Raw genomic sequence first — 138,618 nt, 5'->3', positions numbered from 1 at the left:
CCACGAGGATCAGTGAGTGACACTTTGATTAACGAGGATCAGGTTTCCATCAACCCCGACGCATCATCCTGTTTGACTATAAACAAAATGCAAAGTGATGATTAACTGGACATCCTACAAAACAAGTGAAGGGATGTATTTTAATTATATAAAAAGTTCAACCCAAATTAAGGGGGGATGCAATCCACCCCTCTCTACATCCACCACTGAATGCTTTAATGCAACATTGTATTCAATGGGTTTGCGATTGCACATAAAAATTAATGTCACCCATTACCTAGTTCAAATTGATTTTATTTCTTTTATTAAATGAAATATCTTTCGAATATTGTCGTACTCATACTATATTTATAAGGGACTCATCATTTCATTTCTTCACTATATATATTTTGAAAAAATAAAATATAGTAAAAATGGAAATGAATTCAATTTAAAAAACCCATTTTGATAAAACCTTATTCATTAGGTTAGTCCAATTTCCAAAGCTTTTTCTTCAAGTTCATTATGAAAACAAGTACAAGTTTTTCCTTTTCCTAACATGGTTTTAAGTGCTACAGACTGTACATTAATTAATATATCATGAATCATTAAGGCAAAATTTCACACCTCAAAATTCGTTAACTTTGTGCTGTAATATTTCAATTTCGCATTTGACGTGTGTTGTGAAGAAATTACATGTACTAATAGGCCTAATTTACATTTTATGATATTGTATCTACATGTAGATGTTTTTCTTTTTTAGAAAGGGGGGGGGGGGGGTTACAAATAACATTGTGCACAATAAGTTTTTTTTAGGTCACCTGAATTCATTCAGGTGACCTATTGCTATCTGTTTTTGTCCGTCGTCGTTCGTCGTGCGTTAACATTTGAACATTTTCAGCTTCTTCTCTGAAACCCCTGAACCAATTTCAACCAATTTTGGCATATAGCATCTGTGGGTGGAGGGGAACAAAAATTGTAAAATTCGTGGTCCCTGCCTCCCTGGGGCCTGAGGGGTGGGGCAAAAACCATCAAAATGAGTGTAATTTTAAAAAATCTTCTTCTTTACTCCTGGACATCAAGAGGCCAAACTGTGGGCATAATTATAATGAGCATTGAGCCCTCTACCAAAATTGTGAAATTCATGGCCCCTGGGGCAGGGGTTCTTGTGTTAGGGTGGGGCTCTATTGGTCATATAGTGAAAATGTAGAAATTCTTTGAAAATCTTCTCTGTCTCTGGGTATTAAGTAGACAAACTAATAGCATGGTAATGATGAGCAAGGATGCCTCTTTATACCCCCCGCAACAAGTTGGGGGGGGGGGGGGGGGGGGGTATACTGGAATCGGGTTGTCCGTCTGTCCGTCCGTCCGTCTTTAGATGCAATGGTTTCCGGGCTCTAAAGCATTATCCTTTCCACCTACCGTCACCATATCATATATATGGACTACCCATGGGATGAAGATGTTCCCTATCGATTTTGGGGTCCAAAGGTCAAGCACACTGGACATCGAAGTAGCAATATGGTTTCCGGGCTCTAAAGTGTTATCCTTTCCACCTACAGTCACCATATCATACATATGGACTACCCATTGGATGGAGATGTTCCCTATCGATTTTGGGGTCAAAAGGTCAAAGGTCAAGCACACTGGACATTGAAGTAGCAATATGGTTTCCGGGCTCTAAAGCGTTATCCTTTCCACCTACAGTCACCATATCAAACATATGGACTACCCATGAGATGAAGATGTTCCCTATCGATTTTGGGGTCAAAAGGTCAAAGGTCATGCGCACTGGACATTGAAGTAGCAATATGGTTTCCGGGCTCTAAAGCGTTTTCCTTTCCACCTACAGTCACCATATCATATATATGGACTACCCATGGGATGAAGATGATCCCTATCGATTTTGGGGTCAAAAGGTCAAAGGTCATGCGCATTGGACATCGAAGTAGCAATATGGTTTCCGGGCTCTAAAGCGTTATCCTTTCCACCTACAGTCACCATATCATACATATGGACTACCCATGGGATGAAGATGTTCCCTATCGATTTTGGGGTCAAAAGGTCAAAGGTCATTCGCACTGGACATCGAAGTAGCAACACTCAGAAAAGAGGTAGTTTATACCTATTACCAACACCCTTTGGGAGATTGGGGTAAGCGGGGGGTATTCTTAGTGAACATTGCTCACAGTATCTCTTGTTAAAAATTGTGAAATTCATGGCCCCTGGATCAGGGGTTCTGGTGCTAGGGTGGGGCTCTATAAGTCATATAGTGAAAATGCATTATTTCTTTGAAAATCTTCTTCTCTGTCCTTGGGTATTAAGTAGACAAACCAATAGCATGGTTATGATGAGCAAGGATGCCTCTTTCAAAATTGTGAAATTCATGGCCCCTGGGTCAGGGGTTCTGGTATTAGGGTGGGGCCCTATTGATCATATAGTGAAAATGCATTTTATTTCTTTGAAAATCTTCTCCTCTGCTGCTGGGTATTAAGTAGACAAACTAATAGTATGATAATGATGATCAAGGATGCTTCTTTCAAAACTGAAATTTATGGCCCCTGGGTCAGGGGTTCTGGTGCAAAGGCGGGGATGACCACATAGCTATTCAATGTTTCTTCCATCCAAAAGTAAAATTCTTATATTTAAACACAAACCTAATTCAAATATTGGAAGGTTGTTACATGATACTCAGGTGACCTATAAGACCCCTGGGCCTCTTGTTTTCTTTTGTCTTTTGTTGTTCTTTTTTCAAAAAGGCATTTTTCAATTAAATATATATCTAGCTAAACACATTATAATCTGAATCTGATCAATCTCATACCAGTAAATTCCATTAAAAAAATACAAACGTGAGAGTCAATCTTAATATGCTCACAATCGCTACAATAGAGTATACGGCGAGTATCTATGAAGTCTGATTTTGATTAGCCTAGATTGTGTAAAATACAAAGGTTATCTTTTGATAGAACATTTTTTCCAATATCATTCCCACTTTTCTATGGACTGGCTCGGTATATAATTTCTAACTGAGATTCCTATGAGATATTTGTCGAACATAGACTATCGGATGGTTTCGAAACGGGTGCAGGTACAAATATAAAAGATTGAATCCCTAAACTCAAGTGTATCTACGGTATTTCACCGTCACTATCAACGGTGTTGCTAAAACTGGCAATTTCTCATAGAAATTAAAACGATGATATACAGGCGTAAACAACTACAATTGTCTCAGATGACGTCATAAGAAAGGGCGATAATTCCTTCATTCGTTTCTATAAACAACGATTTTGGAATAGGTATTTTGCGCATTTACCTTGATTTAAAAAAAATAATAAACACATCAATAAACTTTTCAAAACGGGTTTTTAATGAATTATAAACTTTATTTTCAAATCTATTTTTATTACACTTGACCTTTAAAATAGATACTTACATTTCATCAAACTGGTTTTTTTTCTTTTAATTTTTTACTACCTTTTGCTTATGATTAGAAAATGTTATTGGATGTAAAACAAAGAATTGATTATGATTGACCTTATTGGGAAATGTTATATTTCAGTTGTATACAGTAGACTTGGATAATCCTGATGACTGTGCTAGAAAATTTCGCTCCAACACCCAACTTGGTTTTGTGATGTTCCTGGGAATTGTTTTAGGAACTCTTCTGAAGAAGGAGGAAGGAACTTCAAATAAGACCCTTGAAGAAAACTGATGTGTTCAGTAACTACGAATTTTATCTATACTTCCGTATCAAATTAAAGAATGACTGAAGTTTTTTTTATTACAAGCTGTTATTGCTATCTTTGATTTACATGTATATAATAACTTTATATACATGTGTACATGTATGAGCTACAATTTAACTCGCTTCATGAATTATGTTGGCATAAAGTATCACAGTTCATGCCCTCAAGGATTTTCAAAAATGAAATTTGTTTTAAAGTATATAGTTAGTTAAATACTTCATTTGTATGTTTGTGCTTGTGAACTTTGTAGATTATCATTTGTTTCCTTTGCAGTTGTCACATTATTTTGAATAGTCTGATTTATATTTCACTATCGAAAGTGCCATCTGCATAACAACTTATTATTAAAAGTATGATGAATGTTGATGGTTTTGGTTTCCTTACTAAAGATTAGTGTTATCCGTTTGAACATATGTCATTGTACACCTGTCAAGTTCTAGCAGAGGTTGTCACCTGATCATAGATTTTTAGACAGAATGACAATAAGAATGAAGAAGTCTTGAAATGAATGACAATTCAAACATTTGTGATGATGTTTAAATATAAGAGAATATGTTATAATTACAATGATTGATGGAATATTGTTTAACGTTCCTCTCGAGAATCTATCACTCATATGGAGACATCACCACTACCGGTGAAGGGCTGCAAAATTTAGGCTTATGCTCAGCGCTTATGGCTTATCGTGCCACACCTGCTGTGACACGGGACCTCGATTTTTGTGGTCTCATCCGAAGGACCACCCCATTTAGTCGCCTCTTATGTCAAGCAAGGGGTACTGAGGACCTAATTCTAACCCAGATCCCCATGGGATAATTACACGTACAATGATGAAACAAAGCCATGTATACTATACACTGCACTGCATATAAACATCAGTGTCGGGTAAACTCATGCATGGTCAGATTGTCAATTGTGTAACTGACTTATCTAGAGGTGTTGCTTGAATTTCCCCTAGGACTGGGTTTTGTCTCGTTCTAGTTGACGCTTTGATATATATATTTGTCCAATGACGCAGTATTTTTTCTTTGATATTTAGCAGCTGATCAGAAACTACTGATATTAATAGATGTACTAATGATCTGTCGAGATTCGACTCCTTCACATCAGAAAACTGCGCTGTAGATTTGTTGTTTCATTGTATTTCATTTCTCGATGACAACATTGACCTTTCAACTTTAATTAAAAACCTATTCATTACAAATATGAATATAAGAATTGCTTGTACATGTATGATGGAGAATTAAAAGAACGATGAAAGCATGGGGGTAATTTCGGCAGATATATAAATTTTCAAATATACTTTAAAATGAAAGTTTTTTGTCACAGTAGGGATTGGCTCAATAATGAAGCCTTTCTTCTACAGCCCTAAGAGCCATGCATAGTGGTTCTTCACCCGACGTCTCTACTGTAGTAGTAATAATAACTAGACACAATCTCGAGCAACGAGTAGGTCTTCTGTCCGATTTCTGATGAGAAGATCCTGACTGAGATAATTCAAGTAGTGAAGAACGACTATAAGACGGAGGACCTTGGTAATGCCTTTATTTATACAGGATAGCTCAATTAGTTCAAGAACTAGTCCACAATGTGTTCCTGAAAACATATATACAGACAACACTATTATACAGATACAATTTACATTAGTATATGGAAGTATGCTATATACATGTACATTTGCTATCTAAATGAAACTTAACACCAAAACAAATCTATAGGTTTTTACTTTCCATGGTGGAAAAAAATGCGATATAAACATTATAAAACCTGGGTATATATGTTTATTTCAAAGATATATATGTATATGAATTCGTCTGTTCTTTTAATACGCACAATAAAAAAAGTACTGAAAAGCGCTAAGCTGACTTCATGAGTTCTGTATGTAATGTTAATGAGCAGGAACAACATTAAAAAAAGGTTTATGCATTATTCTTTAGTTTCTCATAACTAAGTAGTACATTTTCTGTAAGAAAATAACAAATATGGATTGGAAGCAATGTCCTGAAACTTTTCAACACGTTGAAATATAAATTTTATATGATGTTGTTAAAAGAATGGTCACTATAATAATTCTGATCCCACACTAAACTAAAACCCTGTCCTTGGATCATGAAATTTACAATTTTGGTAAAGGATACCTGTTCTTATTAAATATCTCTAATCAGAATTTAATATCAATAGCATTACCACCGCGGCGGTGGTCCAGAGGTAAAGTGTTCGCTCTGTATGCGGGCGGTCGGGGTTCGAATCCCGGCCGCGACAGACTTAGTTCGTTAAACAGGTAGTGACAGTTCCATCACCAAACTCACGCCATCAGGTGTGAATGTCACGGGTCCTCGGAGATGGCCTTTAAAACGGATGTCCCGTGTCACAGTAGGTGTGGTGCGCTAAAGAACCCTCACTGCTCAATGGCCGTAAGCGCCGAGCATAGGCCTAAATTTGAAACCCTTCACCAGTCTTGGTGACGTCTCCATATGAATTAAAAATTATTGAGAAGAACGTTAAACAAGATACAATCAATCAATAGTATTTAAGGCTATGTTATTCAAATATTTGACAAATGAACACTTTATACCCTGTTTAGCTCCCACCCATCTTCCCAAGGCAAGGGTTTCTGATCCGCTCTGCGCCGGTCCCTAGATCATTAAATGCTCTGCATGACTATGTATCTTTTTCTCTTACAGATGTGATGTTATAGAGAAGAACATTTTTGGTAGTAAATGTGAAAACAATTGTAATGGTAGTTTTCGGTATAAAGTGTTCAATTGTTATTACGCAACTAACTTACTGTTGTGTTCCAGTTAAATAGTGTATGAAATATTTTTAGAATATAACTGAAATGAAACAAATCAATAGTTTGATACATATATGTAAGTCACTTATAATAGAAAGGAACAAACAAACTGGACAAAAAAGAAAATTTCACATAACCACATACACTAACAAATGCCACATGTCAAAACACACCAATAATGCAGGATTATGAAACGCTTTACATCCATTTCATTACCTTACCAGAAATCATTTAAATACACACATAAACATGCATCTGGATGACTTGTACTACAGAATCCAGTGCATAATTATCTGTAAATAGCAATCAAACCATGAAAGTGGAATTATTTTTTGTAATCAATAATGAAGTTATTTTCAATTCAAAATCAGGTTGGAGAGAATCTGAATCCAAATAAGTCAGATAAATACATGTATAACTGAAAACAAAATTTAGTAAGTTATTTAGAAAAGATATTCATCATACATGTGCAATATTACTTTGAAACTGAATACAGCGTCATCAACAAGAGTGGAGATAGCTCATTTTTAACATGAAAGTTAGTGCAAGAGGATATACTAATTCAAATATGATGATGAATTAGACTAACATATAAGCATTGATTTACATTTAGCAATTGTAGTGATTGTTTGTTATACGTAAATCTAAAAAAAAAAAACAACCAAAAAAACCAAGAGTTTGTACACAGGTACATTAGACGCTGTACTCCTCAACTTGTGTGTATTACACTTCTTGTGTAAAAGCTAATATTCATATAAGCTAATATTCATATTGCAAAGGAGACTCATCCGTTTGTCTGAATGAGACATACATGTAATACACATTGCTATTGTTTTAATTTTATAAAACAGTTCTTTATATGAAAATGCTAATAACCTTAGCAAAAAACCATAAGATTCGAAGCTTGTGTAGGAGTTCTAATATGAAAAAAACAACAAAAAAACGTAACAGAAGTGACTCGCAATAAATATGCAAAATTTACAACATGTAAATGTAGATAAATGAGAATCCCAAACTAGGCACTGAAAAGTTACAAAAGTAATTTTCAAACGGTTATGTTCAAACCGCTGTTAGAAATAATGAAGAGGCATTTCACCAAAAAACTAAATGCATCTATTTTATATGAAAAGATCGTTCAGCGAAAACAAAATGTGGGGACAGGGAACAACGACAGTACATCCATGCCCCTCCCCTTCATCATTTGTACGTTCGGAAATACATGTAGCATATGCATGTCATTGTCAATTGTTTGTTTAAAGTACAAAGAAATTGAAAACACGCTGTGGACAGCAAACCATTTCACATTCATGCTTGACACAATACCAATGTTTATCTAACACTTGTTCTAAACATATGTATTTCAGTATACAGCCCTCGTAAAATTCCACGCGGTGTTTTGAATACTTGAAACCGGGGTATTGTCTTCCATAATATAATATAATGTTGTACCTTTTATGTTTTCCTTGCCCCAAGACTATTATTTTTAGTCTCATTTTTGAAACTAAATCACGAAATCAAATTTGATTGTGTTGACGATGATTCTGAAGAATATCTTGGTCGTTTAGAAATAATAAAGTAAGCTTAAGTTACACCGTTGCATCCTCTAAATTTCTGCATGACCGACTTACATATATGATCGGGGAAGGTGTAAGCAGTTACGCAATATCACCCTTCTGAGACACCGATCTCTGTCCTTCGCTGTCAAAGCATAATCGTGCACAAATTCTTTCTCGTTCACAATGGACGCGGATCAGTTAATGTTTTACTGTGTTGCACAAATGTTTGCTGCGTCGGACAAAAATTTTACTGAGTCGGAACAGCAGCCAAAACACAAGTGGAAAAACCTCCTGATTCGTGTATAGCTTAATGACGTGGCTTCTAATTATAGATTGCACCATGCAAATTGATTTTCCTGGCCTCTAAGGGCCATGCGAAGGTAACAATGCAAAGGCACCCTAGCTAAAACGGTTTCATATACATATTCTTATTCAATTTTAGATTTTGAATCACTTTAATTATTACAGACGCAGATTCAAATGGGAATTTTAACTGAAGAATGACCTGCATCTGTGTCTCACTTTCCCCAAGAATGAGGACAAAAATGTCACCCTTTTTATACATATTTTATTCACTGTTCAACGAACTGTATTTCCGGGGGAAAAAATGCAACTGCAGATATGAATGTTATCCCTGTGCTTGATCGGTTGCAAAATTACGACTACTTTAAACACGACTTGACTACAGCGATGCATGAATTCGCCTATAGGTGGCGATAAACCGGAAACATGATGACGAAAGCAAAATCCAACTGGCGGCAATAAGCGCTTAAGCTACGCTTAGCGCTTAAAAAGAAGATTTTTCTACATAGGTTTTTAATATATTTCACTATACAATATTGTTTATTTGCATATTCATATACATTCCTATGATGTTCTTTGTATTAATACATACAGATTCTGTACTTTGTGTACCACTTTTATTGTGGTTTGAGCGAATGAAATGAATTGATGAATTCTCGTTATCCCAAATGGACATTATGAATCTATGAGAGGATTTGTTTGTTTCGTAACAGACGTTGTTGAAATGACATAATATTCCTTTTGAGAATCATCACTATTCGAGTCTACTGACTGATCATGAATGTCCTGATCGCTGTCTGTGCAAGCGGCCATTTTTTCGGCATCATAATCCTCCTCCTCTTTCTGAAGAGTGTGGTACACCTGGGGTGAATCTTCTAAAGTGATTTTTACTTCCTGCAATATTTCCACTCTATCATCAAAGAAATCAATTGATTCAGCTTGGTCAGTTTGAATTCTTTTGAGATGACTCAGTTGGACAGGACTCTCGTATGTTGAATAGTGTTTACTCTTAGTATCCAGAACTGTTTCTGACTTCTTGTAGCTTTCGGGATCTTTCTCAACTGTCATTACACAACTGAAAACGTCCAGATTCCTAGAATTGTCCTTATAATCCCTGTTCAAGGTGTGATAAACCTGAGCTTTCTCACCATTCACTGATTCTTTAGATCCCCTTTCCGCATTCTTTGGTGATAGTTGTGATGATATACTTCCGTTCTCATGCACACTTGAACTACTTTTTGGACTTTCACTATAACGCTGCTCGGGTTGATCGTCGGAAAATGCATTGCTGACGCTATGTACAATAGCTTTAGCTTTTGAGTGACCCTGTGGGATTAATTTGCTTTTTATATTACATTATATATATATATATATATATATATATATATATATATATATATATAGTTTGTAAATAAAGAATTCGGTATTTGATACATGTATCAAATTAAAATGTATATGTATATATGTATATATATATGCATTACACAATCAACATGCATACTGTATATTTATAATGCAAATCGATGAACATAAAATGCTAACAGTACGTATAAAAAGTAACAATAGGCTTTATCGGTCACCTGAGCACTAGTTAAATGTATCACTATTCCCAAGGGTTATGTACTCTAGAAAAACTCCATGTTCTGAATATCTAAGCTAAATTCTAAAATTCATTAATAGAATAAAACAAAATGTGTTCTTAAAATTAAAACTGCAATGCCCTCAAACGTGCACACACTGATGAATTACTTTGCATAATATTATATATATATATATATATATATATATATATATATATATATATATATATATCAACAATAAAAGATATGACTAATTCAGGCCCACCCTAGAGTCAAGACCCTGGGATTGCGAAATTCATATTTTTTCTTACATCTTTTTCTGTTTTAGATTTTATACGGTATCAGCAAACTTCAAGACGTCCTTTAAATATTTATGATAATTTTGACACCACCCTGAAACCAAATTCTTACCCCTTAGGATTTTGAAATTTTGGCAAATGATTACCTACTCCTACATGCAAATATCAATTTAGTTAGTGAATTTAGTATCAATAGCATTAAAGCAGATATCATTTATATGTTTTGCACATATACACTATATAAACAAAGTTTGGCCCCATCCTGGGGGCAGAACCTCTACCCCGGGGATCCTGAAAGTTACAATTTTGGTAGATACTTTCCTGTTTTACATCATTATGCATTTAATTTTACTTAAAGATGTGCAAATGTGGAGAAGAGTTTTCAAACTTGGTGAATTTTTGGACGTTTTTGCCCTGCCCCTAAGGCTCTAGGGGCACAGGAGTCCTGAAATTTACAATTTATGTCCCCCTTGTCCCAAAGATGCCCCATACCAAATTTGAAAAGAATTGGAATCGCAGTTATCAAGAAGTTAAAAATGTTAAATTGTTAACGAACGTCGACGGATGCAGTCACCTGAGTGACTCAGGTGACCTTAAAAAAATTAAAGCAATTTTTTCTTCAAAATACATATTTATTTCATCATCTTCTTTAGACTTATTCACTTATCATTTTGGAAAGTGATGTTAAATATTTTTGTGGAAATTGAGTTTCGAATGGAATAGAAACAGAGAATGAATAGTAACTAACCGGGATGTGGGAGATGTCGTGATATACAGGCTCTCCCTCTTTAGAGTGAATCGATGATTTCCGTTCCGTCTCAGTTAATAGGAAAACATTTTGAGTGGAAAAGGATACATCGCCCACATTTCTGGAAAATAGAAAACAATAAATACAACTTATATTTCGTTCATAATATCTAGCATCCTGAGAGAGAGAGAGAATAATTTCTCTCTCTCTCTCTCTCTCTCTCGATCGAGATCGATCGATCGAATATATGGTAGCTTCTTATAAGCATTTTGTACAAGTTTCTTTGCAGAATGTATGTATATATATATATATATATATATATATATATATATATATATATATATATTATATATATACGTACATTCTGCAAAGAAACTTGTATATATATATATATATATATATATATATATATATATATATATATACTGTGTGTGTGTTTAAAAAAGGAATACATATAAAATATATATAGCTTCCTAGCATCCTGAGAGAGAGAGAGAGAGAGAGAGAGAGAGAGAGAGAGAGTTTATTCAAAAATTATCTCCCACCATATAACCATAAAACGGGTATTTTCTGAGGTTTATTCTTTGCCGGTAGGTAATATCCACAAAAAATTACAATCGTAAAATATATATACATGTATATAGGTACATGTCTATTAGATATAATGTAACTGTAGAAATTGAAAACACAGAATATGGAAGGCGAAGTTAACGAACAGTGATCAATGTCATAACTCCTATAAGCAATACAAAATAGAGAGTTGAGCAAACACGGACCGCTGGATATACCAGAGGTGAGATCAGGTGAGTAGGATGAGTAAGCATTGCCTGTTGACCGCTCACATTCGCCGTGAGCCCTATATCTTGATCAGGTAAACGACGTTATCCGTAGTCAAAATCAGTGTGCCAAGAATTGTCTAACAATCGGCATGACACACGTCAGACAGCATTTGACCCAATGATAGGTTGTATTGGCAATCTAGATCGTTATAACGACCATAGAATTTGCGAGATACAGATTTTAGCGACTGTTGGAACCCCTGCACTATCAACTTGTTTGTCAGTAGCCTGCTTCAATTTAAAACTGACCATACGCAGAACAAGCCCTTGCGTATCGAATCAGTTGAGAGATGTAAACACCATATGCAGGTGATAAAGAAATATTGCTATAAGATATGGGAAATTGACGATGGAGAAGTTGAAATCATCCCGTTTCTCATAAAGTTGAGTTGTTAGTTTGCCGTTATTATCTACTTTCATTAAAATATATAAGTATGAAGCAGAAGTGGATGACTCTGTGGTGTCTTTTACTTCGAGTTCACTGGGATATATTGAATATGCTACCATTTACGGATCAAATAGCAAACTCTTCTAGCTGCAGAAAATATCCGTCATACAGTAATTTGTTAATAAAGTTTGTTTTTTTTTAAAATAGAATATAATACATGTATATAGTTCATTTCATGGTGTGTACATGGACGTGGAGTACTATGTAAATAACTCAGACCTGTAATTTCGTCTACATTTGTTGACAAGAAGGCATACAAAGGATGTCGATAAAATTCCAACCAGCAATCCGCCACCCGCACTTCCAATGGCGAGGAATGTACACTGTTTTTGTCTTGATGGTTCTGCGTTATTTATTCCTGATTATTAAAAATCAATATTATCAAAATCCTAACAGGCAACTTTGTATATCAGAGAGAACAACACTTGCAGCTAAATACAAATGTTCGTAAGTGTCCCCAGTGTCAGCGCCCTGTTACAAGCAGTATACACTGTGTCATCTTTGAGGAAATCCGGTACTTAGATTTAGTTTCCCATAAAGAATAACGTGTAATATTTACATTGACAGGAAAGGTCAAATTGAGAACAAAGGTATTCAGTAACTTGAGATACTGTGAGGTATTGACAAGATACAGTCAGAAAATTATCTTTATCTCCTCCGTTAATTGTATCAATAACATTTGCTAATTATAAATGTTACTAGAATAATAGAGATATGTTATTTTTCTATTACGCAATACAGTTATTTAAAGCAATGGCATGATACTTGAAATGAACTTATCAATTTCTAGGAATTCTGACAATATTGAATGCATTATGTATCTGCAAAAGAACAACAATATAACCGATTACATTAGCAATGGAATAAATTCGTCATTCTTACGATTATCAAATCATTCGAGAACGGCCAAAAACTCATATCATGGAAATGCCAGAAATCGGAGACATTGGATGTTACATATCAATCACAAAGAATAGTCTTACATTTCCTCGCCTGTGGCTTCCTGCTTTGTTGCATGCAGATCTAAGAATTTGCTGACTGGATATAATTCATTGTTTGAGTTTATTTCATAGCCATACGTTTTTATATATCTTGGGAAGTTTTATATCAAAATGATGATATTTCATTTTTAAAAATTAGAATACCATATCAAATATTTAGTGATAACGAACTGTAATCAATGTCATTACTCCTATAAGCAATACAAAATAGAGGGTTGGGCAAACACGGATCCCCTGTCGACCGGTCACATCCTCTGTGAGCCCTATATCTTGATAAGGTAAACGGAGTTATCCGTAGTTAAAATCAGTGTATCAAGAACGGTCTAACAATCGGTATGAAGCATGTCAGACAGCATTTGACACAATGATATATTGTATTGGTTAATTTACTAGCTACAGTGCCATTTTACATGTTTTGGTAAGTAGTTATATAGAAAATTGAAGTGCAATCCTATTTTCATGGCTAAGTTTCCTAGGGCAAAACTTAAAAAAAAAAAAACACCCAAGTGTTCTTTAAATTACAACATGTATCAGATGAAATTACGCTGATGTTGAATATCCATACCATTTTTTGGAATCCTTTTCTTCATTTCTTTGGTAGAGCAGTTGTCTAGTTTACATTGTTTCATGTTGCAGTGAGATGTAGGAATTTCGTAAACACCTTGTCCAATATTGCCCATCTTTGGTTTGGGAAATCCGGACACACTGATCGCTTCAGTCTCTATAAACATGAAAGGTTCATCATTTTCAAGAAGGTTTTTGATTTTAAAGGAGGAGTTCTACACCAGAGAGAGATAGATAAAAAGTCGAGGATATGTACAACAATATTTTGAAATTGAAAACTTTCAAATTTCCTTTACTAGTATTTTGTTAAAAATGCAGTTTTATCAGAAAGTATCATTTAAAAATTCGAATTCGAACCCGTGATTTACAGTTCAGCAGTTTTTGCGCTAACCTACTAAGCTACTCAGCTATGCAATGATATTTGAAATGAATAGACAAATATTGTTGCTGTTTATATTTTTATCCATGATGATGTATAGTACCTCCTTAAAGAAAACATTTAGAACAAAGTATTATCTGTTTATGAAGTTGTTTTAAAAGCTCACCATTTATTTTCTTCTTATTGGTACTTGGGCAGTTGACAGGAAAACAATCTGGAATTATGAATGACCACTGACGTAAAATCCTTTCAGTATTTTTTTTTTTTTTTGCTATCGTAATGTCTTCTTCACTTCAGCAATGCGTATTTCTGCAGTTATCAGTTTAATCAATCAATGCAAAAGAATTAAAATCTTACCTTGAAAAAAAATTGATTTTGGTTGTTTACAGAAATGCTGTATTATTGCAATGGTTTCTGTGCACTGTGTTGTATCGATAGACATCGTCATCCTTATTCTACACAATGGCCGCTGGTGGGACTCCTCAACAATATACTTTTTGACATCTTCTAATTGCATATCGTAATATTTGCATGAAGACTTTATCACGTTTAGAAATATACCTGTATATAAGCATATTGAAATGCATATCAATGCAATGCTATGTTTTTGTTCCTGTTGTTGTCATGCAATAAATTCTCAGGAATAGGTATCTTCAGTATTAGATGCTATACCTGTATACATAGTGTTTACTCTGTTGTCGCTGATTTCAAAACAAGTATCCTCTAACTTCATGGGACTATTGGTATCGGTGTGAATAAACGAGAAACAACTGAAATATTGCAGTTCTGTTGCTATTATGTGTACATTACAAAGCAGATGTATGAAACAATGTTCTTTAAAACAAAAAGGAATATGCTATTATGAGATATCTATACATTAGAGGAGTTAAATTTTTTGAATGTATGAAATTTATATGATTATGATTTGTTAAGGTATTCAAACAGCATACAGCAAATTTTCATTCAGTGTCTTTGATATAGTACGTACCTTACATTCTTCTGTGTTTGAGCAGGAAGCGCCAGACAAACAATGAAGACGATCAGTAACAATACACCTGTTGAATTAGTTAGCAATGTGATGACAGTTTACACTTCTGTTAGATTAGATAGAAAGGTGCTGTAATGTGTTTTAGAATATGCTAACTGATCAACTATGTGCAAGGCCTTGCTAGGAAAATTAACATTTATCATATAAAGAACATCCATGGTGCTATCCCATGTTCATTTGATGAAAACAGTGTTGATTTATCAACCCTTTTAGAAATATATTAGTGACAAATAACGGTATTGCTTTTTATATTTTTCAATTTACCAGGTGAATATGTTACATATATTGCTTGTATATATGACACGCGTTCAAATGAAACAAGAGTTATGCGTAATGATGTGAATATCTATACTTACGGTACACAAACGAGGTCTTCTCCATCGATAGCATTGATAAAAATAGATTATTAATGCGAAACATTCAATGGTTTATCACCCGAGTGGTAGATGAAAATGATGTCAATATTTTTAAATACTGGCAAACATAGTTCATTGAAGTGGCTTTTATTTCATGGCGTATTTGAATTTCCTGGTAATGAATTTCGTCATACTAACTGCAACCTGACATTTGTAATGGAGGATACTTTCTTTGTTTAGGGTGGTTCCCTGTATTTGTGAGAAAAAAAACCCGCATTTCTAGGTAGTAAAGTTATTTTCCAAAAACGCCGTGTATTGAATTGATACCAGTATTCTAATGTTATTATAGCTATTAGCTATACATAGTTTTCACTTCCAAAATCGTAAACATAGTGATTAAACGTTCGTTTTGGATATCCTCGAATAAATGAGAATTAATATACTACGACTATCGCAGCTTCAATCCCTTAAACGATTATTAGTTGCCAAAATTACTTTATGCAAAAAAAGCACTACCTTACAATTTAAGAAAATGATCAAAGAATATGTATACTAAATCTATGCTTTGTAAATGGTATGCTGATTTTTCACTGGTTGGGTTGTAATGAATTTTAGTAGACCATTATATGCAATATGATTGATTGATTGTATATTATTTAACGTCCCACTCGAGAATTTTTTCAATCATATGGAAAAGTCACCATTGCAGGTGAAGGGCTGCAAAATTTAGGCCTATGCTCAACGCTTATGGCCTTTGAGCATGGAGGGATCTTTATCGTGCCACACCTGCAGTGACACGGGGCCTCGGTTTTTGCGTTCTCATCCGAAGGACCGCCCCATTTAGTCGCCTCTTACGACAAGCAAGGTGTGCTGAGGACCTATTCTAACCCGGATCCCCACGGGATATATGCAATGTGCATTGTACACACACACACACACACACACACACACACATATATATATATATATATATATATACATATATATATATATATATATATATATATATATATATATTGTGCGTGCGTGCGTGCGTGTGTGCGTGTAATGAGAGTTCAAATGACATCGCTAGTTCTCCTAGTAAATATGTAAATATATTCGATGGAAGTTCAGAATGCTGAATCTTGAGAAATTATTTGCGACTCAACATCAGGTATTACATGTGTATACCAACAAACACTACAAAAAAACTGTACCGATTGGTTCTCCTATACATTGAGTATCAGTTCCCCTCAACTTCGTGGGAAAGAAAGTAGCGTTGTCAATATACTTCCTATTGTATATACGCGTTAATAGCATAATAAGTATCAAAGAATTCAATTTATTTGTTTTGGTCTGAAGAGTTACAGGAAATATACATACTTTGGTGCAGAGAGAACCACATTTTATGTCTACCGATATTTAATTGAGATTTAATAATTAAAACCGTGGAACACATATTCTGTTTCTAAATTTTAAAAAAATGAAATCATCAAAGAAGAAAAATAGAACATTTTCATTGCCATTCATCCTGCGCTAATACGATTTCGTGAAAAGAGTACACCGGACATTATTCAATAATGAACACGAAGGCATGGTTTGTGTTTTCAGAAATATAATTTTCACTTGGTATGTACAACAGAATTTCTATCCTTCGTAATCATATAATGATATCCTGGTTACAAATGATGCATGATGAAAGATAAAGATAACGAACAGTGATCAATCTCATAACTCCTATAAGCAATACAAAATAAAGAGTTGGGCATAGTCTGGATATACCAGAGGTGGGATCGGGTGCCTAAGGAGTAAGCATCCCCTGACTCTGGAAGTAATATACTAAGAGTGACGTAAATTCAAAAGGTAATATGCATTGTTTTACTTGCGGAATTCATGATGGCCAAATGAACTCAGTTTAGAGTATTAATATATGATGGTTTGTCAGAAATAAACTTTGTGTCAAGTATGACCTTCGAGTGCCTATCCATTACTGAGTAGCATTTAGGCCAGTGATCATGGACCCCTGTCCTAAAGGTAGTGACATCTTGAGGCTGAAGTTCAGAAGTCAGAATTTTAAAGACTAAGTCAATATTAAAGCTTCGGTACGAAGCAAATGTGGAAGACTCAGTGATGTCTTTTATTTCGAGTTCACTGGGATATATCGAATATACAGTATAGTAGTATCAATATATCCCAGTGAAATTGAAATAAAAGGTATAACAGTCTCCCACATCTGCGTCATAATTTGACTCCACTTTTTTGGCATGCTGTGTTTGGCTGTAATAGCTCTAAAACTTCATTGTTATTTTGGATTTCAAACATTTCGGTTGTCAATTGTTTTCTCAGGGTGACAATTTTTAATGTTACCCTTAGTACATGCAACATTTATGCATTATCACGTGTTTATGTTTCTCAACTTATTCGATATGCGAAAGCATGTTCTGCATGAAAGGCGAAGATAACGAACAGTGCATATAATCAATTTCTAAATCAAGACGGGCTACTAACAAATTAATTGATGTTACAAGAGTTTTAAAAGGCTCTCTTAACGTAAGTATTTCACAAACTTTATGCTCGTTAAAATGATCTGATTTACAAATACAGCATGTCATGTGGTCGAATGTGGTCTGACGTGTTTCATAATTGTAAGGCCGTTTTTATATACTGGTTGTTACTACGAATTACTCTGTTTACTTGGAGATATAAAACTCACGGCGGGTATTACCGGTCATCGGGGATGTTTACTCCTCCTAGGTACCTGATTCTACCTTCAGTCCGTCCACGGATCCGTGTTTGTCCTACTCATGATTTTCAAAGAAGATGAGTAAACTTGGCGAACAATAAGCCTATTCATGATTGGGCAGCGGTCACGAATCGGGGGTTTAAAATCCGCATTGATGGTATACGTAGTTATAACAGATACAGTACCGTATTAATACGCTGTCCAAAATATTTAGAATTCAAAACAAATATATAGGTCATACTTCAAAGAATATTTAATTAAAATCATCATCAGAATTTGTTCCACGGGCAGCATCATGGATATTAGACATTAAGCGGATTTTAACACACACATAATTACACTGATGGCTGGAGTACATGTACCTACTTAAGGTACCAAAATGACACTGCATATGCTCGCAAAATCCAACAGTACGTACTCCGCATTTCCATTGACATACAAGTATTAACTGTTGTGAATGAGAAACCTCACGTTTTGTGGTGTAAATGAAATGTGGAATAGCGTTTTCTGTAAAGTGCAGTATTAATCCTTTGATTTGGATTAAGTTTTTTCCCAACAAATGTTTTTGAACAGCATTTACAACCTACTGGTACCAATTCATCGAATATAATGAAGGCATCAGTTCTCGCCTCTTTTTGGTACAACTCTGAGGCCGGTTATACAGTTACAGAACGCACCTTTGTTGTTAGATGTCCAGGTAAACACAAATGGGACAGAAACAGACACTTGATTTGCTTTTGTTTTTCTACTGAACTGTAGTTCACTGTGCCTTTTAGACAGTCTGCACTGGTTGCATATTTGGCTTTTGTCATAATCTATTCAAGTGACTTCTTAAGCATTGCTGAAATTGTTCTCTTTAACTTCCCCATAAGTTGTCGTTTACATAAACAACATCCATACTTCAAAGGAGGCCCCATACTTGTTTACATTTATTCACTAGCTGCATGTTCAAATCAATTACTTGTGATCGTCTTTAAGACTGCATGCTATGAGTAAAACTTAGCATATAATGCCAGAGACAAATAATTATTAGTACATGTTTCACACCTCGACCAAAAGATCTTTGTTTGTACCAAATAACTTGGTTTATGTTCTAATTCGTTCCACTCAAACGAACATAAATTATTTACAATATAACAACACACATGTTAAGAGAAAGAAGCGCTTATATGCTTGCATTTATTAAACGTACAAATATATTACAGTTTTCATTTCAACTTCATCTGTAATAATCAAAAAAATACATATAAGTAAAAACACATGATACTTTCATACTTAAAACAATATCGTAAGTTTGTGCAAACTGTGAGTGGGAGGGGGTGTAAATGCGGCAAAGAAAAGCATTCGAATGAAGAAGATCGTGCTTTGCTTGAATACCTGTTTTACAGGTTGAATGATAAAATTAGTAATTAATGGTAGTGACTTTAATTTAAGTCATAACATAGAACACGTGTTCTAGAACATATGATAAATTAATATACCCCAAGTCCAAGCTTCATGGTTGGGTAGCCGTGCCTTTGTTGTTCTAATTATTAAACCAATAATTATCAATGATTAGTAACAATCAAGGAAGGGCGTCACGCTTTCTGTATACGGTGTGTCAGTTACCAGACTTAGTATGGAGCATTGAATATCATAACAAAAACACAAAAATGTGGGTGGCTTGGGCAACCAAGAAAACAGACATGCTCTATTTAAGATATACTCCCTTTGTCTCTCTCTCTCTCTCTCTCTCTCTCTCTCTCTCTCTCTCTCTCTCTCTCTGAGGTATCTGTTATGCTCCATCACTAACACTTCCTGATTCCTGAAAATAGTATAGGATGGGTACTCACCATCTTGTGTTCGGGCTTTGGTCACATAGCAATGCATCCAGCAATCTATCATTTGAAACAACTTTAAAATACACAGGGACAGTTTTATATCACTCTATCAGCATATCTGATCCGTTTTTGTTGGTCACCCAAATAGTCCGTTTTCAAGATGTTTGTCAGAACTGATATCTAGGAAACGCATGGAAGTATTTTCTATCATTTCTGAAAATGTCCAAAACAATAGTTTTAGTAATTTCGTAACTTAAATCCATTTGAAAAGACATGGCAGACACTCTTGAAACATGGATGAAGATGTATTGATATACGAAAAACCTAATAATACTTGAAAACTACTCACTGTGCACCCTCACCTGGCTGTTGAATACAGGTAAACTCCCCTTCAGGGCATACATGATCAAACCCAGTCACTACAAATTACACCAATCAAGATAAATGCTGATAATCTTGATAAAGGATAAAAATATGGAAGGGTTATAATAAATCAAATAGAGACCACAAAAAGTTTTAATTTCTCGTGTGAAACATGTACTAAATGTGTTGTTAAACTTTTCTCTCGCCGCTCAATTTGGTTCCTCATTTCGCTCGGCACCAAATCTCTTGGTACCCGAGGAAAGTGTACAAACATATACTGGGAAGTCTAATAATTCATACGAAAAAAATAGGTAGGAAAAATTGGTATTCGAACCACAGATATGCAATCTGGGCCTGTCAAAAACTTCAGTGAGACTTCCACTGTACCACCTCGGTTATCCATCCCATGAAGAATTTCCGAATTTCAAGCTTTCTAAAGTCACCCATCGTGGACATAGAAATTTTCTTGATGATGCGACAAACGTTATACACAAGAGGTAATTTTTTCATAGAGTGAGTCAAGTCTCCATACTTTTACTTACAGAGCATTTTACACCTGAACATGTACTAACCTATTTCACTCAGTTCACAATGGAGACTGGACTCACTCGATAGGAAAATCTGCTTGGAAAAGTCAAATTTACTGTTATTTTGTGCGTTTTTCGCGTATACGTAATTTTCAATAGGATTTCTCAATGTTCTTTTGAAATGGGCACACCGAAAAAGCGTTTTTGGAAACTATGGATTGATTGTTTTAACTAGAATGCACATTATTCTTTTTCTGGAGAGTTTCAATTTTAACTTTGATATGTGTCCTTCTGTGGGTTTTCGGTTCGACAAAGTCACCCATCTTCAAATTTGCATGAAACCATAAGGAAACTAAAAACAGTGAATTCTTTTCTCAAACAATGTAACTAATGGATTTGTACCTATAAATGCACTTCCTCAACCAAAAATGAAGAAACAAAAGAAAAACATCACGATCAAAAATAAATTTATGCATGCGAACTTACACTTCTGTTCATCCACAGCAAATACAGTGTGCGTGTGCTCCGTACTCTTCTTTTATAAAAAAAAAAAAAAAATATGTTGACACAATAACCACACGTGTCGGAGGAGACGACAGAGAGTCGTAGTACAAGTTTAGCTGCCGCAGTTGTGGACTTTGATTTTCGAGCTGGGTTCGGTAAATTAGATTGTAAAATTTTGCGTATGAGCGAACGGATATTACGGTCTGTGTAAGCCTCTTTTTTTTAATCACAAAGCGACGCTTAAGATATTCTGGTAAAAACAACCACACTGATTTGCTAGTTGAAAAAGTAATCGAATCTACTTGCAAGATAACTTCAGGTATCTTAGCATGCGTTTTCATTTAAAAACAGATAAAGTGTTCAGAGCATCTTTCCTTCGGGATATCAATATTCTAGAATATTCTCATGCTTAATAGAATTATTACTTGCTGGATATTATTCACTATTTGAGTTTATTTCATAGCCATACGTTTTATATATGCTGGGAAGTTTTATATCAAAATGATATTTCATTTTTAAAAATTAGAATACCATATCATATATTTTATGATAATGAACTGTAATCAATGTCATAACTCCTATAAGCAATACAAAATAGAGAGTTGGGCAAACACGGAACCCTGGATATACCAGAGGTGGGATCAGGTACCTAAGAGGAGTAAGCATCCCCTGTCGACCGGTCATATCCGCTTTGAGCCTCCTATCTTGATAAGGTAAACGGAGTTATCCGTAGTTAAAATCAGTGTGTCAAAAACGGTCTAACAATCGGTATGAAGCATTTGACACAATGATAGGTTGTATTGGTTAATTTACTAGCTACAATGCCATTTCATATGTTTGGTAAGTAGTTATATAGAAAATTGAAGTGCAATCCTATTTGCATGGCCAAGTTTCCTAGAGCAAAACTTAAAACACACTCAAGTGTTCTTTAAATTACAACATGTATTTCCGACCTTTACAGACCACTTCAGAGAAATGTACGCTGATGTCAAATAGTCATACCATTTTTCGTATTCCTTTTCTTCATTTCTTCGGTAGAGCAGTTGTCTAGTTTACATTGTTTCATGTTGCAGTGAGATGTAGGAATTTCGTAAACACCTTGTCCAATATTGCCCATCTTTGGTTTGGGAAATCCGGACATACTGATCGCTTCAGTCTCTATAAACATGAACGATTCATCGTTTTCAAGAAGGTTTTTGATTTTAAAGGAGGAATTCTACACCAGAAAGATATGAATGAAAAGACGACGATATGTGCAACAATATTTTGATATTGAAAACTTTCAAATTTCCTTTACTTTATTAAAAAATGCAGTTTTATCAGAAAATAACATTAAAAACCCCGCTGAATTCAAACCCATGATTTACAGTTCAGCAGTTGTCGCACTAACCTACTAAGCTACTCAGCTATGCAATGATATTTGAAATGAATATACAAATATTGCTGCTGTTTATATTTTTATTCATGGCGATGTATAGTACCTCCTTAAAGAAAACATTTACAACAAAGTATTATCTGTTTATGAAGTTGTTTTAAAAGCTCACCATTTATTTTCTTCTTATTGGTACTTGGGCAGTTGACAGGAAAACAATCTGAAATTATGAATGACCACTGACGTAAAATCCTTTCAGTATTTTTTTTTTTTTTTGCTATCGTAATGTCTTCTTCACTTCAGCAATGCGTATTTCTGCAGTTATCAGTTTAATCAATCAATGCAAAAGAATTAAAATCTTACCTTGAAAAAAAATTGATTTTGGTTGTTTACAGAAATGCTGTATTATTGCAATGGTTTTTGTGCACTGTGTTGTATCGATAGACATCGTCATCCTTATTCTACACAATGGCCGCTGGTGGGACTCCTCAACAATATACTTTTTGACATCTTCTAATTGCATATCGTAATATTTGCATGAAGACTTTATCACGTCTAGAAATATACCTGTATATAAGCATATTGAAATGCATATCAATGCAATGCTATGTTTTTGTTCCTGTTGTTGTCATGCAATAAATTCTCAGGAATAGGTATCTTCAGTATTAGATGCTATACCTGTATACATAGTGTTTACTCTGTTGTCGCTGATTTCAAAACAAGTATCCTCTAACGTCATGGGACTATTGGTATCGGTGTGAATAAACGAGAAACAACTGTAACATAAGGATATTTTATCTTTTTTATAAAACCTAAAATGATAATGTTACTGAAAATACATAATTTGATGATAGAAGTTTTGTATGAGGTATTAGATTAAGAATGTACCTCACATTCTTCTGCGTGTGAACATGACGCGGTAGACAAAAAATGAAGGCGATCAACAACACTGCACCTGTTGATTAATACAGCAATGTCATGATAATTGGCATTTTGTCACTTTTTAAAAAAAAATCACCATGAATAAGTTGCAATTAGAAATGGGGCTTGAATTGTTTATATAGGCAAATGCGTGCAATTTTAAGGTGACTACAAGGACATCAGGCGAATGAGAATTTCTTGTCAAAATCAAATGTATATTTCTACGTTTCATACAGTTACCTTTCCATGTTTAAAAATATCACTTGAGTTGGAAACATTTATTCAGATCACATCACTTTAGGGATACCTATCAAATACTAGTATTAAGGTAACTCCATACTCGCAGTTTTATCTGATACAAGTTTGAAAAATGTATTTATTTCCATTCATTAGAGTTAAAACTAACAAGTAATCAAATAAAATACATATGTCATCACACTTTTTAAGATACGAGACGTACATAAACAGAATCATATATCACCGTCAGAAAATTGCAATTTTCCTTAAACAGTGTTATCAAAATTTCATACAAACTGGTTATGACGATATAGTAGCATTCATAACAATTTCATGAAACTGTATCTTCACAAAAATATATAAAATGTCTGTAAAAATAAAGGAAATCTATCGCATAATAGACTTGATAAATAAATCAATAGAAACAGAGTTATTGACCTTGGATTCAATAATTTAAAACGTATCATTGATTATTCATTTATAACTAAGACTTTTAAAATAATTTATTTTTAACAAGATTTTTTACAATAACTATCGGAAAAGACTCCAACAAAATTTATGTTCCTATCACGCATAAATGTAAATAAATCATTGATTTTGCAAAATCTGATGACATCACAGGAGGGTGGAATTACTTTAAAGCCAGTCAAGAATAAAGTACTCAGAGTAATGTGTGGGGATATGTGTATACCAATACTTACATGTACAACACACGGAAGGTAAGTCACCCATGGTGACTCTTTATATGCTTTTCTTCTTTGTGGGAAAAGTCAACAGTTTATCCTTCGAGATTCAGTATAATGGACATTCTGGGGGAAAACTTCCTGGTGGTAAAATATATAATTTTGCTCTTCGTTTTTTATGCAATAATAATTCATTTTATACATTGCGTGTCCTTTATTTCCGAATTTTCATGTCATCGGAAAGAGACAGTTAATTGTTTTTCGATGAAATAGCAAATTGTACTATTATCAACATCAGTTCTATCAGTTAAAATATCTTTCTTTGAAATAATTCAACGACTGTTTTAATACATTGGATGTTTACTTTAATTATTCAATCAGTAGTATTCAGATAGCCAACTGTGCATGTTTAACACGTAATAAAACAAAATTTTACAAAAATTATTTTTAAAACATCAAACAATGATATCTCCGAAATTTCTGATTAGCTGCCCTCAGAATTCAAAATAAACGGAATTTCAACATAAGCATCTGCTTTTTGAATTTTGATAAAATTAAAATGGCATACATCAGAGCCTTAAACAAAATCACAACCGCATTATGAAATGAATAAATTGATTTGTATAATCTTTCGCGCTCAATATCAGAAATAGCATCTGCCAATATAAACATCAAAAGAAATTCTGTCCTACTGAGACTTCATAAGAATCCTGTCTGTTTGTTTTATCAGATCATCATCAGATATGTCGCTATAGATATCCAACTGTAAGTCAATATTCTGGGTTTCCACCTTTCTACTTCCAAGTGCTAAATATCATTCATTATACTATCAGTGTCTTACTCTGTACGTTGGACTCCTCTAAATTTGCCGTGGATTATATATATCTTCGTCTGCCAAGGACTGAGATGATGTATGCAATTGCTTCACAAACTCACTAGTCAATGAAAGAAGGGAGTGTTCGATTGGACTTTTGTATAATGGCACTGTTGGATTGATTGGGATGGATGTTATTGCGTTTCCACACTGTTCAATACATTAATAGTTCAGTGCATCTTTGAGGTGCAATGTTTTTTTGTTTTTTGTTGGGTTTTTTTGTTGGTTTTTTTTTTACATCAGATAATTAACTTAATGGTGTTGAATAGAAAACATTCCCTTGTTGGATCATTAAATTATCGTCGCTGTTACGGTAATGCGCCCCATTCATAGGTCTTTACCTATAGCTTGCGGAGTCTTTATGTGAGTGAAAAAAATTGAAATTGACGTAAAACAATCAAATGTATTGTAAATGAAACACTTATATCTACAAAACATCAAAACACAGGCTGTGAAGAGATGTAGACAATATGATACAAATAAAACGTAAAATTCTCTGAATCTGACTTCATACTAGCGAAACAATGTAGTCTTGTTTAAAAGTCTCATTTGTTGATTTAACTGACGTGTCCATAAAAAGATTAATGGATGTATCATGAAGACATGCAGCAAATTGAAATCTTTCGTTCCGTAATAATGGGAAGTAAATCGTACATGACTGTTAAAAAGCAGTGGCTCTAGCATATAGAAATAATTTAGCGAACAAAGTAACTGGTATTTTGAACAAAATAAGTTAATATCGTGATAAGGAAGCTTGTGTTATGTGGTACCGGTCTATAGATGTTATGGATTAAATGACTGTGGGTAGTAATATGTCAGAATGTGTAACGGAACTTAACAAATCTGCATTTTGGGAATGGATTGGCCACTTCAGTTTTCATTGTTAAACACCAATAAGCTTCGACATTAGATTAATCATTTTCCATCGACAATAAATAAGCACTTTCCTTCCTGTTCGTGACGAAGATAACATCTAACTGTGAATTTTAGCTATCAGAATCAACCGCTGTATAACACTTTTTTGAACGTTAAAGGGTTTCACTGGAAATGGATGTTTGTTTTCGAAAGCAAAATTCTTATAACAAATGTTCTATTCCCACTTCCTAAAACACCAGTGTCAGAAAGGGAAGTATATACCAAAAGTAAAATGTCTTGATGTATTCCACGTCAACAAATACAATATTGCTCAGAAAACGAACTACGTGTATAGATATAAGATATATTGACCTTTTGATACTAGATACCACAACTAGTACAGCATTAATACTTAAAGCGCATAAAGATATCCCCATGGACCTTTTTCATAATGTTGATCAAAATTTCAAAATGTGTCCGATAAGCTGATGTAATTTGACCAGTGCAGTTTACGTAATCCGCGAAGCGGATTATAAGAAGAGTAAACTGCACCAAGTTACATAATATCGTATAACATAATTCGAGATCTTCATCATTCCTTATAATATACTGTATAAATACAAAATTACACTGAACAAGTCTTCATTTTTTCAAAAAAGTAATTTTACCGTGAACAAGAGGCCCAGGGGCCTTATAGGTCACCTGAGTATCATGTAACAACCTTCCAATGTTTGAATTAGGTTTGTGTTTAAATATAAGAATTTTACTTTTGGATGGAAGAAACATTGAATAGCTATGTGGTCAGCCCCGCCTTTGCACCAGAACCCCTGACCCAGGGGCCATAAATTTCAGTTTTGAAAGAAGCATCCTTGATCATCATTATTATACTATTAGTTTGTCTACTTAATACCCAGCAGCAGAGGAGAAGATTTTCAAAGAAATAAAATGCATTTTCACTATATGATCAATAGGGCTCCACCCTAATACCAGAACCCCTGACCCAGGGGCCATGAATTTCACAATTTTGAAAGAGGCATCCTTGCTCATCATAACCAAGTTATTGGTTTGTCTACTTAATACCCAAGGACAGAGAAGAAGATTTTCAAAGAAATAATGCATTTTCACTATATGACTTATAGAGCCCCACCCTAGCACCAGAACCCCTGATCCAGGGGCCATGAATTTCACAATTTTTAACAAGAGGTACTGTGAGCAATGCTCACTAAGAATACCTCCCGCTTACCCCAATCTCCCAAAGGGTGTTGGTAATAGGTATAAACTATCTCTTTTCTGAGTGTTGGTACTTCGATGTCCAGTGCGCATGACCTTTGACCTTTTGACCCCAAAATCGATAGGGAACATCTTCACCCCGTGGGTAGTTCATATGTATGTTATAGTGACTGTAGGTGGAAAGGATAACGCTTTAGAGCCCGGAAACCATATTGCTACTTCAATGTCCAGTGCGCTTGACCTTTGACCTTTTGACCCCAAAATCGATAGGGAACATCTTCATCCCATGGGTAGTCCATATGTTTGATATGGTGACTGTAGGTGGAAAGGATAACGCTTTAGAGCCCGGAAACCATATTGCTACTTCAATGTCCAGTGCGCTTGACCTTTGACCTTTTGACCCCAAAATCGATAGGGAACATCTTCATCCCATGGGTAGTCCATATGTTTGATATGGTGACTGTAGGTGGAAAGAATAACGCTTTAGAGCCCGGAAACCATATTGCTACTTCAATGTCCAGTGCGCTTGACCTTTGACCTTTTGACCCCAAAATCGATAGGGAACATCTTCATCCCATGGGTAGTCCATATATATGATATGGTGACGGTAGGTGGAAAGGATAATGCTTTAGAGCCCGGAAACCATTGCGTCTACAGACGGACAGACGGACAACCCGATTCCAGTATACCCCCCCCCCCCCCCACACACACACACAACTTGTTGCGGGGGGTATAAAGAGGCATCCTTGCTCATCATTACCATGCTATTAGTTTGTCTACTTAATACCCAGAGACAGAGAAGAAGATTTTCAAAGAATTTCTACATTTTCACTATATGACCAATAGAGCCCCACCCTAACACAAGAACCCCTGCCCCAGGGGCCATGAATTTCACAATATTGGCAGAGGGCTCAACGCTCCTTATAATTATGCCCACAGTTTGGCTTCTTGATGTCCAGGAGTAAAGAAGAAGATTTTTTTAAAATTACACTCATTTTGATGGTTTTTGCCCCACACCTCACGCCCCAGGGGGGCAGGGACCACGATTTTCACAATTTTTGTTCCCCTCCACCCACAGATGCTATATGCCAAAATTGGTTGAAATTGGTTCAGGGGTTTCAGAGAAGAAGCTGAAAATGTTCAAATGTTAACGCACGACGCACGACGACGGACAAAAACAGATAGCAATAGGTCACCTGAATAATTCAGGTGACCTAAAAATATAAATCACTTGCACTACCCAAAGATTTACTTAACAACAGATGACAAAGCGTCGAGCGAGAAAACCGCTATCTTGGCTCTTCGTATAGCTTGGGTATGTATACCTTTAAAGCAATACAACCTGTAACTGACGGTATTTTTTTCAACTACCCAGGTGTGCATCAATTAACTCCTATCGGTATAACTGATATGATCCCCAAGATCTGAAGGAAAAAAATGAGAAAAATAAACAAGGGAATACTAGATTTTGAGAGGATACCTACAATGAGCGTTTCGTATTTAAACCGCCATTGCGTTGTATACACGGAAATGAGTACGATGATTGTCGAATATAATCTGGTTGCTGAGACCGAGGTTATAATACAGAGATGGAAACTGAAGTAACTACACGTTTCTTTTGTTCGAAATACTACATCGTTTCATGAATGACAGGAAGAACTGTAAGTGTAAGAAAGTAATAATTACTCAAATGTGTCACTGAAATGAAATTTTGTTAGTGAATTTTCTATAAAATTGGCATGTTAAATTGTTTACAAATCCGACACGTACCCAGTGCCTCTCTTTCCCTTTTTTCAGAACTGGTGACCTCCAAGGTCAATGCACATCGGAAATTACGAGCAGAAATCATTGACAGGATGACAATGAATGAACATTTTCTGCTAATTTGAGGGATTTATTGCTTCAGATTCACTCTGACTCTTTTAAACTATATGCAAGGTGAAGATAACGAACAATGATCAATCTCATAACTCCTATAAGCAATACAAAATAGATAGTTGGACAAACACGGATCCCTGGACACACCAGAAGTGGGATCGGGTGCCTAGGAGAAGTACACATTCCCTGTTGACCGGTCACACCCGCCGTGAGCCCTATATCCCGATCAGGTGAACGGAGTTACCCGCAATCAAAATCAGTGTCCAAAAAACGGCTTAACAATCGGTATGGAACACGTCAGACAGTATTTGACCCAATGAAAGGTTGTATTGACGAACTAGATCGTTATAACGACCATAGAATTTGCGAAATGCTTACTTAAATCGAGACTGTTGAAACCCCTGCACCATCAACTTGTTTGTCAGTAGCTTACATCGATTTAAAAACTGACTATACGTAGAACAAGCTCTTGCATGTCGAATCAGTTGAGATATATAAATACCATATGCAGGTGATAATGGAATATTGCTACATAAATATGGGAAGTTGACGATGGAAAAGCTGAAATCATCCCGTTTGTCATACAGTTGAGTTGTCAGTTTGCCGTTAACGTCTACTTTCAATAAAATATCTCAGTATGAAGCAGAAGTAGACGACTCTGTGGTGTCCTTTATTTTGAGCTCACAGGGATATATCAAATCGACATATGCATGAAAGTTATTATTGTTAATAGACAAAACGTCATCGATATATCTAAATGTCGAATTGAAGGCCACAGCGAGAAAGTTTTTTCTTCTCACGTAGAAGCTTTTGAATAAATTCTGCTTCATATGAATATAGAAACAGGTCAACTAACAAAGGAGCAAAATTCGTGTCCATGGGAATTCCAACAGACTGTTGGAAAATCTGATCACCAAAGACCACGAAGATATTGTCATTGAGGAACTCTAGCATATTTTTTATTTCAACTTCAGAGTACTTGTCCGTGGAATCAGAATGGTGTTTAACAAAGTAAGTTTTTGAATGACTGATCACTAGATATGAATATTTCCGTTTTCTGTTTTTGTTGAAGAAGCAACTGTCTATGATGTCCAAAAGTCTGGTCTTTAATTTATCATGAGGAATGGTCGAGGTCATAAGTTTTAATGTTATTGATTTGGGAGAAATTCTGCGATTTCAAGTTGATTAACACCACTTCTGGCATAAGTTGTCGCACAGGAACTTTGAAGTTTCTCCTTCACAGCTGTTAATATTTTCGTGAGGAGGAAAGATAGGGGCTTGGTAGAGCACTTACTGGATCCAGCAATGTATCTTTGTAAGGGTTTTATGTAGTTTAGGAATCCAGTATATATAATCAATCACATATGTGTCAAATATTTGTACTTTTGTTTTTCAATTTATTTGCCGTCAGTTACAGCTTGTATTGCTTTAATCAAATTAGATTTGAAAATGCAAGGTAGTGTTTGCAACATATCTTGATAACTGAAGATATGTATTACTATATAGGTAGGCCTAATGTTTACTGCAGAGCGCAAGATCGACTAATGAGTCGCTCCGACAGAAAGTACCGGAAAGTTGTTTCTTATCTATAAATCTAAATCTGACATCACATAGAATACGTCATGCATCAGAAAATATTACAGTATTTGTATTTTTTCCCTTTATACGCGTATTAAATTAAATTAGAACTTACCATTGCATATGCGGCATTGTCATCTATTAAATCCGACACAGTAAAATGTAAACAATTCACAGAATGCGATCCTTATGTCAATCGATTTGGCGTGACGTCATCTGGTACATTTTGCAATACATTACGCATTATAAGCGTTCATAGGTGGATCAAGTAATCCCCAAATGAAAATATATTTCATAATCAAATGGCAGAGTTGCAAGTATTTGATATAGGCTTACCATTATTTCGAAAATGATATCGTTGTCTCAGAGTTAGTATCGAGTTTTTACCGTTAATGTTTTGTGTACTTACATGTAAAAAAAACAAAAAAACAATACGCCTTTTAAAAAAGTCAAACAAAGGTATTTTATTGTGCACGTTTGTTCCGTTGATTTTCTATTTCGTTGAGGGCCTATAACTTAACGGTGTTGCAACGTAAAATAAAAAAGTAGTGCTATTTGGATTGTCAAGGGGTCGTGTCCCTATACCAAGTTACATTTTGCACTATAAACTAATTTTTTCAGTGTACTCAGCCAATAAAATTGCGTGTTACAAGTGAAATTAACTTATAATGATTAAAATTTCACGTATCAAACTGTAATCTAACTACAAAAGGATGCAGAGAATATTATGACTTGTTCTCCAAATGAAGATTGTTAAACATAAACAAGTACTCTGAAGTTGAAATAAAAAATATGCTGGAGTTCCTCATTGACAATTTCTTCGTGGTCTTTGGTGATCAGGTCTTCCAACAGTCTTTTGGAATTCCCATGGGCACGAATTGTGCCCCTTTATTAGCTGACCTCTTTTTATATTCCTATGAAGCAGAATTTATTCAAAAAGAAAAAATCTCATGCTGTGGCCTTCAATTATCGACGACGTATTATCTATTACCAATAATAATTTTCATTGATATGTCTATTTAATATATCCCAGTGAACTGGATGTAAAAGATACCACAGAGTCGTGCACTTCTGCTTCATCCTTTGAGATATTTTATTGAAAGTAGATATGACGATAAACTAACAACTCAAATTTATGACAAACGGGATGATTTCAACTTCTCCATTGCCAAGTTCCCATATTTATGTAGCAATATTACATTATCACCTGCATATGGTGTTCATATCTATCACCTGATTCGATACGCGAGAGCTTGTTCTGCTAATGGTCAGTTTTTAAATTGAAGCGGGCTACTGACAAACAAGTAGATGATGCAGGGGTTCCAACCGTCTCGTTTAAAGTCAGCAGTTTCCAAATTCTATGGTCGTTATAACAATCTAGTTTGCCAATACAACCTATCATTGGGTCAAATGCAGTCTGACGTGTTTCATACCGATTGTTAAGCCGTTCTTGGCACACTGATTTTGACTACGGATGACTCCGTTTACCTGATCAAGATATAGGGCTCACGGCAGGTGTGACTGGTCGACAGGGAATGCTTACTCCTCCTGGCACCTGGTCCCACCACTGGTATTTCCAGGTGTCCGTGTTTGCCCAATCCTCTATTTTGTATTGCTTATAGGAGTTATGGGATTGAATACTGTTCATTATTTTCGAATTCACCTTTATCTATAAAAAATCTTTAAAACATTGTCATTCTTCTTTCGACTAAATCCCAAGTATAAGAAAATGAAACTAATGAAATTCAAAAACTTCGTAAGAATTAAAAATTAATGGACATTGTATTTTTGTATTCAATACCCATCCGGTAGTAAATGTGATTATACTTTGTCAGTTGATAATGCTGTTAACTACAGGGAAATGATAACATATACATACATATATATACACACACACACACACACACACACACACACACACACACACATATATATATATATATATATATATATATGTTTTGCTAGGCGGTGAGTGCCGTAGGTCGCTGGTTCGACCCCGAGCTGGGGTGAAAATGTTCAGTACCTAGTTTTGATTATTTAGTGCTTTATATATATTATATATATATATAATTAATTAATTGATTACCACATGTATCGTTTAGATCCTAGGGGTAAACGTAAGGTTGGGTGTTATAATTGTTTGTTTGTGCTTTATATCAAATATTCTATGCAATTGCATCAAGAGATCCACTCTCCTTATAAAAATATCTTAAACACTGAATGACACAGTTACTGTGTGAGATTGCATCAGTGTGTATAAGTAGCGCTTTAGGAGCATAACAAAACTTCCTTTCTTAGGGAAGTCGTTGTGGCCGAGTGGACTTACGCGCTGGTTTGAAAGTCTTGCTAGGCGGTGGGTGCCGTAGGTCTCTGGTTCGACCCCGGGCTAGGGTGAAAATTTTCAGTACCTAGTTGTGACTATTTCCCTTCTTCAGGACAAACGAATATATATCTATTTATCAACTTGCATTATAAGAAACGGCAACGGGGTTGTTGTTTATAATGTAAAACTTATACGGTACCAATTTTGATGCACCAGATGCGCATTTCGACAAATAATGTCTCTTCAGTAATGCTCAACCGAAATGTTTGAAATCCGAAATAACTATGAAGTTTTAGAGCTAAATATAGCCAAAAACAGCGTGCCAAAAAAAGTGGAGCCAAATTCGTCCAAGGATAAGAGCTATGCATGACGGAGATAATCCTTAATTTAGAAATGAATTTCTAAATTTTATAACGGCAATTAAGGTAGAGACCGATAGCAACCACGTGATCAGTAAAAATCGTGTATTTTCACGTGAAATTATTTTTCGGAATTCCGTACATCGCCATAGAGTAGTTGAAAAACAAAAAGGGGTTCCGAAAGTACAAGTTGTTGCTGTGACTGAATCGATGATTGCGAGGGTCGTCTCGACGAAAGATAGAGAAATTTGGCCATAGTTTAGATTAGGAATACGTTAATAATGTAATAATAGTGGACTAAATGTTTTGTTCGTGCAGAATGGCACTTTTTACCTCACGAAATTCACCACCATGCATAGCTGCGCTACGTAAACAAAGTTGTTGATGTAGCGTGATCGTGATGTCCGAGTGCTGCGAGTTTCAATACTGTTTATGTAGTCGTTGAGAGTTTAAACAAAGTTTCTTCTGAGAAGAGGTATTCGATGGATGCATTCAACGTGGACAACGAAATCATAATTTCGTTTGGTAAGTGAAAAAAATGGCAAATTGAATTTGTATTCAACCCACTTTTCCTCTGCTATTTCACAACGCGATTTTATAATAACATCTATAAACGCACAACTTGGAGCTGTTTCATTTTTTGTGCATTTATGTATTCCATATGTGCCCAAAATATAACTCCTACATGTGCATGTAATTGTAAATGGATGTCATGTATATGCCAGATTTGAAAAAAAATAGGGCTCTCACAAGTTTGAGGGGGGGGGGGGGGGAGTGTTGCACTAAAATTCTATTTGGTATAAATGATAGTACTTATAGTATCTTGAAATTTCATTGACCTAAGAGATGTTTCAAATCTGGGGTTTCATGTTTCATACAAGCATGTAGGTCTACAAAACTTTATTTAAAATATTTGTAAAATCACAAGCCTCTCTCATAGGCAAATAAATGTCTTGTATGAAAATAAGATATGTATGTCCTTCTCTTGACCCACACTCCGTAAAGGAGACAGGTCTGATAAATCTAGAGTTGACTTGTTTTGATATTATTAGAATGAACTGGCAGTTTATGAAAACATATCTGTCATCTCATATTGTAATATGATAATTATGATGTTTATTCACCTCATTAAGGACCCGGGGGTGGGAGGGTATGTACAGTTTAAATAGAAGGTAACTATAACAATATGAAATAAATAACAATCATGCAGATGTACTACTACTGCAAGAGTTCACATTGCTGCACTGCACACATTTAACATACATGTAGTGTTACATATGTAATACTGATTTCAGACAAGATTTTAAAAATTAACGTAATAAAATACATGTTATGTGTGTAATTTTCAATATATCAGCATTTTAAAGTTCACTGAACATGCATTGAGACACACAATTTTAAAATTGACATTGTCTGACACAGTATAATTAATGATTAATACTGACTGTGCAAATATCAATTATGATGATTTTTTTCTAAGCATCATCCTAAGGACCAGTGCAAGTTGAAATGGGCTTCCAGCCAACAACTTCAACAGCAATTTGCCATGAAAATCACCAAGAAAGGTACAATATTTTCTATCTTTAATAGTAAGATAGAATTTTTCATTTTAACACCAGACATTTATAAAGACAATTCTTAGTATATTAGAATAGATATTCATCTTTTTTTCAATATTTGAATATACAGAATATATTTTTTATAACAGGTACTTCATTTACATTGATGATGTCATATCCCCTGGACCCCACAACTTTACAGGTTACAGAGAAAATTCGAGAACTTCTGCAAAATGTGGGACTTGGATAGAATCAATAATGTATTTGTGAGCCCAGAGCAATGGATATATTGTGCAACATACTATTCTAAAGTGTGAATTTAATGGAAAACAAGTACATGTACTCATGTATTACATGTCTTTTTTAAGACAATAATATTGAATAAATATAGAGGAAGTGTCATTGTTGATTATTCTAAGTTTTTGATATATCAAATTCAGTAAACATTTCTAAATGAAAATAAAACACCAATTTTATAACTTTAATCAATGTGTTTGAATTTCTCATTTTCTACCCCCACCCCCCTTACACACACAGTGCATATATACTGTGAATGCAATATGCATGCATTCTAAGTTATCCAAGCGAGTTTTTGTTTCAGTGTGAGACTACAAGTAGGACTCATAAACTTATGAAGAGACATATATATTTGTGAGAGCCAGATAGCTGATATGAGCCTTGAGATCGATGGGTCGAGCCGCGGTGGTGGTCTAGAGGTTAGAGCGTTCGCCCCGCATGCGGAAGGCCAGGGTTCGAATCCCGGCCGCGACAGACCTGAGTTGTTGAAACAGGTAGTGACAGTTTCATTGCCAAACGCTCGGCATCAGGTGTGAATGTCGCTGGTCCTCGGAGATGACCGTCAAAACGGATGCCCAGTGTCACAGTAGATGTGGCACGCTAAAGAACCCTCACTGCTCAATGGCCGTAAGCACCGAGCAAAGGCCTAAATTTAAAGCCGTTCACCGGTCTTGGTAACGTCTCCATATGAGTAAAAAATTCTCGAGAGAGATGTTAAACAAGATACAATCAATCAATCCATGGGTTGATTGGGTGGAAATCTTTCCATTGATATTAAATATAAAGTTGTTAGGCCTATTTAAACATATTTGGTGCACTATGCTGTATAATCATATCAATTTCTTATAATAGGTAATCGTGTCTGGCTATTATAAAAAAAAAAAAAAAATGTATGAAAAATAACTAAGTATTAATGCAATCATTGTGAGTGCAAAAAGGTCAATTGCAAGAGCACATACATAAATGCATTGGCGGATATAAGGGGTGGGGAGGGGGCAACCGGCGCGAGCCCCCCTAAAATTTTCAAGTTTAAAATAAATCGTGGTCTCTTGTTTAGAGAATTATCTACGATAAAAGAAGCCATAATTTCCTCCACTCTCAGAGAAATAAATGTCTGACAAAATCTTTTGATTTATTGAATTACTTTTAGTGGGAGAACTGCTATTTTTTCCAAAAACCCTTAAAATTTGCGTTATTTTATTAATTTCACCTTATTAGAAATGACAAAAAATAATAAAAATGACTACATAGGAGACATATTTTAAGCCCTATAAAATCTGCAAAATCCAGGAGTTCCTGGGGAATCGCCCCCCCCCCCCCCCTTCAAGGCGGCCCCCAGACCCCTGCCTCATACAGTTGCACCCCCCCACCCCAACTTCAATTCCTGATCCGCCCCTGAAATAGCTTATAGAAACCTTATTGTCATGTTCAATTTTCAAAGAGGTAATTTGGGAATGCTTAAACATTTTAAGTTAGGAAAAGATCAGTAGTTTATCTCTGCTGGCTGAATCTTTCTTCTCAATGCGCCGAGTGCAATTCATGACGTCTATGTTCCTGCTCATTCTTTCTCCTCCATACCATGTAGTATATCAAATGGGTTGGGTTGTAATGGAGACATTTGTTTTAACAAATATAAATTGTATTTCAATTTTTTGTGGGGATTTTTATTTGGGAAAACTCTTGATATTAATCATCAAATATGATGACATATGATAAATCTATATTCTGAGTGTAAGTGCACAAAGGTCAACAACGAGAACTACAACAAAATATAAGCTAAAATTTGAAATACATACTTTCTGTATTATATTTATTGATTTAAAAAAGGTATTACAAAGAATCTTCGAATTTCAGCAAGCTGTTTTTGATGAATTGTTTACAACATCTTTTAATAACCCTTTTTCTTACGAAAATGTGTAGTTTGTAAAAAGGGGGTGGGGTTAGGAATTTTTTGCTAGTTCCATATTGAACCCCATTATGGTGTATAATTTTTTTCATATATTTTACTTACTAATAGACTGACCACTTAATGAAATAAAATAAGAAATTTGATGGGTAATATTTTTGCAGCTTAAGCAAAGGTATGACTCTGTGTGCAAATATTGTGCACTGTTTTAAGGTAATTAGCCAATGTAGCTCTGTTGAAGTAATGTTGTTGCATGTTAATAATGATTGCTGAACTTGAAATTGATGTGTAATATACAATTATGTGAAAGGTTGTTTGGAACCATATATGACAAGTTATGATCCTTTTTACAATAAAAATGTTACAGCTCTATTTGTATATTGCTCTCTACTTATTTTTCTTCACATTTTACGCTTTACAAGGACTAAGGAAGGTGTTATTAAAATCGCCATATTTCTCAAAAACAAGGTCGATTACCTACATTGATTTTTTATTATGTTTTATATCGAAGCTTCATCATAAACATATATCAAAATAACAAAAATTCAATGGTTAATTTTTTTAGCATCAACCTATCAATCTCTACCTTAAATATGCAAATCTCATACTATGCATCAAATATCCACCTTCAAAATTTTTTATTGAAGATCGATTTTGGATATCTCGAACCCCTGGATATCTGGCTTTTTCGAGGTCCCTCGGACTTCGAGATAGAGATATTTTACTGTATATATATATATATATATATATATATATATATATATAAAGCACAGAAATACCAATGAACTCTTAAATGAACATAACTGCCCTAAGTGAAGAAATAATTAATATAAAGCACAGAAAATTTCAATTTATGTGGATACCCACTTCCGCCCCTACCCGGGGTTGAACTCACGACCTGCGGAACCAAATCTCCTAGCAGCATGTAACCAGGGCGCTAGACCGCTCGACAATCTAGGCAAGTCTAAAAACTTGCTTTCGATGACGATGGAATTCTCGCCACACTGTCACACGCTACACGGTCATTGAGAATGGAAATGGGATGCAGTTATTTAACGTACATTTAAGAGGATCATACATGATACACATTGCATTCGAAATATTCTATATAAAGCACAGAAATAGCAATGAACTCTTAAATGAACATAACTGCCCTAAGTGAAAAAATAATTAATATAAAGCACAGAAAATTTCACTTTATGTTATCTCCACCTTTTCATACATAGAATGAAATGTTATTTCATCAGTGTGTTGGATATATAAAGCGAGAAATGGGATAAAATGTTTAATGCATTGTCAAAATATAAAGACATATAAAACCAATATTGTACATAAAAGATTGAGCATCAACAAAACAAAATCAAATAAAAGATAAAATGAAATACAAATTGCATTTACTTCTGTAGTAGTGTCCATGAATCCCTGTGTATCCATTTACACTACTGGATGGAAAATTTACGGACAGTGTCATTTTTTACTGATAATTGTTAATAATCACTGTTATTGTGCTGTGAATGCTGATAATTACTGATATTTTTACTGCCAAGTTTATTAATACAAGAAAATCGTGTATTGTATCACATTTGTGGTACATTTGATACATTACACAATTTTCATGAATGAATGAATTACCGTTATCTCAGACGGCATAATGAATCAGTGAGAGGATTTGTCTGTTTCGTAACATACGTTATTGAAATTGCATACTATTCCATTTGAGAAACAGTAATATTTGAATCAATTGACTGATCATGAATGTCGTGATCGCTGTCTGTGTACGTGACCATTTTCTCGGCATCACAACCCTCCTCCTCCTTCTGAAGAGTGTGGTACACCTGAAGTGGATTTTCTAAGGTGACTTTTACATCTTGCAATTTTTCCACTCTATCATCAAACAAATCAATTGATTCGGCTTTTTCATTTTGAATTCCTTTCATTTTACTCATTTGGACAGGAATTTCGTATGTTGAATAGTGTTTACAATTAGTATCCAGAACTGTTTCTGACTTCTTGTAGCTTTCAGGATATTTCGCAACTGTCGTTACACAACTGAAGACGTCCAGATTCCTAGAATTGTCCTTATAATCCCTGTTCAAGGTGTGATAAACCTGAGCTTTCTCACCATTCACTGATTCTTTAGATCCCCTTTCCGCATTCTTTGGTGATAGTTGTGATGATATACTTCCGTTCTCATGCACACTTGAACTACTTTTTGGACTTTCACTATAACGCTGCTCAAGATGATCATCAGATAATGCATTGCTGACACTGTGTACAACAGCTGTAGCTTTAGAATGACCCCGCGGGATTAATTTGCTTTTTATATTTTATATATATATATATATATATATATATATATATATATATATATATATATATATATATATATGCATTACACAAGGTAATGAACATGCATACTGTATATTTATAATGCAAATCGATGAACATAAAATGCTAACAGTACGTATAAAAAGTAACAATAGGCTTTATCGGTCACCTGAGCACTAGTTAAATGTATCACTATTCCCAAAGGTTGTGTACTCTAGAAAAACTCCATGTTCTAAATATCTAAGCTAAATTTTAAAATTCATCAATAGTATAAAACAAGATGTGTTTTTAAAACTGCAATGCCCTCAAACGAGCACACACTGATGAATTACTTTGCATAATATTATATATATATATATATATATATATATATATATATATATATATATATATATTAACAATAAAAGATATGACTAATTCGGACCCATCCTAGAGTCAAGACACTGGGATTGCGAAATTCATCATTTTTCGTACATCTTTTTCTGTTGATACGGTATCAGCAAACTTAAAGAAGTCCTTCAAATCTTTATGATAATTTTGACACCACCCTGAAACCAAATTCTTACCCCCTAGGATCATGAAATTTGAAATTTTGGCAAATGATTACTTACTCCTTCTACATGTAAATATCAATTTAGTTAGTGAATTTAGTATCAATAGCATCAAAGCAGATATCATTTATATGTTTTGCACATATACACTATATATACAAAGTTTAGCTCCATCCTGGGGGCAGAACCTCTACCCTGGAGATCCTGAAAGTTACAATTTTGGTAGAGATTTCCTGTTTTACATCATTATGCATTTAATTTTACTTAAAGATGTGCAAATGTAGAGAAGAGTTTATAAACTTGGTCAATTTTTGGACGTTTTTGCCCTGCCCCTAAGGCTCTAGGGGCGCAGGAGTCCTGAAATTTACAATTTATGTCTCCCTTGTCCAAAAGATGTCCCATACCAAATTTGAAAAGAATTGGAATTGCAGTTATCAAGGAGAAGTTAAAAATATTAAATTGTTAACGTATGACGACGGACGCAGAGTCACCTGAGTGACTCAGGTGACCTATAAAAATTAAAGCAATTTTTTCTTCAAAATACATATTTATTTCATCATCTTTTTTTGACTTATTTACTTATCATTTTGGAAAATGATGTTAAATATTTTTGTGGAAAATGAGTTTCGAATGGAATAGAATCAGAGAATGAATAGTAACTAACCGGGATGTGGGAGATGTCGTGATACACAGGCTCTCCCTCTTTAGAGTGAATCGATGATTTCCGTTTCGTCTCATTTAATAGGAGAATATTCTGAATGGAAAAGGATCCATCCCCCACATTTCTGGAAAAAAACAACAACAAATACATAAATACAACTTATATTTCGTTCATAATATCTAGCATCCTGAGAGAGAGAGAGAGAGAGAGAGAGAGAGAGAGAGAGAGAGAATAATTACTCTCTCTCTCTCTCTCTCTCTCTCTCTCTCTCTCTCTCTCTCTCTCTCTCAAGAATATATACATATACTTTTGGCAGCTTCTTTTTAACATTTTGTTTCTTTGCAGAATGTTTGTACAATACTATATACATATAGAGAGAAAATCTTATCAATAAATCCAAAATCAATCCCACAACAAATTCACACATTTTACCGTTTGTTACAACATACAACCCAAGGAACTCTAATGTTACACCTATCGTTCGGCAACTCAACTACCTACTAAAAACAGATGAAAAAATGGGGAAAATTATGAAGAAATATACTTTTATCAACAGCAAGAGACAACCGAAAAATCTTAGGAGACTGTTATGTAAATCTAATTTTCAGGAAAAGTCCAACAAACAAAAATTTCACCGTTACCAAATGTGACGATCGGCGATGCGGAACGTGCCCATACTTAAGGGAAGGAAGTTCGTTCAAATTTAACAACAAGGAATTTACGGTAAATTCAGATATGTCATGCTCCACCAAAAATTTAATTTATGTTATAACATGTGCTGGCTGTGGAAAACATTATATCGGTGAAACTGGAACTACTCTGCGAACTCGTATACGAGTTCATAAACAACACATTTCAGCACCCGAATACAGAAAAATTAAAGTTGGCGAACATATTGATGTGTGTGGCCACGGACAATTCAGTGTATTTCCGTTTTATAAACTGTATACAGAAAATACTATTTCCCGACGAGAAAAGAAAGACACTTTATTAACCGGCTCTCAATAGCTTACTGTAAAATATGTTTAATGTTATTATCTATGACGTCATAATATGCTTAACGTAAATACCTTTTTCCTTCATTCGTTTATGACGTCGTTATGTACGTGAAATGTTAAGACGCCTTTATGACGTCAGACCATTTCAAAACTATTTTAAAATGTAACGCCTGAGGATTATAAAATGAAAGCGCTTGCGTTAAATTTTTAACTTTGTGTACTGTTTATTCTATTTCTTTTAATATATATATATATATATATATATATATATATATATATATATATAAAAGCACAAAAACCCAATAACACCCTACTTTCTTAAAGTGTCGGATCTGAGAAGATACAAGGCCAGTAACGAAATTTATAAAAGCACTGAAAAGGCCATGACACTGTTGGTTAATTAAAACTCGAATTTTCGACGCAACCCGCGTCTTTATCAAGAGACATATATTACATAAACAAATAACACGCAAAAACGACAAGTATCGATAAACTACATTGGTAACAAGAGTGATACACTGTTGTACTGAGTGATAAAAATGGTATATATATATATACTGTATGCATGTTTAAAAAAAGATTAAATATAAAAAAATATCTAAAATCCTAGCATCCTGAGAGAGAGAGAGAGAGAGAGAGAGAGAGAGAGAGAGAGATTATTCAAAAATTAGCTTCCACCATATAACCATAAAACGGGTATTCCCTGGGGTTTATTTTTTGCAGGTAGGTAATATCCACAAAAAAATACAATCGTAAAATATATATACATGTATATAGGTACATGTCTATTAGATATAATGTAACTGTAGAAATTGAAAACGCAGAATATGGAAGGCGAAGTTGACGAACAGTAATCAATGTCATAACTCCTATAAGCAATACCAAATACGAACCGCTGAGTATACCAGAGCTGGGATCAGGTGAGTACGATGAGTAAGCAATACCTGTTGACCAGTGACATCCGCCGTGGGCCCTATATCTTGATCAGGTGTACTACGTTATCCGTAGTCAAACTCAGTGTGCGAAGAACGGTCTAACAATCGACATCAAACCCGTCAGACAGCATTTGACCCATTGATAGGTTGTATTGGCAAACTAGATCGTTATAACGACCATATAATTTGCGAAATACTGATTTTAGAGACTGTTGGAACCCCTGCACTATCAACGTGTTTGTCAGTAGCCTGCTTCGATTTAAAAACTGACCATACGCAGAACAAGCTCTCGCGTATCGAATCAATTCAGAGATGTAAACACCATATGCAGGTGATAAAGGAATATTGCTACATAAATATGGGAAATTGACGATGGAGAAGTTGAAATCATCCCGTTTGTCATAAAGTTGAGTTGTTAGTTTGCCGTTAATATCGACTTTCAATAAGATGTCTAAGTATGAAGCAGAAGTGGACGACTCTGTGGTGTCTTTTACTTCGAGTTCACTGGGATATATTGAATATGCTACTATTTACGGATCAAATAGAATATTCTTCTAGCTGCAGAAAATACCCGTCATACAGTAATTTGTTAATAAAGTTTTTAAAAAAAAAAAGAAGAATATAATACATGTATATAGTTCACTTCGTGGCGTGTACATGGACGTGGAGTACTATGTAAATAACTCAGACCTGTAATTTCGTCTGCATTTGTTGACAAGGAGGCATACAAAGGATGTGGATAAAATTCCAATCAACAATCCGCCACCCCCACTACCAATGACAAGGAGTGTACACTGTTTTTGTCTTGATGGTTCTGCGTTATCTATACTTGATACTACTATATAAAAGAGAATTAAAAATCAATACTATCAAAATCCTAGCAGGTAATTTTGTATATCAGAGAGAACTACACTTGTAGCTAAATACAAATGTCTCCTCAGTGTCAGCGCCCTGTTACAAGCAGTATACACTGTGTCATCTTTGAGGAAATCCGGTACTTATATTTAGTTTCCTATAAAGAATAACGTGTAATATTTACATTAACAAGAAAGGTCAAATTGAGAACAAAGGTATACAGAAATTGTCAGATATTGACAAGATACAGTCAGAAAATTATCTTTATCTCTTCCGTTAATTGTATCAATAACTTTTTGCTAATTAAAACTGTTACTAGAATAATAGAGATATGTTATTTTTCTATTACTCAATACAGTTATTTAAAGCAATGGCATGATACTTGAAATGAACTTATCAATTTCTAGGAATTCTGACAATATTGAATGCATTATGTATCTGCAAAAGAACAACAATATAACCGATTACATTAGCAATGGAATAAATTCGTCATTCTTACGATTATCAAATCATTCGAGAACGGCCAAAAACTCATATCATGGAAATGCCAGAAATCGGAGGCATTGGATGTTACATATCAATCACAAAGGATAATCTTACATTTCCTCTCCTGTGGTTTCCTGCTTTGTTGCATGCAGATCTAAGGATTTGGTGACTGGATATAATTCACTATTTAAGTTTATTTCATAGTCATACGTTTTTATATATGCTGGGAAGTTTTATATCAAAATGTTGATAGTTCATTTTTAAAATTAGAATACCATATCATATATTTAGTTATAACGACCTGTAATCAATGTCATAACTCCTATAAGCAATGCAAAATAGGGAGTTGGGCAAATACGGATCCCTGGATATACCGTAGTTAAAACCAGTGTGTCAAGAACGGTATAACAATCGGTATCAAGCAGATCAGACAGCATTTGACCCAATGATAGGTTGTATTGGTTAATTTGGTAGCTACGGTGCCAATTTACATGTTTTGGTAAGTAGCTATATAGAAAATTGAGGTTACAATCCTATTTTCATGGCTAAGTTCCCAAGAGCAAAACATATAAACCACTCAAGTGTTCTTTAAATTACACTATGCATTTCCAATCTCAGACCACTTCAGAAAAAATGTTTAAATATCCGTACCATTTTCCGGAATACTTTTCTTCATTTCTTCGGTAGAGCAGTTGTCTAGTTTACATTGCTTCATGTTGCAGTGAGATGTAGGAATTTCATAAACACCTTGTCCAATATTGCCCATCTTGGGTTTTGGAAATTCGGACATAATGATCATTTCAGTCTCTATAAACATGAAAGGTTAATAGTTTTCAAGAAGGTTTCTGATCTTTAAGTAGGAATTGTACACCTGAGAGAGATATGGTAAAAAAGTGGAGGATATTTGGAACAATATTTTGAAATTGAAAATTTTTCAAATTTCCTTTATTTAGTTACAAATGCTGTTTTATCAGAAAGCAAACTTTAAAACTTTAAAAAACGTGGAATTCGAACCCGTGATCTACAGTTCAGCAGTTGACGCGCTAACCTATTCAACTACTTAGCTATGCAATGATATTTGAAATGATTAGACAAATATTAATAATATTTATATTTTTATCTATGTTTTAAAAGGAAATCGGTCATTATGACATGTATAATACTTCCTTAAAGAAAACATTTACAACAAAGTGTTATCTATTTATGAAGTATTTTTAAGAGTTCACCATTAATTTTCTTCCTATTGGTACTTGGACAGTTGACAGGAAGGCAATCTGAAATTATAAATGACCACTGACATAAAATCATTTCAGTATTTTATTTTCGCTATTGCAATGTATCCGTTAGTTGAGCAATACGTATTTCTGCAGTTATCAATCTAATCTATCAAAACAAAAGAATAAAAGCCTTACCTTGGAAATAGATTGATTTTGGTTGTTTGCAGGAATGTTGTAACATCTCAATGGTTTCTGTGCATTGTGTTATATCGATGGACATCGTCATCGTTGTTCTACACAATGGCCGCTGGGGTTTTTCGGGGATAATATACTTTCTGATTTCCTCCAATTGCATGTTGTCATATTTGCATGAAGAATTGCTCACAAATAAGAATATACCTGTATGTATGTATATTGAAATACATATCAATGCAATGATATGCTCTTGTTCCTGTTGTTGTCATGCAATGCATTCGCAGTATTTGGTAATCTCTTCATTATAAGTATGACATACCTGCATACATAGCGTTTGTTGTGTTATTGCTGATGTCAAAACAAGTATCCTCTAACGTCATGGGACTCTTGGTATCGGTGTGAATAAACGAGAAACAACTGAAATATCGCAGTTCTATTGCTATTATGGCTATTGTGTACATTACAAAGCAAAAAACAATGTTCTTTACAAAAAAGGAATATGCTCTTGTGAGATTATTATAAATCACAAAAAATGAATTTTTTGATGTATGATTTTTATATCATTATGATTTGTTAAGGTATTCAAAAAGCATAATGCGGTGTCTTTGATATATGACGTCGTACCTTACATTCTTCTGTGTTTGAGCAGGAAGCGGCAGACAAACAATGAAGACGATCAGTAACAATACACCTGTTGAATTAGTTAGTAATTTGATGATAGTTTACACTTCTGTTAAAGATAGAAAGGTCCTGTGATGTGTTTTAGAATAAGATAACTGATCAACTATGTGCAAGGCCTTGCTAAGAAAATTGACATTTATTATATAAGGAACATTCATGGCGCTATCCCATGTTAATTTGATGAAGACAGTGTTCATTTATCCACCCTTGTAGAAATATTAGTGATTAGTAACGGCATTGTTTTTCTTATATTTTTCAATTTACTAGGAGAATATGTAATATATATTGCTTGTATATATGACACGCGTTCAAATGAAACAAGAGGTTATGCGTAATGATGTGAATATCTATACTTACGGTACACAGAGGATATCTTCTCCATGGATAGCATTGATAAAAATACACTCAATGGTTTATCAACGGAGTAGTAGATGATAATCATGTCAATATATTTAGATACTGGCAAAAATAATTCATTGAAGTGGCTTTTATTTGATGTCGTATTTGAATTTCCTGGTAATAACTTTCATCATAGTAACTGCAACTTGCCTTTTGTAATGGAAGATACTTTCTTTGTTTAGGGTGATTCCCTGATTTGTGAGAGAGAAAACCCGCATTTCTATGTAGTAAAGTTATTTTCCAAAAACGCCATGTAGTGAATTGATACCAGTATTCCAATGTTATTGGCTATTAGCTATGCATAGTTTTCACTTCCAAAATGTAAACATAATGATTAAACGTTTGTTTTGGATATCCTCGAATCGATGAGAACTAATTAATATGCTATGACTTTCGCAGTTTCAATCCAATGAACGGTTATTAATTGCCAAAATTACTTTATATAAAAAGAGCACTACATTACAATTTAAGAAAATTATCAAAGAATATGTATACTAAATCCATGCTTTGTAAATGGTATGCTGATTTTTCACTGGTTGGGTCGTAATGAATTTTAGTAGACTATTATATGCAATATGATCGATTGATTGTTTAGCGTCCCACTTGATAATTTTCACTCATATAGAGACGTCATCATTGCCGTTGAAGGATTGCAAAATTTCGGCCTATGCTCGGCGCCTACGGCATTTGAGCACGGATGGATCTTTATCGTGCCACACCTGCTGTGACACGGGGCCTCGGTTTTGCGGTCTCATCAAAAGGACTGCCCCCATTTAGTCGCCTCTTACGACGAGCAAGGGGTACTGAGAACCTTATCTAACCCGGATCCCTATGGCATATATGCAATATTGAGAGAGAGAGAGAGAGAGAGAGAGAGAGAGAGAGAGAGAGAGAGAGAGAGTTCAAATAACATCGCTAATTCTGCTAGTAAATATATTAGATAGAAGTTCTGAATCTTTAGATATTATGTGCTACTCAACGACAAGTATTACATGTGTACACTATCAAACACAACAGTTAAACTGCACTCATTGGTTCTCCTATACATTAAGTATGCAGTTCCCCTGGAAAGAAAATGGAGTTGTAAATAGACATCCTATTGTATATGTGCATTAATAAAATAATAATGATCACGTTGACTTCAATTGCTTTGTTTTGGTCTGAAGAATTACAGGAAGTATGCGTATTTTGATCAAGAGAGAACCACGTTTTGCATGTACATGTACCGATGTTTAATTGAGATTGCATAAACCGTGGAACACATATTGTGTTCCTAAATATAAAAGATTAAAATCAAAGAAAAGAAATAGAACATTTTGATTGCCATTCATCCTCTGCCAATATGATTTCGTGAAAAGAGCGCACCGGAAATTATTCAATAATGAACACGAAGGCATTTTTCGCGTTTTCAGAAACATAATGTTCATTTCGTATGTACAATAGAACTATTATTTCTATCTTTCGTAATCGTATAATGATCCTGGTTATAAAAGATGACATGATGAAAGATAACGAACAGTGATCAATCTCATAACTTCTATAAGCAATACAAAATAGAGAGTTGGGCAAACACGCACCCCTGGATATATCAGAGGTGGGATGAGGTGCCTAGGAGGAGTAAGCGTCCCCTGACTTTGGAAGTTGCATACTAAGAATGACGTAAATTTAAAAGGCAATTTCCATTGTTCTACTTATGGAATTCATAATCTTGGTTTAGAGTATCAATATACGATGGTTTGTAAGAAATAAACTTTGGAATGTCTATCCATTACTGAGTAGCATCTAGGTCAGTGATCATGGAACTCGGTTTTATACCCCTATCCTGAAGGTAGTGACCTCTTGAGGTTGAAGTTCAGAAGTCATATTGTTAAACACTACGTCATTTTCAAAGCTTTGATACAAAGAAAATGTGTGATGTTTATTTCGAGTTCACTAGGATATATCGGATATGCAGTATAGTAGAATCAATATATCCCAGTGAAATTAACGTAAAAGGCATCGCAGAGTCTTCCACTTGTGTTTTATATTAGGATGTAGTTTTTCTGCTTTTTTGTTTATGTAATGTTCACTATAATAAAACAAATATATGTATTGTATGTAGTTGAGTGTAACATTGCAGTTTTCACCCTTCGAGAAACCATTGTCATCCTCCGCTAGCTACCCGCTGGTTGTCAATGGTTTTCTTAGGGTGACAATTTTCATTGTTACCCTTACTACATGCAATATTTATGTATTACCACGTTTATGTTTCTCAACTTATTCGATATGCGAAAGCATGTTCTGCATGAAAGGCGAAGATAACGAAGAGTGCATGCATATAATCAATTTCTAAATCAAGACGGCTACTAGCAAATTAATTGATGTTACAAGAGTTTCAAAAAGTCTCGTTTAAAGTATTTTGCAAACTCCATGCTTGTTAGAATGATCTAATTTACAAATACAACCTGTCATGTGGTCCACTATGGTCTGACGTGTTTCATAATCATTGTAAGGTCGTTTTTATATACTGGTTGTTACTACGGATTACTCTGTTTACCTGGAGATATTAAACTCACGGCGGATGTGACCAGTCATCGGGGATGCTTACACCTCCTAGGTACCTGATTCCACCTTTAATACGTCCAGGGATCCGTGTTTTTCCTACTCTTGATTTTAAAATTTGCTTAAAACGAAAAGGAAACTAAAAACAGTGAATTGAAAAATGATATATGGAGGTATTTTATTTACTCAAACAATATAACTAATGGATTTGTACATGTACCTTTAAATGTACTTCCTCAAAAAGAAAATTAAGAAACAAAAAAAAATATCACGAACAGAAATGAATTTATGCATGCGAACTTACACTTCTGTTCAGTCACAGCAAATACAGTGTGCTCCGTACTCTTTCTTTTTTATAAAAAAAATTATGTTGATACAATAATAACATTTGTCTGAGGAGACGACAGAGAGTTGTAGTACAGTTTAGCTTTCGCAATTGTTGACTTGATTTTCGATTTGGGTTCGGTATGTTAGATTGTAAATTTTCGCGCATACGCAAACGGATATGACGGTCTGGATGATACCGATCTTTGGGTAAGCTTTTTTATTCGGACCTTAAAGCGGCGCTTAACGACATTCTAGTAAAAAATAAACATCACTGATTGGCAAGTTGAAAAGGTAATAGAATCTACTTGCAAGATAACTAAAGATAGCATGGCATAAATTTTCTTTTAAAAAACAAATAAAATGTTCAGAGCATCTTTCCTTCAGGATATCAATATTCTAGAATATTCTCATGTTTAATAGAATTATTACCCGCACCTTCTGCAGAGGAGTTCGAAATCCTTTTCTTCAGTTCATCCATAGAGCAGTTGTCTAGTTTACATTGTTTCATGTTGCAATAAGACGTTGGAATTTCGTAGACACCTTGTCCAATATTGCCCATCTTTGGTTTGGGAAACCCAACCATAATTATCATATCAGTCTCTATAAACATGAAAAGTTTATTGCTTAAAGGCTTCTGATTTTTAAAGAAAACATTTACAGGAAAGTATTATCTATCTATGAAGTTGTTTTAAGAGTTCACCATTAATTTTCTTCCTATTGGTACTTGGACAGTTGACAGGAAGGCAATCTGAAATTATAAATGACCACTGACATAAAATCATTTCAGTATTTTATTTTCGCTATTGCAATGTATCCGTTAGTTGAGCAATACGTATTTCTGAAGTTATCAGTTCAATCTATCAAAACAAAAGAATGAAAGCCATACCTTGAAAATAAATTGATTTTGGTTGTTTGCAGGAATGTTGTAACATCGCAATGGTTTCTGTGCATTGTGTTATATCGATGGACATTGTCATCGTTGTTCTACACAATGGCCGGTGGGAGTCATCGTAGATTATGTACTTTCTGATTTTTTCCAATTGCATGTTGTGATATTTGCATGAAGAATTGCTCACAAATAAGAATAGTTCCTGTTTTTGTCATGTAATGCATTATCAGTAATTGTTAATCTCTTTATCATAAGTATGACATACCTGTGTACATAGTGTTTACTCTCCTATTGCTGATTTGAAAACAAGTATCCTCTAACGTCATGGGACTATTGTTATCGGTGTGAATAAACGAGAAACAACTCTAATATAGAAGGTTTCATCTTTTTTTAATATAAAACTTTAAATGATAATGTCACTGAAAATACATAATTTAATGAAAGAAGTTTTGTTTGGTGTATTTGAGATAGTACGTACCTAACATTCTTCTGCATGTGAACACGACACGGCAGACAAACAATAAAGGCGATCACCAATGCTACATCTGTTGATTAATACAGCAGTGTCATGACAGTTGGTATTTTGTCACTTTTGAAAAACTCGCCATGGATAATTTGCATTTAGAAATGAGGCTTGAATTGTTTCTATAGGCGAATGCGTACAATCTTAAGGTGATTACAAGGACATCAAGCGAACGAGAATTTCTTGACAAAATCAAATGTATATTTCTAGGTTCCATACATTTACCTTTTCTTGATTCAAAATATCACTTGAGTTGGATACATTTATTCAGATTACATCACTTCAGGGATATTCATCCAATACTAGTATTAAAGCCAGTCAAGAATAAAGTACTCAGAGTAATGTGTGGGGATATATGTATACCAATACTTACATGTACAACACAGGGAGACCATGGAGACCCTTTATATGCTTTTCTTCTTTGTGTGGAAAAGTCAGAAGTTTATCATTCGAGATTCAATATAATGGACATTCTGAGGGAAAGCTTCCTGGTGGTAATATCTATAATTTTGCACTTCGTTGTTTACGCAATAATTTATTTATACATTGCGAGTCCTTTAGTTCCGAATTTTTAATGTCATCGGAAAGAGACAGGGAATTGTTTTTCGATGAAATAGCAAATTGTACTATTATCAACATCAGTTCTATCAGTTAAAATATCTTTCTTTAAAATAGTTCAACGACTGGTTTAATACATTGGATGTTTACTTCAATTATTCAATCAGTAGTATTCAGATATCCAACGGTGCGTGTTTAAAACGTAATAAAAATACATGTACAAAAATTATTCTTAAAATATCAAACAATAATATCCCCGAAATTTGGACGCTTTCTGAATAGCTGCCATCAGAATTTTAATAAACGGAATTTCAACTTAAGCATCTGCTTTTTTGAATTTTGATAAAACTAGTTAGCGCACACATCAGAGCCTTAAACAGAATCAAAACCGCATCATGAATTGAATAAATTGACAGTCCATTTAAATGTAGACCCCATTTTTCTGGCAAATCCTGATTTGTATAATCTTTCGCGCTCAATATCAGGAATAGCTTCTGCAAAATGCCAATATTCCTTGTTAAATGTTTTAATATCAAAAGAAATTCTGTCCTACTGAGACTTCATAAGAATCCTGTCTGTTTGTTTTATCAGATCATCATCAGATATGTCGCTATAGATATCCAACTGTCAATATTCTGTTTTCCCCTTTCTACTTCCAAGTCCTAATATCATTCATTACACTATAAGTGTCTTACTCTGTACGTTGGACTCCTCTAAATTTGCCGTGGATTAAAATATATCTTCGTCTGAATCCATGTCTGATGATATATGCAATAGCACATTTTCGAGTTACTGCGTATTTTATATAACGTGATCACGTGATTTCAAAATTTGGTTAGCCTTCGATACGTCCGGTAAAATAGCATCTGTTGGGAAGATACAAAAAGCAAGATACTACTGCTCAGTGGCGGCTTGTAGTGAGTACCAATGGAAGATGGGAAGTACGGTTATACGAAAACATTACATTCTACGTACCCTTTCTGGCACAGATAAAAGATCCGAAAAGCGTGATTAAAGTTGATTAAACAAAAATATTACAACCCTTCGAAACATCATAGACTTATTGACTATACTTTAAACACTTCCTAGATTGAAAGCCTACAAAGGAAAATCCCTACCTGACTGTTTGCCTACAACAACTATAAACAGCCTTTGAAGTTGAAAAGTACGAGTTATTTCGACAAGCGGGACGTCGAGCCATCCATCTCACAGTAGCATGAACTGGTTTGTAATTTGTATTTTACAAATTAATACAATGAATGTTCACTATTCATTCTCATACATGTATACTAGCGGGGAAAAAGAAACTGTGCATTATAAAATTTAGTATAATTTTTCTACATTTATTGTTTATATCTATAAAATCTAAACAATCGATAAAGGTGATGTTTTTTAACAATATCGGATAGTACCCGACTCAGATGCACGACCTTTTTCATGGTTAGTGAACATATGTTGTTTATTGAAGTGTTCGTACACACGAGTTTTACTGGCCAATACTGTTTGGAGTAAGAAGTGTAAAAGGTTTGTTTGGACACTACACTAAGGAAATCACTTTAGTTTTGACAAAATTCACCCTTCTGTCATGTCACGACTCGGCGAAAACCAACGTAATCGTGCTGTTGGGATGCTTCAAGCTGGAATGGCACAAATATCGTAGCAAGACACTTTGAAGTTCATCTGAACACCATCCAGACATTATGGAGACTTTTCCAACAATCTGGTAACACTCAGGATCGACCATGTTCCTGGCGTCCTCGTGTGACGTCACGTCCACATGTCAACAACATTAGACTTAGCGTACGCTATCGAGACGAAATTATTCAGCGCCATGTGATACCCTTCATACAGACACAGCAAAATCACATCACTCTGCAGCAAGACAACGCAAGGCCACATGTTGCACGTGTAGTCAAGGGCTGTTTTGTTCAACAGAATGTCAATGTCTTGCCTTGGCCAGCTGTTTTTCCCGATTTATCGCCGATCAAACACGTCTGAGATGAAATGGAACGCCAGTTACCAAATCAGCCAGTGATATTGGGTGATTTAGGCCAGGCTTTAACCAACATCTGGAACAAAATCCTTCACGCATTTCTGAACACTTTAGTTGCATCAATGAGGCGCCGTTGTCAAGCATGCATGAATGCAAATGGTGGTCACATGCGTTATTAACTTTGTTAATTCAAGTTCGAATACCAGTGTCTTTCGAGTGTGCTGAAATTAACGTTATTCGATGTTAACATTAATGGATTATGAAATGTTGTAACGAATACATTTGTTAACAGCATTACAAAAAATAAAAAAAAATCATTGTTAATTTTTATTATTTTTCAAATATTAAATAATACAGTTTCTTTTATCCGCTAGTAATATACATTCTGAAAATGTTTAAAGTTTGTTAAACAAATTATAAACAATTACATTGGACATAGTGGAGCACTACGAAAAACTGAATAGTTTAGTGTTGGTGTTGCTAGAGGGGGGGGGTCTCAATTTTATATGCGAGGAAATAGACTCATTTGATACTATATTTGGGTAGCAACCTAATGGAGTGTGATATAACTGCTTTCATTTAAAGCTCTATTTAACCTATATGCTTCAGTTTGGTATAAAAATGTTTTCGAAATCAGACCCCACCCCCCTTTTTTTAAAGTGAAGTAGAGACAAATGCGGTGCCGAGGTGCCGCCCATTTGGTTGCACATTAAAACCCTTGTATTATGTTTCAAAATATTCAGTGCAACTACAAAATTTATTTTCATTATTCTTTTTCCAGATATCGGAAACTTTGTTTTAGTGATAATAATGATTCCACATATTAAAGTACTACTAGCAGCAGCATGGATATAGAACTCCAGACACCTCCTGTTGTCAGTGAAGAGATAGTTACAACCAAGTTGGATAGTGCAGGTTCTTTCAAAATTATGCTCATTGTGTTATTGTTTAAATCTTTGCTCAGTTTATTAAATAAGTGTAAATTACATGTATTTAATAACAACCTCAATATTAAATGTTTTTACATACTGTAGACGTACTTTTTTCCGCGTGGTATTAATTTACGCTATGAACGCGGTAACAAATTTTCCGCGGAAATTTGTCACAGCATACTTAAAGTGCATTTAGGAATGAAATTGCATTAAATGAATGAAAATATTCTAAATATACTACCATATTATACGTATGCGTATACGGTACACATGTTATCCACTATGTAGATACCCTTGATAGGTGCAAACAGAGGTGCATTAAGAACTCACAAAATTCATTCTCTGAAAATTATATTTTGTTTACATTTAATTGCATCAAACTTGAGCTTCCCCCAATTCAAGCTAACGGCACGTGCCAGACGACAGATACCCTGAAGCGGATCAGTGTAAATGATCCAATTATATAGACCCTAAGACCCGTGTTTTACTGCAGTTTTCAGATCCCTTTATGATTCGAATTATAATTGCTTAAATTGATCAACACATGATTTAAATGGCATGTGAACCAAGACATTGACTACCAATGAAGATTAAAATGTTTATTTGTTTAAAAATTACGACATGCATATTAAAAAGAAACAGGTCACCACATTCAGTTAAATAAATATACGTTCTGTAAAATCACATGTACACGTTGTAGCATAAGACCAGGCAATCTGATTTTTAAAAAATCACTTTTTTATTCGTGAAAGAATTCCTGTTTTTTCCCCAGCCTTGAAGAAGAGATTCTGATCGAACAGATTGGTATGCCTTGACCAGCCAGCCCGCGTGAATGGGTTTCAGTGTTGACAATCTTAGATCTATGTTTAGGGACTGCAATGTTTTCCCCCGTTGAAGTTCTGTTTGAATTTGATCCGTGTACCATTCGGAAAACTGATTTTTGATACATTTTTTGAATTCATCATTTCCAGCGAGATCTAAGGGTTGTACTTCTGATGTGCAACTGGCAGGAACGTACCGCATACGTACGTTGTTCCGGGTCATTTGATCTTTGAACTCGTTTACTTGGTGTGCTTTGAACACATCAAATATGCACAAGGCAGACATATTCGAACGAGACAATGGTAATTTTTCTCTTACATTTTCGATGTAGGGTACTATGATTTTTTCAACATAATCACACATGCTTTCGGAGTTGGACCAGTGATTTGAAGTATGAGTTATATCCCAATCATCAGGGAACGGAAATTTCGGGTGAACTTGGTTCGTTCCGCCTGCGTAGATAACTTGAGGGGGGGGGGGGAGAAAGAAGCCCGAAATGGTACATCCAAGGAGCACAGTTATCTGTCTTTTATCCTCAAGGCCAATAATTGGGACCTGTTTGGATCCTTTTTCCTCTAATGTGTAATCACCCACAGGCATAATATACACATTCGTTTGATCAAAATTGATAAAAAGATCATCAGGAATGTTGTTTTCTGTGACGATTTCTTAGATTTTTGACAAAGATAGTTCTTTTTGTTCCGGAAAATTTTCGGGTAGTTTTCGTGCGGCTTTCGTACCTTTTCGCTGGACAAAATTTAAGAGTCGGAGAAGTGACTGAGCCCAGTAATTATTCAATTCAATACAACCACCGTATTCGAACAAAAGTTGACGATCTTTGGCCATAATGATACCACGAGCAACAGCAATAATAATTGATCTATTGACAATACCTCCTGAAAGTCGAAGATTTTTTTATCTAGTTAATAATATCCTCCTCAAACGTGCTCAACAAAGTTGGTCTACCGCATTTGTCACAAGGAAGTCCGTCCGGGAATTCTTCTGATTCTGTTTTAACTTTTTTCAGAATGTAAGATTTTTTCATTGTTCCGATTCCACTCTCATTAACTGGTTTTCCCAACACTTTACTAAAATGTATAGAAGCTTTCATTACCCCATTTTCCACTGCATATTTTGCCATTTTATATCTCTGCTCCGATGAATAATGGTTGTAATCGCCTCGTTTTCTCTTAAGGGATTTACATACTGCCTGCACAACCGCCGCATTTGCTGCCGAAATTACCGAAGATTTTTCAGGTGTACTGCATGGATTAGGTAAATATTGCTCAGGTGGTGTTTCACAAGACCATTTTAGCCAGCGCCGTAATATCTTGACGGTCAAGTTCACGGTCACGGCCAACCAGTACAATAATCGATAATTACAGCTCACTTTGAACAGTTCTTATGAAAATTGGATGAATTCTTGGTTGTGAAAGCATTAAGAAATGAATTCAATAAAAAATCTACTACAACAATTTAATCATACAAAGAATCCGCGTAATTTTTTACCCACGGATTAAACTGATGTGATTCCACGTAATTATAAACCCGTGGAAAAAAGTACGTTTACAGTATCTACATGATGGGTGATTAATATTTAAGACATGAACATATGGTGAATATTATTTAATTTAAAATTACACTATAGTGCTAGTACTGTATTATAATATAACACTAAAATGATATGCATGTGGTTTTTAGGGATACAATATCCACCTAATCGAAAATATACTGGTTTCTCGTCACCACGAATCATCAAGGAAACAGCTGAATTGGAGGTACAGGCAGATATAAGAATGGAAGAAATGACAGAGCTTTTGGACTTGAAGTCCAAATCCTAGAACCCTGATGTTGTTTGTCCGGAGAGTCGCGTGCACATCCAGTGACGGGAGCGTGAAACAGCATACTGGAGAGCCAATAAAAATTTACACGTTCTATTATCGCAACAATAGATTCGAGATCGCTACAAACGATTGGAGAATATTCATGAAGATGTGGGAGCCTTTTTTATAAAGTTTATTATAATTTAATGATAGAATGTTGTCATTTATGTTTTATTGAAGTGTAATGTATTGGAAAATTGAACGTGTTTTAAGATTCAAATGCAAACTAGTACTACTGTAATTTCAAATAAAGTATATTATCTGTCATCTAATTTGTTTTGAATATTTCTTAGATTAATTATATTAACCTTCTTGGAATACTTTAATATCAGTTGTTTAGATATTACCAATTCATGATCAGTTCCTAACATAATTTAAATGACAGTGGTGATGTTCAAATGTTCATGATGATAATAAAACATAGCCACCAATCAGCGTACAAAATTGCTATCTTTAAAATATCAAGACAATTTGCAAAATGATCAACAACAGATACTACAAAAAACGAAAGAAACACTTACCAGCTCTTGGGAAATGAGAAATTACGATATACAAAAAACATGAAAAATCAAATATATGTTGATGATTGGATGACATGATACCACAATGGGAATGATATCTGACATGGTGCGATACTTTTACCATATATTTTTGCTTAGCAGTAATATAATCTATTTCTAATATATGACAAAATCGGCACCAAATTTGAAACAACACAAAAACTTGCGCCACACAGGTACAACCTCCAGACACAATTTGTCCTGACTGGTGCACCAGCACCCATACATTGCCTCGTTATTGGAATGCAGTTTGATTTAATGACAACTGTTCCGAGTATTTATGACATTTGTACACTTTCAATATGGTTTGAAGTGAATTATCTTAATCCATTATTGTTCTTGTAAGACTGTACACAGAATCCTGTATGCAAGTCATAAACTATCACAAGTTTGAATGTCTGGCTGAGAATTGAGACACTTGTTCCATGTGATGAAATGAATGTAATTAATCCCGTTTTCTTCGATGCTAAATCAGTGACGGATCTAAGATTTTCCACTGGGGTGTGTGTGAAAGTAAAGTATTAGTCAAAATACTCAGCCATTTTGGGTGAGAAATATGAGTTTTTACTTGCATGATTTTTGAATTTGTGGCGAAAGGTGGGAGGACTGTTGGAACCCCCCCCCCCCCCCTCTAAATCCCCCACTGGCACATTGCATAAAAAATTCTTCTGGTACTTACTGATTCAATATTACTTGACCAAATCACATTTTACCAGACCGAAATGCTATAGACAAATTAAAACAGTTTTTGTTTAATATAATTTTATTCACGACAATGTTCAAGTGGTATTACCTCTCTAACTTCAGTTCCACTGCAAGCTCGCACAACTTTGAATTAACTTAATTTTTTCTAAAAAAGAAACAAGATACCCCTCCATCCGAAAAAAAAACAACAACTTAAGATCTGTCACTTTCCATAGAAAATCGATTAAAAGAGTTCTTTACATCATTTTGAAACTTGACGTTTTAAAACCAGAAATGCCTAGGGCTAACCAAATCTGAAGGCGAGTGTAAAATTCGGGTAAAAACTCGAAAATGTGCTATTAATTCACAAACTCACTAATCCATGAAAGAAGGAGTGTTCGATTGGACTTTTGTATAATGACACTGTTGGATATTTGAATAAGATAGATGCTATTGTGTTTCCACACTGTTCGATACATTAATAGGGCAGTGCATCTTTGAGGTGCATGGGTTTTTTTTTTTTTTTTGGTTTGTTTTTTTTTTTTTTTTTTTTTACATCAGATGAATGACTTGATAGTGTTGAATAGTTTAAAAACATTCCCTTGTTGGCACGTTAAATCATCGTCGCTATTACGGCAATGCGCCCCATTAATAGGTCTAACACTTTACCTATAGCTTCCGGAGTCTTGATGTGACTGAAACATTCTTAAATTGACTTAAAACAATCAAATGTACTGTTAATTAAATACTTATATCTACAAAACATCAATACACAGGCTGTGAAGAGATGTAGACAATATTATACAAATAAAACGTAAACCTCTTTGAATTTGACTACATACTAGTGAAACAATGGAGTCTTGTTTAAGAATCTCATTTGTTGATTTAGCTGACGTGTCCATAACAAGATTAATGAATGTATCATGAAGACATAAAGCAAATTAACACCTCTTATTCCGTAATAATGGGAAGTAAATCGAACGTGGCTGTTAAAAACAGTGACTCTAACATATAGGGATACTTTAGCGAACAACGTAACTGGTATTCAAAAAAAGGAAGTTAATGTCGTCATAAGGAAGCTTGTGTTATGTGGTACCGGTATATAGATGTTATAGATTACATGACTGTTGGTGGTTATATGTCAGAATATGTAACGGAACTTAACAAATCTGCATTTTGGGAAATGGATTGACCACTTCAGTTTTGATTGTTAAACACCAATAAGCTTCGACATTAGATTAATCATTTTCCATCGACAATAAATAAGCACTTTCCCTCCTGTTCATGACGAAAAAAGCATCTAACTGTGAATTTTTACTATAAAAATCAACCGCTGTATAATACTTTTTTTTTTAACTTTACAGGTTTCACGGGAAGTATAAAAAACTATATTGGGTGTTTGTTCTCGAAAGCAAAATTCTTAAAACAAATGTACTATTCCCACTTCCTAAAAAACCCGTGTCAGAAAGGGAAACATATACAAAAAGTAAAATGTCTTGATGTATTCCACGTGAACAAATACAATATTGGTCAGAAAACGAACTATAGATATAAGACATATTGACCTTTTGATACTAGATACCACAACTAATACAGCATTATTACTTAAAGTGCATAACGATATCCTCAATGGACCTTTTTCATTATGTTGATCAAAATTTCAAAACGTGTCCGATAAGCTGATGTAATTTGAGCAGTGCAGCAAAGCGGATTGTAAGAAGCGTAAACTGCACCAAGTTACATAATATCGTATAACATAATTCGAGATCTTCACTGTATAAATACAAAACTACACTGAACAAGTCTTCATTTTTAAAAAAAAAATGTAATCTTACAGTGAAAAATAGAAATCACTTAATCGGGTTGCTGAGACCGAGGTTATAATATAAAGATGGACACTGAAGTAACTACACGTTTCTTTTGTTTCAAATATTACATCGTTTCATGAATGACAGGAAGAACTGTAAGTGTATGAAAGTAATAATTACTCAAATGTTTCACTGAAATGAAATTTTGCTAGTGAATATTCTATAGAATTGGCATGTTAAATTGTTTACAAATCCGAAACGTACTCAGTGACTCTCTTTCCCTTTTTTCAGAACTGGTGAACTCCAAGGTCAATGCACATCGGAAATTATGAGCAGAAATCATTGACAGGATGACAATGAATGGACATTTTCCGCTAACTTGAGATATTTTTTGCTTCAGATTCACTAGGATTCTTTTAAGCTATATGCAAGGTGAAGATAACGAACAGTAATCAATCTCGAAACTCCTATAAATAATACAAAATAGATAGTTAGGCAAACACGGACCCCTGGACACACCAGAGGTGAGATCAGGTGCCTTGGAGGAGTAAGCATCCCCTGTTGACCGGTCACACCCGCCGTGAGCCCTACATCCCGATCAGGTAAACGGAGTTATCCGTAATCAAATCAGTGTGCCAAGAACGGCTTAACAATCGGTATGAAACACGCCAGACAGCATTTGACCCAATGATAGGTTGTATTGATGAACTAGATCGTTATAACGACCATATAATTTACGAAATGTTGACTTAAATTGAGACTGTTGAAGCCCCTGCACCATCAACTTGTTTGTCAGTAGTTTACATGGATTTAAAAACTGACTATACCCAGAACAAGCTCTTGCATATCGAATCAGCTGATATATATAAACACCATATGCAGGTGATAATGGAATATTGCTACATAAATATGGGAAGTTGACGATGGAGAAGCTGAAATCATCCTGTTTGTCATACAGTTGAGTTTTCAGTTGGCCGTTAATGTTTACTTTCAATAAAATATCTAAGTATGAAGCAGAATTTGACAACTCTGTGCTGTTCTTTATTTCGAGCTCACAGGGATATATCACATTGACATATGAATGAAAGTTATTATTGTACAAAACGTCATAGATATATCTAAATGTCGAATTGAAGACCACAGCGAGATATTTTTTCTTCTCACGTAGAAGATTTTAAAATTTTTTGCTTCATATGAAAATAGAAACAGGTCAGCTAACAAAGGAGCACAATTCGTGACCATTGGAATTCAAACAGACTGTGGAATCTAAGCCAACGCTTCACACGAGGCGTTCAAGTTTTAGTTTTTATATATCAAAGTTTAGCTCATATTACTATCATTATTCAATGCTTACTACGGCAGTTCTGCTTGAATGTTCGTCCGGCATTGCCCCAGAGATGTTGTTTACACTTGCGCGGACACAGGTTTCCATAGTTAACCATTTATGGTTTTTCCTGGGCGGTTTTTAATGTCTGTGATGGGGTTGAAAATTTAAACACTTAATACAAAGCAGAACTTCATATTTTCGTTTCAAATATGTTTCGTAATACTGTACATGTTGGTGTCGTTCATAAAAAATATGGCATTGTATGTATATATGTGCATTTGTATGGCGTTACATAATAAACGCCGGCTGCTCCAACAAGCTCGCCTGGCCTACGTATTCAGAGTGGTGTTTAACAAAGTAAGTTTTTGAATGACTGATCACTAGATATGAATATTTCCGTTTTCCATTTTTGTTGAAGAAGCAACTGTCTATGATGTCAAAAAGTCTAGCCTTTAATTTATCGTGAGGAATGGTCGTGTATAGTGTTGAAAAATCATAGGTTTTAATGTTATTGATTTGGGAAAAATTATGCGATTTCAAGGTTACCAAAAGTTCTTTAGAATTTTTTAGAATCCACATTTGATTAACACCACTTCTAGCATATGCAGTCGCACAGTAACTTTGAAGTTTCCCCTTCACAGCTGTTAATATTTTCGTGAGGAGAAAAGATAGGGGCTTGATAGAGCACTTACTGGATCCAGCAATGTATCTTTGTTTGTAAGGGTTTTATGTAGTTTAGGAATCCAGTATATATAATCAATCACATACATGTATGTGTCACATATTTGTTCTTTTGTTTTTCAATTTATTTACCGTCAGTTACAGCTTCTCTTGCTTTAATCAAATTAGATTTGAAAACACAAGGTAGTGTTTGCAACATATCTTGATAACAGAAGATATGTATTCCTATATATGTAGAACTAATGTTTATGGAAATGGGATACAGTTGGGATGCAATGTGTATCATGTATGATCCTCTTAAATGTACGTTAAATAACTGTATCCCATTTCCATTCTCAACGACCGTGTAGCGTGTGACAGTGTGGCGAGAATTCCATCGTCATCGAAAGCAAGTTTTTTACACTTGCCTAGATGGTCGAGTGCTCTAGTGCACTTGTTACATGCTGCTAGGAGATTTGGTTCCGCAGATCGTGAGTTCAACCCCGGGTAGGGGCGGAAGTGGGTATCCAAATAAAGTGACATTTTCTGTGCTTCATGTTAAATATTTCTTCACTTAGGACAGTTATGTTCATTTAAGAGTTCATTGCTATTTCCGTGCTTTATATAAAATATTTCGAATGCAAAGTGTATCGTGTATGATCCTCTTAAATGTGCGTTAAATAACTGCATCCCATTTCCATTCTCAACGACCGTGTAGCGTGTGACAGTGTGGCGAGAATTCCATCGTCATATATTTTAGACTTGCCTAGATGGTCGAGCGGTTTAGTGTGCTGATTACATGCTGCTAGGATATTTGAGTTCAACCCCGGGTAGGAGCGGAAGTGGATATCCAAATAAATTGAAATTTTTATATATATATCCAAATGTGAAAAATTGCCTCAGTGTCCGGTAATCAATACGTAAAATATTTTAATCTATTTTGACAATGTATCAAGTTCTTTTTTCATATTTAGCCCATCGTCTGGCGTAATCTTCATCAGAATTCACAATAGAGACGAAGTTCTGTCAACAATTGAAAGATTAAGGTTCTCTGTATTTATGACCCTTTAGAATGAGTGATTTGAGGTCCTCGTTTTAAACTATATCAACATCACCAGTAATGACATTTTCAGCTGGACTATAGTTGTGATGTGAACTCATCAATCTTATCACATACATGGTGTGTTTGATACCAATTGTTAGGCCATTCTTGACACACTGATTCTGACAATGGATTACTCTGTTTACCTGATCAAGATATAGGTCTCACGGTGGATTTGACCGGTCGACAGGGGATGCGTACTTCTCCTAAGCACTGATTTCACCTCTGGTATATCTAGGGATCCGTGTTTGAAAACTCTTAACTTGTAGTCCTTATAGGAGTTATGAGTTGTTATCTCCACCTTTTCATACATAGAATGAAATGTTATTTCATCAGTGTGTTGGATATATAAAGCGAGAAATCGGATAAAATGTTTGATGCATTGTCAAAATATAAAAACATAAAACCAATATGATACATAAAATATTGGGCATCAACAAAACAAAATAAGATAAAAGATAAAATGAAATACAAAGTGTATTTACTTATGTAGTAGTGTCCATGAATCCCTGTGTATCCATTTACACTACTGGATGGAAATCTACGGACAATGTCATTTTTTCCTGATAATTGCTGATAATCACTGATATTTTCCTGTGAATGCTGATAAGTTCTGAAAATTACTGATATTTTTACTGCCACAATTTATTAATACATGATAATTGTGTATTGTATCACAAATGTGATACATTACACAATTTTCATGAATGAATGAATTCTCGTTAACTCAGAGGGCATTATGAATCGGTAAGAGGATTTGTCCGTTTCGTAACAGACGTTATTGAAATTGCATCCTATTCCATTTGGGAGACAGTACTATCTGAATCAACTGACTGATCATGAATGTCGTGATAACGGTCTGTGTACGTGATCATTTTCTTGGCATCACACCCTCCTCCTTCTGAAGAGTTCGGTACACCTGATGTGAATCTTCTGAAGTGGCTTTTACTTCTTGCAATTTTTCCACTCTATCATCCAACAAATCAATTGATTCAGCTTGGTCAGTTTGAATTCTTTTGAGATGACTAAGTTGGACAGGACTCTCGTATGTTGAATATTGTTTACTCTTAGTATCCAGGGCTGTTTCTGACTTCTGGTAGCTTTCGGGATATTTCGCAACTGTCGTTATACAACTAAAAACGTCCAGAATCCTAGAATTGTCCTTATAATCCCTGTTCAAGGTGTGATAAACCTGAGATTTCTCACCATTCACTGATTCTTTAGATCCCCTTTCCACATTATTTGGTGATAGTTGTGACGATAAACTTCCGTTCTCATGCGCACTTAAACTAATTTTTGGACAATCGCTGTAACGCTGCTCAGGATGATCGGTGGAAAATGCATTGCTGATACTTTGTACATTAGCTTTAACGTTTGAGTGACCCTGTGGGAATGATTTGTTTTTTATATTAATTTTGTCATAATACATGTAATACTATGCATTGCAAAATCTCATTTATATATTAGTAGTGCAAAGCAATGAACATAAAAATTTCACTATACATAAAATGAATATCTTTTGTAAAAGTAATTTTTCTTTCCAAAATACATATCTATTTCATATTCTTCCTCCTCAGAATTATTCACAGTTCCTTTTGATAGTAAAGGTTTTTGTGGAAAATCAGTTTAGAATGACATAGTATTACTAAATGACCAGTAACTAACCGGGATGTTGGTGCGGTCATGATATACAGGTTCTCCCTCTTGGAGTGAATCGGTGTTTTCCGTTCCGTGTCAGTTAATAGGTCAGTTTGAGTGGGAAAACATAATTCGCCCATATTTCTGGAGAATAAAAAACAATATATTTCGCTCATAATTTCTAGCATCCTGTGTGTGTGTGTGTGTGTGTGTGTGTGTGTGTGTGTGTGTGTGTGTGTGTGAGAGAGAGAGAGAGAGAGAGAGAGAGAGAGAGAGAGAGAGAGAGAGAGAGAGAGAATTCAAATTTATCCTATCGTATAACAGGTATTTTTTCGGGGTTGTCCTTTTTTGCGGATAGGATATATTCACAAAAGATTACATTTGCAATTTATATGTACATGCCGATGGATACATAGAATATAATTTGCTAATAATTACGAATCAAATAGCAAATATTTGCAACCACAGAAAATACCTGTTATACAAAAATTTGTTTAAAAAGTTTTCAAAGATAGAATATATTGTATAGTTCACTTCATGGTGTGTAAATGGATGTGGAGTACCACGTAAATAACACTCAGACCTGTTCCTTCATTTACATTTGTTGACGAAGAGGCATACAATGGATGTGGATAGAATTCCAACCAGCAATCCGCCACCCGCACTTCCAATGGCGTAAAACATACACTTCTTTTGTCTGGATGGTTCTGTGTTATCTATTATTAAAAGAGAATCAAGAATTATTTCTATCCTAAAGTTAAGCCTCAATCAATGATAATGAATACTTCCAAATTATGTACTTTTACAATATTATGTTTTAAAAAGCCATCATCGTATCTATGAAATCCTAACAGATCACCTTGAATTTCAGAGAGAACAACAATTGCAGTTAAATACAAATGTTCGTAAGTGTATCCAGTATCAGCGACCTGTTACAAACGGTATACACTGCGTCATCAGAAAGTTGTGTACTTAGATTTAGTATAAAAATAGCTTGCACTATCTACTTTGACAAGAAAGATCAAATAGAGGAAAAAACAATGCATTAACTGTGAGGTATTGACAAGATACATTCAGAAAATAATGTATATCTTTTCCATAAATTGTACTAATAACTTTTTTTTAAAAATACCATCGTTAATATGATAATAGAGAGATGTTATTTTTCTACTACTTAATGACAACGCTCAATGCAGTTACTTAAAGCAATGACATGATGCAAGAAAAGAGCTTGTTAATTTCTAGGAAAGCTGACAATACTGAATGCAAGATGTATCTGGAAAAGAATCACAAAGCCAATATAACCCATTACAGTAGTAATGAAATAAATTCGCAATTCTTATAACTATTAAATCATTCAAGAAGATCCAAAAATTCATATCATTTAGAAGACTTGTATCTATGCCGGAAATTGAAGACATTGGGTGATATATATCAATCACGGAGGATAGTCTCCCAATTCCTCTCCTGTGGCTTGCTGCATTGCCACTTTGTTGCATGCAAATTTACGTACCTTTATCTATGTAGCTGACTGGATATGGTTCACTATTCCAGTTGATTCCATAACAATACGTTTTTATATATGCTGGGAAGTTTTTTTTTTTATCAAAATGATGTTATTTACCTTTTGAAACATTACGAGTAGAATACCATGTCAAATACTTAGTTATCTAGTTTAGTAGCTACAGTGCCAATTTATATATGTTGGTAGGTAGCTGTATAGAAAACCGAAGTCTATCCTTATTTCCATGACTACGTCCCCAGACATAAAGCTTACAACATGCCCACAACATATATTTCCTATTTCCCCAGACCACTTCATTACATATCTATGCTGATGTTTATTGACCCGTACCATTCTTCGGAATCCCTTTCTTCATTTCTTCCGTAGAGCAGTTCTCTACTTTACATTGTTTCATGTTGCAATACGATGTAGGAATTTCGTAAACATCTTGTCCAATATTGCTCATCTTTGGCTCGGGAAATCCGGACATAATTATCGATTCAGTCTCTATAAACATGATAAGTTCATCGTTTAAGAACTTATGGTTTTTAAAGAAAACATTACATGAACGTATTTTCTACTTATGAGACGGTTTTAAAGGTTTACCATTAATTTTGTTCTCACTGGTACTTGGACAGTTGACAGGAAAACAATCTGAAATTATCAATAAATCTTTGACGTAAGATCATAATTATTAATATATTTTTGATCTGTTTTCTTCATTTAAGCCATACAAATGTATGCAATTGAACAAAAGGATTAAAGTCTTACCTTGAAAATAAATTGATTTTGGTTGCTTGCAGATATGCTGTAATTTATCAATGGTTTCTTTGCATTGTGTTGTATCGATGGACATCGTCATCATTGTTATGCACAATGACCGCTGGTGGGAGTCTTGAACAATATACTTTTTGATTTCTTTCAATCGCATGTCTTTGTATGTGCATGATGACTTCCCCATGTATAAAAGTATACCTGTATATAAGCATATTCAAATGCTTATCAAAGCAATGATATATTCTTGTTCCTGTCATGCAATGCATTATCAGTAATTGTTAATCTCTTTTTCATAAGTATGACATACCTGTGTACATAGTGTTTACTTTCCTATTGCTGATTTGAAAACAATTATCCTCTAACGTCATGGGACTATTGTTATCGGTATGAATAAATGAGAAACAACTGAAATATTGCAATTGTATTGTTATTATAGCTATTGTCTATATTACAAAGCAGTTGTATGAAACAGTGTTCTTTAAAACAAAAATGACTATGCTCTCTTGGAGGAATTTATTTTTTAATATAATGACTCGTTATTATAAGTATCGAAAAAGCATAATGCAATCGTTTGATATACATATAGTACGTACCTTACATTATTCTGTGTGTGAACAGGAAGCGCCAGACAAACAATGAAGGCGATCAGTAACAATACACCTGTTAAATTAGTAATGTGCTGTTGATACTATTCCAAATATGCTAATTGATAAAGTATGCGTGGAAAATTGAATCCGTGTTTTTCCAACTCTCTATTTGTATCGCTTATAGGAGTTAAGAGAGTGATTACTATACGTTAATTCACTTTCATATCGTAGTTACACTCCAATTCATTATATAGCTCTGATCCTTAGACGAATTTGACTCCAGTCGTTGGCACTTTGTTTTTCTTTTTAGTTCTTACACGTCTATTGTTATATCTTTAAAAAATGCCAGTGGCACTACCCAATGCTAAATGAATGTCGACAGTGTTGATATATCAACCCATGTAGAAATATTAGTTATACATATCCTCACTACTTATTATAGTTTTCAATTTACCATTTATCAGGTGGATATATGTCTGCATATACCATTGCTATACGACACGCGTTCAAATGAAACAGGAGTAATGCGTAATGATGTGAATATCTATACTTACGATACACAGAGGTCTTCTCCATGGATAACATTGATAAAAATACACTCTTTCGATAAAACATTTAACGGTTTATCAACCAAGTGGTAGATGGAAATTTCAAATATGACAAAATTTGTTCATTGAAGTGGCTTTTATTTCGTGTCGTATTTGAATTTCCTGGTAATGACTTTCATCATACTAACTGCAACCTGGCTATTGTAATAGATGTTAATTTCTTTGTTGAGGGTGATTCTCAATATTTGTGAAAAGAATGCATTTCTAGGTAGTAAAGTAATTTTGCAAAAACGCCGTAATAAATTGTATTGAATTGATACCAATATTCCAATATTATTAGCTAGCTGTGCATAGTTTTACTTACAAAATCGTAAAGATAATAATCAAACACTCTTTATGGATATCCTTCAATCAATGAGAACTAATTGATGTACTAAGACGTTCATAGCTTCAATTTCTAAACTGTTTATTGTTTTAGACAACAAGAGCACTAAATTACAATAAAACAATGATCAGAGAATATGTATACTAAATATATGCTTTGTATATGATACGTTGATTTTTCACTGATTGAGGTGTAATGGATTTTAGTAGACCATTATATGCAACATAATTGGTTCTCCTATACATGAAGTATGCAGTTCCCCTGAACTTCGTGGGAAAGAAAGTAGAGTTGTAAATAGACATCCTATTGTATATGTGCATTATTGAAATAATAATGATCACGTTGACTTCAATTGCTTTGTTTTGGTATGAAGAGGTACAGGAAGCATACCTGCTTTAATGGAAAAAGAACCACATTCTGCATATAACGATATTTAATTCATGAAAAACATATTTTATTCCTAAATATAGAAATTTTGAAATCAAAGAAAATGCGTATATACTATGAAATATAGCATTCTCATTGTCATTCATGCTGGACTTATACGACTTTGTTTATAAAGCGAACCGGAAATTAAACAATAATGAACACGAAGGCATGTTTTGCTTTTTCTGAAATCAAATTTTCATTTCGTATACACAGTAAAATATAATTTCTATCTTCGTAATCATATACTAATCTTGCTTACAAAAGATGCCATAAAGTGTCTTTGAAAGTTACGATTTTCATCAAAATTTTGTTTTTCACTTTTAATGATAAACATTTACTGTCTAATGTATTTGAATAAGTAATTTGAGGTCCTCATTTTCAACTATATCAACGTCACCAGTAATGCCATTTCCAGCTGGACTATAGTTGTGGTGTGAACTCATCAATCATGACGTGTTTCATATCAACAGATTACTCTGTTTACCTGGGGGGATGACCGGTCGACAGGGGATGCCTAATCCTCCTAAGCACCTTATTCCACCTCTGGTATATCCAGGGATCTGTGATTGCAAAACTCTTTATTTTGTATTCTTTGCAGGACTGAGAATGATCCCTGTTCGCTATCTTCACGTTTTCATCCATAGAATGAAATGTTATTCCATCAGTGTGTTGGATATATAATGCGAAAAACGGGATAAAATGTTTAATGCATTGTCAAAATATAAAGACATAAAACCAATATGATACATAAAAGATTGGGCATCAACAAAACAAAATAAGATAAAAGATAAAATGAAATACAAAATGCATCTACTTCTGTAGTGGTATCCATGAATCCCTATAAATCATATACACTACTGGATGGGAAATGTTTGGACAGTGTCATTGTTTGCTGATAATTGCTAATAATCACTGTTATTGTCCTGTGAATGCTGATAAATTCTGATAATTATTGATATTTTACTGCCAAAATTTATTAATACATGATAATTGTGTATTGTGTCACATTTGAGGTATATGTGATACATTACACAATTATCATGAATGAATGAATTCTCGTCAACTCAGAGGGCCATTATGAATCGGTAAGAGGATTTGTCCGTTTCGTAACAGACGTTATTGAAATTGCATACTATTCCATTTGAGAATCATCACTATTGAATCAACTGACTGATCATGAATGTCCTGATCGCTGTGTGTGCACGTGATCATTTTCTTGGCATTATAACCCTTTTTTTTTCTGAAGAAGAATGTGGTACACCTGATGCGAATCTTCTAAAGTGACTTTCACTTCTTGCAATTTTTCCACTCTACCATCAAACACATCAATTGATTCAGCATTCTTATTATCCAGGGCTGTTTCTGACTTCTGGTAGCTTTCAGGATCTTTTGCAACTGTCGTTACACAACTGAAGACGTCCAGATTCCTAGAATTGTCCTTATAATCCCTGTTCAAGGTGTGATAAACCTGAGCTTTCTCACCATTCACTGATTCTTTAGATCCCCTTTCCGCATTCTTTGGTGATAGTTGTGATGATATACTTCCGTTCTCATGCACACTTGAACTACTTTTTGGACTCTCACTATAACGCTGCTCAGGAGGATCGTCAGATAATGCATTGCTGACACTGTGTACAACAGCTGTAGCTTTAAAATGACCCTGTGGGAATAATTTGATTTTTATATCAATTGTGTCTTAATACATGCAGTATGTATTCATTGCACAATCTCATTTATATATTAGTAGTGCAAAGCAATGAACATAAAAATCTAACTGTACATAAAATGACTAACTTTCGTAACTTTGTAACTTTCCAATGTACATATTTATTTCATATTCTTCCTCTTCAAAATTATTCACAGTTCCTTTTGGAAAATAATAGTAAAGGAAAATGAGTTTCGAATGGAATAGTACTACTAAATGACCAGTAACTAACCGGGATGTTGGTGATGTCATGATATACAGGTTCTCCCTCTTAGGAGTAAATCGGTGTTTTCCGTTCCGTGTTAGTTAATAGGTGAACATTTTGAGTGGAAAAGGATACATCGCCCACATTTCTGGAAAATAGAAAACAATAAATACAGGATATTTCGTTCATAATTTCTAGCATTCTGAGAGAGAGAGAGAGAGAGAGAGAGAGAGAGAGAGAGGGGGGGAGAGAAAGAGAGAGAGATTATTCAAATTAGCTTCTACTATATACATCTAACAGGGATTTTCTGGGTTTGTATATGTTTTGTGGGTAGGAAATATCAACAAAAGCAAAATATTTATAGGTACATATAGGAATAATGTAACTCCAGAAAATTGAAACGCAGAATATAATATGGTACCATTTATGGATCAAATCGCAAAATTTTCTAGTTGCAAAAGTACCCGTTATACAGTAATTTGTTAAAAACGTTTTTGAAAATAGAATATAATACATGTATAAAGTTCACTTCATAGTGTGTGAATTGACTTGGAGTACTATGTAAATAACATTCAAACCTGTAATTTCCTTTACATTTGTTCACAGGGATGCATGCAATGGATGTGGATAAAATTGCAACTAGCAGTTATTTCATTATTATTTTTATTGGTAATTTAAAAGGAAGTGTTACTAGAGTAAAAGAGATATGTGATATTTCTATTATCTAATTGTCACACTTTTAATAAAGTTATTTATAGCAATGACATGGTATTATAAATGAGTTTGTTACGTTCTATGAAAACTGTCATTACCGATTAAAAGAATCACAAAGTCAATATAACCCCTTTTGATTAGTAATAAAACAAATTCGGCATCCTTGTAATTATCACGTCATTCAAGAAAGGTCAAAAACTGTCTATAGCAGAAATTGAAAGGCATTAGATGATATAGCGGTATATAAATCACAAAGGATATCCTCTCTTGTGGCTCTCCTCATTTTGTTGCATGCAGATGAAAGTACCTGTATTTGTAGATTTCCTGACTGGATTTGGTTCATTATACTATTCGATAGGAGTCAAACTTTCATGACAATACATGTTTATATGCTGGGATTTTTTTCAAAATAATGTCATTTCACATAATTTTCTTTTTTAAAAAATACCACATCAACTGTTTGATATCTAATTTAGTAGTTACAGTGTCAATTTAAAAAAAATATTTTGAAAGGTAGATCTAGCCCTACTCTCATGGCTATGTTCCTAAGGGCAAGGCTTATAAAACGCCTAAAATGTATGTCCAACCTTTACGGCCACTTCAAAATCAATGTATGCTAATATCCACTGAGCAGAACAATTCTTCGGATCCTTTTCTTTATTTCGTCAGTAGAGCAGTTGTCTAGTATACATCGTTTCATGTTGCAATGAGATGCGGGAATGTCGTAAACATATGCAATTCCAATTTACATGTTTTAAATAAGTAGCTGTATAGACAATTGAAGTGCAGTCCTATTTCCATGGATATATTCCCTAGGGTATCTTAGGGTAATTCGGTTAACTCGTTCCACTTGAGATTAATTAAGTCTATTTTTATCACTTCGTACATTTTGGATCAACTCTTTGGACAAATAAGGCATGTCCTAATTCGCTCCACTTTTAACATTGATTGGCAAGCCTAAAGACCAAAACACATGTAGTCTGCGTTGTAAATACGTTTGTAGATTAGTGTAGTTGTAGTGCTAGATGTATTTATATGTTGTTTTTGTTATTATTCTCTGTTGATATTGGCCATATTATGTAATTCTTTTCGTCTGTCCTGAAGAAGGGATGGGGCGTCCCGAAAATTTGACAATCTGGTTGTTCGTGTCGTTGGTCATTTTAGTGCTATATATATATATATATATATATATATATATATATATATATATATATAAAGCACATAAATAGCAATGAACTCTTAAATGAACATAACTGCCCTAAGTGAAGAAATATTCCTCACAATAAATTAAAGACTAGACTTTTTGACATCATAGACAGTTGCTTCTTCAACAAAAACGAAAAACGGAAATATTAATATCTAGTGATCAGTCTTTCAAAAACTTACTTTGTTAAACACCACTCCGATTCCACGCACAAGTACTCTGAAGTTGAAATAAAAAATATGCTAGAGTTCCTCATTGACAATATCTTTGTGGTCTTTGGTGATCAGGTCTTCCAACAGTCTGTTGGAATTCCCATGGGCAGGAATTGTGCTCCTTTGTTAGCTGACCTGTTTTTATATTCATATGAAGCAGAATTTATTCAAAAACTTCTACGTGAGATGAAAAAATCTCTCGCAGTGACCTTCAATTCGACTTATAGATATATCGATGACGTTTTGTCTATTAACAATGATAGCTTTAATTCATATGTCGATTTGATATATCCCTGTGAGCTCGAAATAAAGGACACTGCAGAGTCGTCCACTTCTGCTTCATACTTAGATATTTTATTGAAAGTAGACATTAACGGCCAACTGACAACTGAACTGTATGACAAACGAGATGATTTCAGCTTCTCCATCGTCAACTTCCCATATTTGCGTAGCAATATTCCATTATCACCTGCATATGGTGTTTATATATTTCAACTGATTCGATATACAAGAGCTTGTTCTGGGTATAGTCAGTTTTTAAATCGAGGTAAGCTACTGACAAACAAGTTGATGGTACAGGGATTTCAACAGTCTCGATTGAAGTCAGCATTTCGCAAATTCTATGGTCGTTATAATGATCTAGTTCGTCAATACAACCTCGCATTGGGTCAAATGCTGTCTGACGTGTTTCATACCGATTGTTCAGCCGTTCTTGGCACACTGATTTTGACTGCGGATAAGTTCGTTTACCGGATCAGGACGGGTGCGACCGATCAACAGGGGATGCTTACTCCTCCTAGGCACCTGATCCCACCTCTGGTGTGTCCAGGGGTCCGTGTTTGCCCAACTATCTATTTTGTATTGCTTGTAGGAGTTATGAGATTGATCACTGTTCGTTATCTTCTTGCATTTGATATAAAGCACAGAAAATTTCACTTTATTTGGATACCCACTTCCGCCCCTACCCGGGGTTGAACTCATGACCTGCGGAACCAAATCTCCCAGCAGCATGCAAATAGCGCGCTAGATCGCTCGACCATCTAGGCAAGTCAAGATGCCTAGATGGACATTTTCTTTGCTTTATATATATATATATATATATATATATATATATATATATTGAGAGTTCAACTAACATCTCTAGCTAATTCTCCTAGTAAATATGTAGATATAGTAGACGGAAGTTCTGCACTGGATTTCTCGAAAAAATCTCAAATCTTAAACTCAGTTTCAACTTAAGTTTGAGTTTTTGTCTTAGTTGAGATTTTGCTCAAATTGCATTTCTCAAAACGATCTTAGTAAAATCTCAGCTGAGTTAATCTTATTGCTCAGCTGAGTTTATTCCTCACGACACTAAGCGGCCCGTCTGTCAAAAAACGTAACATCCGCACAGCTGTATCTTTCGTAAACAAATCGTCTGCTTGTCTTCTGCCGCGTATAACGTCAAGATGGAGGACTTTCCTAAAGCACGGAAACCAAATTGGACCGAGAGAGAGCGTTTGGCCTTGGTGGAGGCGGTCCGATGCAGAGAGGACCGCCTTTTCGGTAAAATGAAGGGGGCAGGGGGAGTGAAGAACTCTCGTGTGAAGGAATCGGCGTGGGAGGAAGTCGCTCAATTCGTCAATGCGTAAGTACTGTGTTATATTTTTTTCCTATCAACAAAATCTGTGTACCTTTTATTGAAAAGAAGTTAATCCCCGGAACATTGCACAAACGCATTATGTTTTAAATAAATAATTAATTTAATCGGATGAAATTAATCTTAATCAAAATCTAAAATTTCTTAACTATTTTTGACATCCATATATTTATTATCAAAGTCGAGTGTTTGTTGATACATGCTATTGGGGCGAATTGTATTGGCACCGATCTGCTCATTTTGATTACCGGAAGCGAGACCATCGTATAATACGAGTTTGGGATTACTCCGAATGGCGAATCTACACCTTGCTTCGATTGCAACGGGAGTATATTTTCATTGCCCCTATATAAACTCGATATCTATTTTTAACAAATATTATCATCTCACTATGATTAAGACGAACGTGTTTTACGCATACACTTTATTACTTGTACATTATTTGTATGTATTTTCATGCTGCCCCTTGAGGGCCCTTGATTGGAAATAAATATAGTTAGTTTGTACCAGTGCAATTCCGAATTTGAATAGTTCGAGTTTTGATTACTGAGGAAGTAGTCGTAATATACCACAGACGCTTGTGTTATAAACTTCACAAGCTATGCTATAGATTGATACCATAGCATGCGAGGTTTTTGAGATAAGTACTTGTGTATTATATATAGATTACACACATGAACCGTTAATTTTGTAATAGTCATGATTGTAGGGGATCTATACTAGGCCTATACCATCCCCAAATAAAATGTTGTGGTTTTTTTTTTAATTATTTAGGGGGTAGCATAGTATAAGTTACCGGTTCCTGCGATATCTATACCTAGCCTTAATGAACATCAAATGCATTTATGTGTGTGTACATATATGCAGATATACACAAACACGCCATGTATATGTCGCTGTTAGAATTTTTTTTTTATTTACAAAAATGGAATTTAATGTGCATTTATGAATATCTACATGTGCATCTGAAGAATGTCAGATTATACCTTAAAAAATATCAGATTTTGAAAAATGATTTTACGAAATAACTATCATTTAATTGAAATCAAAATTTCAAATCCATTTTAAACTCTTGTAAATGGCTACATATACTTATAACACACCTGAATTATTCACTTATGTGCTATACAGCTAATATTTTCAGGAGATGTATTGTACCGAACCTTATTATGGTAAAGGAATGATTTATCATTCCCAATAAAATATGGTTTTCAGGATATTTTACAGATAATTGTGTAGTCATACTTTATGAGTTTATCATTTGTTCTTTTCATTCTAAATTAAATTTGATTACATTCTATTAAAAATATATGATATGGTAATATTTACTAAAATGATCCATTAAATGGACAGTCTATAGATTTTTTAAAGAGCGTTTCTTTCTATTTCACCTTTGAAATAATACAATGTATGTGTATTATGTAGACAATCTGAAACCAGTCAAAGGGGGATTGAAGAGGTGAAGAAGCAGTATTCAAACCTAAAACAAAGAGGTATGGCATGGGGGTGGGGGTTGTAATCGCATTAAGCCCATCTTTTTGGGTATGTTCAACTTTCCAACTAGTACTTCAACATGATAACAGTCATTGATTTTGTATCATATACAATAATGACATAGATCACGTTGATGTTTAATTTTTTTCTCCATCTTTTTCGTCAATGCACAAAATGCAGTTCATAATGCCTATTATAGATGTTCCTGCTTTATCTTCCGTATTATGGAGTACATTGAGGAAAGGGGAGGGGGTGCAATCTGGTGTAATTTCAATTTGGGGAGATGGGTAGACATTTGTTAAAGAAAACAAAGTATGCTTATATTATAATCATCGTATATATAAAAGAAAATTTCTCAAAATTGTTACTAGTATAGATGTTCATATGATATACATGTATTATTAGTTACACAGTTAGTTAGTGACCTGATACGGAAACATACATGGTGTGAAAAGAAAACCCGTATCGGGTGAGGCGAAGTCGAGCCCGATACGGGTTTTCTTTTCACACCATGTATTTTTCCGTATCAGGTCACTAACTGACTGTGTAACGCATTTATCACGTCGAAGACCTCTAACTGTATATGTGGGGGGTCTATATCATACAACTTAGTCAAATGTCTTTCCTTTTGAAACGGCTGCAAGTCGAACCCGACGATAAATAAAATTACTCGCCCAATACGGATTTTACTCGCATGATACGGTTTTTTTCACGGCGTCATGTGACCAAGATCTGACCAATCAGATTTCAACAATTTTGTCTGAGGCGTGATAAGTATGCATGTCTCCACAGTTGTTGCTAAATATCAGATGTGCATCACTCTTTCATTTTTAGCTCACCTGAGCTGAAAGCTCAAGTGAGCTTTTCTGATCGCTTTTTGTCCGTCGTCTGTCTGTCCGTCTGTCTGTTAAACTTTTCACATTTCTGACTTCTTCTCCAGAACCACTGGGCCAATTTCAACTAAACATGGCCAAAAGCATCCTTGGGTGAAGGGCTTTCAAGTTTGTTCAAATGAAGGGCAATGTCTCTTTAAAAGGGGAGATAATCACAAAAATGCGAAAATAGGGTGGGGTCATTTAAAAATTTTCTTCTCAAGAACCACTGGGCCAGAAGAGCTGAAATTTACCTGAAAGCTTCCTGACATATTGTAGATTCAAGTTTGTTCAAATCATGGCCCCCGGTGGTAGGATGGGGCCACAAGGGGGATCAAGGTTTTACATACAAATATATAGGGAAAAACTTTTAAAATCTTCTTCTCAAGAACCACTAAGCCAGAAAAGCTGAGATTTACATGAAAGCTTCCTGACATAATGCAGATTCAAGTTTGTTCAAATCATGGGCCCCTGGGGTTGGATGGGGCCACAATAGGGGATCAAAGTTTTACATACAAATATATAGGAAAAATCTTTAAAAATCTTCTTCTCAAGAACCACTGAGCCAGAAAAGCTGAGATTTATATGAAACTTTCTGACATATTTCAGATTTTAGTTTGTTAAAATCATGGCCCCCAGGGGAGGATGGGGTCACAAGGGGGGATCACAGTTTTGCATACAAATATATAGGGAAAATCTTTAAATATTTGCCAAGTGACTCAGGTGAGCAATGTGGCCCTTGGGCCTCTTGTTTATATTATACTGATGTGAAAAATAAATTTCAGCAAAGGAGAAAGCGGATGCCATCAGGAGACCGGCAACTGGTGGAGGACCAAAGCCTCCCTCGCCCACTCCAGTGGAGGCAGAAATTATTGTTGGAATGGGGGACAGGCCTACATTGTGTGGTCTGTCTGGAGGACATGACACAGAGGAAGGTATATAGTGCACATGAATGTTCGAAATGTAACCTATATGCAGGACTCGAAATTAACATATGCCCGTCAGTCTATGACTGATTAAAAGTCTGACAGACTGACTGACATTTGTTTTAGTCAGTCCAATGGAACCAGTTAATTTTCTAAAGCATCAGTTTGGAAAATATACTTATGATTTTTTTTTTACACATATGGCATGCTTCGATCTGTAGATATCAGACGAATTTGATTTTATAAATCAGTGATTCCAAAGGTCCGTCGGACATTGGCAAATGTCCGGTAATTTTTGTTTTGGTCCGATCAATATCAGTTGTTGGCCGGACCAAGTGTCCGATAATCTCTTTTCCAATGAAATACATGATTAGATAAATTTTCAATTTTTAGCAGCATATATTATGTTCCAAAATTTATTCTGTTCTTTAGTCATTGCAAACAGAAAATGTGTTTACGTTTAACTCAAATATTTATCAAACTTGCAATCATCTTCAATTCCCCCGAGAGGGTGATAATACAATTGAGCAATATAACCCGTGAAACTACAGACGTCTTTGAAGCGTTTGAATTAGGTAATAAATAACACTTATTTTAGCAAATTGTGTTTCAGGGTATACCCAAGAAATACAGACAAACAATTAAATTATATCAGTTAGTAAGGCCAAGTATTAAAAAAAAATATTTGATGTACATTACCCCAATGTATAATATTCATTCATGCCAAATAATTGTTAAGGACTTTGTGGGGGAAAATCTTGACATCTGATGCCAAAATAAAAGTTATTTTTCATATTTGACAATTAATGAATTATTCATGTCCACGATGTATTGAATGATTCTCATTTATTAAGCCAAACTTTTAATTTTCAAATTTAACAATTATTCATGTTCATGATGTATTGAATGATTCTCATTTAGCAAACCAAACTTTTTCTCTTGATATAAAATGTCCAACCTTGAAAGTTGTATGTTGGAGTACATGTGCATCAAACAAATACTTTTAATTTTGGCCCAATTTATTTGCAACTCTTAACTGACATAATTCTTGTAATTTTCTTTTCAAATCTTGTGTCTTTTCTAAAGTTTTCTACATGTCACCAAAAAAAAAAAATGCATTGAAGAACAGTCCACATTTCACTTTAAATACAACATATGTACAATGTACCTTTAACCATACATTATTAAACAAACTTGAAACTTGTACCATTATAAAAACAGTATTATAAAGAGACAGTAGTTCAACAGAAAATGCATAATGACGTTGTCGAGATAGAACGAAGTTTATTTACACTAACACTATTTTTCATTGCAGTGATACTTTACTCTGTGCCAAATGAGGTGCCACAGCAACATACTTACTCATCTGAGATTGCCTCCACATGTATGTGAATATGAAATAATTCATAAAGGTTTCACTGTTACATGTACATGTATTTAATTTAGCTCACCTATTAGTTCACTGGAAGGGCCATGCCCCTTACAAAGGGGAGATAATTACATAAATGCAAAAATGGGGTGGAGTCATTAAAAATCATCTCAAGAACCACTGGGTTGGAAAAATTAAAATTTACATGACTCTTGCCTTACATAGTGCAGATTCAATTTTGTTAAAATCATGGTCCATGGTCCATGGTTGTAGGTCGCCCCGACCTACAATAGGGGATCAAAGTTTTACATGCGAATATATAGCGACATTCTTTAGAAATCTTTTTCTCTTGAACCACTGGGCTAGAAAAGTTATACATATACAAAAGACATTAACTGAAATCATTCGATGTAGAATTGTGTTTCGCAACCATTCTGCTGCAGAACCTGATATTAATTAAAAACTTGTACTTCTATTTCATGATTTATGTACTACAATTTGTAAATGTATCATTGTAGCCAGTTCCAGTGCAACAGTGAACTGTCAGGTCATTGACTTGGGTCCAACACCATCCACATCAAAGAGACGGAAGACGATGGAGGAAGAAGAGATTTTAACCCTTCGGGCAGAAAGGGAGGCTTACCAAACAAAGACAGCATATTATAAAATGAAAATGAAAATTTTGCAATCTAAAATGGACAAGGCATGTTCAGAGCAGTAGGCATTTTGTTTTTACTCTGTTTCTCCCTCTTCTTTTTCTCCCCAATACTTTTTTGTCTGGGAGTGTTCTCAGAAAGTGCTCAAGCACACGAAGTAGTTAAAATGTATTACACGTCTTTTGTAAATCTTCTTCTGAAGAACAACTATTCCCATTTTCAATCAAAAGTGGCATAAATCATCCTACATTGAAGGCAAAAATAGGTTAGGATCATTTGAAAATCTTCTCAAGAACCACTGGCCCAGAAAAGTTGAAATTTTTATGAATGCTTCCTAACATAGTGTAGATTCGAGTTCGTTCAGATCATGGTATTTTTGGGTAGTGTAGGACCAAAATAGTGTATCAAAGTTTTTCAATGGTGATGTATAGGATTACTCTTATAAAAATCTTCTCAAGAACAACAGGGCCACTAATCGTATTGATATGTGACAAGACCTGTCTTTTGGTACCAAAGCTTGTGAGTGATGTGGCCTTTGGGCATCTTGTTCAATGAAATATCTTTTGAAAGTTATATCTTGGGATATATATTAACAGTTTCAATTGATTTACATGGTCAAAATGATCAATCTGTATGCACATGTGCTTTGCTATGATTGGCAGATATTTAGATAATCGATAAATTCCCTTATGAAACAAAAATGGAATGATATAGACATCATATGTTCATACTATAAAAACTGTATATGTAAAATGATTTGTTGTGCTGAAGCACAATGGCACCACTTCTTTAGTGGTGATGGGAGATTGGGGAACATCCATAACGATCTCCGTTACAATTAGAACTAGTTATTTTTTGTTTCTGTTGTGATTCACAGGGTTGGTATATATTCTGTGTACATGTATGTGTAGAACAGTAAAATAATATTCGAGAGTAAGAGTTTACAAGTACATTACGAATACTATTTAGGATTTCTTCATCTTCCATACTTTTTCCGTCTCTTTGATGTAGGTGTTGGCATTGCTAGATCATTTTCCTATTAACATATATATGGGTTTCAGTAAGACTATATGTGTGTAAAACTTTGCCTATTTATGTATAGGCAGAATGTTATTGTATATTAAATGTTTTTGATCTACAGTATCAAAATGTTGTTATGTGGAAAAATCTATGGTGCTATTATTTTTACAAAATTTGTAATAGACAAGACAATCCAGACAAGGTATGTAGTATGGTTGGGAAGATATACTTGATTTGTACGCATTAATGTAAAATATTATGTATATCATGTTTTGATGCATTCCAACATTTCATTTTGTGATGCATTAATAAGTATTTATATTCAATGAATATTTCAAAGGGGCATGGATGCAATTTGAGCTGAGAATTCTCAAATTTTACTTTTCCCATTGCTTAACTAAGGTACAGTGTAATTTTAATGGTCAACCAAAATTTGAGTGTCAGTTGTTGAACAGCACTCACAATCATTTGTTATGTAAACAAGACCAGAGCCATGTTTTCGTATACTTATAGATTGCTAAATAGATTTATTTATTTTATCTTGTTTAATGTATCTCAAGATAATTTTTCACTCATAGAAAATATGTTGAAAACAAAATGAGATGTGACAAACTCTAGAAACTGTTTAATTGTGTTCAGAATTAACTTGTAATATGAAAAATCTGCTTTAACCAAATCTTTTACAAGTATATTTAATCTATATGAACAAAAACATGACACAAGCCTTGTTTACATAACAAGGACTTGTGACCTCTGTATCTCCCATGTACCTCGACAACTGACATTCGAATTTTTGCTGACCATTAGAAATACCTTCAATGTTAAACAATGTAAACATTGAAACTGGAAAAATAAAAGTTTGAAAATTTTCAACCAAAACCGTGTCCATGCCCTTTTAATAGTCATCATTTAAGAAGAAAAAATGATTCTATCTTTTTTTCTGTATACCGTCCAAACCTTTAGTATTAGTAATAGATAACCTGTTTTATTTCAAGAAAAAAATGCCTGACAAATATAATCCCTAACATGTTTGCCATCTCTTTGATCCCCAACATCAAAACTAACATCCTCCTGGTTTACAAATAATTCGTCTACATCTAAGATATCATTTCTTTCAATACCAATGTTGTGCAAGACTGCACAGGCCAAAGTGATACTACATGCCTTGTCTGGAGTTGTGCGTAGGCCAGTGGACAAACATGAAAATCGTTTCTTAAGAATTCCAAAAGTCTGTTCAATGAGAACTCTTGTTTTAGCATGGCAGTTGTTGAATTTGACTTCTGCTGGAGTAGAGGGAACAGGATATGGCGTCATAAGATAGGGCTTGCAGGGGTATCCTGAGTCACCAAGAAGGAAACCTTTGTATTGTCCTGTTGATATAGAAAAAAATATAGTACAATCAGTCTAATGTATTGGTACTATCTCAAAGCCTAGAAAATTCTTAATGATATATACCATTGTCAAAGGCAACAGAGATACGGCTGTCTCTAAATATCCTACTGTCATGTACGCTTCCTGGCCATTTCGCCACACAGTTTGGGATCCTATACTTAGCATCACATATCATCTGAAATTGTTATTTTAAAAGGAATTTAAATTATCATTGCAAATCCAGATTTAACTGTCAGTTTATTGGACAATAATTTATGTCATATTTGTTTGGTAATAGTCTTCTATGCTATTACATTCAAATTAGATGTATGAGCTTGCATGCAAAATGTTTGAACCATCATATAGGTTAAATCCTGAGATGTATATAGGAAGTTTTTGAATACCTGGTTACATGTATTTGTATAATTAATCAAAAGTTTTAATTCATCATCTTTGCTAGCCAAGTGTCCGATTTACTTACTCTCATGAGAGTAAGAGAATCGGACATTTGGTAAACGAAGATGGTATTTTATGGACATTACTCTAGTGTTTCAGTGTGTTCCTGTATTAGCAATATGGTGATAAAATTGTTGTGTTAAATACCACCAGGTATTATTTGTTATGTTTCGCTCATGTGAACTGCTGGCTGGTGTGAGCTTTTCAGTCTATCTATGTTGTCTTCATCATTGTTGTCATCTTTGACATTCCATATTTTGATTGATTGTTTGTTGTTTTTGAAATAGTTAGCCATTATACAGTAGTATTTATTAAGCATAAAACTTCAAGTTATGAAAACATGTTATATTGTGTAAATTAAGACTTGTTTAACTAGTTGCCCATCTTCACAGATGAGCAATGTGGCCCATAGGCCCTGTTGTGGCATAAATGAAATTATTAATACATTATCAAAAATCATACCATACTGTGTTGTGTTGTGAAATCGAATATGATCCATGAATATGCTAATGTTAAAAGCACAGAATACCTGCACATTAAGAGAATGATATCCTTTCCTATTCACATAGTCTGGTTCATTCTGTGATGGTGCTTGTAGTTTGATGAAGGTCCCATCAACACATCCCAGAACATTTGGGAAACCTAGATATATAATATTTAATTTGTGATCACTTGTTAATTGATCAGACTATAGTAGAAATATACATGAAATGTTGTATTACTTCACGTGTGGAAACGAATTATAACTATTAATTTTAAAAGATTTCAAAATTTAAACTATATTGAAGTACAATTCTTGGGTATTGAATTTATGATTTATATATAATCTGGCTCATTGATGGAAGGTGCTTTTATTTTGATGTAGGTGCCATCAACGCAGCCCAATACATTAGGAAACCCTATGACAAATTGATAGAGATTAAAAATTGTGTACAAATAATGACGGCATTATGCGTTACCAATCTTTAAGACTTTCATATATATGTTTCTAACCACATTCCCCTTGAAAATTTTAAGTCTAGATCCACCCACACATTGGAATAAACGAATACTTCCGCAAATATCTGCTTTATTTATGTGTCAGAAATGTTGTATTACTTCACGTGTGGAAACGAGTTATATCTAGTAATTTTAAAGGATTTCAAAATTTAAACTATATTAAAGTACAATTTTTGGGTATTGAAATTATGATTTATATAATCTGTCTCATTGATGGAAGGTGCTTTTATTTTGATGTAGGTGCCATCAACGCAGCCTAATACATTAGGAAACCCTATGTCAAACTGATAAAGATTAAATTGTGTACAAATAATGACGGCATTATGCATTACCAACCACACTCCCCTTGAAAATTTAAGTCTAGATCCACCCATATATTGGAATAAACGAATACTTCCGCAAATATCTGCTTTATTTGTGTGTCAGAATCAAATCAAACTTTTTTTTTTATATAATCCATTGTACCATGATAATATATCACAAGTGAAGCAATGTTTTCATTCCTAATACGTATGTATCCATGTTTGTTGTTCAATACGAAATATTTGCGGTACGATATAACCTGAGTTGCAGAATTATTTCCCTTCACTTGTCGATGTTGGAAGTTCAAATTACCTGCAATGGCAAAAAATTCTTGTTTCACTTGTACCATTCTTGGACCTGTCGGCATGTTGATAAATTGCCTTGCCACCCAGCACAAACCACGGCACACGTCTCTTACTGCTCTGCATATGGAAGGTGGGGAAATAGAGGAAAAGGTGTCCGAAATCAGCGAGTAAAACCCACCAGTCGCTAAAAACCTCAGTGTTACGAGGACTTGAAGAAGGGGTGGTAGAGCGCAACTCCTCAGAGTTTCGCGTGTAAGAGAAGGGGCGAGCAAACCAGTGATATAAAGAACTGTATCAGGCCTAAATCGGTACCTCTTAAACACCTCTACTTCACACAAATTTTCTAATGGATTTTCGCGATCCACGAGTCTGTTATACGCTATACGCTGACGATGCCGGCGGCGACGACGTTGTGATCTGTTGTTGATCGCCATATTTGAGAGGTAAGATAAGATTTGAGACTACTAAGAAGGTATCTCAAGATTTAATCTCAGCTGAGTTATAAACCGATCTTAGATTTTTTTGAGAAATCCAAATATTTGAGTTTTCTCAGATTTGAGATTTTTCTCAGAAATTTGAGTAAAATCTCAGACTTAAGTCTGAGTTTGGACTTAAGATTTTTTCGAGAAATCCAGGCCTGAATTCTGAATCCTGATATATTATTTGCGACTCAATGACAATCGAATGTGTAAATCATCAAAACACAAGAAAACTGCACCGACTGGTTCTCCTACACAATAAGTATGCAATTCCCCACAACTTCGTGGGAAAGAAAGTAGCTTTGTCAAAATATTTCCTATTGTACATGCGAGTTAATAACATAATTAGGATCACTTTTGACTTCAATTGATTTTTTTTTTTTGGTCTGAAGAGTTACAGGAGGTATACACTGTATATAATTTTATCCAGAGAGAACCGCGTTTTACATGTACCGCTGTTTAAGGTAGCTCCATCCTCATGTGACTTATCAATATTAATGGTTAAAAGCGGAAAAACTTTATTAATTTCCACTCAATATAGTTCAACTTAATTAATTATCAAAAAAATGTATATGTTGCCACCTTTTTAAAGATGTCAGACATACAAAAACAGAAGTATACATCAACATCAGAAAATCCACATTTTCGTTAAACAGAATAATAAGAATATATAGAAACTTGTTGAAATGACAAAATTTAAGTGTCAACAGTTTTAAAGAAAATGCTAATTCATAAATATATATAGATTAATTATGGATATTTGGGAAACCACTGTATAATAGACATCCAGTAGAGGAAGTTCCAGCATAGGAGTTATTGCCCTTGACAACATATTTTAAATCATGAATAATTGATTATCTATGGAAAATATAAACTTTTTCAGTATTAATATACTACTCAAAATGTGATCAGGATCACCAGGTTATATGTGTGTAATTTACCACTAACATAACAAAAGACATACATTTGACTCAGAAACGTGTTTACTCAGGTTATGAATGAAAATTCATGAACGGCATGAACTTTTATCAATACGGAATGCTTAAAATCTGATAACAACACCAAAAGGCATTTTATTGCAAAAAGTTAACAGCGAACCAGAAAAAGAATTACACAGTTTTTGGGGATAGTCCATCATTACACTTAGTCGATGAAGTGTGAATACTGGGTATGGCCTCCCCATGCATCAATGACGGCTTGACAACGTCGAGCCATGCTGTCAATAAGCACCCGGATGTTTCCAATGGGAAGGTTGTTCCACTCTTCCACGAGGGCATTTCCGAGCTCTGCCAAAGTCGTGGGTTGTGCTCTACGGCGTGAAAGGGCAACCTGCAGCATGTTCCATACATGCTCAATCGGGTTCAAGGCCAGCGAGCGCGCTGGCCAGTCCGTACCGACAATTGTCTCCTGCTGAAGGTACTGCTCCACCACCCTGGCGCGATGAGGACGGGCGTTATCATCCATCAGGATGAACTCAGGACCAACAGCACCAGCGTAGGGTCTGACATAAACATCGAGGATCTCATCCCGGTACCGCACCCCCGTCATTGTTCCTCTCTCCAGGACATGAAAATCTGTTCTTCCATCCCTGCTGATTCCACCCCAGACCATGATGGAACCACCACCATAACGGTCATGTTCACTGATGTTGGCATCATGGAAACGTTCACGTTGTCGTCGCCACACTCGGTGCCTCCTGACTGTAAAGTCCAAACAATACCTGGACTCATCGGTGAACAGAACTTGAACCCAATCGTTCTGTGTCCAAGTGACATGATCTTCAGCCCAGTCCAATCGCTCCCGCCGGTGTCGAACAGTCAGAGGGACTCGAACACATGCCCTTCTCGAGTTGAGACCTGCATTGTGAAGCCGATTCCGTATTGTCTGAGTGGACATATTCACCCCGAGGCGTTCAGGAGGTCGCTACGTGGGCTGGTTGCTGTCCAGAAGGGATGGCGTCGTGCCTGAAGAGCCACAAAATGGTCTTGGCGTTGGGTTGTCGACCTCTGACGACCACCCCCATGTCGGTGTGCTGCTGTACCAAAAGTTTGCTGTCGGTTTCACGCCCTGTTTACAACGCTCTGGCTGACGTTTAGTGCATTTGCAACGTCACGTTGTGAATAGCCAACGTCAAGCATTCCAATACATCTGCCCAGTTGTTTTGTCGTCAAGCGACGCCTTATACGTTGAGGGGGCATCATGTTGATAAACGTAGTGTAAACACTCAAATGAGTTTGAAATTTTAGAAAGAATCAGACACCGATGCCTGAGTGAAAATCGTGCAATGGTAGCAAAAGCATAAACTGTGATGAGAAACGCATTTCCCATGGCATGAAATGCACGTGCAAGTTTGTTGAAGACGTTTTTGATTTCACTTGGACACAATATTGCCAGTTATGCAGTTATTAATTTTTTAAACAGAAAAATATCAATGATCCTTATCAAATTTTGAGTAGTATATAGTTTTTTATTATATCCAGTGAATAAAATTCCTCAGCAAGATATTTTTATCATCCGCAAAGTTTAATTTATTAAGATTTTTGCAAAAACCTATGACATCACATGAGGATCGATCTACCTTAATTGAGATCACATCAACCGTGGAACGGCTCTTTTTGTTGCTAAACTATAATTTTCATTTCGTATGTACAACATAACTATAATTTCTCTCCTTCGTAATCATATAATGATCCTGGTAAGGAATGATGACATGATGAAAGATAAGGATAACGAACAGATCTTGGTTTAGAGTATTAATATATGATGATTTGTCTGAAATAAATGTTTGGTCAAATATAACCTTCCAATGCCTATCCATTACTGAATAGCATTTAGGCCAGTGATCATAGAACTCAGTTTTATACCCCTATCCTAAAGGTAGTGACGTTTTGACGTTGAAGTTCAGAAGTCGCATTTTTAAAGACTATATCATTTTTAAAGCTTTTGTACGAACCAGATGTGGAAGACTCGGGGATGACTTTTATTTCAAGTTCACTGGTGTATATCGAATATGCAATATGGTAGAATCAATATATCCTAGTGAAATTGAAATAAAAGGCATCACAGAGTCTTCCACATCTGCTTCATATTCGAATGTTGTTTTTCTGCTATGTTGTTTATGTAATGTTCAGTATAATAAAACAAATATATGTATTGTATGTAGTTGAAGGTAACATTGAAAATTTTCACCCCTCGAAAAACCATTGTCATCCTCCGCTAGCTACGCCTTGATTGTTAATAGTTTTCTTAGGTTGAAAATTGTCAACGTTACCCTTACTACATGCAATATTTATGTATTACCACGTTTATGTTTCTCAACTTATTTGATATTCGAAAGCATGTTCTGCATGAAAGGCGAAGATAACAAACAGTGCAGATAATCAATTTCTAAATCAGGACGGGCTACTAGCAAATTTATTGATGTTACAAGAGTTTCAAAAGTCTCGCTTAAAATATTTTGCAAACTCTATTTCCTTAGATTGATCTAATTTACAAATACAACCTGTCATGTGGTCGAATGTGGTCTGACGTGTTTCATAATAATTGTAAGGCAGTTTTTATATACTGGGTGTTACTACGGATTCCTCTGTTTACCTCAAGATATAACCCTCACGGCGGGTGTGACCGGTCATCGGGGATGTTTACTCGTCCTAGGTACCTGATTCTACCTTTAGTATGTCCAAGGATCCGTGTTTGTCATACTCTTGATTTTAAAATTTGCATAAAACGAAAAGGAGCTAAAACAGTGAATTGAAAAATGATACATTAATGAAGGCATTTTCTTTACTCAAACAATATAACTAATGGATTTGCACCTATAAATGTACTTCCTCAAAAAAAGGAAGAAACAAAAGAAAAATATCACGATCAAAAATGATGAAATTATACATTCGAGCTTACCCTTCTGTTCATTCACAGCAAACACAGTGTGCTCCGTACTCTTCTTTTATAAAAAAAAAAAAAAAAAGAATTATGTTGATACAGTAACCACACGTGTGTGAGGAGACGACAGAAAGTCGTAGTATAGTTTAGCTGCCGCAGTTGTGGACTTTGATTTTCGAGTCGGGTCAGTATATTGGATTGTAAAATTTCGCGAACGGATATGACGGTTTGGATCATCCCGATCTTTGTGTGTGTGAATTTCCAGTTTACCCATTGGCGCCGGTTCTGATGTTTTCCTGGCACGGTAAATATCAAAAGCATAAAAAAGCCAGGAAAACGTCAGATATTTCGGACTATGGATATCCCTGAAGTGAAGTGATCTGAATAAATGTATCCAACTCAAGTGATATTTTGAAACATGAAAAGGTAAATGTATGCAACCTAGAAATATACATTTGATTTTGACAAAATATTTTCATTCGCTTGTCATTGTAGTCATTTTAAGATTGCACACATTCGCCTATATAAACAATTCAAGCGTAATTTCTAAATGCAAATTATCAATGGCGAGTTTTTCTCAAGTGGCAAAAGTGCCAACTAGCTTGACATTGCTGTATTAATCAACAGGTGTAGTGTTGTTTATCGCCTTCATTCTTTGTCGGGCGCGTCGTGTTCATGTGAGGTACGTTCTTTATCTAATACCTCATACAAAACTTCAATCATAAAATTATGTATTTTTAGAGACATTATCATTTTAATTTTTAAAAACAAGATTATAAAACCTCCTATATTGCAGTTGTTTCTCATTTATTCACACCGATACCAATAGTCCCAGGACGTTAGAGGATACTTGTTTTGACATCAGTAATAACATAACAAACACTATGTATACAGGTATGTCAAATTATAATGAAGAGATTACCAATTACTGAGAATTTATTGCATGACAACAACAGGGACAAGAACATACCATTGCATTGATATGCATTTCAATATACATGTATAGAGGTATATTTCTAGACGTGATGAAGTCTTCATGCAAATATCACGACATGCAATTAGAAGATGTCAAAAAGCATATTGCTCAGGACTTCCACCAGCGGCCATTGTGTAAAATAATGATGACGATGTCTATCGATACAACACAATGCACAGAAACCATTGCAACAATACAGCATTTCTGCAAACAACCAAAATCAGTTTATTTTCATGGTAAGACTTTCATTCTTTTGTTTTGATAGATTAAACTGATAACTGCAGAAATATGTATGACTCAACTAACGAATACGTTACAATAACAGAAATACAATACTGAAATAATTTTATGTCAGTGGTCATTTATAATTTCAGATTGCTTTCCTGTCAACTGTCCAAGTACCAATGGGAAGAAAATTAATGGTGAACTTTTAAAAGAACTTCATAAATAGATAATACTTTCCTGTAAATGTTTTCTTTAAAGAAACCAGAAGCCTTCAAGCAATAAACTTTTCATGTTTATAAAGACTGAAATGATAATTATGTCTTGGTTTCCCAAACCAAAGATGAGTAAAATTCGACAAGGTGTCTACGTAGTTCCTACGTCTCATTGCAACATGAAACAATGTAAACTAGACAACTGCTCTATGGATGAACTGAAGAAAGGGATTTCGATCTCCTCTGCAGAAGGTGCGGGTAATACTTATATTAAGCATGAGAATATTCTAGAATATTGATATCCCGAAGGAAAGATGTTATGAACACTTTATTTGTTTTTTGGAAAAAAAATCATGCCAAGATATCTTTAGGTATCTTTCAAGTAGATTCTATTACTTTTTCAACTAGCCAATTAGTGGGGTTTTATTTTACCAGAAGCGTCGCTTTGAGATCTGAAAAGAAAAGCTTACACAAAGATCGAGAACTACCTTCGAATGAAGATAATAAAACTATGTCTAGGATAAGGAAACATAATTTAACGGAAAAAGAAGCAGCATTCTTACTCAATTTTGAGGTAAAAACAAGTAATTTTTATGGACTACCAAAAATCCATAAGTCTAAGCAAATTCAAAACGGAATACAGAAATCATGTGAACCATACATCAAAATACCGCGACCAACACACCTTAAACTACGCCCAATCGTAGCTGGCCCTTCTTGTCCAACACAAAGACTTAGTAATTTCCAAGATATCATACTAAAACCCATCTGCAAATTAGTTCCTAGTTATATTCGGGACTACATGGATTTCTTAAACCACATTCCTAAAATCGTTGAAGAAAATGCGAAATTGGTGAGTTTTGATGTCACAAGTTTGTATACAAATACCCCACACAACTTGGGAATAGAAGCCATTTCCTTTTGGATTGATAAACATCAAGGTGTATTACAATCAAGATTTTCAAAGGAATTTATCTTGGAAGGAATCAAAATAGTTTTGGAAAATAATCATTTCTTTTTTTATAACAAATGCTTTCTTCAAACAAAAGGAACAGCCATGGGGACAAAAATCGCCCCCACTTATGCAACTTTAGTTTTGGGTTTTCTTGAGGAGAAACTTTTTACAGAATGCAAATCAGTTTTTGGAGAAGAATTTGACCTGTATATTGAGAATAACTTGAAACGCTATTTGGATGATTGCTTTATTTTTTGGACCAAATCTTTACAAGATCTACAACACTTCCACAACATGTTGAATCACCTACACGATAACATACGATTTACAACGGAAATTAACGAAAATGAATTACCTTTTTTAGACATCCTGATTGTAAAGGAGAGGGTGAAAATCATAACAGATCTCTACTACAAGAATACAGATTTCCATCAATATTTGATGTTTAACTCCTGTCATCCATCTCACACCAAACGAAACATCCCTTTTAACATAGCCCGGAGAATTTCCACAATAGTAATAGATGAGGATCGCAGAAATACAAGATTATCTGAACTTAAAATATTTTTATGCAGACAGAAATATCCACCGAAATTAATTGAAACAGCTATACAAAATGCTAAAGAAACTTCCATCACAGAATTCCGAACTACTAAACAACATGAAGAAACCAACAATAAAATTCCTTTCGTTCTTACACACAACCCGAGAAATCACAACATATTCAAAACAGCCAAGCAGTTATTCCCTATTCTTCAACAATCAGAAACATTAAATGACCTCATTCAGCCCACAGATATACTCCACAGTAGACGTCAACCACCAAATTTGAAAAAAAAATTCTCACTAAAGCCAAATTTACATCAAACCCTGAAAAACCAGCAGTCTTCAAATGCGAGGATCCACGATGCGGTACTTGACAATTTATACAAACCGGCCACTCCATAACTTTCAAAAACGGAATGAACTTCAATGTAAATTCAACTATGACGTGTAAATCTAAAAATCTACTTTATTGTATGACGTGCCCTACATGTGGAGAAAACTATATAGGTCACACAGGAACCAAATTGGCTGACCGTGTTCGTGTACATAAACAACAGATCAGAGATCCTACAATAAGAAACACACCGTGTAGCGGACATTTTGATTCGTGCGGGGAAGGCAGTTTTTATATTTTTCCATTTTACAAAGTAAAAGAGGAAAATGAACAATTACGCAGAGCCAAGGAAAACTATTTCATAAAACTGTTTACGCCGAAACTAAACTGTTAATATTTTTATTTAATTTTTTTTAACATGTACATTTTACATAGAATGTCTCCTTTCATGTACAGGAATTCAGAGGCGCTTAAAACTTATAGACTGAACTATTTTAAATATGTCTGTACTTTTAAAAGTGCCTAACATTAACATTGTATAATGTTCTGACGTCACAATCATGACTGCATTATGTTTAACGTTGCCCACATAATGTCACGAGGATGACGTCATAATAAAAATTGTTTACATTGTTTAAAAATCTACTGACGAGCCCGCAATGCGAAAGCGCTATAGATAATAGTTTGAGTACTGGATTTAATTTGTTGACTTTATTCTACCCGATACCAAGAAAAAAGAATTTATTGAATATATATATATATATATATATATATATATATATATATATATATATATTGTCAAAACTAGGGTGATCCCTACCAATATCGATAGGTATATATCACACCATATATATATGTTACATGCAAAGAAGTGAAAGTAAAGGAAAATTGTGTTTCCATCTAAAATCTATCATTAAAAAGAATAAATTAAAAAAAAAAATGAAATAAAATCCCTAACTACCTACCCTATTTTTCAAAGAAGTGTAACAGCAACCACACATATTATTTTATTTGGTCTAAGCCCTGGCCACATCTAGTGATCCGTAAAGAAACCGTAAGGATGTTGTTGTTCTTTGTTTGTTTATTTTTTTTTTGGGGGGGAGGGGGTCTTAAATGCAAATTTCTAAATATTCTTAATGTTTTAATTTGAGCATAGTGCAAAACAAAACAGAACCCTTAGCTATTGATCTTTATCATAGTGTTTTATTTTTGGCAATTTTACAGATATAAGGTCTTATGCCATACTGTCATTTACTTCCATTTAATTGTGTTTTATTGTTTTATTCCTCTTCTTATAATCTGTTTTTATCATGCGCTATATGATTATTATTGTTTTCATTATTTCAGGTACGTATACTGCACTGTGGCCCCCATTTCATCAGCGGTATGTTTATCAGCTTCAAAACGACCCTCTTTTTCATGCCCAATACTTTATGTTACCAGGTGTTGAATCGCATATAAAATTGTTAAACGATCTTAACAAATCAACAATAAATGGTGATATGTATGTCACTGATATTCTTCAAAAGAATGCATTTACACTCTTTTGCGTTGGATAAAGTGCATCCAATCAGATTCTGTCTTTCTTGTGGACTTTGGTATTTTGAAAATGTTTGGGTTTGTTAACAGTAAATGCTGTTGAAGAATGAAAGAACCAGATATACCATACATAGAGAACTTTATTGGTTTGATTTGAAATTTTGTACAATAGGTACAAAATATATCCCACTTGTCTGAATTTCGCTGCTGACTTAGAGGAAAGCCCATCGGATGACCTGGACCGGTAAATGTTCGAGTAAAAATAAACGGAAAATGGTGACGTATACGTTTACATTTTTAGACCCTTTGACTTGAAATTCGATAGGCACAAAGTTAAGACATTATTAGTTATGTAGACACTTAAAGGGGTATTACGGAGAAATATAAGGTCCTTGAAAAAACAATCATATTGGACGAAGCGTAAGCCGAGCCCGATATGTATTTTCAAGTCGTACTTGTACGCATTTTGTATGCATTTTGTATTAAAACTCACCCAACATCCAATTTTCACTAATGAGATGATAGTTTACCATCTCTCTCTCTCTCTCTCTCTCTCTCTCTCTCTCTCTCTCATACAGTCGTACTTGTATCGGAAGGAAGCGATCTAGTTTCGATGATTAATGTACGAAGTTAAAAAAAAGGTGTAACAAAAATGAGAAAGGTGGCTAATTCGTTGAATGATATACGTTTTGCAAAAGGGGTAGGGGCTTTATCATACACACCCTGGTTCCAACACATACAGTACGCAGTCAACAGAATTAAAAAAAGAATGCAGCATTTTAAAACAAAAACGGATGGATGCTCCACTTTTCACTGTAGTGATTGTAGTCTGCAAGTTTTGTCTGCACTTTAAAACTTCATATATAAATTCCTCAAAATCATCAACTCAAATTCAATTTCCTACGCTTGTGTGGATCTTTATCTACATGCAGTATATGTGTAAACAAATAAAAATATCCGTTTGCCTTCAAATTAATAAATGCGTTTCCAGTGTACGGTATTTCCATTGGTAAGAATTAATTTGCTAATGTTCATATGTTTAGGTGTACGATGAAGAATTTTTATTCTACAAGTGTTGAAAATTTCATGTTGAAGTCAGTCAATGCTCATATTCAATTAAAATTCTCAGTTGCGACTGAAGAAAGAATTAATGATCTTTGCAGAAAACACTGATGAATACAACAATTGCACACAAAAATATTGGCATTATTCATGCCAACGCATACATTACCTTCCAATTAGGAATTTCTTTTGGATGTAAAACCTATATGGTACCAATTTTGATGCACCAGATATACGTGTTAGTTATGTAATGTGTATTGAAATCCTTTAATATTATTATCAACATAATGATATTATGTTGAACCAATCAACATTTCGTTCTGTGTAAATTGTTTCTAAATCTACTATCAGGTTTTCCGTTTGTCATGTTTTGCGTTTCTATCGTGAAGATCGTTTATCAGATTTTGCGTCTATCGTGAAGATCGTTTATCGTGTTTTGCGTTTATCAGGTTGATCAGCTTTACCGTTATCTTATCGTAACGTGCATGTATCCTATCGTATTGTGCGTGTATCCTATTGTATCGTGCTTGCATCGTGTTCTATTGTTTATCAAGTCAAGAATAACGTTGCGGGTACTGTATTTGCAAATTAGATTGTTATAACGACCGTAGAATTTGCGAAATGCTGACTTTCACAGAAACTGTTGAAACCCCAGCTTTATCTACTTTTTTGTCAGTAGCCCGTCTCGATTTAAAAACTGATCATACACTGAACAAGCTCATTTGTATCGAATCAGTTGAGAGAAATAAACACCATATGCAATATTGCTGCATAAATATGGGAAGTTGACAATGGAGAACCTCAAATCATCCCGTTTATCATCAGGTTGAGTCGAAGTATGAAGTGGAACACAAATATCTTAATGTTGCATTGAAAACCGCAGCAGGAAATTTTTTCTTCTCACATAGACGTTTGTGAATAAATTCTGCTTCATAAGAACATAAAGACAGGTCAGATAACAAAAGAGCACAATTCGTGTCCATGGGAATTCTACCAGAAGACCTGATCACGAAAGACTACGAATATATCGTCAACTTAAGCACATTTTTTTTATTTCAACGTCAGAGTATTCCATTTTTTCATTTTTGTTGGAGAAGTAACTGTCTGTGATGTCAATAAGGTCTAGTCTTTAATTTATCGTGAGGAATGGTTGTGCAAATCGTTTGAAAAGTCAAACGTTTTGATGTTTTTGATTTGAGGAAAGCTTTGCGATTTCAAGTTTACTAAAATTTATTTAGAATATTTTAGAGTCCACATTTGATTTATACCGTTTCTGGCATATGTAGTGGAATTAATGCCAATTTCGTTTAAGATACAGTTGTAATAATGAGCCTTACAAACAAAGACAGTGTTGTTACAAGCTTTGTAACCTGAAACCAAAACATATTTCTCATGTAACCTATCTAATTCTTTTATCACTTCTGATTTACTAAACAGAAAAGGATAGATGCTACGTACTTTTGTTTTGATGTGTCTAATCATTCTGACAATGTAGCGAGTTCTTTTTCATATTTAGCCCATCGTCTGGCATAATCTTTGTCAGAATTCACAAAAGACATGAAGTTCTGTCGCCAATTGAAAGATTGGGGTTCTCTGTATTTGGGACCTTTTAGAATAAGTGATTTGAGGTCCTCAATTTCATCTATATCAACAACACTGGTAATGACATGTCCAACTGGACTATAGTTGTTATGTGAACTCATCAATCTTTTCACATACATGACGTGTTTCATACCAATTGTTAAACCGTTTTTGGCACACTGATTCTGACAACAGATTACTCTGTTTACCTGATCAAGATATAGGTGTCACGGTGGATTTGACCGGTCGACATGGAATACTTACTCCTCCTAAGCACCTGATTTCACCTTTGGTATATCTAGGGATCCGTGTTTGAAAACTCCTAATTTGTAGTCCTTATAGGAGTTATGAGTCGTTATCTCAACCTTTTCATACATAGAATGAAATGTTATTCCATCAGTGTGTTGGAGATATAAAGCAAGAAATGGGATAAAATATTCAATGCATTGTCAAATTATAAAGACATATAAAACCAATATTGTACATAAAAGATTGGACATCAACAAATCAAAATCAAATAAAAGATAAAATGAAATACAAACTGCATTTACTTCTGTAGTAGTGTCCATGAATCCCTGTGTATCCATTTACACTACTGGATGGAAAATGTACGGACAGTGTCATTTTTTCCTGATAATTGCCGATAATCACTGTATTGTGTTGTCAATGCTGATCACTTCTGAAAATTACTGATATTTCTACTGCCAAAATTTATTAATGCATAAAACTTGTGTGTTGTATCACATATGTGGTACATGTAAAACTTATACGGTACCAATTTTGATGCACCAGATGCGCATTTCGACAAATAATGTCTCTTTAGTGATGCTCAACCGAAATTTTTGAAATCCGAAATAACTAGGAAGTTTTAGAGCTAAATATAGCTAAATACAGCGTGCCAAAAAGTGGAGCCAAATTCGTCCAAAGATAAGAGCTATGCATGAGGGAGATAATCCTTAATTTTGAAATGAATTTCTAAATTTTATAACAGCAATTAAATATACATCCTTATTTTTAAGCTAGTAACGAAGTACTTAGCTGCTGGGCTGTAGAGACCCTCGGGGACTACATGTGATACATTATACAATTTTCATGGATGAATGAATTCTCGTAATCTCAGAGGGCATAATAAATCAGCGAGAAGATTTGTCCGTTTCGTAACGTTATTGAAATTGCATACTATTTCATTTGAGAAACAGTACTATTTGAATCAACTGACTGATCATGAATGTCCTAATCGCTGTCTGTGTACGTGACCATTTTCTCGGCATCACAACCTTCCTCTTTCTGAAGAGTGTGGTACACCTGGGGTGAATCTTCTAAAGTGACTTTTACATCTTGAAATTTTTCCACTCTATCATCAAATAAATCAATTGATTCAGGTTTGTCAGTTTGAATTCTTTTGAGATGACTCATTTGCACAGGACTTTCGTATGTTGAATATTGTTTACTCTTAGTATCCAGAACTGTTTCTGACTTCTTGTAGCTTTCGGGATCTTTCGCAACTGTCGTTACACAACTGAAAACGTCCAGATTCCTAGAATTGTCCTTATAATCCCTGTTCAAGGTGTGATAAACCTCAGAGTTTTCACCATTCACTGATTCTTTAGATCCCCTTTCTGCATTATTTGGTGATAGTTGTGACGATGTGCTTCCGTTCTCATACGTACTTAAACTACTTTTTGGACTTTCACTATAACGCTGCTCGGGTTGATCGTCGGAAAATGCATTGCAGACGTTATGTACAATAGCTTTAGCTTTTGAGTGACCCTGTGGGATTAATTTGTTTTTTATATTAATTTTTTCATAACATATGTAGTATGTATCCATTGCACAATAGCATCTATATATTAGTAGTGCAAAGCAATGAACATAAAATTCTAACCATACATAAAATGAGTAACTTTGGTAGAAGTAATTTTCTTTCCAAAATACATATCTATTTCATATTCTTCCTCTTCAGAATTATTCACAGTTCCTTATGGAAAATAATAGTAAAGGTTTTTGTGGAAAATCAGTTTAGAATGGAATAATATCACTGAATGACCAGTAACTAACCGGGATGTTGGTGATGTCGTGATACACAGGCTCTCCCTCTTTGGAGTGAATCGATGTTTTCCGTTCCGTCTCAGTTAATAGGAGAACATTTTGAGTGGAAAAGGATACATTGCCCACATTTCTGGAAAATGGAAATCAATAGATACAGTATATTTCGTTCATAAGATCTAGCATCCTGAGAGAGAGAGAGAGAGAGAGAGAGAGAGAGAGAGAGAGAGAGAGAGTATTCGAATATATTCCATCGTATTACAGTTATTTTCTGGGTTTTTCCTTTTTTGCGGATAGGATATATTCACAAAAGATTACAATCGCAAAATATATATACATGCATATAGCTACATGTAGGTTTAATGCAACCGCAGAAATTGGAAACGCAGGATATAATTTGCAACTAATTACGGATCAAATAGCAAATATTTACAACCGCAGAAAATACCTGTCATACAGAAATTTGTTTAAAAAGTTTTTAAAGATAGAATATATTGTATAGTTCACTTCATGGTGTGTAAATGGATGTGGAGTACCACGTAAATAACACTCAGACCTGTAGTTTCGTTTACATTTGTTGACGAGGACGCATACAATGGATGACGATAGAATTCCAACAAGCAATCCGCCACCCGCACTTCCAATGGCGTAAAACATACACTTCTTTTGTCTGGATGGTTCTGTGCTATCTATTATTAAAAGAGAATCAAGAATTATTTCTATCCTAAAGTTAAGCCTCAATCAATGATAATGGATACTTCCAAATTATGTATTTTTACAATATTTTTTAAAAACTCGAATAAGGTCCCATCATCGTATCTATGAAATCCTAACAGACCACCTTGAATTTCAGAAAGGACAACAATTACAGTTAAATACAAATGTTCGTAAGTGTATCCAGTATCAGCGCCCTGTTACAAGCAGTATACACTGTGTCATCAGAATGTCCGGTACTTAGATTTAGCATCAGAATAACTTGCACTACTTTAACAAGAAAGTTCAAATAGAGAGCAAACAATGCAGTAACTGTGAGGTATTGACCAAATACAGTCAGAAAATCATGTATATCCTCTCCGTAAATTGTACTAATAACTTTTTTTAAAAATAGAATTGTTACTATGATAATAGAGAGATGTTATTTTTCTACTACTTAATTGCAGCGATCAATGCAGTTACTTAAAGCAATGACATGATACATGAAAAGAGCTTGTTAATTTCTAGGAAAGCTGACAATACCGAATGCATTATATATCTGGAAATGAATCACAAAGACAATATAACCCATTACATTAGTAATGAAATAAATTCGCCATTTTTATAACTATCAAATCATTCGAGAAAATCCTAAAATCCATATCATTTAGAAGACTTGTATCTATGCCGGAAATTGAAGACATTGGGTGATATATATCGATCACGGAGGATAGTCTCCCCATTCCTCTCCTGTGGCTTGCTGCATTGCCACTTTGTTGCATGCAAATTTACGTACCTTTATCTATGTAGCTGACTGGATATGGTTCACTATTCCAGTTTATTCCATAACAATACGTTTTTATATATGCTGGGAAGTTTTGTTTGGTTATCAAAATGATGTTATTTAACTTTTTAGAAATTACGAGTAGAATACCATGTCAACTAATTAGTTATCTAGTTTAGTAGCTACAGTGCCAATTTATATATTTTGGTAGGTAGCTGTATAGAAAACCGAAGTCTATCCTTATTTCCATGACTACGTTCTCAGACATAAAGCTTAAAAAACGCCCACAACATATATTTCCAATTTTTCCAGACCACTTCATTACATATCTATGCTGATGTTTATTGACCCGTACCATTCTTTGGAATCCCTCTCTTTATTTCTCCCGTAAAGTAGTTCTCTACTTTACATTGTTTCATGTTGCAATACGATGTAGGAATTTCGTAAACATCTTTTCCAACATCGACCATCTTTGGCTCGGGAAATCCGGACATAATTATCGATTCAGTCTCTATAAACATGATAATTTCATCGTTTAAGAACCTATGGTTTTTAAAGAAAACATTACATGAACGTATTTTCTACTTATGAGACGGTTTTAAAAGTTCACCATTAATTATGTTCTCACTGGTACTTGAACAGTTGACAGGGAAACAATCTGAAATTATCAATAAATCTTTGACGTAAGATCATATTAATATATTTTTGTTATGTTTTCTTCATTTAAGCTATACAAATGTATGCAATTGAACAAAAGGATTAAAGTCTTACCTTGAAAATAAATTGATTTTGGTTGTTTGCAGATATGCTGTAATTTATCGATGGTTTCTTTGCATTGTTTTGTATTGATGGACATCGTCATCATTGTTCTGCACAATGACCGCTGGTGGGAGTCCTGAACAATATACTTTTTGATTTCTTCCAATTGCGTGTCTTTGTATGTGCATGATGACTTCCCCATGTATAAAAATATACCTGTATATAAGCATATTCAAATGCTTATCAAAGCAATGGTATGCTTTTGTTCATGTTGTTGTCATGCAATGTATTCTCAGTAATTGTTAATCTCTTTTTCATAAGTATGACATACCTGTGTACATAGTGTTTACTGTGTTGTCGCTGATTCTAAAACAATTATCCTCTAACGTCATGGGACTATTGTTATCGGTATGAATAAACGAGAAACAACTGAAATATTGCAATTGTATTGCTATTATAGCTATTGTCTACATTACAAAGCAGATGTATGAAACAGTTTTCTTTAAAACAAAAAAGACTATGCTCTCTTGGATGAATTTATTTTTTAATATAATGATTTGTGATTATAAGTATCGAAAAAGCATAATGCAATCTTTTGATATACATATAGTACTTACCTTACATGATTCTGTGTGTGAACAGGAAGTGCCAGACAAACAATGAAGACGATCAGTAACAATACACCTGTTGAATTAGTTAGCAATGTGCTGTTCATATTATTCCGAATACGCTAATTGATAAAGTATGCGTGGAAAATTGAATCCGTGTTTTCCCAACTCTCTATTTTGTATTGCTTATAGGGGGTATGGGAGTGATTACTATTCGTTAATTCACCTTTCATACCGTAGTTACAGTCCAATTCATTATATAGCTCTGATCCTTAGACGAATATGACTCCAGTCTTTGGCACACTATTTTTCTTTTTAGTTCTTATAAGTCTATTGTTATATCGGATTTCCAATATTTCGGCTTGAACGTCACTGAAGAAACATTATTTGTCTAAATACGCATCTGGTGCCTCAAAATTAGTATCTTTTTACATTTTTAAAATTGCCAGTGGCACTATCCAATGTTAAGTGAATGATGACAGTGTTGATATATCAACCCATGTAGAAATATTAGTTATACGTATCGGCACTACGTATTATATTTTTCAATTTACCATTTCATCAGGTGAATATATACTACCTATAATATTGCTATATGACACGTTAAAATGAAACAAGAGTAATGCGTAATGATGTGAATATCTATACTTACGATACACAGAGGAGGTCCTCTCCATGGATAGCATTGATAAAAATACACTCTCACAACGAAACATTTAACGGTTTATCAACCGAGTGGTAGATGTAAATTTCAAATACTGACAAAATTTGTTCAATGAAGTGGCTTTTATTTCATGTCGTATTTAAATTTCCTGGTAATGACTTTCATCATACTAACTGCAACTTAATTTTTGTAATAGATGTTATTTTCTTTGTTTAGGGTGATTCCCTATATTTGTGAAAAGAACGCATTTCTATGTAGTAAAGTTATTTTCCAAAATCGCCGTGATAAAATGTATTGAATTGATACCAGTATTCCAATATTATTAGCTAGCCGTGCATAGTTTTACGTACAAAATCCTAAACATAATAATTAAACATTCTTGATGGATATCCTTCAATCAATGAGAACTATTTGATGTACTAAGACGTTCGTAGCTTCAATTCCTAAACCGTTTATCATTTTATACAACAAGAGCACTGCCTTACAATAAAACAATGATCAGATAATATGTATACTATATGTATACTAAATATATGCTTTGTAAATGATATGTTGATTTTTCACTCATTGAGGCGTAATGGATTTTAGCAGACCATTATATGTAACATAATTGGTTATCCTATACATTAAGTATGCAGTTCCCCTGAACTTCGTGGGAAAGAAAGTAGAGTTGTAAATAGACATCCTATTGTATATGTGCATTAATGAAATAATAATGATCACGTTGACTTTAATTGCTTTGTTTTGGTCTAAAGTGTTACAGGAAGTATACATACTTTGATGGAGAAAGAATTACATTCTGCACATAACGATATTTAATTCAGATTCCATTTGGATGATGGGGGATGTTAAATCATGGAAAACATATTTTATTCCTAAATATAGAAACTTTGAAATCATCAATCAAAAAAAAAAGATTATATACTATGAAATATAGCATTTTCATTGTCATTCATCTTGGGCTTATACGAGTTTGTTTATAAAGTAAACCGGAAATTAAACAATAATGAACACGAAGGCATGTTTTGCTTTTTCCGAAATTAACTTTTCATTTCCTATACACAGTAAAATATAATTTACATCCTTCGTAATCATATACTAATCTTGGTTACAAAAGATGCCATAAAGTGTCTTTGAAAGTTGTATACTAAGAGTGACGTAAATTTAAGACAGAAATTACAATGTTTTACTGGTGCACTTCATCATGGCAAAATTATCTTGGTTTAGAGTTTCGATATGGTACATTGTCAGAAATAATCTTTGTGTCAAGTATAACCTTCGAATATTTATTCATTATTGTGTAGCAGCTAGGCCAGTGATCATGGAATGCACTTTTTCATACCCCTACCCCTAAAGATGTCATTGACACTAACTATATTGACGTCTTGAGGTTGAAGTTCAGAAGTAAGATTTTCAAAGACTACGTCACCGTCATTGGTGACATCTCCATATGAGTGAAATATTCTCGAGAGGGACGTTAAACAATATACAATCAATCAGTCAATCAATAAAGACTACGTCATTTTTAGAGATTTAGTTCTACCACTAGGTCAGTGACGATTAAATTCACAGTTTGTGTTTCCCTTTTTCCTAGGATCTTTTCAACTCTAAATTTATTAACAAGTTGTCAAGTAGTTTGGAAAAAGAATTAAGAATGTTTCGAAGTTTACGACACGTGACCTACAATGTACCTTAACTGACAAACAGGTACATGTATATTCAAGTAACCTAATAGTGGTAAGTCATATTTTCTACCTATCACACATTGGATTATTTGAGTCTGATTTGTCTTTAATTATTTGAAAGTGATTGAATTCATATCATAAAATACAAAATAGACTTATTAAGATGATAACAGAGAGTGGGGAGTATAACGTTCGTGGCAGTGCATTAATCATCAATGTACTTTTAAATAAATTTAACATAATTACGTGCATCTTTATGCTTTATTTTCCGGTTCTGATGTAAAGATGGAATGCTGGTAACACCAATTTCTTTTACCCTTTGCCACGCCAAACTATTTCAAAACAAATATTTCAGTATCATTCAAAAACATACTTTACTAAATCAATATAATTTCTACTAATTTCTCCATGTATTTCTTAATTGACGTTATGGATCAAGGACCTCCCTATACTCTGTGCCTCCTATATCGTGGGATATCCACGGCTAATCTTAAAAACAAAGACCGGTACATCAGTCATTTAATTGTCTTATCAGTACTGCAACGTTTTCCTGGCTTTTAATGTCCTGACTCCATGTTCAACTGCTGCGAGCTAATGTTATTGTCAAACCCTTGTCTACGCGCTTGCAAAATCAAATCACATCCCATTTTTAAAATCTTGGATATTGGCACATCTTCCATAAAACATAAATAATGATCAGGATTTAATATCTCATTTGTATCCTAAAATTGGATCAGTATTACCGAAATTGTATGAAAGTCAAAAACGGTGAAACTGACAACATCCACATTCGGTACCAATATAGAATCAACAACTTTTAGAATCATGTAATTCATATCTAAAACGTTAATAAAGAATTATATCCATGATGATATTCTACTTGCGCGCGGAATTGTAAATAATGGGCGGATCTTTTTCTTCTTTTTCTCATTACAATCAGTGCACTTATTGATGAGAGTAGTTAGCTATGCCATCCGGAGTTTCCTTGTTTGCCATTTTGACAATTTAGGTCACTCGATGTAAACATCGTAGATACTCTCTTTACAATCTGATTTGGTATTTTTTGAGACCGAATTTATCCAAACACTTCTACAAGAGATAAAAATTTCTTGACGTGGACTTCAACTCAACATTAGAATATATCGACGACGTTTTATCTATTAACAATAATCATTTTCAATCAAATATCGACTCATTATATCCCAGTGAATTTAAAAAAAGACAACAAAGACTTCCACATCTGCTACAGATTTGGACCTTCATTGACGGCAAACTAACAATTCCAGTTTATTGCAAATGGGATGAATTCAGTTTCTCCATCATCAACTTCCCATATCTAAGTAGCAATATTCAATTATCACATGTATATAGTGTTTATGTCTCTCAACTGATTCGATATGCAAGAACATGTTCTGCGTATGATCAAATGTCAAATCAAGACAGGCTACTAGCAAATACGTTGATGCCACAGGAGTTTGAACAGTCTCGCTAAAAGTAAGTATTTCGCAAACTCTTTGGTCGTTAGAATGATCTAATTTACAAATATAACCTGTCATTAGGTGCTAAAATGTCTTTCATAGCATTGTTAGGTTATTTGTTACATACTGGTTGTTGCTACAGATTACGCTGCTTACCAGATCAAGATGTACATGTAGAACTCACGGCGGATGTGACCTGTTATAAGGGGATGCTTATTCCTCCTCAGCGCATGATTCCACCTTTAGTTTGCAAGGGATCAGTGTTTGTACCACTCTTTATTTTGTATTCTTTATAAGATTGATGAGATTGATCACTTTTCGTCATGTTCACTTCTTCATAGGTAAAAAGTTGAATATGCATGTAGTGAATATGCATCTTTTAGAGATTGCCAGCATCGCTGCTGTGATTCACTGAACCTTTAAGCTTCAACAGAAGGAAGACGCAATATCAAAGGCCCACTGCTTTCTGCGAAGAGTCTAGTAAATTTCCATTTTTATCGCCCCTTCAAGGAAGAGAGGCATATTGCTTTGCACCTGTCGGTCAATTCGTCGTTCGGTAGATTATATATGTTGTCCGCTCAAAATCTTGAGAACTATTCACTTGACCGTAATGATATTTCATGTGTAGGTTGGTTATGAGGAGTAGAGGACAATATTGATTTTCAGGTCAAAAGGTTAAAAGTCAAAGGTCAATCTGCTCAGATACTGCTTGCTCAAAATTTTGACAATCATTTGCTTGACATATATCAATCTTGTTACACTGGTACATCCTACGGAGTAGATTACCCCTGTTGATTTATAGGTCACATGGTCAAAACTCAAGGGACAACTGGGCACTGATCAATCAATCTCATAACTCTAATAAGCAATAAAAATAGATAGTTGGGCAAACACGGACCCCTGCATATACCATAGGTGGGATCAGGTGCCTAGGAGGAGTAAGCATACCCTGTCGACCGGTCACACCCGCCGTCAGTCCTATATCTTGGTCAGGTAAACGGAATTATCCGTAGTCAAAATCAGTGTGCCAAGAACGGACTAACAATCGGTACGAAACAAGTCAGACAGCATTTGACCTAATGATAGGTTGTATTGGCAAACTATATCGTTATAACAACCATACAATTTGCAAAATTCTGAATTTCAAACGAGACTGTTGAAACCCCTGCATCATCAACTTATTTGTCAGTATCTTGTCTCGATTTAAAAACTGACCATACGCAGAACAAGCTCTTACATATTGTATCAGTTGAGAGATATAAACATCATATGCAGGTGATAATGGAATATTGCTACATAGATATGGGAAATTGACGATGGAGAACCTGAAATCATCCCGTGTGTCATAAAGTTGAGTTGCTAGTTTGCCATTGATATATATTTCCAATAAAATATCTAAGTATGTAGCGGAAGTGGACGATTCTGTGGTGTCCTTCATTTCACAGAGACATATTGAATCGACATACAATTTATGAATGAAAATTATTATTATCATTCAATGTATTTTATCTTGTATTTGCTTGATTGACACCAAAAAGGAGTAGCCTATCCATATTGATTTCAGGTCACAAGGTTAATCAACTTTAGACATAAGGAGATATTGTCCGCTCAATATCTTGAATCGTTTTAACACTACTGTCAATGAAATTTTGCATTTTTATAACCCTTTTCAATTTAGCACCACCGGGGCATATAGTTTTCAAACATTTCTTGTACTGAAGTAAACTTGATCAGTAGATATATATCACTATGTTAAATCTATACTAGTATTTAATAGGAGGTCAGAAGTATAAGAATATGTGGCTGCATAAACTGAAAGCGGGATCCTCGTTTACTTTAAGGGAACAGGGGATGTTTATTCCTCCTAGGCACCTGATCCCACCTCTGGTGTGTCCAGGGGTCCGTGTTTGCCCAACTATCTATTTTGTATTGCTTGTAGGAGTTAGAGATTGATCACTGTTCGTTATCTTCACCTTGCATCTTAGATATCAAGAATTACTTCAATATACCATACATGTGCACTAACTATTTATTGAGTGACGGGAATGCCTTTTTCCTCCTGTTTTTGCATATTTCCTACATTTTGTATCATCGCAACAATCTGATTGATCTCTTTGCATTTATTTTAGCATGGCAATATCTCCTGAATGAATCTTTACTCGAACAATGTAAATTATATTCTGAAACAAAAGGAAAATATATCAGAAATGAATTTATGTATAGAAACTTACACTCCATATTGTTCGTTTTCAGCAAATAATCTCCAAGCTCTTCATCTAAAGAAAATCTATTGATCCGATAAGCACATGCGTCGAAGATGACAGAGAGTCGTCGTACCTGCCATAGTTGTTGGCTTTGATTTTTGACTCGGGTTAGGGATCTTAAATGGTAAATTTTTGCGCAGTCTGGATAATCCCCATATTTCTGTAAACTCCCTTAAACGTTTGAATGTTCGAGTGATTTTTTTCGGGCTTTATTGATATTCAGGTAAAACACTGATTGGCTAGTTCAAAAGCGTATTTGAAACTATACTGTACTTTTACGCGCAATAAAGATTTTCTATTGAAAGATAAAAACAGATTAAGCGTTCTTTCCTTCGGGATATTGAAATTTTAAGATATGATGCTTAATCAAATCATTACCCGTACCTTTTGTAGAGCAGTTCTGTAATCGATGCATGCATTGCCTCATGTTACAGTGAGATGTAGGAATCTCGTAAACACCTTGTCTAAAAATGCCGATCTTTGGTTTGGGGAATGCGGACATAATTATCACCTCAGTCTCTAAAATGATAAAAAGTTCATCGTTAAGAAATTTCTTATTTTCAAAGACAACATCTACAGCAAAGTATTATTTACTTATGGAGTTGTTGTAAATGTTCACCATTCATTTTATTCTCACTGGTACCTGGACAGTTGACAGAAAAACATTCTGAAATTTTTTAAAGACAATTGATGTAAAGCCAGACAAATATTTTGTTTTCTTCATTTTAGCCATACGTATTTCTACAATTGTCAGTTTAATTTATCAAAACAAAGGGATGAAAGTCTTACCTTGAAAATAAATTGACTTTGGTCGTTTGCAGAATTCCTATAACTTATCAATGCTTTCTGTGCATCGTGCTATATCAATTGACATCGTCATCATTGTCCTACACAATGGCCGCTGGTAAGCGTCGTGAATGATATACTTTTTGATTTCTTCCAACTGCATGTCGTCATATGAGCATAAAGACTTTCCCACGTATAGAAATATACCTGTATATATGTAAATTGAAACATATATCAATGCAATGATATGCTCTTGTTCCTGTTGTTGTCATGCAATGCATTCTCAGTAATGGGTAATATCTTTATTATAAGTATGACATACCTGTATACATAGTGTTTGTTTTGTTATTGCTGATTTCTAAACAAGTATCCTCTAACGTCATGGGACTATTGTTATCGGTGTGAATAAATGAGAAACAACTGAAATATTGCAATTCTAAAATTATGGTTATTGAGTACAATTGCATAGCACGTGCATGAAACAACGCTCTTTACAAAAAAAGAACTGTGCTCTTATAACATTATTATACATTGGAGGATTTGAATTTATTAACGTATGCTTTTTATATAATGATTTGTTAAAGTATTCGAAAAGCGTAAGGCAAATTTTCAAACGGTGCCTGTAAATTTAGAACGTACCTTACATTCTTCTGCGTATGGACAGGACCCGCCTGACAGACAATGAAGAATATCAGCAACAACACACCTGCTGATTTGGACAGTAATGTGTTGTTAGTTTGTTTCAGAATACGCTAATTGATGTGGAAATTTGAGACAGTAGTTACAGTCAAATTTATCATATAAAGAATACCCGGGGCACTATCCCTTGTTAATTAAATGAAGACAGCATTGATAAATCGATACGTGTAGAAATATTAGCGAACAGTAACGGCATTGCATTTCATATTTTATCAATTTACCATTGTATGTAATATATATTGCATATATTACATCTATATGACACACATTCAAATAAAATAAGCGGTATGCGCAATGAAATGAATATCTATACTTACAGTACACAGAGGAGGTCTTCTCCATGGATAACATTCATAAAAAATGGCACTCTTACAGTGAAACTGTTAATGGTTTATCAACCGAGTGGTAGATGAAAATCATGTCAATATTTTCAAACACTGACAAAAATAGTTCATTGAAGTGGTTTTTATTTCATTTGAATGTCCTGGTAATGACTTTCATCATAATAACTACAACTGGGGTTTTGTCATGGAGGAAACTTTTTGTTTATGTCTATTTCCTGTATTTGTGAGGGGAAAACATTTCTAGGTAGTAAAGTTATTTTCCAAAAACGCCAAATGTTGAATTAATATAAGTATTCCAATGTTATATACGGAAGCCGATAGGCACCAGGGTATAGAATATTCATTTAACTGGCCGTCGCAACTTCATTCATGTGGCGGCTGCCACTTAATTTAACTGGTGGCTGCACCTTGAATTATCTGGTGGTCGCCATTCATTTTATACATGGTGACTGCCAATTTCTATAACAATTTTATTCAAATTGCTGGGTGATTATTTTGGAATGATTTAGAATAGTACGCAAACATGTAGCATCGGTTTTCAAAGTGTAGGGATCCCGAGGGGATCCGGGTTAGAAAAGGTCCTCAGTATCCCTTGCTTGTCGTAAGAGGCGACTAGATGGGGCGGTCCTTTGGATGAGACCGCAAAAACCGAGGTCCCGTATCACAGCAGGTGTGGCACGATAAAGATCCCTCCCTGCTCAATGGCCATAAGCGCCGAGCATAGGCCAAAATTTTACAGCCCTTCACCGGCAGTGGTGATGTCTCCATATGAGTGTAAAAGTCTCGAAAGGGACGTTAAACAATATTCAATCAATCGATCAATCAAAGTGTATGGACAGTCGGAAATTGTCTGCTACAATTGTTGACAGGCAGACAAGGAACCTAAAAATGCTTCTTTTTTTGCCCAAACTTCATACTCCTACACTGGAGGTTGGGGGCTCCGTTCGTCCTTCAGTTCATTCATTAATACATGCTTACCATTATGTGCTACCACTAAAGGAATGGGATGGGGGCCAATCCGGCAATTAATCTTATTTCACATGTGAAAATAACTTACTTTGCATATGAAAAATAAAAGAAACGAACGATGTCAAAAAAGTGAAGTGTCAGCACCCTGGTTCTACGTGCCTGATACGCTGGTATATTAAGTTCAGTTCAGTTCAGTCTATGAACACAAAACCATACGGTTTACAGGCATAAAGGCTTGCTCGTGCGCGAATCTGTCGATATTTTATATCGTGAACATTTATATAACGTTGTAAATTAACAGTACAATCGCAAAACATCAATGCTCTTAATTGTATATCACATACATATTACTAAGAATTGGAGAGGGGGGTTATAGGGATTGTATCCCTTTGGTTGAGAGAGAGAGAGAGAGAGAGAGAGAGAGAGAGAGAGAGAGAGAGAGAGAGAGAGAGAGAGAGGAGTTGAATAACTGGCAGCAGAAATATAAATTAAGTGGTGGCCACCAGTTAATTTATGTGGCAGATAAATTAACTGGCGGCCGCCAGATAATAAGTGGTGGTCGTCATATAGATTAAGTGGCGGCCGCCACAGAAATTAAGTGGCGACCGCCAGATAAATTCACTTACGGTCACCAGATAGATTAATTGGCGACCTTCTTTTATATTGCGACCGCTAGATAATAAGTGGCTATCGCCAGTTAAATTAAGTGGCGATCACCACATGAATTAAGTGCCGGCCGCCAGTTCCAATGTATATTAATTCTCTACTCTGGCACTTATCGGCTTCCGTAAAATTCAGAATTCTGAATCTTGAGGTATCATTTGCGACTCAAAGACAAGTATTTCATATGTACACTATCAAACATAAGGCGAAAACTGCATCGATTGGTTCTCCTATGCAATAAGTATGCAGTTCTTCTCAGCTTCGTGGGAAAGCAAAAAGCGTCGTGAAGATATATCCTATTGTATATGGAATGAGAGTACCAAATCCCCGTATGCGTAACCCGGACGCAGTTTACCCAAGATTGAGCGGAGGTATAAATGTCTAGGTGTTGCGTGATTGGCTAATATCAAGAGTGATATTATTTGGAATTGAAAAAAATATCATAGAGGTTCAAATTAATTGTCAGGATGAAAAATTATCGCACAAAATCGAGAAATGACTGCGGAAACTACCATGGTAGGGGTGTGCTTAAAATGAAGTGTGTAATTTACTGCAGATTGCTATGTGTTGTAAAAAAAAGTACAAATACGGCCTTTAAAAGGCACGGGACCCTATATATTTTTTGTCATTTTTTATCAACACTTGGAATGAACTTTGAAATGTTTGCGGTCATTTGTTTAAAATCGATATAGTTAATTAGTGAGGGGGCCAAAGGTTAACATTGAGGTCTAAAGGGAAATGAATTGGTACTCTTTTCCCTATAGAGGCCTCATCAGGTAACTTTTCAATCCGGAAATAATGCTTATTTCACTTTATTTGAAACCAGAATCACGTTTTTCATACATTTTTATGAAAATTGGATCACACAAGAGCCAATGGGATTGAGATCACAAGAATTCAGTTTTTCGAGGTTCTTTACCGATAAATTAGTATGGGGTTCAGAAAATATCCCAGTAAAAGGGGAAGGGTAATACCAGAGAAGTACCAGGTGCCGCGCATAAAGTACAGAGATGCCTCACCAGGTGTTAGTATCTTACATATCAACCATTTCTGTCATTAAAGGCTGTGTATCAGCCTGGAGATCCTGCTTTGTCTCGGAGGCAGATTTCTACGGAAGGGGGTGGGGTACAAGTTTTATCATATAATTCAATCTGCAGGAAACCAGGTGATAGCCATTTTATTTATTGGGTATCTATATAGTGTAAGTTTCATAATATAGTAAAAATATGCAGAATTCTCCATTTTCTACTCAATATAAGAGTATATTTCAGCAATTTTTGTGGAATTTTCAGGAAATTTGGGGTCATTCTCAAATTCCGGATAGAATCCACCCTGATGAAGATATGAACAAAAATTTATCTTAAAATGATTGTTTATTCCATAACAAACAAATCATATGCGATTTACAGATATAATATTTATTACAGTCGTCAGCTAGATGACGAACTTGGGACAGGTGTCAGAATCATTCATTCCCTATAACGGCACTGTCAGTAGACGGTACACTTGTTAAGGGGGTTCACAGTACCCTTCACATTGAAGTTACAGAACTAAATTTTCATCCATATACACTTTAGTATGTAAAGTCTTTGAAAATAACAAATTTGCCTTATCTTAAAGTCGTTAACATTATGAGTATAGGAATGTGAGTACCAAACCCCCGTATGCGTTACCCGGACGCAGTTTACCCAAGATTGAGCGGAGGTATAAATGTCTAGGTGTTGCGTGATTGGCTAATATCAAGAGTGAAATTATTTCGAATTGAAAGAAATATTATAGAGGTTCAAATTAATTGTCAGGATGAAAAATTATCGCACAAAATCGAGAAATGACTGCGGAAATTACCATGGTAGGGGTGTGCTTAAAATGAAGTGTGTAATTTACTGCAGATTGCTATGTGTTGTAAAAAAAAAAAAAAAAAAAAAAAAAGTACAAAAACGGCCTTTAAAAGGCACGGGACCCTATATATTTTTTTGTCACTTTTTATCAACACTTGGAATGAACTTTGAAATGTTTGCGGTCATTTGTTTAAAATCGATATAGTTAATTAGTGAGAGGGCCAAAGGTTAACATTGAGTTGTATGGGAAATGAATTGGTACTCTTTTCCCATGTGTGCATTAATAACAAAATAATGATCACTTTAAGCATCAATTGCTTTGTTTTGCATGGTCTGAAGAGTTACAGGAAGTGTTCATACTTTGATGCAGAGAGAACCACATTTTATATGTTCAGATGTTTAATTGAGATCCCATACAACTTGAAACACATATTCTGTTCCTAAATATAAGAAATTAAAATCGTCGGAAACCCACGTTTGATTAAGCTTCGTTCCTCTCTCAATCACCCGTGGGTCCATTCATTCCTACTCGCTCGTTCGTGAAAAATTAATGAGGCGATGTGATTGGGCGCTCATTATATACCCTGCGCAAATTTGTCCAATCAACAAGACGCTTTCAGTCCATTTTTAGTATACAATTCTTGTGTTGGCAAGTCAAGTTGATGCTACCTTTAAAAATAGAAGAGTTCCATTACTATAACTATTACTTTGATTGGACGATATTTTAAAAATTTATTCATGAGAACAAGCGAGTAGGAATGAATGGGCCCTCGGGTGATGGAGAGAGGAACGAAGCGTAATAAACCGTGGGTTTCCGACGATGCAAAGAATAGAAATAGAACATTTCCATTGTTAATCATCCTGCTATAATACGATTTTGTGAAAAGTGCGCATCGGAAATTATGCAATAATGAACACGAAGGCATGGTTTGCGTTTTCAGAAATGTCATTTTCATTTCGTATGTACAATATAAATATTATTTCTATCCTTCGTAATCATATAATAATCCTGGTTACAAATGATGACATGATTAAAGATAAAGATAACGAACAGTGATCAATCTGATAACTCCTATAAGGAATATAAAATAGAGAGTTGGGCATACACGGACACCTGGATATACCAGAGGTGGGATCAGGTGCTTAAAAGAAGTTAGCATCCTCCGACTTTTGAAGTTGCATACTAAGAGTGACGTGAATTTAAAAGACAATTTCCATTGTTTTACTCGTGGAATTCATGATGGCCAAATGATCTTGGTTTAGATTATTAATGTGTGATGGTTTGGCAGAAATAAACTTTCGAATGTCTATCCATTACTGAGTAGCATCTAAACCAGTGATCATGGAACTCAGTTTTATACCCCTATCGTAAAGGTAGTGACGTCTTGAGGTTCAGAAGTCAGATTTTTAAAGACTACGTCATTTGTTAAAAAGCTTTGCTACGAAGTAGGTGTGGAAGACTAAGTGACGTCTTTTATTTCGAGTTCACTAGGATATATCGGATATACAGTATAGTAGAATCAATATATCCCGGTGAAATTGAAATAAAAGTCATCACAAAATCTACCACTTGTGCTTCATATAAAGATGTTGTTTTTCTCCTTTGTTGTTTATGTAATGTTCAGTAAAATAAGACAAATATATGTATTGTATGTAGTTGAGGGTAACATTGAAAATGTTCACCCCTCTACAAACCATTGTCATCCTCCTCTAGCTACGCCTTGGTTGTCAATGGTTTTCTCAGGGTGACAATTTTCAATGTTACTCTTACTACATGCAATATCTATGCATTATCACGTGTTTATGTTTCTCAACTTATTCGATATGCGAAAGCATGTTCTGCATAAAAGGCGAAGATAACAAACAGTGCATATAATCAATTTCTAAATCAAGACGGGCTACTAGCAAATTAATTGATGTTACAAGAGTTTCAAGCTTAAAGAACTTGCAAACTAACAAGCATAGAGCTTGTTAGAATGATCTAATTTACAAATACAACCTGTCATGTGGTTCAATGTGGTCTGACGTGTTTCATGATAATTGTAACGCCGTTTTTATATACTGGTTGTTACTACGGATTACTCTGTTTACTTGGACATATAAAACTCACGGCGGGTGTGAACGGTCATCGGGGATGTTTACTCCACCTAGATACCTGATTCTACCTTTAGTACGTCCATGGAATCCGTGTTTGTCCTACTCTTGATTTTAAAATTTGCATAAAATGAAAAGGAAGCTAAAAACAGTGAATTGAAAAATGATACATTAATAAAGGCATTTTCTTTACTCAAACAATACAACTAATGGATTTGCACCTATAAATGTACTTCCTCAAAAAAATGAAGAAACAAAAGAAAAATATCACAATCAAAAATTAATTGATGCATCCGAACTTACACTTCTGTTCATCCTCAGCAAATACAGTGTGCGTGTGCTCCGTACTCTTCTTTTATCAAAAAAAAAATATGTTGATACAATAACCACACGTGTCTGAGGAGATGACAGAGAGTCGTAGTACAGTTTAGCTGCCGCAGTTGTGGACTTTGATTTTCGAGTCGGGTTCGATATATTAGATTGTAAAATTTCGCGAACGCATATGACGGTCTGGATCATCCCGATCTTTGTGTAAGCTTTTTTCCGAATCTCAAAGCGACGCTCAAGATATTCTGGTAAAAACAACCACACTGATTTGCTAGTTGAAAAAGTAATAGAATTTACTAGCAAGATAACTACAGGTATCTTAGCATGCATTTTCTTTTAAAAACAGATAAAGCGTTCAGAGCATCTTTCCTTCCGGATATCAATATTCTAGAATATTTTCATGCGTAATAGAATTATTACCTGCTGGATATAATTCACTATTTGAGTTTATTTCATAGCCATACGTTTTTATATATGCTGAGAAGTTTTATATCAAAGTGATGATATTTCATTTTTAAAAATTAGAATACCATATCATATATTTAGTGATAACGAACTGTAATCAATGCCATAACTCCTATAAGAAATACAAAATAGAGAGTTGGGCAAACACGGACCCCTGGATATATCAGAGGTGGGATGAGGTACCTAGGAGGAGTAAGCATCCCTTGTCGATCGGTCACATCCGCTGTGAGCCCTATATTTTGATAAGGTAAACGGAGTTATCCATAGTTAAAATTCATGTGTCAAGAACGGTCTAACAATCGGTATGAAGCATGTCAGACAGCATTTGACCCAATAATAGGTTGGATTGGTTAATGTACTAGCTACAGTGCCATTTTATATGTTTTGATAAGTAGTTATATAGAGAATTGAAGTGGAATCCTATTTTCATGACTAAGTTTCTTAGGGCAAAACTTAAAAAACGCTCAAGTGTTCTTTAAATTACAACATGTATTTCCAACCTTTACAGGTTGAAAGAAGAAATGTACGCTGATGTTAAATATCCACACCATTTTTCGGAATCCTTTTCTTCATTTCTTCGGTAGCGCAGTTGTCTAGTTTACATTGTTTCATGGTGCAGTGAGATGTAGGAATTTCGTAAACACCTTGTCCAATATTGCCCATCTTTGGTTTGGGAAATCTGGACATACTGATAGCTTCCGTCTCTATATACATGAAAGGTTCATCGTTTTCAAGAAGGTTTCTGATTTTAAAGGAGGACTTCTACACCAGAGAGATGTGGATGAAAAGTCGAAGATATGTGCAACAATATTTTGAGATTGAAAACTTTCAAAATTCCTTTATTTTGTTAAAAAATGCAGTTTTATCAGAAAATAACCTTTAAAACCCCGCTGAATTCGGACCCATGATTTACAGTTCAGCAGTTAACGCGCTAACCAACTAAGCTACTCAGGTATGCAATGATATTTGAAATGAAAAGACAAATATTGCTAGTGTTTATATTTTTATCCATGGCGATGTATAGTACTTCCTTAAAGAAAACATTTACAACAAAGTATTATCTGTTTATGAAGTCGTTTTAAAAGTTCACCATTTATTTTCTTCTTATTGGTACTTGGGCAGTTGACAGGAAAACAATCTGAAATTATGAATGACCACTGACGTAAAATCCTTTCAGTATTTTTGTTTGCTATCGTAATGTATTCTTCACTTGAGCAATGCATATTTCTGCAGTTATCAGTTTAATCTATCAAAACAAAAGAATTGAAATCTTACCTTGAAAATAAATTGATTTTGGTTGTTTACAGAAATGCTGTATTATTGCAATGCTTTCTATGCATTGTGTTGTATCGATAGACATCGTCATCGTTGTTCTACACAATGGCCGCTTGTGGGAATCCTGAACAATATACTTTTTGACATCTTCTAATTGCATATCGTGATATTTGCATGAAGACTTTATCACGTCTAGAAATATACCTGTATATAAGCATATTGAAATGCATATCAATGCAATGCTATGTTTTTGTTCCTGTTGTTGTTATGCAATAAATTCTCAGGAATAGGTCTCTTCAGTATTAGATGCTATACCTGTATACATAGTGTTTGTTGTGTTATTGCTGATTTCAAAACAAGTATCCTCTAACGTCATGGGACTCTTGGTATCGGTATGAATAAACGAGAAACAACTGTAACATGAGGAGGTTTTATCTTTTTTATAAAACTTAAAATGATAATGTTACTGAAAATACATAATTTGATGATAAGAGTTTTATATGAGGTATTTGATAAAGAACGTACCTCACATTCTTCTGCGTGTGAACACGACGCGGTAGACAAAGAATAAAGGCGATCAACAACACTGCACCTGTTGATTAATACAGCAATGTCATGATAATTGGCATTTTGTCACTTTTTAAAAAAATCACCATGAATAAGTTGCATTTAGAAATGAAGCTTGAATTGTTTATATAGGCAAATGCGTGCAATTTTAAGGTGACTACAAGGACATCAGGCGATTGAAAATTTCTTGTCGAAATCAAATGTATATTTCTACGTTTCATACATTTACCTTTCCATGTCTAAAAATATCACTTGAGTTGGAAACATTTATTCAGATCACATCACCTCAGGGATATCCAGCAGGGTTAAGGTGTCCCGAGTAAAGTTAAAATAATCATCATAAAATGTACCTCGGTGCACTTCATACTATATGACGTCACAATATAAAAGTACGACGTACAGGTCTATAGTTGTATCGCGGGAAAATGTCATAATATTTTCTCGCTATTTATTGCCGTTATCTAGTGTTCAAGCTGTATGTGTTTTAATATGTTTGTCAGATGATCCCCCCCCCCCTAAATTTCTTCAATAATATATGTCTCATATATTTATATATAATATGTGAACGAAAGACTGTAAAGTAATCTTTACATCACTTTGTGACCTTGATATCGCCCCCGATGTGCATAGTCATTTAGAATAAAGAAAACCAATGCATGTACATATCGACTCGTTACAGGTGAAAGATGACGATATTTTATTTCGACCTAGGCATATTCAGAAAGGTAACTAGTTGCAGATTTAGGATTTTGATACGGAAGGTATAATATTTTGCCTCGTTTAGATACGATTTGGATGTGGATGTGGAAAATGCCCAACATTTGAGTTGAGATTATGGAAATTGGTATATTTGAGAGGATATTGTACCGATCCGTATCACTCTTTAAATTTACCATATTAATGTCCACATATCAAGCCCAAGCTGCAAATGATTTGAGTGCATCTTTCACCTGGAACGAGGTGATAAACAACTAAAAGTCTAGCGGATAAAAATAGCTCTACGTCACTTGTATGACGACGTAATAGATAATCAAAGGATTTCCCTACGTGATACGATGTTTGTTAATGTATTGACAAACGATTTTTACTAAAAATATGGGACGCTTGAAAGAATTTTATATGAATATGCTGTTATTTTACTCGGGACACCTTAACCCCGCTGTGTAGGGATACCTATCAAATACTAGTATTAAAGCCCGTCAAGAATAAAGTACTCAGAGTAATGTGTGGGGATATGTGTATACCAATACCTACATGTACAACACACGGAAGGTAAGTCACCCATGGAAACCCTTTATATGCTTTTCCTCTTTGTGGGAAAAGTCAATCGTTTATCCTTCGAGATTCAGTATAATGGACATTCTGGGGGAAAACTTCCTGGTAGTAATATCTATAATTTTGCACGTCAATTTTTATGCAATAATAATTCATTTATACATTGCGTTTCCTTTATTTCCGAATTTTTAATGTCATCGGAAAGAGACAGTTAATTGTTTTTCGATGAAATAGCAAATTGTATTATTATCAACATCAGTTCTATCAGTTAAAAGATATTTCTTTGAAATAATTCAATGACTGTTTTAATACATTGGATGTTTACTTCAAGTATTCAATCAGTAGTATTCAGATATCCAACACGTAATAAAAAGACAACATTTTACAAAAATTATTTTTAAAACATCAAACAATAGTATGCCCTCAGAATTCATAAGCATCTGCTTTTTGAATTTTGATAAAACTAGAATGGCACACATCAGAGCCTTAAACAGAATCACAACCGCATCATGAATTGAATTAATTGATTTGTATAATCTTTCGCGCTGAATATCAGAAATATCTTCTGCAAAATGCCGATAATCCCTGTTAACTTTCAACATCAAAAGGAATGCTGCCCTACTGAGACTTCATAAGAATCCTGTCAGTTTGTTTTATCAAATCATCATTATATGTAAAACTTATACGGTAACAATTTTGATGCACCAAATGCGCATTTCGACAAATACTGTCTCTTCAGTGATGCTCAATCCGAAATATTGGATATGTCACCATAGATATCGAACTGTAAGTCAATATTCTGTGTTTTCCCTTTTCTACTTCGAAGTCCTAAATATAATTCATTACACTACTCTAAACGTTGGGCTCCTCTAAATGTGCTTTGATTATATATATCTTCGTCTGATTCCGTGCCTGACAAGGACTGAGATGATGTATGCAATTGATTCACAAACTCACTAGTCCATGAAAGAAGGGAGTGTTCGATTGGACTTTTGTATAATGGCACTGTTGGATATTTGATTGGGATGGATGCTAGTGTTTCCACACTGTTCAATACATTAATAGGTCAGTGGATCTTTGAGGTGCAATGATTTTTTTTTTACATCAGATAATTAACTTGATAGTGTTGAATAGTTTAGAGAAAACATCCCCTTGTTGGCACGTTAAATTAACGTCACTGTTACGGTAATGCGCATCATTCATAGATCTAACACTTTACCTATAGTTTGCGGAGTCTTGATGTGGCTGAAACATTCTCAAATGGACGTAAAACAATCAAATGTACTGTAAAATAAACACTTATATCTACAAAACACCAATACACAGGCTGTGAAGTGATGTAGACAATATGATACAAATAAAACGTAAAACTTTCTGAATCTGACTTCACATTAGTGAAACAATGGTGTCTTATTTAAAATGTCCATCAAAATTATATATCATGAAGACATAAAGCAAACGGTTTCCGTTCATTCCGTAATGATTGGAACTAAATCGGACGTGGCTGTTAGAAAGCAGTGGCTCTAGCATATAGAAATAATTTAGCGAACAACGTAACTGGTATTTTGAAGAAAAAAAAGTTAATATCGTGATAAGGAAGCTTGTGTTATGTGGTACCGGTCTATAGATGTTATGGATTAAATGACTGTGGGTGGTAATATGTCAGAATGTGTAACGGAACTTAACAAATCTGCATTTTGGGAATGGATTGGCTACTTCAGTTTTCATTGTTAAACACCAATAAGCTTCACCATTAAATTAATTATTTTCCATAGAGAATAGAAATGCACTTCCCTTCCTGTTCGTGACGAAAAATGCACCTAACTGTACATTTTTACTATAAAAATCAGCCGCAGTATAATACTGTTTTTTACTTTGAAGGGTTTACCTGGAAGTGTAAAAAACAAACTATACTTAAAGTTGAATCCCCTTTTACTGATGTTTCTTTTCGAATGCAAAATTCGTAAAAGAAATGCTACATTCCTATTTCCTAAACACCAGTGTCAGAAAGGGAAATATATACAAAAAGTGAAATGTGATGTATTCCACGTCAACAAATACAATATTGATCCGACAATGCGCCAGAGATATAAATCATATTGACCTTTTGATACTAGATACCACAACTAGTACAGCATTAATACTTAAAGCGCATAAAGATATCCTCCACGGATAATTCCGTTTATCTGATCAAGATATAGGGCTCACAGAGGGTGTGACCGGCCGACAGAAGATGCTTACTCCTCCTAGGCACCTGGTCCCACCTCTGGTACAACCAGGGATCCGTGTTTACCCAACTCTCTATTTTGTATTGCTTATAGGAGTTATGAGATTGACCACTGTTCGTTATCGTCACCTTTCATATATGTAAGACTCTTAAGTGCGTTTGTCGCGTTAAAGTGCGATGGTCTGCGCCAAAGTCGGATGGTGCGGAGTTCAGTAACGTTTGTGATGTCATTTCATTTTGATGTCATTTTTAACGTCTCTGATATTTTGGTGAAACAACACACGGTTGATTCAGTCTGTACCACAACACTGTGTCGTTTACAAACCAATGGATTTCGGGGTGTCACACCATCGCACTTTGAAGCATGAGTGTGGACCATCGCATTTTGGCGTGTCACACCATCGGGGTTTGACGCAGACCAACGCACTTTGGCGTTACCATCGCACTTTAGAGCTCTACATATACAGTATATATATATATATATATATATATATATATATATATATATATATATATAACGTGAAAAATTGCCTCAGTGTCCGCTAATCAATAGTCAAATTATTAAATAAAATATGACAACACGTTGTAAAAATATATAGTTTATTACAGTCATTTTCTCACAGTATACTGGACCAGTTATCTGTATGTACAGCGGTACCCAATGGTATAAATTCAGTTTAATATTGATTTACCTCTGACTGCTTAAATGTCTTCGTTTTTTAAATTGCTGTAGGAAATGAATACAGCAAATAGAATAAAACTGCAGACATGCAGACTTCTTTACATCCTCAAATATCAAATATCGGCATACTAAAGTATCAAATTGAGAACATTGTGTAATATCATGCATACACTTTTGTTTCTGCTGGGAATTCAAAATGTGATAAAAGGACTGTGGAGGATAATATCCTGTTTTCGGCACCATAAATCAATGAATGCTTTAATGGGGGCTGTAGCTGTATGTCAGGTACTGTTAGGGGCACAACCATTAAGCAAACACTAATGACCAGAGATGAGGCCAAATAAAAAAAAATATGTGTGATTCCGGTTACCCGACTATCCCTAGTTTTTTTTATCCCCGACCCTAAACTTTTTTTTTACTATTTCCAATATCTGTTACCGTGATTTGCCAAATATAATGCACACTTTTTTCATGATTGATTGTATATAGTTTAACGTCCCTCTCGAGAATATTTCACTCATGTGAGGACGTCACCACTAACGGTGAAAGGCTGCAAAATTTAGGCCTATGCTCGGCGCTTACGGCCTTTGAGCAGGGAGGATCTTTATCGTTCCACAACTGCTGTGACACGGGGCCTTGGTTTTTGCGGTCTCATCCGAATGACAGCCCCATTTAGTCGCCTCTTACGGCAAGCAAGGGGTACTGAGGACCTATTCTAACCCGGATCCACACTTTTTTCAAGATTTTCTTTTATGAGAAGGGTGCATAATATATACCACTATACATATAGGTTTTTGACCCGTTTTCCTTCAGATGAAGCTTGACTGTAAGTTTATCCATAGCCAATATATAGATACCGCTAAAATGCTAAGCTGTAAACACTTACTACAGGCCATCTAACATTAGACAGAAATTGACTTAGAACTAAAGAGTGCATACATAAACAATAGTGCAAATTTCAGGTTGTTTGAATATACTGAGCGAACACTCTCCTTATTTTTTAAAGGGTTGGATAGATTTAAAAACTTTCAAGGGCTTGAAAACCGTACTCTGGTTGAAATATCCATCTATCTATCTATCTATCTATCTATATTGTCAAAACTAGGGTGATCCCTACTAATATTGATAGTCCATGTTTGCCCAACTATCTATTTTGTATTGCTTGTAGGAGTTATGAGATTGATCACTGTTCGTTATCTTCACCTTGCATAATAGTACACATATGTCGTCAGTAAACCACGTGGAAGGGGCATATTTGCAATATTAGGTTAGTAAGAGGCACAATATCGTTGTATATAGTAATGATTTCAGCCAATGAAACTCCAAGAATTTTATCAGAGGCAGGATAGTATCATAAAAAAACCTTTAGCTATTGATCTTGATTATAGTGTTTTATTTTGGTAGTTTTGAAGATATAAGATATTATGCCTCTTCTTACAAAGCGCCTTAGAGTAATGTGTTTTATATAAGGCGCTAAATGAAAAGCGGATATAACGAACAATCTCATAACTCCTCTAAGCAATACAAAATAGAGAGTTGTGCAAACACATACCCCTGGACATATCAGAGGTGGGATCAGGTGCCTAGGAGGAGTAAGCATTTCCTGTCGACCAGTCACACCCGCCCTATATCTTGATCAAATACACGGAATTATCCGTAGTAAAAATCAGTGTGTCATTCTATTCGTAGTCAAAATCAGTGTGCCAAGAACGGCCTCACAATCGGTATGAAACAAGTCAGACAGTAATTGACCCAATGATAGGTTTCACAGTACCCGCAACGTTATTCTTGACATTCCTATCGTGCGTGTATCCTATCTTACCCTGCTTGTATCCTATCTTATCGTGTTTTGCGTTTATTAGAATTTCCGTTTTCTGTCGTATTTTGCGATTTTCAGGTCTATCGTGTTTTGCGTGTTTCAGCTTTTCCGTTTATTGTGAAAATCGTTGATCGTGTAGCTTCGGAAACTCTCGGGATCGTATATTAAATACAATGGAAAAAGTACGATACTCTCCGAAGGCTTTATTCGTTTTGTTAAAGAAGCTATTTTTAGGAATCGTGGAAATACATTACATTTCAAGGAGAACATGAAGCTGGCAATTTTAAGGCAGAAGAAGAGCTACTTGTCTGTCCAGAGAGGATGAAAATTTATCACAATATCATTCTAAGAAGTCTGGAAAGTAGGCAGTTGTTTGCCGAGCAAACCTAGGACAGTAAATCTGAAGTTCATGAACAGTTGCTTGTCTAGAAACCATTATTTGTAATTAACTCTAATAGAGGAATAGGAAGTTCCGATTTAAAAACAATCAGTCAATTGCATTGTTTATAATATATCTTTTGATAATGGCTGTTTTTCTTCCGATTTTTTCCATCTGTACCAACTACTGAACTTGTGCTCGTCCTTGAATCTGATTCCGTGTATCATCCGTGTTTTGATAGCAAACATTCTCAGGGACATTGCAATTCACAGTTTTAAAAGGGTGTTGCATCTCCCGAAAGTCTGCTGAACTGATCACGACTCAGCTGTCATCGTTGGGTTTTTTTCTTGTACATACACCTATACCATGTGCCAATAGTCGTACGGATAGATACTGGAAATTTCTTACATGGGTTGTACATACATTTTTTTGTTTGCCGGTTTTGATGATTATTTGATTTTCTTTTTACATACTAAACACAAAACCTTTGAAGCGTTTCAAAAGTGCGAATTGATAAAAAGCCGGGTTTTCTTTATTCTTTTTTAAATTATTTATTAATGTTTTGTTATTAAGATATCAATTTCAATAAATGTGTTCCAATTACTTATGACTTATAGTGTAGGAATGTTTATCGTATGAAGATAGATACAGCCGTGGATTAAAGAAATTATCTACATTTTTTTCCATGTGCAAATTTAGAATATCCCATTGTAATGCCATAACATTATGCCATCGATATTCAAATATTTCCAATCATTTCAAAGAAATTCCAACATACACATGAAATGCCATATTTGAATTTTATATTGCAAGTCTAGAGAAAATTTTACGACGACAGAGACGAGGTTGGAATGTGCTTTTGGCTAAAGTACTTGCATGTAAAATGGATAATATGGTTACGCTCCTTTAAGCATACTCCCACGACTATTGATGACACAGAAATAGAGACGGAGAGAGAGAGAGAGAGAGAGAGAGAGAGAGAGAGAGAGAGAGAGAATTATCCAGTTCTGAAAATTTTAACCGTTTGTATTTTGCTTTAAAACTCACCCAACATACTTCCCTCCCCTCTCTCTCTCTCTCTCTCTCTCTCTCTCTCTCTACAAATCAATCAAATATTGTTGGAGTTGTAATTTCACACCCCTGTAGATCCACCTAGTCGTATCAATTTACATATACTTGTATCGGAGGGAAGCGAACTAGTTTCGATGATTAATGTACGAAGTAAAAAAGGGGTTGTAACAAAAGTGGGAAAGGCAGCTAAGTCGTTGATTGATATACGTTTTGCAAAAGGGGTAGGGGCTTCATCATACACACCCCGGTTCCGAAACCTACATTACACAGTCAACAGAATTAAAAAAGAATGCAGTATTTTAAAACAAACAACGGACGGATGCTCCAGTTTTCACTGTAGTGATTGTAGTCTGCAAGTTTTGCTGCACTTTAAAACTTCATATATAAATTCCTCAAAATCGCCAACTCAAATTCAATTTCCTACGCTTGTGCGGATCTTTATCTACATGCAGTATATGCGAAAACAAATAAAATATCCGTTTGCCTTCAAATTAATAAATGCGTTTCCAACTTACGGTATTTCCACTGGTAAGAATTAATTTGTTAATGTTTATATGCTTCGGTGTACGATGAAGAATTCCATTCTACTAGTGGTGAAAATTTCATGTTGAAGTCAGTCAATGCTCATATTCAATTCAACTTTTCAGTTGCGACTGAAGAAAGAATTAATGATCTTTGCAAACAACACTGTTGAATACAACAATTGCACACAAAATATTGGCATTATGTATGCAAACACATACATTACCTTCCAATTAGCTTTTGGATATACGTGTTACGTATGTAATGTGTATTGAAATCCTTTAATATTATTAACAACATAATGTTATTATGTTGAACCAATCAAAATTTCGTTCTGTCTAAATTGTTTCTTCAACTACATTTCTATGAGGTTTTCCGTTTATCGCGCTTTGCGTTTCTATCATGAAGATCGTTTATCAGATTTTGCGTTTATCGTGAAGATCGTTTATCGTGTTTTGCGTTTATCAGGTTGATCAGGTTTACTGTTATCATATCGTATCACGCTTGTGTGATGAAACTATTGTAGAGTGAATCGAAACATACTTTATGATAGACCAATCAGATGGTGTAATTTTTATCGAATCAGCATTGTTTAGCCATCCAATCATAATCTTAAGTAGCCAATCATTGTTGATCAACCTAAGACCAAAGGGTATAAATAGAACCGTCCTGTCATCTTCAGTTAGTCTGTTGGTACTCGAACTCGATTGAGGTCTTTTGACTGGTAGTATTGAGTTGGTATTCAGGACAAGCAACAGAATTGTTAGCTAGGCCACTCAGTTCCTACGCTTTGTCCTTTGTGACTTTAGAATTGTGTCTTAGTGACTTGTATCAGGGATAGTGTCTCGGTGACTTCCCCAGGTGATAGGACAGTAGAGAGCTTAGATTAGGTGGCTGCAGACTGTCGGAAAACAACAGAATTATTTGTTATACCACTCAGTCCGTAACTACTTAAGTTATACATGTATTTGTGATTTCTCGGACCACTCCATCTTGTCCATGAGGGTAAGGATTTTAGAGAGAAAAAATTACCATCACACAAACAATCCAACATTAAGCAGCCCTTTTCGTAGACAACGAGAAGATCACTGGATCAGGACCCTAGGCACTGCATTTCCATATGGATGAAATGATAATGTATATGATGTGGGAAATTTGACTAGTCCACAAGGAAATAATGTCAATGTGATGAGACTCTTTCCCCATACCCAAAGACGGAAACGCAGTCATGGCCATCGTTCATATAAAAGACCAAGTATAAATGATGTCACGTTTGATTCACTTTTGCCTTACGTCATATTCGTACAAAACTTTACTCTATTCCATTTAGAGTTTTATACACGTTATTTGAAGAAGCTATGGCTAGTCTATACTTGGATTTTTCAACACCTGCATATAGACTGAACTCTGTGATTATGGATGTTGCCTACCACAGGCTCTATAAACCAGCACGGACCATGGATGATATTCCTTCCAAATCATGCCGCCAGTTCCTTAAGCTCAAATTTACAAACAAAGGACTAGATGCCGTCAACATAAGCAACATTTTTCGTCATAAAAGGGTTCAGTCGTGTATTCCAACTTATTTTAAGTTCAAGTCTACACCCTGTATTTCCTACAGCTACACTTCTACTATTGCATCCAAACTTTTTAATTATAAACAAACTTTGCAGTGCCTAGATATAGACCATCTTATACGTAATCCAACAACATGTTCTTGTTCTTCATCTTCTTTCAACTATAGTCCAGCTGGACATGTCATTACTGGTGGTGTTGATATAGTTGAAAATGAGGACCCCAAATCACTTATTCTAAAAGGTCCTAAATACAGAGAACCTCGGTCTTTTAATTGGCGACAGAACATCATCTCTATTATGAATTCTGTCAGATTATGCCAGACGATGGGCTAAATATGAAAAAAGAAGAACTTGATACATTGTCAGAATGGGTTAAAAGCATAAGAGGGATATTAAAATCCCGCATTAGACATATGAAAACACAAGTACGTACCATCTATCCTTCTGTGTTTAGTAAACCAGAAGTGATAAAAGAATTAAATATGTTACATGAGGAATATGTTTTGGTTCCAGCTGACAAAGCTAGTGAACAACATTGTCTTTGTTTGTAAGGCCCATTTTTACAACTGTATTTTAAACGGACTTGGCATTAATTCCACTTTTGGTAATCATACTTATACTCCAACTGCTCTTTCAAAAAATGAAATTCTTCAAAACCATGCTTCAGTTTTAGACACATTTGATATTGAAGTCAATGGGTGGAATGAATATGAGTCACCGTACCTATACTGGATTCCTAAACTATATAAAAACCCTTACAAACAAAGATATATTGCTGGATCCAGTAAGTGCTCTACCAAGCCCCTATCTTTGCTCCTCACGAAAATATTAACAGCTGTGAAGGAGAAACTTCAAACTTACTGTGCGACTTCATATGCCAGAAGTGGTGTTAATCAAAAGTGGATTCTAAAAAATTCTAAAGAACTTTTAGTAAACTTGAAATCGCAGAATTTTTCCCAAATCAATAACATTAAAACCTATGTATTTTCAACACTATACAAGACCATTCCTCACGATAAATTAAAGACTATACTTTTTGACATCATAGACAGTTGCTTCTTCAACAAAAACCGAAACGGAAATATTCATATCTAATGATCAGTCATTCAAAAACTTACTTTGTTAAACACCACTCTGATTCCACGCACAAGTACTCTGAAGTTGAAATAAAAAATATGCTAGAGTTCCTCATTAACAATATCTTCGTGGTCTTTGGTGATCAGGTCTTCCAACAGTCTGTTGGAATTCCTATGGGCACGAATTGTGCTCCTTTGTTAGCTGACCTGTTTTTATATTCATATGAAGTAGAATTTATTCAAAAACTTCTACGCGAGAAGAAAATATCTCTCGCTGTGGCCTTCAATTCGACATTTAGATATATCGATGACGTTTTGTCTATTAACAATGATAGCTTTCATTCATATGTCGATTTGATATATCCCTGTGAGCTTGAAATAAAGGGCACCACAGAGTCGTCCACTTCTGTTTCATACTTAGATATTTTATTGAAAGTAGACATTAACGGCAAACTGACAACTCAACTGTATGGTGGGATGATTTCAGTTTCTCCATCGTCAACTTCCCATATTTATGTAGCAATATTCCCTGATAACCTGCATATGGGTGTTTATATATATCAACTGATTCGATATGCAAGAGCTTATTCTGCGTATAGTCAGTTTTTAAATCGAGGTAAGCTACTGACAAACAAGTTGATGGTACAGGGGTTTTAACAGTCTCGATTGAAGTCAGCATTTCGCAAATTCTATGGTCGTTATAACGATCTAGTTCGTCAATACAACTTCGCATTGGGTCAAATGCTGTCTGACGTGTTTCATACCTATTGTTAAGCCGTTCTTGGCACACTGATTTTGACTGCGGATAACTCCGTTTACCTGGTCAGGATATAGGGCTCACGGTTGGTGTGACCGGTCAACAGGGGATGCTTACTCCTCCTAGGCACCTGATATCACCTCTGGTGTGTCCAGGGGTCCATGTTTGCCCAACAATCTATTTTGTATTGATTGTAGGAGTTATGAGATTGATCCCTGTTCGTTATCTTCACATTGCATTGATTAGTCTGATTATTTTTTACTATTAGCTCATGGTTTGTTTAATGATCATCCAAGTAGGAACAAGAAAAATATTATTCCGGGCTTTAGTCAGTTAGACTATCCTGGTTTATTTATTAACGTTAATGTTATTGTTCCTGTTCGTCTGCAACGAAGATAGATACGTGACAGTAAGTGTATTATAATTGAACTTAATTTCTAGGAAGGAAAACTAAGCGAACTCATATCATTTTCTAAATCTAAGCGTTTAAAAAGTCATATGTTTTGATGTTTTTTATTTGAGAAAAGCTTTGCTATTTCAAGTTTACTAAATGTTCTTTAGAATATTTTAGAATCCACATTTGATTTATACCGTTTCTGGCATAGGTAGTGGAATTAATGCCAATTTCGTTTCAAATACTGTTGTAATAATGAGCCTTACAAACAAAACACAGTGTTCTTACAAGCTTTGTAAGCTGGAATCAAAACATATTCCTTATGTAACCTATCTAATTCTTTTATCACTTCTGGTTTACTAAACACAGACGGATAGATGGTATGTACGTTTGTTTTCATGTGTCTAATGAGGGACTTTCATATTCCTCTTATACTTTTAATCTATTCTGACAATGTATCAAGTTCTTTTTTTATATTTAGCCGATCGTCTGGCATAGTCTTCGTCAGAATTCACAAAAGAGACGAATTTCTGTCGCCAATTGAAAGATTGAGGTTCTTTGTATTTAGGACCTTTTAAAATGAGTGATTTGAAGTCCTCATCTTCAACTATATCAACATCACCAGTAATGACATGTCCAACTGGACTAAAGTAGTTATGTGAACTCCTCAATCTTTTCACATACATGACGTGTTTCATACCAATTGTTAGGCCGCTTTTTGGAACACTGATTCTGACAACGGATTACTCTGTTTATCTCATCAAGATATAGGTCTCACGGTGGATTTGACCGGTCGACAGGGGATACTTACTTCTCCTAAGTACCTGATTTCACCTCTGGTATATCTAGGGATCCGTGTTTGAAAACTCTTAATTTGTAGTCTTTATAGAAGTTATGAGTTGTTATCTCCACCTTTTCATACATAGAATGAAATGTTATTCCATCAGTGTGTTGGATATATAAAGCGAGAAATGAGATAAATATTTAATGCATTGTCAAAATATAAAGACATATCAAACCAATATTGTACATAAAAGATTGAGCATCAACAAAACAAAATCAAATAAAAGATAAAATGAAATACAAACTACATCTACTTATGTGGTAGTGTCCATGAATACCTGTGTATCCATTTACACTACTGGATGGAAAATGTACGGACATTGTCATTTTTTGCTGATAATCACTGTTATTGTGTTGTGAATACTGATAAGTTCTGAAAATTACTGATATTTTTACTGCCAACATTTATTAATACATGAAAACTGTGTAATGTATCACATATGTGGTGCATGTGATACATTACACAATTATCATACATGAATGAATTACCGTCAACTCAGATGGCATAATGAATCAGTGAGAGGATTTCTCTGTTTCGTAACATTCGTTATTGAAATTGTATACTATTCCATTTGAGAATCATCACTATTTGAATCAACTGACTGATCATGAATGTCCTGATCGCTGTCTGTGTATGTAAACATTTTCTCGGCATCACAACCCTCCTCCTTCTGAAGAGTGTGGTACACCTGAGGTGAATCTTCTAAGGTGACTTTTACTTCTTGCAATTTTTCCACTGTATCATCAAACAAATAAATTGATTCAGGTTTGTCATTTTGAATTCCTTTGAGATGACTCATTTGGACAGGACTTTCGTATGTTGAATAGTGTTTACTCTTAGTATTCAGAACTGTTTCTGACTTCTTGTAGCTTTCTGGATATTTCGCAACTCTCGTTACACAACTGAAAACGTCCAGATTCCTAGAATTGTCCTTATAATCCCTGTTCAAGATGTGATAAACCTGAGCTTTCTCACCATTCACTGATTCTTTAGATCCCCTTTCCGCATTCTTTGGTGATAGTTGTGATGATATACTTCCGTTCTCATACACACTTGAACTACTTTTTGGACTTTCACTATAACGCTGCTAGGGTTGATCGTCAGATAATGCATTGCTGACGCTCTGTACAATAGCTTTAGCTTTTGAGTGACCCTGTGGGATTATTTTATCATAACATATGTAGTATGTATACATTGCACAATCTCACTTATATATTAGTAGTGCAAAGCAATGAACATAAAAGTCTAACCATGCATAAAATGAGTAACTTTGGTAAAAGCAATTTTCTTTCCAAAATATATATCTATTTCTTATTCTTCCTCTTCAGAATTATTCACAGTTCCTTTTGATAGTAAAGGTTTGTGTGGAAAATCAATTTAGAATGGAATAGTATTACTAAATGACCAGTAACTAACCCGGATGTTGGCGATGTCGTGAAATACAGGATCTCTCTCTTTGGAGTGAATCGATGTTTTCCGTTCCGTCTCAGTTAATAGAACATTTTAAGTGGAAACGGATACATCGCCCACATTTCTGGAAAATAGAAAACAATAAATACGGTATATTTCGTTCATAAGATCTAGCATCCTGAGAGAGAGAGAGAGAGAGAGAGAGAGAGAGAGAGAGAGAGAGAGAGAGAGAGAGTGAGTGAGTGTGTGTGTGTGTGTGTGTGTGTGTGTTCAAATATATTCTACCGTATAACAGGTATTTTCTGGGGTTGTCATTTTTTTACGGATAGGATATATTCACAAAAGATTACAATCGCAAAATATATGTACATGCATATAGCTACATGTAGATTTAATGCAACCACAGAAACTGGAAACGCAGAATATAAGTAACTGTTAAGTACAGATCAAATAGCAAATATTTACAACCGCAGAAAATACCTGTCATACAGAAATTTGTTTTAAAAGTTTTTAAAGACAGAATATATTGTATAGTTCACTTCATGGTGTGTAAATGGATGTGGAGTACCACGTAAATAAAACTCAGACCTGTAGTTTCGTTTACATTTGTTCACGAAGAGGCATACAATGGATGTGGATAGGATTCCAACAAGCAATCCGCCACCCGCACTTCCAATGGCGAAAAACATACACTTCTTTTGTCTGGATGGTTCTGTGTTATCTATTATTAGAAGAGAATCAAGAATTATTTCTATCCTAAAGTTAAGCCTCAATCAATGATAATGGATACATCCAAATTATGTACTTTTACAATATCATTTTTTTTAAAACTCGAATAAGGTCCCATCATCGCATCCATGAAATCCTAACAAATCACCTTGAATTTCAGAGAGAACAACAATTGACGTTAAATACAAATGTTCGTAAGTGTATCCAGTATCAGCGCCCTGTTACAAACAGTATACACTGTCATAAGAAAGTCCTGTACTTAGATTTAGTATAAGAATAACTTGCACTATCTACTTTGACAAGAAAGATCAAATAGAGGAAAAAACAATGCATTAACTGTGAGGTATTGACAAGATACATTCAGAAAATCATGTATATCTTCTCGTTAAATTGTACTAATAACTTTTTTTTAAATACAATCGTTACTATGATAATAGAGATATGTTATTTTTCTACTACTTAATTGCAACGCTCAATGCAGTTAATTAAAGCAATGATATGATACATGAAAAGAGCTTGTTAATTTCTAGGAAAGCTGACAATACCGAATGCATTATGTATCTGGAAAAGAATCACAAAGCCAATATAACCCATTACATTAGTAATGAAATAAATTCGCCATTCTTATAACTATCAAATCCTTCAAGAAAATACAAGAATTCATATCATTTAGAGGACTTGTATCTATGCCAGAAATTGAAGGCATTGGATGTTATATATCAATCATGAAGGATAGGTTTCCAATTCCTCTCCTGTGGCTTGCTGCATTGCCACTTTGTAGCATGCAGATTTACGTACCTTTATCTGTGGATTAGCTGACTGGATATGGTTCACTCAGTTTATTCCATAACAATACGTTCTTATACATGCTGGGAAGTTGTTTTTTTTATCAAAATGATGTTATTTAATTATTGAAACATTATGAGTAGAATACCAAGTCAACTATTTAGTTATCTAGTTTAGTAGCTACAGTGTCAATTTATATATTTTGGTAAGTAGCTGTATATAAAACCGAAGTTTATCCATATTTCCATGACTACGTTCCCAGACATAAAGCTTACAAAACGCCCACAACATATATTTCCAATTTTCCCAGACCACCTCATTACATATATATGCTGATGTTTATTGATCCGTACCATTATTTGGAATCCCTCTCTTCATTTCTCCCGTAGAGCAGTTGTCTAGTTTACATTGTTTCATGTTGCAATACGATGTAGGAATTTCGTAAACGTTTTGTCCAATATCGACCATCTTTGGCTCGGGAAATCCGGACATAATTATCGCTTCAGTCTCTATAAACATGATAAGTTCATCTTTTAAGAACTTATGGCTTTTAAAGAAAACATTAGATGAACGTATTTTCTACTTATGAGACGGTTTTAAAAGTTCAACATTAATTTTGTTCTCACTGGTACTTCGGCAGTTGACAGGAAAACAATCTGAAATTATCAATAAATCTTTGACGTAAGATCATATTAATATATTTTTTTTATGTTTTCTTCATTTAAGCCATACAAATGTATGCAATTGAACAAAAGGATTGAAGTCTTACCTTGAAAATAAATTGATTTTGGTTGTTTGCAGATATGCTGTAATTTATAAATGATTTCTTTGCATTGTGTTGTATCGATGGACATCGTTATCATTGTTCTACACAATGACCGCTGGTGGGAGTCCTGAACAATATACTTTTTGATTTCTTCCAATTGCGTGTCTTTGTATATGCATGATGACTTCCCCATGTATACAAATATAACTGTAAATAAGCATATTCAAATGCTTATCAAAGCAATGGTATGTTTTGTTCATGTTGTCATGCAATGTATTCTCAGTAACTATTAATATCTTTATCATAAGTATGACATACCTGTGTACATAGTGTTTACTTTCCTATTGCTGATTTGAAAACAATTATCCTCTAACGTCATGGGGATATTGTTATCGGTATGAATAAACGAGAAACAACTGAAATATTGCAATTGTATTGCTATTATAGCTATTGTCTACATTACAAAGCAGATGTATGAAACAGTGTTCTTTAAAACAAAAAAGACTATGCTCTCTTGGAGGAATTTATTTTTTAATATAATAATTTGTTATTATAAGTATCGAAAAAGCATAATGCAATCTTTTGATATACATATAGTACTTACCTTACATGATTCTGTGTGTGAACAGGAAGTGCCAGACAAACAATGAAGACGATCAGTAACAATACACCTGTTGAATTAGTTAGCAATGTGCTGTTCATATTATTCCGAATACGCTAATTGATGAAGTATGCGTGGAAAATTGAATCCGCGTTTTCCCAACTCTCTATTTTGTATTGTTTATAGGGGGTATGGGAGTGATTACTATTCGTTAATTCACCTTTCATACCGTAGTTACAGTCCAATTCATTATATAGATCTGATCCTTAGACGAATATGACTCCAGTCTTTGGCACACTATTTTTCTTTTTAGTTCTTAGAAGTCTATTGTTATATCGGATTTCCAATATTTCGGCTTGAACATCACTGAAGAAACATTATTTGTCTAAATGCGCATCTGGTGCCTCAAAATTAGTATCTTTTTACATTTTTAAAATTGCCAGTGGCACTATCCAATGTTAAGTGAATGATGACAGTGTTGATATATCAACCCATGTAGAAATATTAGTTATACGTATCGGCACTACGTATTATATTTTTCAATTTATCATTTCATCAGGTGAATATATACTACCTATAATATTGCTATATGACAGGTTAAAATGAAACAAGAGTAATGCGTAATGATGTGAATATCTATACTTACGATACACAGAGGAGGTCCTCTCCATGGATAGCATTGATAAAAATACACTCTCACAACGAAACATTTAACGGTTTATCAACCGAGTGGTAGATGTAAATTTCAAATACTGACAAAATTTGTTCATTGAAGTGGCTTTAATTTCATGTCGTATTTGAATTTCCTGGTAATGACTTTCATCATACTAACTGCAACTTAATTTTTGTAATAGATGTTATTTTCTTTGTTTAGGGTGATTCCCTATATTTGTGAAAAGAACGCATTTCTATGTAGTAAAGTTATTTTCCAAAAACGCCGTGATAAAATGTATTGAATTGATACCAGTATTCCAATATTATTAGCTAGCTGTGCATAGTTTTACTTACAAAATCCTAAACATAATAATTAAACATTCTTGATGGATATCCTTCAATCAATGAGAACTAATTGATGTACTAAGACGTTCGTAGCTTCAATTCCTAAACCGTTTATCATTTTATACAACAAGAGCACTGCCTTACAATAAAACAATGATCAGATAATATGTATACTATATGTATACTAAATATATGCTTTGTAAATGATATGTTGATTTTTCACTCATTGAGGCGTAATGGATTTTAGCAGACCATTATATGTAACATAATTGGTTCTCCTATACATTAAGTATGCAGTTCCCCTGAACTTCGTGGGAAAGAAAGTAGAGTTGTAAATAGACATCCTATTGTATATGTGCATTAATGAAATAATAATGATCACGTTGAATTTAATTGCTTTGTCTTGGTCTAAAGAGTTACAGGAAGTATACATACTTTGATGGAGAAAGAACCACATTCTGCATGTAACGATATTTAATTCAGATTCCATTTGGATGATGGGGGATGTTAAATCATGGAAAACATATTTTATTCCTAAATATAGAAACTTTGAAATCATCAATCAAAAAAAAGATTATATACTATGAAATATAGCATTTTCATTGTCATTCATCTTGGGCTTATACGAGTTTGTTTATAAAGTAAACCGGAAATTAAACAATAATGAACACGAAGGCATGTTTTGCTTTTTCCGAAATCAACTTTTCATTTCCTATACACAGTAAAATATAATTTATATCCTTCGTAATCATATACTAATCTTGGTTACAAAAGATGCCATAAAGTGTCTTTGAAAGTTGTATACTAAGAGTGACGTAAATTTAAGACAGAAATTACAATGTTTTACTGGTGCACTTCATCATGGCCAAATTATCTTGGTTTAGAGTTTCGATATGGTACATTGTCAGAAATAATCTTTGTGTCAAGTATAACCTTCGAACATTTATTCATTATTGTGTAGCAGCTAGGCCAGTGATCATGGAATGCACTTTTTCATACCCCTACCCCTAAAGATGTCATTGACACTAACTATATTGACGTCTTGAGGTTGAAGTTCAGAAGTAAGATTTTCAAAGACTACGTCACCGGCATTGGTGACATCTCCATATGAGTGAAATATTCTCGAGAGGGACGTTAAACAATATACAATCAATCAGTCAATCAATAAAGACTACGTCATTTTTAGAGATTTAGTTCTACCACTAGGTCAGTGACGATTAAATTCACAGTTTGTGTTTCCCTTTTTCCTAGGATCTTTTCAACTCTAAATTTATTAACAAGTTGTCAAGTAGTTTGGAAAAAGAATTAAGAATGTTTCGAAGTTTACGACACGTGACCTACAATGCACCTTAACTGACAAACAGGTACATGTATATTCAAGTAACCTAATAGTGGTAAGTCATATTTTCTCCCTATCATACATTGAATCATGTGAGTCTGACTTGTCTTTAATTATTTGAAAGTGATTGAGTTCATATCATAAAATACGAAATAGACTTATTGAGATGATAACAGAGAGTGGGGAGTCACGTTCGTGGCAGTGCATTAATTATCAATGTACTTTTAAATAAATTTAACATAATTACGCGCATCTTTATACTTTATTTTCCGGTTCTGATGTAAAGATGGAATGCTGGTAACACCAATTTCTTTTACCCTTTGCCACGCCAAACTATTTCAAAACAAATATTTCAGTATCATTCAAAAGCATACTTTACTAAATCAATATCATGTATACTAATTTCTCCATGTATTTCTTAATTGACGTTATGGATCAAGGACCTCCCTATACTCTGTGCCTCCTATATCGTGGGATATCCAGTGCTAATCTTAAAAACAAAAACCGTTACATCAGTCATTTAATTGTCTTATCAGTATTGCAACGTTTTCCTGGGTTTTAATGTCCTGACTCCATGTTCAACTGCTGCGAACTAATGTTAATGTCAAACCCTTGTCTACGCGCTTGCAAAATCAAATCACATCCCATTTTTAAAATCTTGGATATTGGCACATCTTCCATAAAGCCTAAATAATGATCAGGATTTAATATCTCAATTGTATCATAAAAATGGATCAGTATTACCGAAATTGTATGAAAGTCAAAAACAGTGAAAATGACAACGTCCACATTCGGTACCAATATAGAATCAACAACTTTTAGAATCATGTAATTCATATTTAAAACGTTGATAAAGAATTATATCCATGATGATATTCTACTTGCGTGCGGAATTGTAAATAATGGGCGGATCTTTTTCTTCTTTTTCTCATTACAATCAGTGATATGTGTTGTGTACTTATTGATGAGAGTAGTTATCTATGCCATCCGGAGTTTCCTTGTTTGCCATTTTCACAATTTAGGTCACTCGGTGTAAACATCCTAGATACTCTCTTTACAATCTGATTTGGTATTTTTTGAGACAGAATTTATCCAAACACTTCGACAAGAGATAAAAATCTCTTGCCGTGGACTTCAACTCAACATTAGAATATATCGACGACGTTTTATCTATTAACAATAATCATTTTGAGTCATATGTCGACTCATTATATCCCAGTGAATTAAAAAAAAAGACAACAAAGACTTCCACATCTGTTACAGATTTGGATCTTCATTGACGGCAAACTAACAATTCCAGTGTATTGCAAATGGGATGAATTCAGTTTCTCCATCGTCAACTTACCATATTTAAGTAGCAATATTCCATTATCACATGTATATAGTGTTTATGTCTCTCAACTGATTCGATATGCAAGAACATGTTCTGCTTATGATCAAATGCCAAATCAAGACAGGCTACTAACAAATACGTTGATGTCACAGGAGTTTGAACAGTCTCGCTAAAAGTCAGTATTTCGCAAACTCTTTGGTCGTTAGAATGATCTAATTTACAAATACAACCTGTCATGAGGTGAAATGTGCTAAAACGTCTTTCATAGCATTGTTAGGTCATTTGTTACATATTGGTTGTTGCTACAGGTTACGCTGCTTACCAGATCAAGATGTACATGTAGAACTCA

General features: G+C 34.6%; 6 protein-coding genes and 4 long non-coding RNA genes across 19 annotated transcripts in view; 3 read left to right on the top strand and 7 right to left on the bottom strand.

The window, feature by feature from the left end:
• LOC125654793 (4-hydroxybenzoate polyprenyltransferase, mitochondrial-like) overlaps positions 1-4,092 on the top strand; it is a 23,293-nt gene extending 19,201 nt beyond the window's left edge. For all 7 annotated transcript variants that reach the window (XM_048884852.2, XM_056144873.1, XM_048884851.2 and 4 more), the window contains exon 7: positions 3,542-4,092. In XM_048884852.2, coding sequence (XP_048740809.2) covers positions 3,542-3,694 — 153 coding nt within the window. In that variant the 3' untranslated portion in view covers positions 3,695-4,092. The remainder of the gene's footprint in view (positions 1-3,541) is intronic.
• A 1,165-nt stretch (positions 4,093-5,257) lies between these two features.
• On the bottom strand, positions 5,258-24,933 carry LOC125654063 (uncharacterized). Of its 2 annotated transcripts, none has more exons than XM_056144872.1 (9): positions 24,811-24,933; positions 23,840-23,906; positions 23,630-23,727; positions 23,315-23,518; positions 23,124-23,171; positions 22,582-22,737; positions 12,515-12,653; positions 11,009-11,129; positions 5,258-9,707 (listed from the first exon to the last, which is right to left on the bottom strand). In XM_056144872.1, the coding sequence occupies exons 1-9, from the start codon at positions 24,839-24,841 to the stop codon at positions 9,057-9,059; spliced, it is 1,515 nt and encodes a 504-aa protein (XP_056000847.1). In that variant the 5' UTR covers positions 24,842-24,933; the 3' UTR covers positions 5,258-9,056. The 2 variants fall into 2 exon arrangements, with proteins under 2 accessions (XP_056000847.1, XP_048739762.2); XM_048883805.2 differs by lacking the exons at positions 22,582-22,737; positions 23,124-23,171; positions 23,315-23,518; ... (1 more) ...; positions 23,840-23,906; positions 24,811-24,933 and adding exons at positions 13,862-14,017; positions 14,406-14,453; positions 14,597-14,800; ... (1 more) ...; positions 15,228-15,294; positions 15,644-16,529.
• LOC130048291 (uncharacterized) lies at positions 19,520-21,918 on the bottom strand. Its single transcript, XR_008797137.1, has 3 exons — positions 21,562-21,918; positions 20,535-20,604; positions 19,520-20,398 (listed from the first exon to the last, which is right to left on the bottom strand). It is a non-coding gene; the product is annotated as an uncharacterized LOC130048291 (long non-coding RNA).
• Positions 24,934-34,828: 9,895 nt separating the features above from the next.
• On the top strand, positions 34,829-35,844 carry LOC130048290 (uncharacterized). The gene is made up of 2 exons (XR_008797136.1): positions 34,829-35,454; positions 35,598-35,844. It is a non-coding gene; the product is annotated as an uncharacterized LOC130048290 (long non-coding RNA).
• Positions 35,845-63,927: 28,083 nt separating this feature from the next.
• On the bottom strand, positions 63,928-66,061 carry LOC130048289 (uncharacterized). The gene is made up of 3 exons (XR_008797135.1): positions 65,788-66,061; positions 65,232-65,348; positions 63,928-64,950 (listed from the first exon to the last, which is right to left on the bottom strand). It is a non-coding gene; the product is annotated as an uncharacterized LOC130048289 (long non-coding RNA).
• Positions 66,062-67,030: 969 nt separating this feature from the next.
• LOC130048288 (uncharacterized) lies at positions 67,031-68,199 on the bottom strand. The gene is made up of 5 exons (XM_056144871.1): positions 68,079-68,199; positions 67,793-67,890; positions 67,480-67,683; positions 67,315-67,362; positions 67,031-67,215 (listed from the first exon to the last, which is right to left on the bottom strand). Exons 2-5 carry the CDS (start codon positions 67,851-67,853, stop codon positions 67,046-67,048), a joined length of 483 nt encoding a protein of 160 aa, XP_056000846.1. The 5' UTR covers positions 67,854-67,890; positions 68,079-68,199; the 3' UTR covers positions 67,031-67,045.
• Positions 68,200-74,685: 6,486 nt separating this feature from the next.
• On the top strand, positions 74,686-83,738 carry LOC125667448 (uncharacterized). Its single transcript, XM_056144870.1, has 5 exons — positions 74,686-75,101; positions 76,539-76,606; positions 78,265-78,414; positions 79,721-79,789; positions 80,293-83,738. The coding sequence occupies exons 1-5, from the start codon at positions 74,923-74,925 to the stop codon at positions 80,493-80,495; spliced, it is 669 nt and encodes a 222-aa protein (XP_056000845.1). The 5' UTR covers positions 74,686-74,922; the 3' UTR covers positions 80,496-83,738.
• Positions 82,441-85,432, bottom strand: LOC125654769 (putative nuclease HARBI1). Its single transcript, XM_056145763.1, has 3 exons — positions 84,892-85,432; positions 83,740-83,919; positions 82,441-82,820 (listed from the first exon to the last, which is right to left on the bottom strand). The coding sequence occupies exons 1-3, from the start codon at positions 85,316-85,318 to the stop codon at positions 82,441-82,443; spliced, it is 987 nt and encodes a 328-aa protein (XP_056001738.1). The 5' UTR covers positions 85,319-85,432.
• An 11,673-nt stretch (positions 85,433-97,105) lies between these two features.
• Positions 97,106-136,921, bottom strand: LOC130048285 (uncharacterized). Of its 2 annotated transcripts, none has more exons than XM_056144869.1 (9): positions 135,245-136,921; positions 134,602-134,668; positions 134,316-134,413; positions 100,970-101,173; positions 100,809-100,856; positions 100,554-100,709; positions 99,278-99,410; positions 98,734-98,854; positions 97,106-98,445 (listed from the first exon to the last, which is right to left on the bottom strand). In XM_056144869.1, the coding sequence occupies exons 1-9, from the start codon at positions 135,306-135,308 to the stop codon at positions 97,909-97,911; spliced, it is 1,428 nt and encodes a 475-aa protein (XP_056000844.1). In that variant the 5' UTR covers positions 135,309-136,921; the 3' UTR covers positions 97,106-97,908. The 2 variants fall into 2 exon arrangements, with proteins under 2 accessions (XP_056000844.1, XP_056000843.1); XM_056144868.1 differs by lacking the exons at positions 134,316-134,413; positions 134,602-134,668; positions 135,245-136,921 and adding exons at positions 101,289-101,386; positions 101,575-101,641; positions 102,218-102,513.
• LOC130048287 (uncharacterized) lies at positions 108,253-109,573 on the bottom strand. 2 transcript variants are annotated; one of them, XR_008797134.1, is made up of 5 exons: positions 109,459-109,573; positions 109,082-109,148; positions 108,765-108,862; positions 108,446-108,649; positions 108,253-108,323 (listed from the first exon to the last, which is right to left on the bottom strand). It is a non-coding gene; the product is annotated as an uncharacterized LOC130048287 (long non-coding RNA). The 2 variants fall into 2 exon arrangements; XR_008797133.1 differs by having other exon boundaries at positions 109,082-109,151; positions 109,459-109,567.
• Positions 136,922-138,618: the final 1,697 nt, after the last annotated feature.

Source organism: Ostrea edulis, chromosome 7, assembly GCF_947568905.1.
Source record: "Ostrea edulis chromosome 7, xbOstEdul1.1, whole genome shotgun sequence".
Taxonomy (NCBI): Eukaryota; Metazoa; Mollusca; class Bivalvia; order Ostreida; family Ostreidae; genus Ostrea; species Ostrea edulis.
This window is presented reverse-complemented; position numbering and strand designations above follow the sequence as displayed.

What these genes read in the sequence shown, in the direction of transcription:
- LOC125654063 (XM_048883805.2), bottom strand. Translation starts at nt 15,707, where the DNA reads ATGTTTCGCATTAATAATCTATTTTTATCAATGCTATCGATGGAGAAG. An exon ending in AAAATCAATTTTTTTTCAAG is followed by an intron (nt 14,454 to 14,596) that starts GTAAGATTTTAA and finishes TCATAATTCCAG; the next exon opens with ATTGTTTTCCTGTCAACTGC. An exon ending in GAAAAGGATTCCAAAAAATG is followed by an intron (nt 12,654 to 13,861) that starts GTATGGATATTC and finishes TTTAATAATCAG; the next exon opens with GAATAAATAACGCAGAACCA.
- LOC130048288 (XM_056144871.1), bottom strand. Translation starts at nt 67,853, where the DNA reads ATGACGTTAGAGGATAATTGTTTTCAAATCAGCAATAGGAAAGTAAAC. An exon ending in AAAATCAATTTATTTTCAAG is followed by an intron (nt 67,363 to 67,479) that starts GTAAGACTTTAA and finishes TGATAATTTCAG; the next exon opens with ATTGTTTTCCTGTCAACTGT. An exon ending in CAGTGAGAACAAAATTAATG is followed by an intron (nt 67,216 to 67,314) that starts GTAAACCTTTAA and finishes TCATGTTTATAG; the next exon opens with AGACTGAATCGATAATTATG.
- LOC125667448 (XM_056144870.1), top strand. Translation starts at nt 74,923, where the DNA reads ATGGAGGACTTTCCTAAAGCACGGAAACCAAATTGGACCGAGAGAGAG. An exon ending in GTCGCTCAATTCGTCAATGC is followed by an intron (nt 75,102 to 76,538) that starts GTAAGTACTGTG and finishes TGTATTATGTAG; the next exon opens with ACAATCTGAAACCAGTCAAA. An exon ending in AGGACATGACACAGAGGAAG is followed by an intron (nt 78,415 to 79,720) that starts GTATATAGTGCA and finishes TTTTCATTGCAG; the next exon opens with TGATACTTTACTCTGTGCCA.
- LOC125654769 (XM_056145763.1), bottom strand. Translation starts at nt 85,318, where the DNA reads ATGGCGATCAACAACAGATCACAACGTCGTCGCCGCCGGCATCGTCAG. An exon ending in AGAATTTTTTGCCATTGCAG is followed by an intron (nt 83,920 to 84,891) that starts GTAATTTGAACT and finishes TTATATATCTAG; the next exon opens with GTTTCCCAAATGTTCTGGGA. An exon ending in TCACAACACAACACAGTATG is followed by an intron (nt 82,821 to 83,739) that starts GTATGATTTTTG and finishes CTATATCAACAG; the next exon opens with GACAATACAAAGGTTTCCTT.
- LOC130048285 (XM_056144869.1), bottom strand. Translation starts at nt 135,308, where the DNA reads ATGTTTCGTTGTGAGAGTGTATTTTTATCAATGCTATCCATGGAGAGG. An exon ending in AAATGTAAACGAAACTACAG is followed by an intron (nt 98,855 to 99,277) that starts GTCTGAGTGTTA and finishes TCCATTTTCCAG; the next exon opens with AAATGTGGGCAATGTATCCT. An exon ending in ACGACATCACCAACATCCCG is followed by an intron (nt 98,446 to 98,733) that starts GTTAGTTACTGG and finishes TTAATCCCACAG; the next exon opens with GGTCACTCAAAAGCTAAAGC.